Here is a 144179-nt window from a genome sequence, read left to right on the forward strand (position 1 = left end):
TTTTCCAACATGTCGGATTTTTCCCCTCACATGCCCTGTAATCTACACACTTGAACGCAATTTCGTGATTCCACCATATCTACAAGTTGTGTAGAATTAGACGCCCCCTTATAACATTCCTAGCACTTTCTTACACCGAACATGACTATTTTTTCAAGTTTAAGGGCGGATTCGAAAACTACGCATCAGAATAAACATCACCTGGAAATTCCAACGTCCTACATACAGCCATTACAAATTTCACATTTTTTCGATTTGAGCCGCGAAACGAAAACGAATTTCAATGCTCTTTTTTCTATCATAAACTATGCTCCTAGCTTCACTGCCTGACAAAATATGACGTTTCTATGGTGTACGGAACTACTCTAAAAACCAGCATTTCGAAACGACGAAAAATTTCGACACTTCGTTTACATGGAAAATGTCGCCTTTTTCGTGATATCGGAATTTTCCCATTACTCACATTCCATGACGAACAAGTATGCAAAATTTGGTGTTTGTATGTTTTGTGGAAGTATGCAAACAATTAAGTGTGTTTCCGATTATAGAGGTATATAATTTCATTTTTGAATCAACTATTGTTACATATAGATTAATATCCAGTATTATTCATCTCTTTCGAAATTTTAATCAAGTGGAAATTGCTGGTAAATACAATAACGATCAATACAGTCTTCAAATTCTCATTTGTGCAGAGAATTTTGAGAGTGTGCCGGTAATTTTGTTTTCATGAGTTGGCAACCAATTTACGAGGTTTTGTTTCAAGTCTGCTACGTAGTGACTCCGTACTGACACTCCGCTTGCAAATAAGTATGTAAGGCTACCATACGCCCCGGTTTCTTAAAATTTGTCCCGGTGCGCAGAAATATTCCTTCTTGTCCTGTTTTTTTATTAATTACTTATCAAAAGTTCTGAAATAATAATAAAATCGACAGATTCCTTTTGTTATCTATTCCGACAATACTATAGAAACAATTTCATTCTAATCTTTATTATTATTCCAATCGCTGCTGACCCGGATATAACATGCAATGTTTAAATCCTCCTAAGTAGCACTCTTATCACTGAAAGTAAGAAAGTATACCCCGAGGTGGCAACAAATTCTTGTGACGTTGCAGACCAGCCCCGGAAACACATTTTTCTGCTTCAGAAAAACAATTATGCAAATCGTTTAGTTCGCATTTTAGGTTTCCAAAAATTAGTCAGTATATTTAAATTTGGAAACAACTTCATAAATCTGGATTTTTTTCTTTATAGACATGTAGAGCATGTAAAGGTGGTATGTGTAATAATATTGAAAATAAAATTTTTGCCTACATGTTGTATGTTCACTGATTGTGTTTCTATTCTATAACAGCTTCTAGCTTCTATAATAATATTTAGCACTGTTGATTAAGTATGGACTATAATAATACATTATTTTATGTTGTATAATCTGTGCGATACTGTAGTAAAATTCGAAATATAAAATTAATACAAAATGCAATATTTACTACTAATTTCTAAGATATTCCGTTTTTTTCTGCATTCAAAAAGTATGGTTGCCTTAAAGTATGCTAAACAATACAAAATAAATTGTACTGTAAATTGTACCCCTCTGATAGTGGTCGCAAACGGGTCGGGTTAGGGGTCGGGTCGGGTCGGGTCATGTCATTCTTCACTTATTTTCTGTACGGAACACTATAAGGAGCTTTGTTGTAGAATTCAGTTCAAAGTTGGTGAATGAATTTTAATTGTGACTAATTGTAGGTGAAATAATAATAAAATTTTAATTTAACCCTACATTAACTAATTGGCATTGTAATTGTAATTATTTTTACTACTGACTTTTTTCCTTTCTGCATTTTTATGTCAAGTTAAATGTCACATTAAGTGAAATTGAAAGGAAATATCAAGTTAACGTCCCACGTTATGCACCAACGATAAGAGAGACAGTGATGATGAGAAATAATTGAAGTGGTAGAATGAAGGAAGTGGGAGGAAATGGGAGAACACCGAGGAATCCCATGCACATGGTGTTTGTCCACTAGAAAACTTACTTGGTACGAGCTGGAATCAATACCCACGGAACTTCGGGTCTAATATCTGCCTTTGGGCAGGACACATTATTATTATTATTATTATTATTATTATTATTATTATTATTATTATTATTATTATTATTATTATTATTATTATTATTATTATTACTTTAAGAGTGACCAAGAAAGTTCCGCTGCCTTTTCACCAACACCTTCGAACATTGATATGTAACCTAACACGTACCTGGAATATCAAAAATCGGCTCCATTAGCCTCGACGACCTTCTGCCGACGTTCTGGAAGGCTATTGATTCCATCGCAGTCGAACTTGGTGGGACGTGAAGTGGAGTAGGTATCAAGTGCATATTGAATCTCTACTAGCGATTTGAATTGGCGTTCTCTAAGGTCATTATCCAAGGAATGGAACAGGTGATAATCGGACGGTACAATGTCCGTGGAGTATGAGGGATCCAATAGTGTTTTCCATCCAAGGAGTAGAATGGTGTACTGGGTCATTTTAGCCATGTGAGGCTTAGCGTTACCTTGTAACAGGAGGACCCCTTTGCGATTTAGAACTACTGGATCCAGACAGTAAACAGTTGCATTGATGTTCTGATCAGCTGGTAGCAGTTCCTGATGGATGATGCCTCGAGCAGTACACAAAATGCACAGGAGAACCTTTTTCTGGTGTAGTGCTGGCTTGGGCTATTTTTGAACCGATTCATGAGATGATGACCAACGATGACGGCGCCGTGGAGCTTCGTACAGGACCCACCTTCGTACAGGACTTCCATCACATGTCAACACCCTGTCCATAAATTGCTCCTTCCTCAGACTAGACACCAAGGAAACACAGGTGTCTTCTCGCGTTGCTTTATGGTTCCAAGTCAAATCATGTAGGACCCATCAACCCAACTTGCAGTGCTTCCCAAGTTGATGGTGGTGGTGCCGAATGGTTTCTCCACTCACACTGAATTGTAGTACCAGTTCCTCACATGTCTGTCTTCGCCTCAATTGCTGCCTGACGATCTTTATTTTGAACATCTGTTTGTCTTCCGGCACGTGGTGCGTCTTCGAGTGTTTCGTCATCGTCCTTAAACAGTCCTACCGCTGCACTCTCCGCGTAGCCACAACACCCTCACCAAAAGCCTTTCATATCTTCCGCCCCTCGGAGCAGCAATTTGAACTCGTACAGCAAACAAGCCCTTATGACGCTCTGTGAAGGCCCCATGTTCATTCAGTCCTTACGCACGTTCACGGTGTATCTGAACAGCCACAACCAGGTAGTATGTTGGATATACTTAATAGTGTTGCTCACGACACTAGGTTTTGGGCATTCTCGTCTCGAAAATGTGTCGTGAAGATAGTCTCGTCTCGAAAAGTACATATGTTTCTATTGAAAGAACTCTGTCTCATCTCGTACCCCTTCATGAAAATTCTGTCTAGTCTCGTCTCGTCCAAACACTGACCTTCGCCTTATATCCATTCGCATTCAACTCACGGTGTGAGGGAGAATTGAACACAGACCTCCACAAAGAGACAGAACTTTCTTGGTCACCTTCAGATTATTTTATTATTATTATTATTATTATTATTATTATTATTATTATTATTATTATTATTATTATTATTATTATTATTATTATTATTATTATTATTATTGCCGCGGTAGTGATTCGACTTTCTCCGCAATAAAATACTCGCTAATTTTATATAACGTTGCAAATATTTTCTAGATAAATTAATCAAGAAAAAATTAAAAGGTAATTCCCTACAGAATGATATTTCAGTGCAATTAGTTCCTTATGATTCTATCAGAAAGCAACGCTGTTTTTAAATAGAAAAATCGGAATGTTAACGTGATGAAATTTTTGTTTATTACACAGTAAAAATATTAAAAGAAGTTCTATATATATTCCTTAGTAGAAAATCATGTTGTCTTCAGAACTTCAAATTTTATTTTGACTTTCGAAGTTGATTGCCTAAATTTTAACCTTGTAAATTTGGGTGTGGAGTATAATAAAGAGGGTTAGCAGGGTAGAGAGGAAAACGAATTAGGAAGTGCTGGAAAAATGCAAGAGACGAGAGCAATATTGGACGATATAAGGAAGCGAAAAATGGATGGGTCACAAGTGACATCTTGCGAACGGATTGCATTCTAAGAGATGTAGTAAAGGGGATGATATCAGGAGAGCGAGAGTGTGTAAGAAGGTTGCAAATGATAGATTGTAATAAGGAGGGTGGTACATTATGTTGGGTTGTGAGGCAGATATTAGCAGGAAATCTTGTCATCTCGGTTCGATTTGTCGGGTCGTACCAATCTGGTCAGCTCGGGTCGGGTTGTCGGGTCGCGTCAATCAACTCGGGTCACGGGTGGGGTCGGGTCGGTCTTCAACACATAATTTCAACGAAAATTACAATATATCACGGTTTATACCTCATTTTACTTCCAATAAAACATTTTTAATGATGTGTACACCATGTCGCCATTTTTGTATGAGGGAATTTCTAGAGGGATTTTGTGGGATTTGATGGAGTGTAGATTTCTGTTTGTATGTGTGTGTGTGATACCTTACAGAATACAAGATGCCGAGGAAGTGTGGAAATAAACCGGACAATTTCTGTTATGTATGTGGGGACCTGACATTTAAATCACATCGTCGAAGTTTTACTCCACTTGTGAGGAAGTGTTATCAGTTATATTTTGGTTGCTGTGTAGGAGACCAAGATAAGAATTGGGTTCCTCACTACGCTTGTACTTGCGTGAAACGTCTAACTGAGTGGGCAAATGATGGACGAAACATGAACTTCGCAGTACCGATGATCTGGAGGGAACCAAAAGATCATTCTTCAGACTGCTACTTTTGTATCACACAGATAAAAGAAATAACCAGTAAATCTAACCACACAGTACAGTAAGTTAATTCGCCATCAGCAATTAGGCCAGTTCCACACAGTGCAGAATTGCCTGTACCAGTACCTCCTCCTCATCTTACCGTAAATGAAGATTACGTACTTGAGGCAACTATTGAAGTTCCAAATGAAGAAGATGGTCCTACTTACGTAGGAAGCACATCTATATTGGATACTCATCTGATAACTCCAGGTGAACTAAATGACCTCGAACGGGATTTAAAACTCTCCAAGACACTGACAGAACTTCTTGATTCTAGACTTATGGCTGGAATCTGTTCCATCGTGACACTAAAGTGTGTATTTTTCGAAACCTTCATACAGAGTTTCAAAACTATTATTCTCAAGAAAATGATTTAGAGTATTGTTATAATGTCTGTGCTGTGATGGATACACTTGGACATGCACATATAAGTACAGAGTCGAGATTGTTTATTGACTCTTCCAAAACTAGTTTTAAGGCTGATTTTCGCACAATGGCTACAAATTTCCTTCAGTGCCTTTCGTATATGCAACTAATATGAAGGAAAGCTACGAAAACTTCGAAATAATGTTAGAAAGAATTCCGTATGAGAAAAACAAGTGGACCGTAAACTGTGATTTAATAGCCATTTCTTTGTTAAAGGTTTTGCAGCTTTGTTATACGAAATATTTTTGTTTCCTCTGCCAATGGGGCAGCAGGAACAAAGCAAAACATTACATCAAGAATGAATGGGCAACACATGTATTAACTTCTGGACAGGAGAATGCTGGCTATTCCTCACTGGTGAGCCTGATAATATAATTCTACATCCTCTTCACATAAATTTGGGGCTCTTCAAAAACTTTGTTAGGGCAATGGACAAAAGTAATGCAGGATCTTGTTACCTCAAGGAAAAAAATTTTTCGGGTTGGTGACGCTAGGGATTTTTGTAGACCCCCAAATAAGATGTTTGATTCGTGACCAAAAATTTGAGGATCTCTTCACTCTGGTTGAAAAAGCAGCTTGGTGTACATTTAAATGTTTAACAGAGATTTTTTTAGGAAACAAGAAAGCCCAAGTTACCGTGAAACTGTGAGTGATTTCTGGCGATCATTCAACGAAATGGGTTGCAACATGTCCCCTAAAGTTCACTTTCTAGACTCCCACCTGCATTTCTTTCTGAAAACCTTGGTGCTGTTAGTTTTGAGTATGGGGAACATTTTCATGAGGACATTTCCTCCATGGAGAAGAGATACCAGTGACAGTGGAGTTCAAAAATGCTAGATGATTACTGTTGGACACTTAAATTAGATGTTCCAGAAGCCAAATACAGAAGAAAGTCCACAACTAAAACATATTAGTTGAGGTAAGTAAGTGTTCATTTATTAAGAAGATACCACTCACTTCTTTTGTATTATTTATTAAGTAGATATAAAAAGGTGACACGGTGTATAAAAAATTGAAAATATGTTTTATTTCAAATCCAATGAGACATAAACCGTTCTTATATTGTAATTTTCGTGGAAGTTATATGTGATTTTATCTGCACTATTGAATATTGTAAAATGGACAGTACACATAGCATATTTTTTATATAAATATGTTTATTTCTCTAGAAAGAATAATGCTATTCTTATGAAACTTAAAGGGCTTACTAAGTATAAATCAAGCTAACGTACAATATAATTTGTGCGTTTATATACCTAAGGTACCCGAGCTACAAGTATGAAAATGGTATGATAAAAAGAAAAAAGAAAAAGACAAGAAATATGAGGGGAAATTTTCCGAAAACACATCTGTCACGGGAGAAGTGAGAGGGATGGAGAAAAACTGATTGCAGGTTTCGAATTCTACGTAAAAAGTTCTATTAGAATCAGGTATTTTCTTCCGTGTGCCAGAGAAAAAGAATTTTTTTCGACTAGTGTAATAGGTACCATTTTCAAACTAAGCAACAGTTATTCAAACCGGTTAACGTTGATTACAGATATTAAAAATACTCACATCCGTTTCTTATTTAATACAAACGAAAAATATACCTGCACATTTCTGCACAAACAATGTATAAACGATGTGTGGTTCAATCAAACATGGTGGGCCTAGCACTTACACAGCTCCCCTTTCTTTTCGTTCTGTCGACGCACCTGATAGCGTAGAAACAAAACTTTCGCCTGCGCATTACTGCTCAAATGATGTACAAATAATTGAGATAACTTACTTTTGAATCGGACGTAGGGTGATGGTACCAATTAGCCAGCATATACTTTGTGTACAAACGAAAATTTCGCCTGCAAATTTCAGTACAAAAGCGTACAAACAAGTCTGACAGTTTGCGGTTGAACTCGACATGGTGGGAGAGCTATTAGAGAGCCCATAGTTTGTTATCGTTTTGGTGGGGCCACATTTATGTGTAAACGAAAATTTCAGCTGCACATTATTGTACAAAGACGTACAAACAAATGCGACAGTTTGTGGTTGAATTGAACATGGTGGGAGGGCTACCATTTAGACAGCACCCGACTCTGTTTTCGTTCCGGCGGCGCCCCTAATTGTGTACAAACGAAAGTCTCCCTGCACATTTCTGTACAAAAGATGTAGAAACGATTGCAACAATTTGTGATTCAATTGCACATGGTTTGGGGGCTACGATTTAAACAGCCCCCACTTTGTTTACGTTCTGGCGCCGCCAATAATTGTGTATAAACGAAACTTTTGCCTGCTTATTTCTGCACAAACGATGTACAAACGATTGCGATAAATTGTGATTGAATTGAACATGGTGATGGGGTTATCGCTTAGAAAGCTACCACTGTGTTTTCGCTTTGGCGGCGCCCCTAATTATGTACAAACGAAATCTAGTATGCACATTTTTGTAGAAACAATGTAGAAACGATTGCGACAATTTGTGGTTGAATTGGAAATGGGAGGGCTACCATTTAGACAACCCACACTTTGTTTTTTTTTCTGGCGGCGCCCTTAATTATGTACAAACGAAAATTTAGCCTTCACATTTCTGTAGAATCGACGTAGAAACGATTGCGACAATTTTTGCTTGAATTGGACATGGTGGGGAGTATCAGTTAGACAGCCTCCACTTTGTTTTCGTTCTGGCGGCGCCACTAGTTATGCATAAACAAAACTTTCGCCTACCCGTTTCTGTACAAACGATGTAGAAACGATTCCGACAATTTTTGCTTGAATTGGACATGGGGGGCTACCATTTAGACAGACCCTACTTTGTTTTTATTCTGGCGGCGCCCCTAATTATGTACAAACGAAAATTTCGCCTACACATTTCTGTAGAAATGATTACAACGATAGCGACGATTTATGCTTGAATTGGACATGGTGGGGGGCTACCACTTCCCCCCAATTCATTTTCCTTCTGGCGGCGCCCCTGAGTATGTACAAACGAAAATTTCGTCTGCACCTTTCTATACAAACGATGTAGAAACGAATGCGGCAATTTGTGATTGAATTGGACATGGGGGGCTACCATTTAGACAGACCCAACATTGTTTTCGTTCCGGCAGCCCTAATGTGTACAAACGAAAAATTCGCATTCACATTTCTGTACAACGATGTAGAAACGATTGAGACAATTTGTGATTGAATTGGATATGGTGGAAGGGCTACCATTTAGACAGCCCCCACATTGTTTTCGTTCTGGCGGTGCCCCTAAGTGTACAAACAAAAATCTTCCTGCACATTTCTGTTCAAAAGGTGTAGAAACGATTGCGACAATTTGTGATTCAATTGGACATTTGGGGGGGGGGCGGTACCATTTAGCCAGTCCTCCACTTTGTTTTCGTTCTGGCGACGCCTCTAATTGTGTAAAAACGAATTTTTTCTTGCACATTTCTGTACAAACGATGTACAAACGATTGCGACAATTTGTGATTCAATTGGACATAGTGGGGGGCTAACACTTAGACAACACCCACTTGTTTTCGTTCTGGTGGCGCACCTAATTGTGTAGAAACGAAAATTTGGCCTGCACATTTCACTTCAAAAGATGTAGGAACGATTGCGACAATTTGTGATTGAATTGGATATGGTGGAGGGGCTACCATTTAGACAGCCCTCCTTTATTTTCGTTCTGGATGCGCCCCTAATTGTATACAATCGAAAATTTCGCCTGGACGTTTCTGTACAATCGACGTACAAATGTTTGGGGACAATTTGTGCTTGAATTGGACATGGGAGGGGGCCACCATTTATACAGCCACCACTTTGTTTTCGTTCTAACTGCGCTCCTAATTGTGTACAAACGAAAATTTCGCCTGCACATTTGTGTACAAACGATTGAGACCATTTCCGATTGAGTACGATAAGGTGGGGGGGGGGCTGTCTAAATGGACGTCTGCTTTTCACTTTACTGAAACTAATTTCTTCCAAGAGAAAATCTGTAATCAAGACTATCAGTAGCTACGTCCTCGATTAATATACCTTTACAAGTACAGCTTAATTTTCGTATTTTTTTCAACAGTTAACCAATTTAAAACTATCGTAAACAAGAATATGTAGTCATCTTCTTAAATGCTTCGCTCGCAGGAACCCGTTCAGCGCGTGCAACAAGCAAAAACAACATATTTGGCGTCTTACAAATTACAAAGGAGAAAAAAGAAAAGCAAAAGCAGCACGGCAGTGCCTTATCGCAGTCAGAGCTAATAACATAGTTTCGGTCGTCACATACGCCAATAGACCTACAAGCGGTGTACAAGAGTTATATAGTTAGAATATACGTTGTGCCACAGTAGCGCTACAGGCGGAATGTGCACGAACTACAAGTGAATATGTTTCTTACAAGTGAATATGTCACTGTTGCACCCTCTTTACATTCTACATATCCTTTTATCTCCCACTTTTTGACATTGACAAGTAGAAGTACCAGGCTTTAAGAGTTCATAACCATGAACTGTTTGTGTACAGAGTTCGTTTTCTGTTCTTCCAATGACTGTGCACGCGAAGAACAAGGGTGAGGATCTTCTACCGTATACGGCAGTAAGAAACACCCGGTTGCAATAATAAATGTAAAATACAAATATAGAAACTTAACAATGCCGTAAGGGTATATATATATATATATATATATAAATATTTTCCCGTTTGTATGGGCGCCCCTTTAGTAGACTTGTCCACCGCCCTCATTAGAAACACAGCATGGACCTGGTATCACCTGTTTTACAGACACTCATTCCACACTTAATTTTTGCTAAAGGCCAAAATCACCAGTTTTTCTGACAACACTGAAAGATTCAGACCTTTAGCTACAGACAACAGAAGATAAATGTAAGCAAGGCTCACTGTGAACAGTCTTCAATTTTTACGTATAGTTTACCTCGTAATCCATATATATTTCTATTCTTTCTCCTACCTACCAGATATTGTCAAGTGTTGTTAAAGAATAATTGCTGTGTACTGCTGAGGGAAGTTTAGTATTTCACTTTACCATTCAATGTTGCAGTTGAAAGTTTCTTTACTGTATATTTAGTACACAAGTGAGAGAAATAACTTGAGTGATAAAATTAGAAAAATAATACAGTGCGAGGCAAAAGTCCTTGGACATCTGCATAAGTTTGAAAATCGACGGGAAAGTAAAAAGTGATGATGGAAACAGAGGTTTGATGAGGAGCCGCAACTTTTGGAAGTCTATGTCATTCATGGCCTCCATCTGGAAATCCGCCATTTTGGATTCAAGTCCTTTTTTTAGATAGGAAGAGGGGTGTATGACACGTCAAATAACACTAGCTTAAGCTAAGAAATTTAGTTTTGTAATTTGTTGTTTTCTATCTTGTACAGGTTAGAAGTTATAAATGTTCAAAGGTGGGAAATTACCTTGATATTGAATGCTGCAATACATGTTCTACGTTTGTCCATCCCATACAATACACAACTGTAGTCGCCGCATCACTCTGACTGCACACGGAGGAGAATGTCTCCTGAAATTTGGTCACAGGCTTGTTGGATGCGTTCCTTCATATGTCTCAAATCACGGATTGTCTCAGCATACACTATCTGTTTATGATGTCCCCATAGATAAAAATCAGGGGTGTTAAGTCAGGGGATCTGGGAGGCCACTCCAAGGAACCACGGTGAGAAATCCACTTCCGTGGCAATTGTTCATCCAACCATTCACAAACACCAAGTCCATAGTGTGGAGAGGCTCCGTCGTGCTGAAAATAAGATGGGAAAATGCCACCAGCGTTTAGTGTGGTATGGAACACAAGGTCCAGCAGCAGCATCAGATACTGTGGTGCAGTTAAGGTGTTATAAATGAAAAATGACCCAATGATGCGGGTGTCCCATATGCCACACCACACTATCACCTTCGCTGGACAATGGCTGACTCGGGTCAACCCAGTTCGGATTTGCGTCACACCAGTACCGACAATTATGTCGATTAACCTCTCCGTTCAAAGTGAAATACGCCTCGTCGCTGAACAATATGCCCTTGGCAAACGCAGGATTCAGTTCGTGTTGTTCAGTAGCACACATGCTGAAATCCAACCGGCGATCAGAGTCATCCTCGTTCAGTTTATGTTGCATGTGCAGCTTGTAAGGATGCCACTGATTGGTGTGCAATATCCGGACAACGGAGGATTCTCTTATTCCACATGCTACTGACACACGACGGGTACGCTGTTTAGGACTTTTCGCAAACGACGCAACAACCACCATTGCAGTTTCCTCATTGTTGGCAGTCTTTGGTCGCAGTAGTACTCCCACACTTAAGGAAAATTTGGACTTTGACCCCGAATTTGTGACGTCATAGGTCAATGAGTTTGGACCGGGGTCATTGACCTAGGGCTACTTAGGACAACCCCTCTAGATTTTGGCATAGGTATTTTCGCCGACCCCCTAAATTTTGGCAAGGATACATAGGACCACTCCCTTAAATTTTGGAAAATGCCAAATCTATAAATTGGGTGTGGTAGCCTAGGACCAGGGTATGTACCTCTATTAGTATTGGGGTTCCATCTCGTTCTCTTTAATGGGGAAAAATTGCCAAAATGTTAAATTTCGGGTTTTTTGACCTAATTTAACCCCTTTCATTAGGTGTTATTACCCTATATATAGTTATATGGGCGTATATAGAGGGATCCATTCCCTTTCATAAGATATTGGAATATTGATGCACCCTTAAAATTTTTGGGAGTGCTACTTTGGCCCACCCCTTAATTTTTGGAAATTATCCAATTTAAGAATTCGGTATCATAGTACTTGACTTCAACATATATCATGATAAATTTGGATGGTCCACCTTGTTTCCTTTCATGGGTTAAAGATTGTCGAAAATTAGTACGACCATGTGTTTGGTTTTGACATAAGTTATCCCCTTTGATGAGACCCTATTACCTTATATGATTATGTGTATGTATAAGGGTCAATTATTTTACATAAGACATAGGTATATTAGTGCACACTTTTCAAAGTGGCCCACCCCTTAAATTTTGGAAATTGTTTAATATAACCATTCGGTTTTATAGTATAGGACATCAATATGTATCAATATAAATTTGGGTGATCCATTATGTTCCCTTTCATGGATAAAGAACTACCAAAAATCAAATTTCGGAGGTTATTGACCATCTTTGATTAGGTCTTATTACCTTATATGATTATATGGGCATATATAGGGGTCAATTCTATTTTTAAGATATAGATACATTGGTGCATTCGTTGAGAAATTTGAAGTAGTACATTGGCCCCCCACCTTAAAATTTGGAAATTGCCAAATGTAAACATTTGATATAGTACTATAGGAACCTAATACATATTAATAGAAATTTGCGTGGTCCATTTTTGTTTCTTTTATGTATAAAAAAAATAAAAGTTTAAATTTCGGAAGTTATTGACCATTTTCAAGGGGTTTTATTAACTTATATTAACATATTAATATTTTCAGGGTAAACTTTCTTTTGTAAGACATGAGCACATCGATGCTTTCATCCTAAAATTTGGTAGAGGTACATTGGCTCGCCCTTAATGTTAGGATTTTGCCCAATTTGCTATAATAATATAGGTTCTTAATATATACCATTATAAATTTCGTTCCCTTTCATGGGTAAAAATTACCAGAAATTAGTATGACCACGTGGTCAATGATTGACTCGATTTATTCCCTTTGATAAGGAATTAGGACGTTATATGCGTATGTAGAGAGGTTTTTTACCTCTATATGTTTATGTTCCCTTTTAAATTTGCGAATTATCAAATAACAAAATTTGGCAAACTCTAGGACCCTTTGAAAAGTGTTGGTGTCCCTCTTATGGCCAAATATTCAAAATTCGAAGGTAATTACTTCTTCTTGATATCTTCTTGATATCTTCTTTGATACGGCTTTATTATTGAATGAGTACAGCATTTATTACTTTTCGTAAAACACAGGTGTATTTGTGTACCAATCTTAAATTTTGGGAGGGGTACATTTCTTAATTGTTAATTTAATAATTGTTCTTAGATTTCGGTGGTATCTCTTTCTTGGGGTAATTCATTGTCAAATATGAGTATGGTCACGCGATCTGCTATTGACCTATGATGTGATTAGGAGTCCAGAACATTGGTACAGTTAAACTGTAGAATAATTTGAGAATTGTCAAAATTAAATTACGTCATTGGATTTGATAAACGTAAGTAACAAGATGTACCATGTGATTGGATAGTGTAGTGGGATTCATTTCCTTTTCAAAATTTTTGGAAGTTATCAAATAACACGTTTCTAGACAAGTTGGTTCTGCTAAGATAAACAATTGACTTAATTGAGACCTAACTACAACATGTAATTATATGATTAATTCTAAGACTTATGTACATCGAGTAGGTACGTAGGACCATTCTTTAAATTTGGGAATTGTGATAAAAAAATTTTAGTATGAGGCGCGAAATTTGAAACAATACTTTGAACTTTAGTTAAGCTCATAGTCTAAGATCATTGATGATGGTTGATTTAACCTTGAGCTTTTAGAAATCTGATGGGATAGACGAAATGCAATAATGCTAAAACACTTTGAAATTTAATCACAAGGTGATGTAATCTGACACTGGCGAAGTTATTCTTGATGCAATCTGATTGGTTGAACGCTATCTTTCGTGCAATCTGATTCGCTGATAATTTTTAAATATTAAATGCATTCAGTTTTAAGTTTTGATTAACATTTAAAAATCTTGGATTCAACATTTATGTTCAACATTTTGTACTCACTGATAAATATGATCAAAACAGTTTATTTGTTAATCGAATAGTTAAAAACCGAATAATGTTTGATGGTTAACCGTGAAACGTAAAATTTTTTTAGTTGAATTTTTTGGTTTGAAAATTTTTACCGTTTTAAACTTTTTGTTTGAAAAATTTTGTTTCAACTTTATGATGGAATTTTTGGTTTCAAAATTCTTTTAAAAATTTTTTCGTTTCAACATTTTTGTTTGAATATTTTGTTTGATATTTGTTTGAACATTTTTGTTTGATAATTTTTCGTTAGATATTCTTGTTTGTTAATTTTCTTTCAAAATATTTTATTTCAAAATTTTTGTTTGAAAATTTTCGGTTTGAAATTTTTGGTTGTAAAATATTGTTTTAAAATTTTTGATTGAAATATTTGTTTCAAAATTTTTTTGAAATTTTTTCCTTTGAAATTTTTGTAAAATTTTTTGTTTCAAATTTTGTTTGAAATTTTAATTTTTTTTCCTTTCAAAAGTGAAATTTTTTGTTTGAAATTTTAGTTTTAAATTTTTTCGTTTGAAAGTTTTTGTTTGAAAATTTTTGTTACGAAATTTTTGTTTGTAAAACTTTTATTTCAAAATTATGATTATTTTTTTCAAAGTTTTGTTTGAAAATTTTTTGTCTCGATATTTTATTTGTAAAACTTTTTGTTAGTCTTTGGTTTGATATTTTTTAAGTTTGTGCACTCATTAGGAAAGAACAGTTTCGTAACTCTTTAGTACAAAATAATCTGGCAACATTTTTTATCATTATGCAATAGTACACGTAAGATCATGGTAATGCAACCTCATCAGTTTTGCATCTTCGTTCGAGTTAGTACTCATGATAACGTCCTCGTGGCTACTTGTCTGCAGTTCTTAAGCTTACGAGATGTGATGAAATCATTTACCGATTTACAGCAGAATGCACCTTATAGAATCTTAGGTAGCCAAATGATCCCTACAAAGTTTGGATAAGAATCGTAGTGAATGTTCAAAATGATAAGAATATAATTTTACCAGCAAGATATTAACCCGAAGAACTGTTACGTTTTTTAAACACTATATCAGTATCTTGATGCTATAAAAGACTCGCTGGACGGAGTCATCAATTTGAATTTAGTACGCAGCCGGATATGTGAATTTGCTTTCGTCAGCAAATGTGATTAAAACATGAATTCAAACGTTAGCAAATTCCTTTCTAATTACGTCAGCCGCAACTGTATGAAATCAGCAAATTCCCTATCAGCCCACGCAATCATTCAAACAAGTGCGTTCGGCAGGAAAGATGTGTACTTGTAACGATAAAGAATTCCTCTTCGCAAGCTATTATCCGATAAGTGTATTTGAAACAAAACATGTTATGGCTGGTATCTGTGCTACAACATTTGCACCTGTGATTCGATTGGGCAAAGCAGAACAATTTGGTGTACAACTGAACTTTGAAGAATGGCAAATATTATGTCCACGAATCGACCTAATGAATGATTATTTTCATGATGAGCTAAATGTGAACATTCTGCTGTAGTAAAGTCATATCAAATCATTAGGCTCAAATTATGAAGTTGTGCTACGTACAGTCCTCGAGAAGAAGATGGCGTTGTTACGTAAAAAGAGTGCATTGCATGAAGCCCGCAACATGGTGCATTTAACGCAATCAGAGTGGATCAAATTTATCAATGTATTCCAGTGTGTAAAACATGCAGTGGAAGTGTGCAACAAAACAAGTGTATTGCTGAAAAAGTACTCTTTTCACAAATGTGTAATACATATTGCAAAGATTGTATCTAGATGATGTGATGCTTGTGAACATCATTCGTGGGTGCATACCTGTATTGATAAACATTTTGTTTGTGATCAAATGGACATTGAGTTTCCAGCAATTGACATTGCAATAGATCTTAAAAGACTTCAGTTGGAATTAAAATTATAGGCTAAAGACGAACTAGTGCAAGAAGTTGAAAATACATTGTATTGACAATATCCAGATCCTTTATCTGGTATGGATGTATGTGATTAATCAGTGCAGTTTTTAATTTGAAGTACAACCCCATGTTCTGACGTGTACTATTGCATCATGATAAACAGTGTTGCCAGATGTTTTTGTTCTAAACAGTTCCGGTTCTTTATCAATGAGTCCACACACATAAAAATTTGAAAGCAAAATTTTCCAAACAAAAATTTCGAAACAACAATTTTCAAACAAAATCTTTCAAACAAAAATTTCAAACCAAAAGTCCCAAATTTAAAAGGAAACATAAACATACAAAGGTAACAAACCTCTGGATAACGTGTTAAACCCATATAACGTGCTAAATCCATATCAAAGGGGGTTGAATAACCTCCAAAATTTGATTTTCGGAAGTTCTTTACCCATGAAAGGGAACGAGGTGGACCATCCAAATTTATAGTAGTACACATTGAAGACCTGTATTATGATATCAAATGCTTATATTAAACAATTTCTAAAACTGAGTGGATGAGCCCAGATTACCCTCCCAAATTTTTGAAGGGGTGCATCAATGTACCCATGTCTTATAACAGGAAACGAACCCCTATAAATGACCATATAACCATATATGGTAATAAGACAACATCAAAGGTTATAAATGGGACCAAAAACCAAACACGTTGTACAGCATATTGGTTATGTTTATATTTTGGCAATTTTTTACCCATGAAAGAAAACAAGGTGGACCACCCAAATTTATTAGGATACATGTTGAAGTCATGCACTATGGTACCAAAGGTTTAAATTGCAAAATTTCCAAAATTTAAGGGGTTGGCAATGGTAAACCTCCCAAAAATGTAAAGAAGTGCATCAATGTTCCTATGTTTTAAGATAGTGAATGGACACATATAACTAACTAACTCTATGGCCTATGGAACCCGGAGGTTCAATGCCGCGTTCACAAAAGCTCTGCATTGATTTCTATCCTTAGCTAACTACATCCACTTTCAACTTTGTATTCTAATATCTGCCAGATCCATCTTAATATTGTCCTCTCATTTGCGCCTAGGTTTTCCTAGTGGTCGATTTCCTATGGGTCTTCCAGTAAAGATTTTGAAAGCGTTTCTACTTTCTTCTATTTTAGCTACATGACCTGCCCTTCTAAACCTCCTAGACTTGACAACCCTAACAACGTTGGGTAAACCGTATAATTTATGTAGTTCCTCGTTATGAAGTTTCCGCCATTTCCAATCCGGTTCATCTTGGGTCCGAATATTCGTCTAAGGATCTTGTTCTCAAATACTTTCAGTCTATGTTCTTCCCTCAAAGTAAGTGAGCATGTTTCCCACCCATACAGAACAACAGGCATGATTATAGTTTTGTATATTTTAAGCTTCAAATTCCTCGACAGAATTCGCGACGACAAGAAATTTTGAACAGAATAGTAACACGAATTGCTTGCTTTTAGTCGACATTTAATTTCTTCGTTAATATGATTTTCCTCTGTTAATATTGATCCTAGATATTTGAAACTATCCACTTTATCAAAAGTATTATTTAATACTTTAACGCATCCATAATTTGCTATGTTACGGTCCCGACGCACTTCCATGTATTTAGGTTTCTCTGCATTTACTTCTAAACCCATGTCCCTGCAAGCGTTTAATAATATCTCTGCATTTTTTCTATTGTTCTTCTATCATCTCCTATTAAATTTACATCATCAGCATATGCCATAACCTAGTGAGTACCGTTAAACTGTAGGCCCTGGTTGCTATCTTTGATTTTCCTTATAGCGTATTCCAGAACGAAGTTATATAATAATCTTGACAAGGCATGTTCTTGTTCCAGGCCATTTTCGACTTGAAAGCTCGTGGAGAAAAAATTTCCTACCCGGACTTTACTTTGGGATTCATTTATACTTATCTTAATTAATCTAATTAGCTTTCTCGGTATTCCAAGTTCTGTAAGAACGTTGTATAATCTTTTTCTTTTAATCGAATCGTACGCCTTTCTAAAACCAATCAATAGTTAATATATCGGGGTATTGTATTCCCACTTTTTTGAGTATTTGGCGAATGTTAAATATTTAGTAGATAGCTGATAGATTTCGTCTAAATTCGCACTGATAATCTCCAATAATTTCATATACGTATGGGGTCAGTCTTGCTAATAGAATATTTGAAAGGTTTTCGTAGGATGTTGACAGAAGAGAAATGCCTCGATAATTATTACAGTCAGTTTTTTCGCCTTTCTTGTGAATTGGAACAATGATTGATTCTTTCCACACTTGTGGCAATTCTTCCTTGTTCCAGATAAGGAGAATGAGTTTGTGTATCTTGTTCCACAATTTTTCTCCTCCAGCTAATATTAACTCAGCTGGAATTTCGTCCACACCCGGAGATTTTTGTTTCTTTAATTTCTTTATAGCGATTTCTACTTCTATTCGGTTAGGTTCTGGAACATACGGTTCTGCGGTGTGTATCTCCTTTTCTCCACGCACATTAGTTTTAGTTGCGTGTTAAGGAAATCGTCAAAGAAGTCGTTCCATCTATTTAAGATGCTATCTGTGTCAGTGAGAGCTGTACCGTCAGATTTCTTTAATATATACGCACGAGGTTGATATCCTTTCTTACATTCGCTGATCCCCTTATACATGTCTCGGATGTTTTTATTTTTACTATTCTCTTCAAGTTCCATAATTTGAGTTTCAAAAAATAGCGTTTCTTTTCTCTAACAGTTTTGAAAGTTTCCCCCCTGGTATGAGCGAAATTTTGTGTAGTTATTTCATTCGGATTTTGCAGGCAATGTAATTTTGATCTTTTCCCTGCTAGTTTAATGCATTCCTGGTCGAATCATGGTTTGTTCCTACGTATTTCCGCGTGTCCCATTTTTTAGGTTAAATTTTAATGCAATGTCTAATTTTAATCCATGTATTCTCAACATTAGTGCACTCCGAATCTTCTAAAGCCGTGAATCTATTCGAAACTTCAATGTGGTATTCCTCTGTTACGTGGCTCTGTTCTATTTTTTTTAATTGGATCTCTCCGTTTTCGGACAATGAATATTACCTTTATTCAACGATAATCTCTCTCGTATTATCGCTGCTACCAGCTAGTGGTCAGTGTCACAATCAGCCCCACTAAACGACAGGACATCAATTATGCTAGATTGCCATCTACTGTCTACTAAAACGTGATCAATTTGATTATCTGTTTTTCTGCCTGGTGATGTCCAAGTGTATTTATGAACGTCGTGATGGGGGAATTTTATACTCTTCACGATTAGGTTTTTGGATGTTGCAAAATTGACGAGACTAACACTGTTGGCATTACTTTCCTTATGCAGACTTTCGTTCTCTATAATCGGTTTGAAAATATCCTCTCGTCCTAATTTCGCATTGACATCCCCTAATAGAATTTTCATATGGCATCGCGGGAGTTGGTCAAATATCCGTTCCACTTCTTCGTAAAAACTGCCTTTTTATCGTGATCCTTATCTTCAGTTGGGGCATGTACTACTATGAGCAAAATAAATGACGCGTCTCTTTATTTTGAAGTTTTCTCAAAATATCTCCGTTTTCTTTATATGTTCGAAATTTTGGAAGGTTTCCCCAGCAGGAAACGTTAATAACAAACTCGTTTTTAGTATTTGTGTTAGATATTACCTTAAAATAAATAAATTAGAAACGAAAAACATTAAATCGACTGAAATTAGGGGAATTACCAACTCTGCTAAAGTGGGAAATTTTCAAGAACGCGAGGGAATTCTGCAGTTCAACACGAAGCAGCGACATCTATGTCATTGAGAGAAATGTGGATTAAATCTACAAACGAAACTTTTAACGAAACATTTCTAATATGTCTTATTACGTGCATTATCTGCAAACTCCAAATATATGAATCTATACTAAGTATTAACGTATAGATAGAGCATATAGTGGAAATTGCCTATGGAAAAAGACGAATTGGTAGCACGATCGTAATGAAAAATCATCTTTACCGTAGAACATGTTCAGTTTGCGTAAGAAAAAAAATAGCTCAGTTAAAGCAACTACTCTGTATGCCGAAGGTAGCTGGTTCGAACCTCCATAGAGGTGCAACTGTCATTTTTATTACTGTGGTTATTTTATTTATTTTTTATGTGGGAAAGAATCCAATTGTAACATGTGTGTAAAACTCATGACGATACCAAAAAAAGAAAAAAAAGGTGTCGTACTTGCATTAGTGTTCCTAATTTTATTTGTAAATAGTTTCGTAATTATTTTCCCTGTGCTCACTGCTCACAATATGGTCGCTGGTGCATAATGAATGTTTCCCAGTAAACGCTAATTCTAATTTGGAGATTTTTATAAAGTTTCACAATGTTTATCATTAAATAGTCTTCTATTTACTTTTTGGACACTTTGATACCAGATTTCCCTATTAAATGTTTAATTTTCCGTAGATGTTTCATTACGGAAAAATTTTACAGTGTATTTGTCTTGAATTGAAATTGTTTTGAATTTACCCCATGAGGTAAGTAACCCGAAGGAGGAGAACTGAAGTAGCTGATATTCTACGTAAAAGCAACCAATTTTAGATTGATGACGCTTCTTACCTTCAGCACATAATCTTTACGTTAGAGAGTCAGAGAGAAAAATCCTTTTTTTTCCTCGCCTTTGACCACTCATCTTAAAGTTCTACATGTAATGATTCGTGTCACATAATTTCGTCTCTCCAAAGACATTCTTATAATAATAATAATAATAATAATAATAATAATAATAATAATAATAATAATAATAATAATAATAATAATAATAATAATAATAATAATAATAATAATAATTATTATTATTATTATTATTATTATTATTGTTATTATTATTATTATTATTGCTATTATTATTATTATTATTACTAGTGAATATGCCACCCTTACATAATGTAGTAACCTTAGACATCTTAGTTTAAAGTGGTTTCTTTAGTAATAATTTTAACAAGCACGTAACAAAATTTAAACTGTAGGAGGGGCACGAAGTTTTATTTTGCCCCTCTATTTTCAGTACCCTCCCAAAAGAAAGTATTTAATTTCTGACAAGCAGAGCAGACAAAATGAATAAGAAATAAATTTCGAGCATCCTTACCTCCGTGAGTGGAATATCACGTAGCATTTTTTTTATTCTACCGAAGATGACTCTAGTCGGTTATCATTAGGTAACAAAAGAAATACGTAATATATGTATAGCGCCCTTTGGCTGTAATATTACCGCTTCTTTATTTGTTCGAAGGCGCCCTACACAACCAAGGGTGACAAAAAGAATAAGAAAAGTGTCTAAAGATTATAAAACACTTTATATTTTGTCAGAAGCATGGCAGTGTATGCACAGCATTGCTTTCGTTAACAAGTGTTTCACACTTGAGTCGCTTATAAAATTAGCCAGAATAAACTTTTGCCGATAGTTGCTCTAGAGGGATTTGTCCAGGATGGTTTGGTGTCGGGCTAATAACGATGAGTATTTTTTATTTACAACACCGTTAAAGAAATATCAAACTTTCTGAAAGGAACTTACTTAGGAAATATCAGATCCTCCTTATACTTAGCCAGAGCCCATTCTGAAATATTGCATCTGGTGTTCTGGGTGAAAGTTCTATGGGACTATTAGAAAAAATACATATTCCCGTTTCCACGCTGATGGTAGAATTTCTGAAAGTTATTGAATTACGTTCGGAGCATTGTCGTAAATAGCGCCCCCACAACCCTATGGCGTGGGGACCGCACAAGCTGCAAAGTCAAAAAATATATAGAAATACGCAGGGACAGACCAGGCCAAATTTTCACCTGGTCAAAGTGACTTTATGGCGCCCTCCCCCCTAGTATTAGCCTATATTTTACGTTTTATCCTAGTGTTTTTAATAGTTTAAACCCATTTTTCAAAAAGATATTCATTACCTAGTAAAACTCCACAAAGAATATGGCCTGCTATAAACAACACGAACACCGCCCCCCCCCAGCTTGGTCTAATGGCTAGCACGCCTGCCTTCTGTGGTCCCGGGTCCAATTCCCGGTGGGTTACTGTTGAACGATAAACGTGGTTCGGATTTCACTATAATCAGTATCCACATCTCCTTTGGCCATTGTGGAACGCTAAACTCAAGCAAAGAAACAAACAATACTTACTCCCCCTCCACTCTTTATTCTACATGCCATCTCTCCATTTGTCGATACAGTCCCCTTAGTGCTATGAAACTCTTTTTCCATGGTAAGAGTTAAGAAGCATCATCATTCTACAATAGGTTGCTTTTACGTAGAATATCAGCTACTTCAGTTCTCCTCCTTCGGGCTACTTACCTCATGTGCTAAATTCAAAACAATTTCAATTTAAAACAAATACGTTGTAATACTTGGCATAGATTCATATATTTGAAGTTTGCAGATAATGCATGTAATAGGACATATTAGAAATGTTTCGTTAAAAGTTTCGTTTGTAGATCTAATCCGCATTTCTCTCAATGACATAGATGTCGTTGCTTCGTGTTGAACTGCAGAATTCCCTCGCGTTCTTGAAAATTTCCCACTTTAGGAGAGTTGGTAATTCTCGTAATTTCTGTCGATTTAATGCTTTTTGCTTCGAATTTATTTATTTTAAGCTAATATCTAACACAAATATTTAAAACGGGGTTGTTATTAAAGTTTCCTACTTGGGAAACCTTCCGAAATTTCGAACATATAAAGAAAACGGAGATATTTTGAGAAAACTTCAAAATAAAGAGACGCGTCATTTATTTTGCTCATAGTAGTACATTTAAAACAATAATGTCATACCACCGTCCCTTAAGAGTAATAAAAGAAAGTCTGTCAGTAACAAATTTAACCCGTTTCATTGCTGGTAATATTCGTTTGTGAACGAAAAACCCGGTTCTTAACTGGTGATTTTTATTTCCTTCCCCGTAAAAGAACGTAAAATTTCCGGAATTCACAGATCGATTTCCCTCCCACCTAACTTCCTGAACTCCTACTAGGTCCATCCTGTATTTCTCTAACTCACTTGTTACGGATTTTAACGCGCCTACCCTATAAAGACTTGTAATATTCCAAGTTCGAAATCTCATGTCCATTTTCTTTTGCTGAGGTCGTACGAAGTTTTCAGTCCTTGTCCGAGGCTTTTGTGAATATTTCTGAACAAGTGTTTTTTTTCTTTTTTTTTACAGGATAAGGTTGTCAGCCTGACCCAAACCCCCAAGCTAGAGAGCAACTACTAGTCGGCTATCCGCGAGCGCTTATTCAGTATATTGGCTGCTAACCTCTATATCTAGAGGCCTTCTCCTCGATCCACAACCTGAGGACACTTAAATTTATATTGTTGTTCAACTGAATGGCAAACTACATAGCCATATATAACTTTCAAATAAATGTTACAATTGTCCTCCTTATCTCAAGGACTTTACAGACTAAATATAGCTACAGTACTCTATTAGCTGTAGTGAGCCATCTTGAATGTCACAAAGGGCCAGAGTCACGAACGGAAAAGTATTCACAGCAATACCGTAACTGGACGCCTTTTGAGATGTCCAGTAAATCAAGTTGCTTTTTCCTTTGCTAAGTATCTGCCTGTCTACTTCAGGAATTACACAATTGATTGGTTCAAGCTCAATAACTGGTAGAGTGTGTGAACACAATGTTAGAGACGACTTCATCAGAACTACACTATAGTCAGGATTATCCATGCCTACATTTTTGCATAAATAAAAAAATAAGATTTACGTCCCACGATTATGCCAGCTAGGCGAAAGTAGACGGCGATGATGAGAAATGAATGAAATGGTGGAATGAAGAATGTGGGAGGAAACGGGATAATCCCAAGAAAATCCACGCACCCGGTGGTTGTCCCCCACAAAGCTCATTCGGCCCGAGCTGGGAGTGAATCAAGGACCACATGCACCAGAAATGAACGCTTTATTACAGAGCCCATTCCGGTCTCGCATAAATCAGACTTTAAAATCATTAGTAATGGACAAAAATAAAGGGCAAAATAGAAATTTGTAAAGGACGAACTATGTAAAATTATAAACTTGTTAATTCCAGGCCGCATCCAGGGGAGGGCGATATATGCTATTGCCTCCCCCCATAGAAGAGGAAACTTTTTTATTTTATATATAAATAAAAAACAATCCCAGAGTTTGGAGCTCTTAAAAATAACTCTAAGTACCAGTATTACAACCAACAGCCCCCAAGGCTTAACGCTATTTTAACACTATTTTTTTACGTACTTGAAGAAACTTTTAGGTCACATATGGTCCTCGTCCTGCATTCTTTAGTCGTTTAAAAAGTATTGAAAATGTATTGTTTTTAGCGGATTTTTTAAAATTTCAACTGCTATGCGGGACTGGAAGATATACAAACACAATATTTCCTTTTTGGATTTTTCTTGTCTATACCAATGGAACGTTTGCGCACTATAGCGTTCCGGAAATAGAAACATTATTTTTTTGGAACCACCCATCTTTCTGAGCTCTGGCGTTTCATTTTTCATTGATAATGCAAGTCGTTCATCACTTCATGCGAAACTTGTTATTCTTACGCTAAGATGTCTAGAGGTGAAGAGAAATGTCTAGTCGCTAAGTGGAAAGAAGCATCACTTGTCGTATGCTAATAAAATCATTACAATAATATGAATGGAGTTGCGTATGTATGTGTTTTAGCTTTGATTATATTTCACATTTTATATCAAAACGATTTATCATATTAAGGAGAAAGCTTATCGTGGGACGTAAAACTTTAAAGATTTTTATTTTATCATATGAACAGGAGTTCTGATAATAGTGATTAAGATAGATTTCTCTGTTTAGTGATACAATTGAATGAAGAAACTGATTTCATTCATAGGTCTCCTTTTTTCCCTAACATAATTTTTATACTACTGACTTCCTTTCAGAGCATAGAGCCTAGAGAACCTAGAGAAAGTCAATGAACACATTGTCTGTTGCTGGGACCTAACTTACTAAAGATGAATGATCGACACTTAATAACCGTACACCTTTACTTATTTAATATACATATATATATATATATATATATATATATATATATATATATATATATATATATATATGTATATATACGAAGGTTGGAACTTAAATAGCGGCAACACTGCAATGGAGACACTATGCAATGAAATGTTCTAGTGGTGCTGAGAGTGCACGTGGTTGACATACCTGCCTAACCTCCGAGCAAATAGACTCGCCCGTCCCAGATCACCGGCAGGCTCTCAAGTGAGGGAAGCACAGTCACTTGTGAGTGATGGGTCTAACGTAAAGGTGTCACTATGTTTTCGAAACTGGAACAACGGAGCAGGATCAAGATTGAATGTGCCAGACAGTGACATCAAGGGCTTCAAGAGTTGTGTGGGGAATTGTGTACCGAACAGTGGCACGGTAGGTAAAAGCCTTCAACAAAGGTCAGCAAACTGTGGCAGACATGCATCGGGCAGATCGTCCTAGCGTTTCTGAAGAAGAAGTGCAAGCTGTTGCCGCGTTAGTGGACAGTGATCGACGCCTGACGATTCGTGGGCTCGCCCACGATACCAATCTGCTTCGCATTCGGAAGGAACGCCTGGGCATGCGTAAAATTGCATCACGTTGGGTTGTACATAAGTTAACGGAAATGCAGAAATGGGTGCGTTACGGCGCTGCTCAGACGCACTTGGAGTGCTGTGAGCGCAAAGGCTAGGCTTTCTTACGCCGTATCGTAACACAGTATGAGACATGAGCCCGATCTTACGAGCCAATACTGAAACGCCAATCCAACGAATGGCATCATTATGGGTCGCAGCGAAATTCGGAAGTGTGTCAGAGCCCCAGTGTGGTGAAAGTTATGGTGATTCTCGTGTACGACTGTGAGGCTTTTCCCCACCGTGCAACTGTTCTGTACGGCAATGTCGATTCCACACACGCCTCTTGAAGCCTTTGATGACACTGTCGTGCTGCACGACCTCTGGCACATTCAATCTTGATCAAACTCCATTGTTCCTGTTTCAAAAACATTGTGACACCTTTACATTAGACCCCTCACTCACAAGTGACTGTGCTTCCCTCGCTTGTGCTCCTGCCGGTGACGTGGAATGGGTCTATTTGCTTGGAGGTTAGGTGGGTATGTCAATTACGTGCGCTATCAGCGCCACTAGTACATTTCATTGCATAGTGTCTCCACAGCAGTGCTGATACTATTCAAGTTCCAACCCTCGTATAAACTTAAGAATATATATATATATGTCTGTTTGAGTGAGGCCTGGGTCCAGACGAATGGACTGAGGGTTTCCAAAATTTGGTCACAGGGACCATTGTCCAGTCGCAGCTTGTCGCTGAGATCAGTGGTGAAACTCCGATCGCAGTAATCCCATCCGCTGCGGTTGTGTTCACCGATGGGGGTGAAGATAAAGAGACATGTAGATATTATATGAAAAGAAATTCTAATAATACTCATTAAGTTAAGTTTGTCTGTGGCACGATAAATTTAATGATAAAAGTGATTTTATTTCGACGTCTCTTTTCCCTAAAAATATTTTTTGTATTATTATCTTCCCTTCAGATCCATCAATGAGAATCTAGACAAAGCCCCCCATGACATACACACACAGTGTTTGTTGCTGGCATCCCAAGACGAATGCTCTGATATTGAACAACTGTCCATCTTAACTTATGTAATATAAATCAAATAGAGAGTATGCGTGTATGTATGTATGTATGTCTATTTAATAAATGGGGATCACACGATAGGACCGAGTGTTACCAAAATTTGGTCACGGATATCTTGGCCCAGACGAAGAGTGTCGCTAAAATCAGTGGTGAAACTCCGATCGAAATCACCCCATCGACTACGAACTGGGTGGTTCTTGGGCCACCAAGGGATGAGGATACCGAGACATATAGATAAATACAAATTCTGATAAAACTCATTAAGATAAGTTTGTCTGTTGTGTGATACTATGAAATTGGTTTTACCCTAACGGGTTTTTGTTGACTTCCTTTTAAGAGCCGTCAGTGAGAAACTAGGGAAATTGCACCTTACGCACACACACATACAGACACAGTGTATCTTGCTGGAAAATCAAGTAACAAAGTTGAATGCTCTGACATTAAACAACCGTCTCCCTTTACGTTTGTAGTATAAATAAAATAAAAAGTATGTCTGTGTGTCTCTCTGTATGAGGCCTAGGACCGGACGAGTTGAGAGAGAGTTACCAAATTTAGTCACGGATACATAGGTCAAAACCTCCGAAAAATACGAGGGGTGTCGCTGAGATCAGTGTTGAAACTCCGATCACATTCACCTCGCTAACTACGCTCTGGGTGGGTGGGTGGTTAACGATAGTGGTTCCGAAACATGTCGAATTCAAAAGTTTCCGGGATCTCTGGGCTCAATGCTCTAACTCAAGTTCCCGTTTAATTTCAAATTTAGCTCAGATCTGCTAAGGTAAGGACGAATAATAGAAGGGTCATCGAAACACATAAAAAAAATCCCAACTGACCGATAGTATTGTCAAAACCGTAGTTCTCGTGGTCGCTGAGATTAACAGTGATACTCTCATAGGTGTTGAGTCCAAATACAGCCTCACCTTAGATTTATTATTAGGTTGCTGTTTAAAAATTGTTTTTAAGGGTTATGCTTCGAAGCTAAGGAAGATGATAATAATATTCATGAACTGAGTGATTAAATGAAGCACTCCACTCATATCGGTTTGCTTATTACAAAAATCATTTGTTGCATACCGGGATTGAACCAGAAATCTCACGTACCAAAAGTTAAAGCTCTACCATTCAGTCACTTCTTCACCTAGGATGACTAATATAGGTTTATTAATCAATCTGGAGGTCATGTACCATGTAATCATTTACCATGAATGGAATCAATTATTACTCAAGTTATTTCTCTCGCGTTTCTACTGAATATACAGTAAAGAAACTTTCAACTGCAACATTGAATGGCAAAGTGAAAGAAATATTAAACTTCCCTCAACAGTTCACTGCAATTATTCTTTAGCAGCATTTGACAATGTCTGGCAGGCACGAGAAAGAAAGAAAAATGTATATGGATTAGAAGTAAACCATACATTAGAATCAAAGAGTGTTCATAATAACCCTTGCTTATATTTGTCTTCTGTTGTTTAGAGCTGAAAAGTTTGAATCTATTAGGGCTCTCAGAAAAACGTGTGATTTTGGCCTTTGAGCAACAATATGTGCGGAAAAAGTGTCTGAAAAACTGGTGATACCCATTAGACACACCCATGAACTGGCAACCCTGTACTGTAATTTTAGTGTACATAAGGAGTGTTGCAAGGAGCATGCTGTCCATAACCAGGATGATAGTAAAAGAAACAGAAAATGAAGAATCCGGATTTTTCAAAAAAATCTTAAGATTGGTGATAGAGCACGAATTAGTATACCTAAACGTACACTTGATAAATGATACATGCGATAGTGATCTTGAGAAATATTTAAAGTGAAGAATACACTACCAAATAATGCGCCTATTTCAGAAATACAAGATTTAAACAAGGAACCACTTGATGTATTACTTTATAGACGGGAATTACAAACTGAAAATATCAAAAACTTTTCAGAGATTATATCATACGCACAAAAAGAAAAGGTAACAAAATAGAGTATCTTCTTCATTGGGAAGATATATTTCTTCTTTTGATTCCTGGATGCCCTTATTGCCCCTAGAGAAGATAAGGAACGTGATGGACACTTTTACGATACGCTTCCTTGTAATAATTCTATGGAATATTGTGGTATAATTCAGTCCGTATTTGTTGGAGATGTAGTATCATAATTATCACCGTAGCACCGAGAAATAGTAGTATCATAAATATGTTTCCTGTGAATGGGAACTGACTATAGAAATTATTCTATAAACATTTGGAAGTAATGCTATACAAATTGTTAATCTTGCGCATCTTGTAAGTATAGAAAAGATGCACATTGAACACATAAAAATATATATGAGATGGTAGGGCTCTCCAGTGGCACTTACTTTCGGAATTGTATGTATTAAGCTACATTTTCGAACATCGACAGAACAGCAACAGTTATGAATAATCCATATTTACAATATTACAAAACACAAGCTCTTTCTCGAACTGGAAAAGTTTATATTGGGATCACCTTGTCAATTTGGATATGATATTGGAAGTTTATTTGGCGAATTATTTCTCTCTCGCATGAAATTATTAAAACAAACAGCTAAAACACTAGGAAAGGAATTTTTAAAATCTGGAGCAAACGTTCTTATAGTGTAGTGAGATCCATCTTGCGAGAAATAAAGATAAAAGTAAGCAAAAATCTATGTTTGGATCTGCAAATCAGCGAAGGAAAAGAAGAATTGCACATTATTCCATCCTTAACACTTCATCATTACACGTCATCAAGAGGAAGAATAATTACAAAAGCGAAAAAAGGAAACGTACACAGAAAACAAGGAAAAATACATCTTATAAGAAGAGGAAATTAATATATATATTTAATTAAATCATCATTATGGCTTTCTTACATCACAATTCCTCCAAGTGTGTAAAAATGAACTAGTTTTTCCACAAAACGAACGAAAACCATTATATAACATAATAATGTTGTTACATATAAACTAATCGGTTCAGTAGCTGAAAATGCTCCTATAGAATTTGTTATACCAGGAACAAGTGATGAATATATAGATCTTCAACATGTTCTTGTTTACATTGAAGCTTAAATCGATAAGCCTGATTTATCAGCAATTAGCGAAAGTGATAAAGCTGTGGCTCCTATTAATGATTTTTAAATTCTATGTTCAGTGAAGTTAAAGTGTATTTAAATAACAAATTGATTCCATTTCCATCTCGTAATCATCTATGTAGAGCATACATCAAAAACCGTCAAATTATGATGATTCTGCTATACACACTCATCTTCAATGTGAATTATGATTTCAAGAAACTGGTGGATGCAACAAGCGTGTAAAGACATTTCAACAGAGTTTTGGATTATCAAAAAAGTGCAAAATTTGACATGCTTGGACATCTTTAGTGTTATATTTTTAATCAGGATATTTTTTTAATCCAAGGAGTAGAACTACGCATCAAATTAATTCTTGCTACGTTAAACTTTTGACCCATCTCTATTGATTTCTCTGTCGAAACTAAGTAATTATTTTAGAAGCCGCTTAACATATTAAAAAGATTGACAATAAAAACAAGTACATAACAAGCTTCTACAATCAATCGCAATATATTGTCTCACAAGAGTACAAATGAAGTCATTCGTCATTCCAAAGGATCCTGAATGGAAAGCAGTAAATACTTTATTTCTGGGGATATTACGAACTCGAGTGATTGTGGCGTTTACTCAAAATGATGCCTCAACAGGAATGATAAATTCTAACCGTTTAATTTAAAAAAAAAAAAACAGATATTTGAAATAAATATATGGTAAATTTTGTGATATCTCAATGAGACTTGGTGGATGTATTGCTGGTATTGAGTGATATATATTGTGAAAGTTGAAGATTGCGTTTGAACATCTTATCAATTGATTTCTTCGGGCTCTACTGTTCCTTTTTAATTATACTTATAAGAAACATTCCATAATTATTGATGGCAAGAAATCTTCTGTAAGCTCTTGACCCTGAGGTATTGAATTGATACAATAAATTTAACAGTTGGTTTTACCTTAAAATGAAGTCTTAAATTAATTCTTTTGCATGATGTGTCGTTATGTTAATAATCTATTTCTTTAAAGAATTTTAAAAAATCGCCGATTTCTACAGTGCGAAAATTATCATTCTAGAAGTCCGCTGCTATTTGCGTCTTCTTGTTACCGACAGAGCCAGTTTGAATTATATTGTTCAACAGAACAACTCTGAAGGTACATGGTTAATGCAATAATGTTTGTTTTATGATATTTTTAAAAAACTATTTTGTGATATTATAAGGAAAATATTCGTATTCTTTAATTCTAAGTTACTCTTATGTTAATGAAAATACTTCTGCAAATATTTTAATGTTATTCTTCCTGTACCGCCAACAATATCCCAGTATATGATGGCAGAGACTTCAGTGTTGTAAAGAGTATTTTCAAACCAGAGATTGAATTGTGCATGAAATTCTGGTCAACATTTTTCTTTCCTAGAGACAAAAATAAATGTGTCCTCATTACGCTGTGTTAAACTATGGATTTTGAGAACTAGTTTTAATAAAGTCAAGTATCCAAGACAGGTAGTCGCAGCTCATGTCTTATTATCGAATCAGATCGACTTTCCGGGTAACTGCTATTTAGGGCCTGTGGATAGCAAATTTGACCTTAAGCGACTGTTACTATACTGTTGTTACTAGGCGTATGTAGGCATAGACATGTATTGGGGCAGTTTTGCGAAGTGTTTGGACCCCCGTGAGAAAATTGCGCCTTAGGAACGTTCCCTGGACGCTGGGTTGCTAAGGAAAATATTGTATTTCATGATCTTTTTGAAAACATGGGTTGAGAATTTGTATATGCAAGTGCCCGGCCTTGACTACCACGTGAAAGTTGTTGCAACCACAGCAGTAGCATCGAATTTAGCCTTGGTCCTATTCCCTCGGAGGTGCCTGTATAAACAAGATGAAACATGACTTTCCCAGGTCTTGACTGAATAGTTTGTTATTTGGATTTCATTCAGCATCATCTAAGAACGGAAGATAAGATACTCAATGATGGAAGCTTCTCATTGCATTTCATAATGTTTCAAACGTAAGATGATTTTTTTTAATTCAAGTCCTTGTGTTCCACGTGAAAAGTGTTATATGAACAAGGATCAAATTATGTTAACGAATTGGAAGTTAGTATGGCATTGAGGTCACACGAGAAATTTTATGTGGTTAATGTGGACCTGAATGCTGAAGACGTGTTTGAAAATTGAATAATGCTTTGATTATTGTTTCAAAGTCATTTTTTAGCCTGAATGACACAAGAACGTAATTATTACTTAGATTCCATAGAGTAAACTCCAAATTCATGTTATAACATTTTGTTGAATGTAATCACGTGTGCGATTATTTGTGTGTGTATGTATGTATGTATGTATTTGTGATGGAATCTTGTATAAGACTAGTAAAGAGTAAGGAGTAATTGTATTTGATAAGTGACTGAGTGTGGTCAAACCCAAGCTTGTATGCAGTTATTGTTTGTGGTATCCAACGTATCAAACATTGACAATGGTCCCCTATACTTATGTCATATAAATAAATAAAAGCGCTTATCTGCCTGTCTTTCTCTCTGTCTGTTGTATGTGGTTAGGGACCAGCAGAGTGAATTGAAATGTATCAGTTTGATTATGGTCTCAGATCAAGGCGAAGCGTTTTTGGGGGGCAAACTCGAGTTCGCGTTAATTTCAAATTTATCCCACACCATGAGATAACGAACACCCCTAATAGGGGTGCTCATCTAAACATGTAAAAATGAGTCAAAACGGCCGATATTAGTGTTAAATCCACAGTTTCCAAGTCGCAGAGCTCAAATGTAAATTCAAGTTTATATATATATAATCAGTATGTATATCTATCCGTCTGTCTGTGCGATGCCAGGGGGAGCAGATCAGTGGAACGTTAGTTATCAATGTAGATATTATATAAACAGAAACACATTAAGGTAAGTTTGTGTGTTGCCTTCATCACGGTTGTTTACGGAGAAATTGTTTTAATACTCATTAAAGTAAGTTTGTCTGCTGTCTGCATTAGAGTCGCTCGCGGGGGCCCGGGTGATGCCCCCAAGGGTTGGGGATATCAAGATGTGAAAATGACTGGTCAATTCCATAGTTTTCGTGGTCGATGGGATTGATGGTAATCTTCATTCGAATTCAGTACATTTGGTTTTGGACCAGGGTGGTCACAAGTGGGGAATACCAAGATATGTAAGAATGAACGGTATTAATGTCAAACACATAGTTTTCGTGGTCGCTAAGATTAATTATGAAACTGAAGTTGACGTTTTCTTTCAAATTTACCCCCCACAGGAATTAAGGAACAACCCCTAACAGTAGGGTTATCGATACATTTAAAAATGATTGATATTGTTGTCAAATCCATATTTTTCGTGATCGTTGAGATTAAGGGTGAAACTTTAATAGCATTGAGTATATTTGGTTGTGGATCAGGTTGGTCACTAGGTGATAGGAATACTAAGACATGTAACATAATACAAAATGACCGATATTAGTGTCAAATCCACAGTTTCCGGGCTTTCTACAGACATCATCTCTAGTGCGAGGTTTACCTAGTTCGAACCCACGTCACGGATAGAGGAGGTTATGGAGACATGAAAAATCAATTATGTTAGTTTCAAATGCACAGTTTTCGTAGTTATTGGAATGAGTTATGATTCTCCTACATTCATTGACTTGTAAACACAGCCACTCTTATTGGATATGATTAGACCACTGTTTAAAAATTGTTTAACAATAATGTTTCGAGACTAAGGAAAACGATAATAACATTGATGACCTAGATGGTAAAAACTCCCATGCATATACTGTTTGCGCAAATCCGCTTGTTGTATACTGGGATATGGCGAGGAAACTCACAAAAGGCTAACATTCTATCATGAGCCACTGCGTCCCTAGAATAATTCATATAGATATATTAATCAATCCAGGGATCATGTAAAATCACCACAGGGAATTACTTCGACACGAAGATTGCGAAACGAAAGAATAGATATTAGAAATTACACAAACAATTTTTATGCATCAAAAACTATACTTGAAGCAAGCTGTATACGTGGTCTTGTTTCTCTCACGTGCTTGTTTTATCACAGAACTAAAATAATCATTTTTAGTACGCGTGTGATACTCGAATGGTATGATTTTTGTTTCCTTGCCTTCATAAAGTTCTGTCTTATGTTTTCCCTTATAACTATTTGCAATCTGTGCATATATACAATGTTATAACTATTTGGAATGTTTATAAGCAACGAGATGAATAAACTAACTAAACTAACTCTATGGCCTAAAGAACCCGGAGGTTCAATGCCGCGTTCACAAAAGCTCTCCACCAGTGATGAAAATTTTCCGGAAAACTTTGAAACGGAAAATTTTCTGGAAAATTTTCCCGGAAAATTTTCCGATTCATAAAAACATACTCCACTTATTCCTACATCGTTGTTTAGTCGAGATGTGAGGTGGAAAATTTTCTTCCGTATTTTTCCGGAAAATTTTCAGTTCTTAACAAATATCAGTGATCAAGTAACAATTCGTCAGTATTCATAAAATTGATTGAATTCATATATAGAAACGTTAAAAAGTGAAAGATCGTTGAAAGAATCTGAAAATTTTCATGGCTCAGACAATTTTCAGTACGATGTAGGAACTAGTGGAACAATTTTTCATGAATCGAAAAATTGTCTGTCCTGTACAATGAAAATTTTCCGGAAAATTTTCCGATTCATAAAAACATACTCCACGTACTCCTAGTTGAGATGTGAGGTGGAAAATTTTCTTCTATATTTTTCCGGAAAATTTTCCGTTCTTAACAAATATCAGTGATTAAGTAACAATTCGTCAGTATTCATAAAATTGATTGAATTCATATATAGAAATGTTAAAAAGTGAAAGATCGTTGAAAGAATCTGAAAATTTTCATGGCTTAGACAATTTTCAGTACGATGTAGGAACTAGTGGAACAATTTTTCATTAATCGAAAAGTTGTCTGTCCTGTGCAGTGATGAAAATTTTCCGGAAAATTTTCCGATTCATAAAAACATACTCCACTTATTCCTACATCGTTGTTTAGCCGTGATGTGAGGTGCAGAATTTTCTTCTATATTTTTCCGGAAATTTTTCCATTTTTAACAAATATCAATGATCAAGTAACAATTCGTCAGTATTCATAATATTGATTGAATTCATATATAGAAATGTTAGAAAGTGAAAGATCGTTTAAAGAATCTGAAAATTTTCATGGTTTAGATAATTTTCAGTACTATGTAGGAACAAGTGGAACAATTTTCCATGAATCGAAAAATTGTCTGTCCTGTACAGTGATTAAAATTTTCCGGAAAACTTGAAACGGAAAATTTTTCATTCGTAAAAGAATAGTCCACTTATTCCTACATCGTTGATGTGAGGTGAAAAATTTCTTCTATATATAGAGAGAAAAACTGTGGTAAAAGTTTATTTCCCAACTTGAAATACAAAATTTTCCGGTTCCCGAAAGCTAATTGGAAAATTATAATTTGTTGCTGACTAACTTTCCTCTACTGAAATTCAATTTTGTAGCTCTATGTGCAGTTAAATATAGTGGAAAATTTTCCACCTAACATCACAATACATAATATCAAAAATTGTCAGGCCTATGAAAAGTGTTTTCCACTTGTTTCTACATCGTGATGAAAATTTTCCGATCTATGAAAATTCCTCTCACTTGTTTCTACAGAGCAATAAAACTTTCCGATTCAGCAACAGTTGTTTTACTTCTTGCTTCGAAATGATGAAAACTTTCCGACTCATAAAAAAATTCTTCAATTTTTCCATATAAGGCAGGAAATATTTCGATTTATGAACAATTGTTTAACTTGTTCCTACATAGTACTGAAAATTATCTGAGCCATGAAAGTTTACAGATTCTTTAAACGATCTTTTAGTTTTTAACATTTCTATACATGAATTCAATCAATTTCATGATTGCTGAGGAATTGTTACTTGATTACTGATATTTTTTTAGAACGGAAAATTTTCCGGAAAAATAAAGCGGAAAATTTTCCGGAAAATTTTCAGAAATGGAAAATTTTCCCCGGAAAATTTTCAGCCTCACATTACTACTCTCCACTGACTTCTATCCTTAGCTAACTGCATTCAGTTTCTACTTTGTATTCCAATCTCTGCGAGATCCATCTTAATATTATCCTCCCATCTGCGCCTAGATCTTATTAATGATCGTTTTCCGATTGGTCTTCCAGTCAAGACTTTGAAAGAGTTTCTACTTTCTTCCATTCTAGCTACATGACCCGCCCACCTAAGCCTCCTAGACTTCACGACCCTAACAATGTTGGGTAGACCATGTAAATTATGTAGTTCCTCGTTTTGAAGTTTCCGCCATTATCCATTCCCGTTCCTCTTGGGTTCGAATATTCGTCTCAGGATCTTGTTCTCAAATACTTTCAGGCTATGCTCTTCCCTCAGAGTAAGAGATCATCTTTCGCAGCCATACAGAACAACAGGCATAATTATCGTTTTGTATATTTTAAGCTTCAAATTCCTCGACAGAATTCGCGACGACAAGAGATGTTGAACCGAATAGTAACACGAATTCCCTGCTTTTAGTCGACATTTCATTTCTTCGTGAATATGATTTTCCTCTGTTAATATTGATCCTAGACATTTGAAACTATCCACTTTATCAAAAGTATTATTTAATATTTTAATGCATCCATAATTTGCTGTATTCCGGTCCCGACGAACTTCCATGTATTTAGTTTTCTCTGCATTTACTTCTAAACCCATGTCCCTGCAAGCGTTTAATAATATCTCTGCATTTCTTTCTATTGTTCTCCTATCATCGCCTATTAAATTTACATCATCAGCATATGCCATAACCTGGTGAGCACGTTCAACTGTAGGCTCTGGTTGCTATCTTTGATTTTCCTTATGGCGTATTCCAGAAGGAAGTTAAATAATAATGGCGACAACGCATCTCCTTGTTTCAGGCCATTTTCGACGTGAAAACTAGTGGACAAAAATTTTCCTGCCCGGACTTTTCTTTGGGATTCATTAAAACATATCTTAATTAATCTAATTAGCTTTCTTGGCATTCCAAGTTCTTTAAGGACGTTGTATAATGTTTCTCTCCTAACCGAGTCGAACGACTTTCTAAAATCAATAAATAGTTGATGTACCGGGGGATTGTATTCCCGCTTTTTTCGAGTATTTATCGAATGGTAAATATTTAGTCGATAGTTGATAGATTTCGTCTAAATTCGCACTGATAATCTCCAATAATTTCATATGCGTATGGGGTCAGTCTTCCTGTTTCCTTCCTTCAAACAGAATATTTGAAAGGTTTTTGTAGGATGTTGACAGAAGAGAAATGCCTCGATAATTATTACAGTCAGTTTTGTCGCCTTTCTTATTAATTGGAACAATGATTGATTCTTTCCACACTTGTGGCAATTCTTCCTTGTTCCTGATAAGGAGAATGAGTTTGTGTATTTTGTTCCACAATTTTTCGCCTCCAGCTAAAATTAACTCAGCCGGAATTTCGTCCTCACCCGGAGATTTGTGTTTCTTTTATTTCTTTATAGCGGTTTCTACTCCTATTCGGTTGGGATCTGGAATATACGGTTCTGCGGTGTGTATCACCTTTCCTCCACGCACACTAGTTTTTGGTTGCGTGTTAAGCAAATCGTCAAAGAAATCTTTCCATCTACTTAAAATGCTATCCGTGTCAGTGAGGACTGTACCATCAGATTTCTTTAATATATAAGCACGGGGTTGATAGCCTTTCTTAAATTCATTGATTCCCTTATACATGTCCCGGATGTTTATATCCATTTTCTTTTGCTGAGGTCGTGCCAAGTTATCAGTCCTTATCCGACCACTCCTAGTCGGCTGTCCGCTACTGCTTATTCAGTATATTCGCAGCTAACCTCCATATTTAGAGGCCTTCTCCTCGATCCGCAACCTGAGGACGCGCCATGCCGTGGTGACAGGAACGAGATGAATATCTTTCTTATTTTTGGTTGAATACAAATAAACTAAGACAAGTGTATTCCCTTTATTTACCTTATCAATATCGTTATTCCTTTTTAAACACTTATATATCGTCTTGTACATACTCATATAACTGTTGAAATACATTTTGTGCATAGAGGATATGAGGATATATCTTTCTTAAATATATACTAGCTGAACCTGCTCTCTCTACAGAGTGCATCATCTGCATTTGAGCATAAATATCCTTCTCATTCTAACAACATCTGTACATGTCCCTTCACAAACACAAGTTAAAAATGTCTTAATTTAAAAAATCGAAAAGGCGTATCATAAAGGGGACCTCAATATCTCGCACCGCTTGAAGGATTTGAGCCTACTTCCGGTCGGTGTCTCTAATTCATGCATGGCCAGTGATTTCTTTCTTCTTGCATCCAGTATCCAATGAGCAAACACATTAATTACACAGTTAATTATAATGGCAGTTATATATGGTGTTCATTGGCCAAAATCACTCAGAAAATAAAGATTCATCTTACTGGTTAGACAGGAGAAATGGTTATCGTTGCTTTTCTATTATTATTTGCCATGAAATAAACACCTGAGGCATATGCAACCCTTATATGCAACATCGTGGTGATGGAATATATAACGCGTAGGATATGATGCTTTAGTTTTATTGTTTTAAATTTCAATGCTTCCATGTGTACTCTAAAAAATGTAATAAAGAAATTACCAATCGAATTGGAAATTACAAAATTTTCAATCGATCAGTGAAAACGTCATCTTTCTAGAGCCTCTAGTTTCCGAGATCTCATTGTCGAAAAAATTGAACACAAACATATAAACTTCCAGAACATATAGTTTAAAAGAACTCGGAAGATGTAAGCACCATTCATGTCCATTGATTTTGGAGAAGGCTTATTAAAACACATGGGCTTTGAACAACAATTTTATATAATAAACTTTATGAAAAAGATCTAGTTAACTGATTTATTTAAAGTACTCGTACCTATAATGTTTGTCTGTGTTAAACGTGAAATCACACATAACAGTAAATGAAAGATTTGACAGCTATAGTTATACGTTGGAGCTCGAGCGCTTTTAATTGCTATTATAGCATTTTAATAGATAGATATATATCCCGTTTTATATAGATACTTACATATTGTTTAAATACTTACATATACATATAAGGAATAATCTTTTGAATTAAATGAAATTAGGAGGGATTAAATGAAAAAAAAATAATATTACGCAAGAACTATTAAAACATATTAGAATTTATTAACGACATAGAAGAAGAAGAGGAGTACGTACCAAATAAAGAGACGATACTTCTAAGTGAAATTGATTATTTATTTGGAGTAGAAGGTGATTATCACGAGAGGAAGGGAGGAGTCCGTAAGGAAGAAGAGGAAGAATATGATGAAGGAAGATGAACAGATAAGGAAGAGTAGGAGAGTACAAAAATGTATACGGGTACCGTTATCATGGAAAGTCCGTGTCCTCTTTTTTTGACTGTGATTACGTGTATGCACCGTTTTGGAAAGTTCATGTCCTCTTTTGAGTGTGATTACGTGTATGTACCGTTTTGGAAAGTTCGTGTTCTCTTTTGAGTGTGTATACGTATATGTACACGATATATATTGGGTATTTTTAAAAAAGAAACTAATAATGGAAATTTAAATTTGAATTTTAATTGGTTCGATTTGAATTAAATCTGATCATATGTTGGTTAATTAGAATATTGGTACATATGATGAAACGTTATTCTGTATCACTTACTTCCGTAGCAGTGATTAAATTAATAATATTTAATATATTTACATTATTGACATTGAGATGAAGACCCCGTTCGAATCTCATATTATAAAGATGGTGTTTGAGTAATAGAAACTGACAATGAGATCAAGATTCCCGTTTGAATCTCGTTTTATACAGATGTTTTTTTGACTAACACAAACTTACATTGAGATGACGACACCCGTTCGAATCTCGTATTATACAGATGGTTTTTTGACTAATAGAAACTCACATTGAGATGAAGACCCCGTTCGAATCTCGTATTATACAGATAGTTTTGACTAACGGAAACTCACATTGAGATATGTAATTTGGAAAAAATGAAATCTTTGAGTTTCATGGTGATTGCTTCCATCTTTTTTTCTGTTCAATAAGTTCATTAGAAGTTTCTTGTAAATTATTTGTTCGTTTGTGTTATTTATCTTAAATTGGTTCATTTGTTTAGCAAATTCAACTTATTTATTGGATCGTATGCTAAAGCATACTCCTAAGAACAGCTACCCTGTGAACCTACAAATAATTTCGAAAATACTAAGTAGGCTCGTTTTTAAAATATGGAAAGTTGTTGTTGTTGTTAATTATTTATAAAAGCTCTTGAAAGAGTATATAGAAAGTGGGAGGAAACCATTTTATAAAAGATCTTGAAAAACATATATTATAAAAGTTTATTTGGTGGATGCTGGGATTGAACTCGGGACCCTTAGCACCAGAGGTGAACGCTGTATGAGAGAATTATTGCAATCCTCATATGTAACTTGGAGAGAAAAATAACATTTGGGAGATAGGAAAATTGTATGTGGATTGAATATTTTTTATATATTTATTTTGTTATTATTCATTTTTATTCATTTGGTTCTTGGCTTTTAGTTAACTCACTTCTTATAACATGTTTTAAGTTATAAATGCAGAGAGACCAAATGGCTCTTTCGTCTCTCACAGAGGGTATCTTAGAAATGAACACTTATTGTTATTTGCAAAGAATTTGCTTCCGGGTAGGTGGAGTATGTACGCTTTCCTTTGCTTCCGTTAGAAATCCGAGTGGCGACACACTTAATTTTCTTTGTACGGTTTGTGTGTGTGAACCTGCATAGCTATACCGTGTCATTGAACTTTCTACTTTTATTTCCCCTTTCCCCTGTGTACTGAAACAACTACCATTAACCATGATTGACATCGAGTTACTTATCTGCATTGATGAAAACAGATAGATAGATATTTAACGATTGGCAACATATAGAACCATTTCTTTCCTCCGTTCACAAGATATTATGGACAATCACTTGAATGTATTTTTGGCGATATCTGATTTTTGTAACGTGAAAGTTTTACTTGTAACCATTTCCTTAATTAGCTGAGAACCGTACGCTATGTTCTAGTTCCTACATGAGCCATGGCGACAGCTTGTCGTTAATAAGGAAAAATGGTAGCTTTCCCTTGAAAGGTCATTTACTCTTAAGATGCCTACCTTTGTTGATGAACTTGTAAATAAAATTTTTTAGATTTCCTGCTGGATGACTGAATACTGGATAACTTGAACGTGTCGATTTTTAAACATGATGAATAATGACCGACACCCGTTATGAACTTTTAACTTCATAAGAAAAGAGAAGGAAAAATTATGTACATTGAACGTTATCGGACATGTTGACTTTATCTATAATTAATGAAAAGCATTAAGAAAAACAGTTTTTGAAACATGACGAAAAGATGTTAGAGGGGGAGCACATTGAAATGCTTTATAAATATTTACCCAAATAAAGATGAATTTTATTATTATTTAGCTAGTGCACTAGCGCATTTTGAAAAAGTTTATTTGTTGTTGTGTGTATTAACTTTTTTTGGTCTCTGTGATGTTTACCAAACATGTTAACGGTCTTCCTTTGTATTTGAATTCAAGTTTTAACACCACCCTGCAAACACACAACATCATCATCACTCCTACCCAACCGGTTTTCCAAAAGCGCACAAACATTCAGTTTGTCTCTTGACTTCACCAGCAAAAGACATACAAAAACCATGCTCTGTATACGTATATTTACCAATACGCTTCTAATAAAGCAACCAATAATTAATTACCAAAAAGTTTTTCAAAAATCATACTGTTCAAGTAATCAATACGAAAAATTAAAATAAAAATAAGGTCCGGCATGAATAAATATTTCCCTCCCATCATACAGCGTTCACCCCTGGTGCTAAGTTTCCCGAGTTCAATCCCAACCTCCACCAAGTAAACTTTTATAATATATACTTTTTTCAATAACTTTTATAAATAATTAACAACAACAACAACTTTCCATATTTTAAAAACGAGCTTACTTAGTATTTTCGAAATTATTTGTAGGTTCACAGGGTAGCTGTTCTTAGGAGTATGCTTTAGCATAAGATCCAGTAAATAAGTTGAACTTGCTAAGCAAATGAACAGATTTAAGATAAATAACACAAACGAACAAATAATTTACAAGAAACTTCTAATGAACTTATTGAACAGAAAAAAAGATGGAAGCAATCACCATGAAACTCAAAGATTTCATTTTTTCCAACTTACATATCTCAATGTGAGTTTCTGTTAGTCAAAACTATCTGTATAATACGAGATTCGAACGTAGGAATTCAACTCATTGTAAGTTTCTATTAGTCAAAAAACTATCTGTATAATACGAGATTCGAACGGGGTCTTCATCTCAATGTGAGTTTCTATTAGTCAAAAAACCATCTGTATATTACGAGATTCGAACGGGGTCTTCATCTCAATGTCAATAATGTAAATATATTAAATATTATTAATTTAATCACTGCTACGGAAGTAAGTGATACAGAATAACGTTTCATCATATGTACCAATATTCTAATTAACTAACATATGATCAGATTTAATTCAAATCGAACCAATTAAAATTCAAATTTAAATTTCCATTATTATTTTCTTTTATAAAAATATCCAATATACATATTGTACATACACGTATACACACTCAAAAGAGGACACGAACTTTCCAAAACGGTGCATACACGTAATCACAGTCAAAAAAAGAGGACACGGACTTTCCAAAATAACGGTACCCGTGTACCTTTTTGTACTCCCCTACTATTAAGAAGTAGGATTCTGAAGAGATGTATTTAATGAAATTGAAATAGCAGAAGAAGAGATGATGAACATTACTATAGAAGAATAAAAGGATGGAATAAATGAAATTTAAATAGCAGAAAAAAAGATGAAGAAAAATAAGAAATGATGAACAAAGCAGTAGAAGATGAAAAAAGAAGAGGAATATAAAGACCTATTAGAAATATTAAAAAACGGAGGTAATAGAATAACACAAGAAGAAAGGGAGCATCCCTCTCTATTGGAAAAATATAAAAACGGTTACAAGAAGAAGAACACAAGACGCGGAAGAAACGACAAATGAAGAAGAGGTTCAAAATCTTAGGTTTTCACAAATAGAAGACGCTTACAATAAGAACGAGAAAAATACAGAAAAATTAGGGTTTTACAAAAATGAATTACAAAATTGGCTTAACAATTAATTTTGCAATCCTGGAAAAAAGTATCAAAAATAAATATATCTATCATTCATGGAAATATTAGCAGGGGCCAATGCTGAACATGAAGAATACGGACAACCACTATTAAGTAATATTAACAATCAGAAATGAAAAAGAAGTATTTGACTTTTTTGGTTATCGTTCAGAGTACCTAGAAATATCTCAGCAGAAGTCTATCGAAAGTACTGCAAAGTAATGCGTCTTTTCTTATAAATGAAGATTGTATATTGAACTTTCATCATGCACGTATACCAAGAGGTCAAGGTTCTTAGAGACAAGATGTTATGAATACAAACGATCTTGTAAACGCAAAACGTGGTATTATCGCAATTAAGAACAAAGGTAGAAGGTGTTTAGCACATGCAATCGTCGTTGCCATAGTATTAAAGAAACATAAGGGGAGAAATCAAACCGAATACAAAAGATATGTAAATCAAAGTAATTCTATAATAGAAAAAGAAGCAGAAGATGTATGTGAACGTGCCGGTGTAGATTTCAGTGATATTGGTGGAATTCCTGAACTTCGTAAATTTCAAAAACATCTAAAGAATTATAAAATTCTGTGTATAAGAGCTTTTCATGAAGTGAAGCAATGTTTGAAGCAGAACCAAAAGATAATGAAAGAACATCTTTAAATTTACGTTTTATAAATAATCATTACAACCTCATTGAGAGCTAGATTGCGAAAGTTGTCATAAGAAATATAAAAAAGGCATAAACAGTTGAAATATTGTACAGCTGTATGTTACCGTTGTCATCAAAAGTCACCATGTGATTTTAAAGAAGGCCCTATTACATGGAATGATTGTAATTGACAATCTTATGGTCCGTCATGCTATGAATATCACAAGTCAGCTCCTTGTCAAAATGGAAAGCCTTTATGAACAATTGTGAAATGTTGTGTCCAGTGTTTGAAAATTTATGTAGTGAAAGAAGAAGGATCTCACGTATGTGGAGAAACGTATTGCAATATTTGCTATAGCATAGTACCACCTAATAAAGAATGTTACATGGAAGTGAATGAAAGAAGAAGAAAAAAGGTAATCAAAATATTATCACGGAGAAGAAAGCTATGATTCTATCATATAATACTGAACTTACACAAGATGGGAAAAGAGAAGAATGATGACGCAAACATATATGAACGTATACCTAATGTCTTGCTTAATCAACATGCATGTTAACGTTGCTATGAAGATAATAATATGATAAATGATTGTATCAATTGTGGAAAACGTGAATATATATTTGACGGAGAAAAAGTAATAGAAGGCTTTCTAACACTTACAAAAACGACGTCCAAACATTATCACAATAAAATGCATTCCACACAACTCTAAATGCTATGATGTACATTTCATCATAAAGACTATGATTGAGAAGATGAATTGGACTCCAGAAGTGATCATGAATGGGACGAAAATTCTATCTCTTACAGAAGGTATCGTAACCTTCATTGATTTCCTAAAGTTTCTACCTATGCCCTTAAGAAAATTAAGTTTTCTTTGTTCTTCAATCCTGCAAAGTTATTTTCCACACTTTTTCAATACACGTGACAATGAGACGTACGAAGGTACACTTCCAGACATTACGTATTATGGAGCAGGTACCATGATATACAAAAGACTCGAGTTTCTGCAATGCTATACTGAACATCAAAATGACAACTTTAAAATGAAAGAAGAACTCATCGGTATTGTGTACCGAATGTTGAAGTTTTACTTCAAGCACTTATCGCCTTTACAAATACATTTGAGTCAGAAACGGATGTCAATACATTACTTGAATGTATTACAATTGATGGAGCATATAACCTGGTGTATTGAAGAAATTTCTTAAAGGAAATTATCAGTGGTATCATACCAAAAACGGGAATCCGTGGAGAGATGTACAATCAATTGAAGCTGTACAATGATACCTTGGGAAAAAAGAAAGATTCAAATTACCAACGCTACATGTACTTAATAAAAACTAATTGATCTAACTGATACTAAATAAAAACTAATTAATGAAAGTAGATGCCGAATAGACAGACCCTAATACAGGAAGGATACACTTGTAGGAGTATGAAGTGTGCTTTAGCCACGGTTATATTTTTTGCTACTCTAATGACAGAGATAAATCCATATATAACAATGCTACAGACACCATGAAATTCCGGTATGAAGCAACAAAGGAGATTCAAAAATTAAAAGATTTTGGCTGTGAAGTTCACGAAATATCGGGGTGTAAATTTAAAAAAACAATTTGCGCGGAATGAGGAGACGAAGCAGTATGTTCGTAATCATCCGTACACAAACAAAATCCCATTGAATCCTCGAGACAATTTTTATGGAGGACCTTTGATTGCCATACGATTATATCATAAAACACAAGAGTCTCAAGAAGAAACAATTGTTACAAAGATGTTATCTGCTAGTACCTCTACGTCTCAGAAACTAAGAAATTTCCAATTCGTCACACCACTGTCTATGTGAATGGAAATTCAATTTTTTCCAGTATTGAAGAAATAGAGGAATTAGTTAAGTTAAGCATTATTCCTCCAAAAACTCCCTTCCATCCGGAGCTGCCTTATAAATCAAATGATAGAGTAATGCTTCCACTATTTTCGTACATGTTGTGATGAAATAAAGCAGACACTTTCTAATCATAGTGATGAAGACCGATTTCTACATAGTACATGCGTAGCAGATGAAGTAAAGAAAACATTGGAAAAAAGGGTACAAAATAATATATATATATTAAATTTGGGCTTGTGATGTTGTTCAATATGATGAGAAACAAAAATGACTTCTTATTTCCAGGATACGTAAACACCATTCTGAAATCAAAAACCAAACCTAGTGGCAGGCCATCATGGTGTGAAGCAGATGATCTAAAGGAGAAGCACATGCAGCAATTTTATGAAAAAGAAGGAACACGTCTAAATGTAAACAAAATTGAGCATAATCCAGTAAATGTTATATTCATATTGGGGAAAATTTCCTCAACGTGAGACTATGGGTCATGTAAGCATCATTATTGACCCCACGGAATTATACGATAAATTAATATCCCATGATATAGACGTACATTAAAGATTTCCAGTAAATTATAACATGTTGTATGCATTTTGGCAATACATAGACGAAGGTCGTGTTTCACTAGCAAAAGTAAACGTTGTCATAGCCGCATACACAACAGTACAAGCGAGATTGGAATCGTACAAGAATTTAAAACAACTACAAGAAAGGGTATTGTATTTTGATACCTATTCAGAAATTTATACTCGAAAACCCGATGAAAGTACAAATATAAGTGGTGACTTTTTAGGTGATTTAACAAATGGTACAGAGGCATTTAACCCAGAATGTATATCAGCTGGACCCATGAATTGTTCGTTACGTACCTTTGATTTCAGTACGAAGGACTATTAAGTATGCAAAATAAGAGACTTTTCAATAAATAATGAATCTTCTAAACTCCTAAGTTTTGATGTAGTGAAGTAAATAATAGTAAATAATGAAGAGGAGGCAAAGAAGAAGAAGAATCTCGTCCTACCGAAGTCAAAATTACATATAAGGAAATAATTTGCTTGCAGGAAAGATCATACTATCGTCAGCATGCCCGAAACAAATTCCTATAAGATAAATTATATAAAACGACGTAGAATTCCAAACTCATATGATACTCTTTCATTTGGATATAAACCTTCCAACAAAACAAGAAGAAGAGAAATGTAATACGATCACTTATAAATATACGGATAAAGAGAGAATTTTCCTATATTTTAACATGGATACTACGACGAAACATCTCTTTTCATATAATGTTCCTTGACGTAGTGGATGTGGATAAACTTCATTTCAAATTCCCGCCTAATTTATCACGTATGGTTAGTACATCGTTTCGTCATATTTATTGGTACTATGCAGAGCGGCAAAATGCATACAGAGAAATTTTGATGAAAGTACAATTTATTGAAAGATTACCTCGAACCTTTTAATTGAAACTGGCCATCATCTTATTATTCTTGATGAGCATATGTGTGAAGTGAACCGTAATATAGTTGATTTCTTTACAAAGTGTTCTCATCATAAAAACTTAATGTAATTTTATTACACACAACATATTTGATCAGGGAAAAGGAAGCAGAGATATAAGATTGAATTGTTCTTGTCTCGTATTATTTAAAAACCCAAGAGACAAATCACAAATTAAACATATGATTTATCAGCTAACTCCTGAGAATCCAAAATTTCTTCAAGAAAGTATCAACGACGCAACAAAGTTAGCATATGGTTATTTATTTATTGATTTAAAACAGGATACGCCAGATGAACTTCGTTTTCAAGCAAATATATTTCCTGATGATATTTATCATTACGTTTATGTTCCAGCGAAATGGAAGAAGATATGTTTATAATGTTAGTTTTAAACTGTGTTTGTTCATTCTGACAATATGTCTCCAAGAGTAATACACGGAGATCTTCTTCAGACACTGACCAAAGCAAGTCCAACATTATGTAAAGCTATAGTGGCAAATGTAGACTCTTCAGTGATTCGAAGTATTTGCGAATGTTGTTATAATGTATTAAAAGGGAATGTACCTCTTACAAAGACACAGAAAGCAAGATTAAAGCTATATAAGAGGACGCTTCGATATCGTGTGGACAAAGAAATATCCATTTTAAAGAAGAAGAAGCATCTATTAGGGCTACAGGGTGAATACATACCTTCAATATTAGCTCCTATTTTAAGTGGTGCATTATCAAGTTCTCTATTCCGTTAGTGCAATGAAACACGCAAAGAAAATTATTGTTGTTCCACCTGAAGTTCTTAATCGTATACAAACACCATCATCATCGTCATCACTCATGGAGAAACGTGAATCTAGAAATGAAGAAATGCAACAGATTTTACATTTATCCTCTCTTAGTGGTGAAGAAGAATGGAATCAATATAATAATGTTCTTCAAAAAAAATACATTTAAAACGAAAACAAGAAGAACCTGTGACACTCTCCATTACGTCAACTAAATCAGAGAGGTCGGAAGCAGAAGAAGAAATATTGTTATCTATACTAAAAACGTTTCGTAAGAGAGTTGAATTACTACTGCATAGGTTGATTGATTGATTGATTTTACGTCCCGTTCAGCAGCGAGGCTATATGAGTCGTGGACCTACCGACTAACGGGGAATCAGAACCACATGAGCTCTCGGCGGGAAACTACTGCATAGGATGAAACATGGTGATAATATTACGTGAGATATTAAAGAAACTATTTACCTCAAAGGTGATAAACTAGAAGTATCTTACATTGTAGATTTAATTTGCGATATTTCGCGACTACGCAGACACACAAATCCACCTGGATGGGAAAAACTTTGTAATTATTTATCTTTTAGTAACAAACCTCGAGAACATATTGGAAATCCAAAACGTTGTATTATATTTTACGACAAAATAAGCCATCACCAGTAGCGTCATCGTCAAGGAAAATTTCTAGAAAGACGAAGCAGAAGAAGACGAAGAAGAAGAAAAGGAAATCGTTCTATAATGATAACGAAACGTGCGTGTAAACGTCCAGTATGGTCAAGATGGAAATCATAAGCAAACAGTTAAACGATATTTATTACAACGCTTGACATCATGCACGTTTTCAACTACTAAAAAGTGTAGATAGCTAGAAACAAGAAGATTTCTTTATTCTGTATAAGAAAATTGTTACTGAAACAATCATCGTATACGTTACACAAGCCAGTACGTTGTTGTTTTAATACATATTTCTATGTAGTGAATAACATTGATGATGAGTGGAAAAGTGATATTAATAATCTTCAATCTCTTCATAAATTGAATGACGGACATCGTTATATTCTAACAGTGATAGATGTGTTCAGTAATGATATGTTAATGTCCGTGCTCTGCAGTTAAAATCTAAAAGTTCAAATGATGTCTTGAAAGCATTACAAAATGGTCTCAAAGACAGAAAAATAATTACATTCCGAACAGATAAAGGAAGTGTGTTTACTAATAACACAATACAGAAGTTCTAAGAGGAAACTAAATATGACATATTGCAACTAAGAATTCTGATATAAAAGCTAGTATTGTAAAGCGTTTTAGCAGAACTCTACAAGAAAAAAATGTGGAAATATTTTACAAAGTATCAAACTTATAAGTATGTAAATGTATTACCTCTTCTTGTGAAATCATACAATGAAGCGTTATCATTCAAGCATTAAGATGTCACCTGCAAATGTTTCTCAAAATATCCTTTTACAAGCATGGCATAATCAGTATGTAAACAAAATGAAGAAGATTTCGGATTTCTCGAAAAATATTAAGATTGGTCATACAGTACGAATTAGTAAAACTAAAGGCACATTTGATAAAAGATACATGCAAAACTCAACTCGGGAATTATTTAAAGTGAAGTAGATAAAGCCTAGAGGTCCACCTGCTTATGAAATAGAAAATATAAACAAGGAACAACTCGATTAATTATTTTATAAAAAGATATTACAACCTGCGACGTTACCAAAAATCATACCCACAAGAAGAAAGGGTAGCAGAAAATAATGTCTTGTTCATTGGAAAAAATATCCTACTTCTTTCGGGTTCTGGATATCTGAATCATCCGTAAAGATGATCTAGAAGTGCAAAGGAACCTGATGGAAATTTTTACTTTACGCTTTCCAGTAATAGTTCTATGGAATATTCTCCTAACAACACTTTAACATTATACACTACTAAACTTCATCAAAGAATGGAATTCCGTGAAAAGTAGGAAGGGGCTGTTGTTGAGGTTCATTATCCTCATTCAATTTTAAGTATTAATGAACAAAATAAATTTTTACATACCTACAAAAATAGATTAATAAACATTTGTAACTATTCCTATATGTTATTACACTGATATTTCAGAGTTGATAAAGATAATGAATATGTATCACAGATTCACAAATTTACATATTTACTACATTCGGGGCAGCAATGCCTGTTTTTTACGACGTCTTTATAAAGACAGATGTGGACGTTGCATTATCACCAAGTGTTAGTGTGATGTTGGGATTTGATCCAAACGTTGATTTAAAGGATATCCAACAAGACCAGAGAGTTTCATATTTACGATTAGGACTCTTGTCTACAATGTATGTATATTTTGATATAATTCAATCCGTATTTGTTGGAGATACACTAGTATCGTTATTACGTATCATAAATATGAATCCTGTGTATCATACATGTGGAAGTACTGGTACAGAAATTTTTAATCCTCAACATTACGTACCAATAGAAAAGATGCATTTTGAGCACGTCAAAATAGATACCAGAGATAGTACAGGCTCTCCACTGGCATTTACTTTCGGAACTGTATTCGTTAAACTACATTTTCCACCAGAGCGCCAACACCAACAATTATGAATGATCCATATTTACAATATGAGGAAAAACAAGCTTTGTCTGGAACTAGAAACGTTTATGTTGGATCACTTTATCAATTTGGCATGGTATATGGAAGTTTTCTTGGATAATTATATCGTTCGATTATGCAATTAGTAAGACAAGGAGCTAAAAAAATAGGAAAGAGACTATTAAAAAATGGAGCAAACGTTATTAATAATATCACCATCGACAAACAACATATTAACGAAACCTTTCATCAATGAAAAGGTCAAGAGAGTTCCATCTTGCAAGAAAATATAAAAATAAACTGAAATCTATGCTAAGGTCCGGATATCGGCAAAGGAAATCAAGATTACACATCATTCCATCTTTAACCCTTCATCATTAAACATCATCAATCGAAACAAGAAGAACCTCATGAGGAAACGTACAGAGAAAACAGAAAAATCAGTCTTATTAGAAGAGGAAATTATCAGATGATATCTTTGATTGAATATTCACCATGGCTTTCTTACGTCATCAATCCTGCGAGTATAAAAAATGAACTAGTTATTTTTCAACAAAACTATAGCAAACCAGTGTTTTAGTTAATCATGTTGTTACATATAAACCAATCAATTCACTAGCTGATAATGATCGTATATATCTTGCCATCCCAGGAACACGTGATGAATACATAGATATCAATTGGTTTGCCTTATGGTTCAGCATTTGGTGAAAGTGATAAAGCTGTATCTCCTATTATTGACTTTAAAAATGTATGTTCAGTGAAGTGGAAGTGTATTTAAAAACAAATTCATTTCATTTCCATCTCATAATCATACATATCGATCTCATATCGAAAAACAGTTAAATTATGATGATTCTGCTAAAAATACTCATCTTCAATTTGGGATATGGTTTCAAGATACTGATGGATATATGGATGCGACATCTAGTGGTAATAGATAATTTCAACGTTATGAATTAACAAAAAACAGTGCAAAATTCGGCGTGCTTGGACATCTTCGTTGTGATATTTTTAATCAAAATAAATTTTTAATCCAAGGAGTAGAATTACGCATCGGGTTAATTCCTACAAACCAAACTTTTGTTTTATCACGACTGATTCGTCTGTAGAGGCTAAAGTGAATGTTTTAGACGCTGCTTTGCATATCAAAAAGACTTATGTTAGTCTTAAAATAAAAGTAGCACATAACAAGCTTCTACAATCAACAACCGGGAAATATTCTCTTATGTGAGTGCAAGGGAAGTCATCCGTCATTCGAAAGGATCTTCAATCAAAAACAATCATTAATTTATTAATATTTATGGAAATATTACCAACTCGAGTGATTGTGGCGTTTACTCAAAATGGTGCCTTTACAGGAACGACAATTTCAAATCCATTTCATTTCAAACGTTTTGACATCAATTTCTTCTCATTTTACGTTGATTGAATACCTGAACTATCAAACACTTTATCAACTAAATTTCGAAAACAACCTACATGTTTCTTCATACCAAACCTTATTCTGTGAATCAGGTAATCACTATTCCAATCATGGCTACATCATTCATCGCCTTGAATTTCCTCAAGGATACACTATCATTGTTTTCGAGATTATGCAAGATGGGGAAGATCCCAGCGCTGTGCAGCATCGGAATTTTATGCGACATGGATGTGTTCGTCTGGAAATTCATTTTAAGAATCTTCTACCAGAAACCTGTCTGACGCATCACCTATGGCGAGTTCCAGCCACTCATCATCAGAGGAACATCATCATGGACTTTTAAAGGTACCTTATTATTTTTATTTAAATACCGCAATATATATATCTGCATTTTTATACATTCTTCTCTAGACTAGAATTATTGAATGCACTTCAAACAAATTATTCATTTCAAAAGCATTACTTAGCGTAATTGCAGCGAATGAATTACCAACGCATGTTCATCTACCTGCAGCTATCATCGTAAATACACATCCAGCTGGTAAAATCGGTACCCGTTATATATCCATATATTTTAATACTGATTGACGTCCCGACTACTTCGACATATTTAGATTTCCTCCATATGTAATGCAACTTAGTAAGTTTCTACGTAGAAATTCACTTTCTTATATATTTAATAATAAACAAATTAAACGTATGAAATCATCCCTATGTGGACATTATTCATACCTATTCCTCTGCTTCAAAGCTGAAGGAAAGTCCTTAAACGATTTTCATTATACCCCCATTCCACACCCTAAAAAAAATGATATTCGATTATTCTATCTATTACTACATGTAATCACTTCTTCTTTTTTGTATACATATTATCATGTCTTCATTATTATGAGTGTTATTTCTTATTCTTTACTTTGGATACTTTTCTTATTTCTTTATTTGTCCATTATTGTTATAGGTAAAATGTACCATAAATTTTATCTATTACTGCCGTTAGTCATTTCTCCTTCTTGTTTGTTAAAATTTCTAAGGGATACATATTATCATTTCTTCGTTTGTTTTTTTACTTTTTGTTTGTTCATGATTATAGATAAATAATTTTTAAGTTATGTTTTTCACTTTTTTCATTTGAGAGAATAAAAGATCGTCATCCTGTGTATGCGCAGTATCATTGTACAGTATGACTTCTAGCTTCGTTTCATCATCATCATCAATATGAAAATTAGTGTGGAGTCATCATCATGAATATGAACTTTTAAGTGCTCATTTAAAGACTATTATTATACTGTGTTTGTAAAAAAAGTGCATTTCATAAGATAATTCAAACAGTGAACATGTAGAAGAAATTGTTTAGAAACGTTTTTACAGAAGATGTATTATATATACATTCATTTTTTTCTGTAAATATTATTATCATCGTCAATAAATAATTTTATTCTTCTTTTTGTCTTTCAATTAAAATTTTTAATTTATTATTTTCTTCCATTTCCTAATAAATATGTTTTATGAGCAATTATGTAATTAAATAAATATATCATAAACCATATCTTAAAACTCATGGAATTAAAGAATTCATAACACTTAGCAACATTGACCTAATACATGTCTAGGGCTACATACGCCTAGTAACAGCCGCATAGTAACAGTCGCTCAAGGTAAAATTTACTCTGCACAGGCCCTTCTACTATCTCCTTGGTATTATAAGTAACGCGCTTTTTAAAACGTACATATTTGTAATTGTTCAAAACCTAGTAACCTGTAGGTTTTCAATATCTAAATTTGAAAAAGTGCCCTATAGTCTAATGTGCCACTAAGCAACGAAAGTTTCATTTATTTTGTAGATGTATATGTTACACTTAGAATATATTGGTGATCTTCATACCTTTCCAAACTCACTAATGACGCTTATGTGGACACGAGTATGATCTACTTTATGAAGCAAATTTGCTGGAACTGCAATTCATCGAGCTAGAAAAGATGATTCCAGTCCTTGATAATATCACCAAGTATCCCCGTATGTAGTTCTATTCAAAAACACGAATTAACTTAACTTTTACTAGTAACGTATTATAAACAGAATGAGATACATCTTAAATAGTGTAACTAGTAGGTGAAAGTTGTTGTTGGAGTATATCTATAATAATAATATTCTTTGTTTTAGGCTTTGAAGGCTTACAATTCATTCCATTGAACAACTCTTACAACGAATGCCTACAGGAGCGGAACAAACACTGATATTACTTTACTGTAAAAAACAATATGTGTTTAATAAGATCCGAAGAAATCTTGGTTAAATCGATGACATGGAACTTTAAATTAAACATTCGTAACAAATGTTAACCATTATAATATCAAGTAAAGAATGTAGTTATTACGAGAACGGTATCGACAGAAGACCTATGACCTTATTATGCGAGATTGAAGTTTCCTCTGCAACCTTCAAAGACTCTTCAAATTTATACACAATTTTGTGCACCTAGACTGAGAGAAAATATATGTGAGTACGTTAAATCGTATGATACATTTGTAAATTTTGTAATTTGTGGACTTAACGTGCAGTAAAAGTATAAATGAAATCACATGTTTTATAAAACTTTTGTATAAGTGTTCCATCTGTACATACCTTCGATCCGTACGAAACAATATATGCGGTCAAGATCTTACATTCAAATGGACGTATGTAACATATAGCTGACGAGGGTAACACGCATATATGTATGTAACGGAAGAAAGTCTTTTAGATATCATACATATTGCAACGGCATGATGTTACACTGCTCCACAAAACTTAAGCAACCAGAGAGAACGTGGTATAAGCGACGTGTGGGGCCCATTCAACACTGGTTAGTGGCATGCACATACACAGAGGCGCGTCAGAGACACACAGGCAAGGCGAGCACACGTTCTATTGCATAAGCAGCACCGTTTCAAGCGCGGTGAACAAATTATGCCATGAGGCGTACACCACAGCCTAGTAGTGTCCGAGGCTCCAAGCATTGTGTTAGTGGTTCTTGTGTGGGGTACACACCTTGCAATGACTGATAGACGACATTTGAGTGACTTTGACCGCGGGCGAATAATTGGGCGGTTAGAATTGGGTCGATCGCAAGTGGAAGTGGCGCAAGAATTCAACGTGAACAAAAGCGTTGTGTCAAGGCTGTGGAGTCGCTTCCAAAATGGAGATGAAGTCAGTAGACGTCATGGAGGAGGCCGTCCGAAGAAGACATCGGCCGTCGATGACGGATTACTCACAATTTCTGCCAAACGTAACCGTCAAGAGTCACACTCTCAACTGGCCAATGAGTTGTTTCAGGCTACAGAACAACGCGTGAGTCGTGAAACTGTTCGTCGTCGGCTCAACAGAGCAGGACTGTATGCAGGAAGGCCTGTGCTGTGTGCGCCATTGAAAGTGGAGCACAAACGTGAGCGTTACACATGGTGTCAGGAACATGTTGCATGGGGGAACACCAGTGGGCGCGTGTCATGTTCTCCGATGAGTCGAGATTCAGTTTGTCGTATGATTCTGGTCGGACTTTAGTGTGGAGAGAGCCAGGAACACGCTATCATTCAAACTTCATTGCTGAACGGCCTTCCTATGGCAGTGGTTCCATTATGGTGTGGGGTGGAATTATGCTGAATGGGAAAATGGACCTCCATATTGTGCAACATGGCACTTTAACAGCACAACGGTACCGGGATGAAATTCTGAATGCACATGTGCGCCATTTCCGCGGAGCATTTGGCCCAGGCTTCCTGTTTATGGATGACAATGCCCGCCCACACCGTGCACATCTTGTTTTCGACTATCTGGAGAGCGAAGATATTACGCGTATTGCATAGCCTGCATATTCGCTGGACTTGAATCCCATCAAGCATATGTTGGATGCTCTTGGACGGCGAATAGCGCAGTACAGTCCACCACCACGCACTCTCCCTGACCTGGGAGCCGCTCTCTTCGAGGAGTGGCAACATCTGCCACAAGACTTGATCAACACTCTGATTTGCAGCATGGAGGCCAGATGTCGTGCCTGTATAGCTGTTCCTGGTGGTCACATACGAGCATGGAGGCCATATTGACTGCCTATGCCCTCGCACAATCCAGCTTCACCTGTTGAGGTGTTGTTGTGCTGAACTTTTTGGTCACTCTGTATCCTAACTGTATTGTTCGTCTTCACTTATGTTGCATTGTGCATCTAGACCGTCGGTTTGTTCATTATACTTGGTGCAGTGATGGTGTCGTTTTATTTTCTGCCACTTTCTCCGAGTTGCTTAAGTTCTGTGGAGCAGTGTATATAAGGGCAGTGCCTATGTAGCATATAGATAACGCATGAGCCGTACTGATTTCTGTAGTAAACAAGAGGATTCCATTTATTTGTTTAATGTACCACTGTCCAGAGAACGGATATTTTTCAGTGTAGATATTAGTATATTATATTTAATCTTGATCACGGAAAGTTTGTCAGATTTTTTTAAAATTATTAAATACCCCAAACTAAATGCATTTGTTTCCAAAGTGATCTGCTGATTTAGTATCAACATAAACGAACAGCATACCACATGAAAAAATAAAAAAAATCAATGCCACATCAACATTAATGAAGGTACAAAGAAACCAAAGAACACAATTTTGAATTAGATATGCTTTAAAAAATGGGCTAAAAGCTTTGTATTTAAGTCTGCAAACTGTTAAATTGGAAAGTATAATATGATAATTACATCACAAATCCGTAACGTTATTTCAGGTTTCTGATATTATATGTGCCCACTTTTCTATGTTATAAAGGAGGTGAGGGTAGATCCTAACATATATATGTTCTCATTAGACGTCATTAGGTAAAGATTATCGAATATTTTGAGTTTAAATTAATTATATAGGTAGGTTTGAAAAATATGGATTGAGTATTATTAAGAGGAAAACAAGTTTGTAGATAATAAATTGTGAGAAAAATATAAATACTTGGATGTAATTTGTAATTGTATGGGACTGGTGTATTTGAAGTAAATATTCAAAACGAGAAAAGCATTAAGCTAGCAAGTTTCCGAAAAGTTGGTAAAGTTATTCAATGCTTATATATATTAGACGTGTACACTGCCTTAATTAGTAATATCGAAGTGAAATATTATTAGAGTGCCCTTTCTACTCACCTGTTGAAATATTTCCTGTAGCTGCCCAGATTATATTTATAAACAACACGAATATTAAGAACTGAATTAATTTCAATCCATTTTACTTTTACACTGTGTTGAGTTTGATTCTCCGTTATAAATATTTCTATTCCGCGACAATAATCTGAAAAAACAACTGTATATTTGAGATTGTGTTTCCTGCTCCTCCTGCCTTTTAGAGGCATACCTGTAGCTTCTGTGAGTGCTTGGTCTTGCCGTCAATTCATATAGTGAAAGTAGAATAGTTGTATAGCATGTTATTAAAGGCTTGATATTCAACATATTATAGAACTTCGTCATGAAACTACGAGTTAAATTTGTAAGACTTAATTAGTGCTCGAATTGGAAAAAAAAGTTAAAAAAGGATAGTCACATGTTACTAAACTCAAGAGTCAGGTTCCATATTTTTCATATAATTATTAATGAAACCCTGTATTTTCTGCCCGCACTCTCATCGATTGTTCTTCAACTGAGTTTGTTTCTACGACAATAGCACTCTTAAGAAATGTTTAATCCCTTTTAGTCCAAGAGCCCAGACACATTTATTTAACCCAACGAGGCCAAAAGGTTTGAAAGTCGATTCTAATGTGAAAAAGTCTCAGGAATTCGAAAATGTAACTCTTACAACTGTAAACCAGTCATGATACGCGCTACAGGGTGTTTAAGAAGTAAAAGTGTTACAATTGTAAGATTTCACCTCATATAATTTTAAAAAATAATAACTTCATTATCGTTCAAGATAGAAACTTCTTTCTCGCTTTATTTCCGAGAATATACTCCAGATCTCAATCTCAATGGTAAAAACTTTTTATATGGCCGCCATTTTAAAATATGGCGCCTGAAAACGGGAAAAAGTCATTTCTGAACTACAATTGTTGTGTTTCAGGACTAATAACTAGGAAACAACTACGTTTTCGAAAACAACTTGAAGTAAATGTAATTAAGCATTTTAAGAGCTTGCAAACGACACCTATATCATTGCTATATCTTTAAAAATAATTGAGCTAATTAATTTTATGTAATGTTATGTGTATTTGTTTTTACTTAAATGCGAAAAGTTTTAGGAGATTTATAGCAAGAGTCCATACACATTTATTTACCGTAAGGAGGCCAAAAGATTTGAAAATCGAATATAATGTGAAAACGTCGTAGGAATTCAAAAATGTTACTCTTACAACTGTAAACCAGCCATAATTCGCGCTACAGGGTGTTTAAAAAGTTAAAATATTTAAATTATTGACGCTCTAAGAACATTTATTTAGCGCAAACTGTTACTTGAAACTGTAAAAATAATTCCTAATAGAGTCATGTTTCAAAATGCTAATAATATTATTTTTACACAATATTTTAACTTTTTGTGTTACACAGGATGGTTCGAAACTGGTCATTTTAATACAAATTCTGATAAATACCGAAATTAACTGTAGGATCATACAAGAGTATACATATTGAAACTGTTGACAGACATGTGTTAAAGCAATTGACAGATTTGTAATTTTTTTCTTAATTTTCATCATTTTCACTTTTAATATCTTCCTCACTGGAAGATCCACTCTGAACTTCGTCTGTATCATAGTCACAATCATCATGTTCTGCTGAAAACTGGTGTAGTATGTTTTGAGGAATTTGTTCGCCCTCAAACCACACAAATTCATAATTTCCTTCAATTATACACCAACCATTGTCTTCAGGCCTAAAGAGAACAGGGTTCTGGATGTTGGTATTTTCCCATAAACTTGCAACATAATTTGCTCTTTTTTTTCATTAAGACTGGTAGTGATGCTGGAATAGAACTCTGATCAACTCCTTCTCATTGCTCTTGTAACCATCCATCTTTTATGTGCAGATATGGACTGTGGAAAGGCTGAGATTCATGTGAAGCGGCATCTGCATTCACTGTTTGTTCTAATGCCATATCAACTGGGACACGGGAAAACCTCTTTGCTGTTCTCTTAACTGATAAGCCACCTTCTTCCAGCATTTTACGGACACCAGTGTGTGTTGTGTCCATATTAAGCAGATTTAGAAAGTATCTTGTAATCCATCGTGCATAGTTTGGACTCCCCAAACAACAAGTGTACAAGTCCACATCAAAAGTTCGATATGCTCTACTGAAATTGAAGTATAGCTGAACTAGATCAATATATATAAACCAGAACTGTGCTGTTTCACCATGCTCACCAGATCTTGTTTTAGCAGTGTATTCCTCGTATTTGTCAAGGAAACTACTCATTGTCTCAGACTCAAAAATATTGGTAATGGATTCCTCACTTAGATCTGAGGATAGATGGATCAGTTGGTGTCTAACTAAGCTGGCAGCAGCCTCATTGCTTTGTCAAACTGTTTGAAGTGCAGTTTCCACATCGTAAGCATTATGATGGCATGCAAACGTTTACAACGGTTAAAGTGCTTTCCGTTTATGAAACCTTTCAGGGAACCTTGGGCAAGAATATCAACGGAAGTCATGAAAGCCGATAATCGAGATTCATCAATTATATATCCAAGGCATGCAAAGAAAGACATTGAAATATGGAATACACCGGAGCATATGAATATGTTGTCGTACAAAGGTTTTTTTTGAGCCTGAATTTGCATTGTGGTTTAGCAATAGCGAGGTCGTATGTGACAAGAGCGTATTCTTGACCATTTTCATTGGCAACTTTCTGGGCTATCTTCAAAGTTTCTGCAACCACATCTAATCTGGTTGGAGGTTCCGTTATATGTTCCATATATCCAATTGCCTGTCTAGGAAGATTGTCTCTAGAGTAATGGGAATTCCATCCTATCCACATAGGTGTTGTTGAAACACAATCAAATAACATCATCCAAAGAGCGTCCTTCTTATACCCAAGTTGAAACGTAATTGAATCAATCAAACTTTTTGTTGTATAATTGAATGCAGTTATTTCAGGCTTCTTCCTGTAAAGCTCGAGATCTTTTTCTTCTGCTGTATATGTTCTCCTGAGTCGGGTTATCTTTTGTCGGTGCTCTCTACTAGTATGTTCCGATTCTTCAGGTTTGACTGAAATATTTTGATAGCAAATCCCTGTTGTATCATGTAATGTTCCTTTTCCAGAGAGTGTCTCAGAATTCTCATCAAAATTATCCCATGCTAAACAGGCGGATAGATTGTTTTCTGCTTGAAGGCCATCTGGCAGTAGAGAATTTTTTTGAGATATGGCGAACCCAATTTCAGTTTCCAAGGACTCGACGATGTGATAGCTAACACAATGACCAAATCTGTTTAACATATCAATGATCTTTCTGCTTCCAGTCATACTTTTAAGACCCAATCCTAGACACAGATGCTTAGACGGCTTAATATGACCTCTGGTAGTTGCAAATAGGACATCTGCAGACGATGATTGTACAAATCTCTCTACATGTTCATACTCCTCAGTTCCAGTCGCTCTTCCAGTATACAATGTTCTGAAGAATTGGAGTAGAATTTCTGGAGGTTTAGCTGTACCTTCTGCTATAGAATCTGCAGTTACTGGTGATGATGGATCGCATCCTGATGACCTTAGTTTAAGGATTTCAGTACGAAGTATTCTTGCTGCTTCCATTACTTTCCACTTTGATGAATCTGCATCACCAAGAGTTTGCTTTATGGCTTCTTCTTTCTCTAAAGCGATTGAATATAAGATTTTTCCATATTTGTTTGATAGTTTTGTTGATGATAATATATCTTTTAATCGATTCAGTAATTTACATTCAAGTTTTTGAGTTGTATAGCTTTCGATGTCAGATGCATCTTCTGCAGCAACCAATAACATATAACGAGTATGAAGGGATGTGAGAAATGGCTGCTCGTTTTCCATCTATAAGTTCGCTTTGTACGTATTCAGACAACTGAAGAAAGGCTTTTTCATGAACTCGTCTTGAAAATGTTTCTTTGGTTGGTACAATACGCGGCAAAAAACCTGCAACATGAGGATGTAAGTTTATTGTGAAACTACGCCTAACAGCACAGGGAATGAAATAACGTCTAAGTGGAACGTATCATGCCAGGATAAACTTCGGCCTTCTCCCGTGCACACTTATTTTGGAGCAAAAGACTTCGTCATTTCACAATAAACTTATATGCTCACGTTGCAGGTTTTTTGCCGCGGATTGTACACTTGGAGATTGCTTTGTTACTACTCTCTCTGCTTTGTTTAAATACTGTTTTCTGCAACTTTGATGATACTATACTTCTTTGGCTATGAAATCAACATGTGTTAGTTGTGTGTCTAGAACGTTATCTTGCAACACTTTAATGGCTGCTTTAATGCGTTTTTCGGCATTAAAATCCTCACAGATTCCCAGTAGCTCGAGTTTGCCCTTGCTTCTTTTCTGTACTGTTTTGCAAAACACACAAACCTGTTTAAAAACTCCCGTACTTAAAGTTTGGATGTCATGACCTTGAGAACGTAAATTATTTTATGTTGAAGGTTGCTCTTCCTTAGTAACATTTTTTTCTTTTCCGACTGCAGTAAAGTTTTTGTAGCATGAAAGATGGTAACAACAAACATCGCTTGCCTCACTAGCGAACAATAACGATTTTATCACATCTGCATATTTCGTTGTTCTGAAACACTTATGTCGACGATTTGCTGCTTCTCTTAACCTTAATCCACGTCCTCTCGTCAAATGGAGTAATAGGTTCAGTTGTAACCTGTCCATGAATATGAATCACACAGGAGAGAGTTTGTGAAGGATTTTCATTCATTGTACAGACTTGATGTCAGGACCTGAAATGACAAAAAATGAAAATTCTTCTTAATACCTCGTTGTACAAATGATTACGCTAAGTAAATTGTACACCTAAACATTATTAGTTTTATCCACATGAGCCAAAAGGTTTGAAATTTGATGCATCTTAAAAATATTTTTCGCATTGTGGGAGTATACATTAGATTTCTTAGTTCACTAAAGTACAGTACAACTTTTTTACGAGGCATTTTTGGAACCACCCTGTATAACACAAAAGTTAAATATTGTGTAAAAATAATATTATTAGCATTTTGAAACATGACTCTATTAGGAATTACTTTTACAGTTTCAAGTAACAGTTTGCGCTAAATAAATGTTCTTAGAGCGTCAATATTTACAAATATTTTAACTTTTTAAACACCCTGTAGCGCGAATTATGGCTGGTTTACAGTTGTAAGAGTAACATTTTTGAATTCCTACGACGTTTTCACATTATATTCGATTTTCAAATCTTTTGGCCTCCTTACGGTAAATAAATGTGTATGGACTCTTGCTATAAATCTCCTAAAACTTTTCGCATTTAAGTAAAAACAAATACACATAACATTACATAAAATTAATTAGCTCAATTATTTTTAAAGATATAGCAATGATATAGGTGTCGTTTGCAAGCTCTTAAAATGCTTAATTACATTTACTTCAAGTTGTTTTCGAAAACGTAGTTGTTTCCTAGTTATTAGTCCTGAAACACAACAATTGTAGTTCAGAAATGACTTTTTCCCGTTTTCAGGCGCCATATTTTAAAATGGCGGCCATATAAAAAGTTTTTACCATTGAGATTGAGATCTGGAGTATATTCTCGGAAATAAAGCGAGAAAGAAGTTTCTATCTTGAACGATAATGAAGTTATTATTTTTTAAATTATATGAGGTGAAATCTTACAATTTGTAACACTTTTACTTCTTAGACACCCTGTAGCGCGTATCATGACTGGTTTACAGTTGTAAGAGTTACATTTTCGAATTCCTGAGACTTTTTCACATTAGAATCGACTTTCAAACCTTTTGGCCTCGTTGGGTTAAATAAATGTGTCTGGGCTCTTGCTCTATTTTCTGTCCAAAAAATGCATGAATTAATATCAGGTTAAAAAGAGTTTCCTGTTTATTACTTCACTAAGACTTTGTGTAACTAAGGTGAAAGTGAGAATTAACACATTTTCTAAGCAATGTAAAGCGAAATGCCAGTTCTGGTCCTCTTATCTATTTTCAAGATCCTTACATTTCCTAATGTTTGTTCTAAAGTGTTGTAAGCGTACTTTAATTAGCATATACAACTAGCCGTTAGTTACGTACAGTGGTATACCAGCGTAATAAGGAAGTGTTTTGTTTTAAGAAAGAGATATGTTACTCATAGAATTGACAGTAGGTAAGATATTAAAAATAAATGATTTTTCTTACAAAGTTCTAAATCATAAACTAACGAATTTGTTATAGGAAAATAGATAATAAATTTCCTAGAATTAAACGAAATAGAATTTGCAAAAGTAAATAAATAAACAAAAATATTATCAAATTTTGATAAATCCAAATTTAAGTATACTGACGGCTATTAGACAATAAGTTTAAGAATCAAGTAAAATGACAATACGATAAGCAAGAACGAAACATTAGAAGTTACTCAATATAATGCTAATATTAAAGAGTATATGCATTTTAACATAACTTTAAACATTATTTAATTTCTGAATGAAATTTCAATTAGAACTAAATTCTAATTTTTCGGTTATGCATGACTAAAATTAGTCATTTACTCAAAGATAAAACCAAAATGAAATTGATTCTATACGTTTAACGCCCTACTATTTCTAGCTATAAAATATAATGACGAATTCTACTTTTCCTTGAATATACTTGAATATATAAAATTGTTCCTTGAACTGTTCCTTGAATTCAGTCTGTTTATTATGAAGTTCAACGCTAAACAACTCCGGGACAGGACCACTGCAAAGAGAGAGGAATGCATATAGCTTTGAACTGCATGTGTTTATCCAAAGAACATTCTTGATTTTGTTTAGTGAAGATAGCCATTGAGCCGGAAATAAAAGAATTTCTATTTCAACTATAAGTCTTGACCCGTACGTGTATATATACTTTGAGTTATTTGTTGTGAAAGCTTGATCGAAACACAACTATTGTGTTGAAACTAGTATGCAATGATATATATATATATATATATATATATATATATATATTACATTTGCTTATGCTTATGACACCAAATATGATCCGAAGCTTTCTGGCATCCAGTGGAAAGCTTGAAGTATATTAATATTTGTTTGCATATATTGTTATTGTAGACTGTTCCCATAATGACCATCGACTTCGATTTTATAAAATTTGAGAGAGAAATTTAACTTTTTATTTTGTGGTCAATTTGAAGGCATTTTATTACACTGTCATTAAGAAACCCATATACATCATCTTACGAATCAATCATTATGGAAGAATTGCATTTGTATGTTGCAGCAGTGGTACAAATCTTTGAAAGTTTCATTTACAACTATTCATTTTTTTTCTTTTTTTAATTGATGTTCTGAGTAATTGCGCGTTCTGTGTAAAGGTGCAATATGATTCTCTCTCTTTCTCTCTGTTTCCAGCTACCGGCATAGGCATATGGGAACTACCAGATATACTTTCGTGTGTACATAAGGTAGTGTGTGTGTGTGGCGGGGTCGAGGGTATGAAATATCTATTACGATCACTTAGTGGAACTTACCGTAACATTCCGCACGATAACTTTTGAACGAATGCGATTTTTTAAATTCTGTTTTTTGAAATAGATAAATAGAGTAATTATCTCGAGAGAGTTCGTTAACGGAGATGATTTAGTCAACAGAAAGTGGTGCAAATAAGCCATTTCAGGTTTCAAAGTTGATCACTGTAGAGCACATACTGTAATAGATAGTGACAAACGGTTTTCGGCAATCGATTAAACGTTTCAAGGAGAACTCCCATATTCATTCTTAACACTATACTAAAACCGGAAGTGGTATAAATGAGTCATTTCCGGTTTTATTGTTGATCACTATAGAGCAAAAACGGTACAAGATAGCAAGAAGCAATTTTCTGCAATTGATAAAGCATGTCAAGGATAACTTTCATCTTCATCATTAACATTCTAGTAAATCCGTAAGTAGTAGAAATTAACTATAATTTCCGACTTCAAATTAATCTACATAGGGAGATAGGGAGAAGCTGTATAGTCTCCTCTCTTAAATGTCTAAATAAACAGGGAGTGGCAAAACCCAACTACTTCCGGTTTTAGCGTTGATCACAATAGATTAGAAACCGTAATAAATAGCGAGAAGCGGTTTTCAGTAATCAATTAAGTGTTCCAAGAATTTTCTAATTCGACTTTAATCTTTCTACTCAAACCGGAAGTGACAGAAATCAATCACTTCCAGTTTATGCATTGAGTGTTATAGAATATATAGCGAGAAGGGAATAGAATGGAAAATTTATTAAGTGCCCAAGAGTGTGTTCCATCTCGACAGTAATCACTCTACTCAACTAGGAAGTGAAAAAAATATACTACAACTTCTGGTTTCCAAATCAATTGAGAAAATATTACGTAAATCTTTACTGTTTTTTACTATTAGGATTACGTAGTGAAACTTGTAACATCGTAATGATTGTACATACGTCCGTCCGTTACTCCGTACGATGACATTTGGACGGATGCGAATTTTTAAATTGTTTTTGCAATAGAAAGATACAATGATTATCTCGAGGGAGTTCTTTAATAGAGAATATTCACCAACCGGAAGTGGTAGAAATATGTCATTTCCGGTTTTAATGTTGATCATTATAGAACAAAAACAGTAATAGATAGGGAGAAGCGGTTCTTGGCGATCGATTGCACGTTTCATAGCCAACTCTCATCTTCATTACTAATAGTCTAATAAAACCGGAAGAGGTACGAATGAGCCATCGAGAATGGACAATCGAAAAAGCGTTTCAAGAAGATCTACGTCTTCACCCTTAACACTCTAGTAAAACATGAATTGGTACAAATGAATCATTTCCGGTTTTAACGTTGATCACTATAGAGAGAAAGGGTAATAGATAGTAAGAGGTAGTTTTCGGCAATCGATAAATAGTTTCAAGAATAACTTTGTTCTTCATAATTAACAGTTTAGTGAAAAAGATGTGGCAGAAATTACCTATAACTTCCGGTTTCAATTTAATCTATATAGTGCAAAAACGAGAAGTTATAGAAACTGTTTTGGGAACTAATTTAGCGTTGTAGGAACAGGTATAATCTCTATTAAACTTCTAATCGAACCGGAAGTAACAAAACCCAGCAACTTCCGGTTTTAGTGTTGATTGCTATAGATTAAAAACTAACTAGCGATAAGCTGTTTTCTGTAATCAATTAAGTGTTCCAAGAATATGTTCTATCTCGACTCTAATCTTTCTACTAAAACTTGAAGTGGTAGAAATCAATCGCTTCCGGTTATAACATTGAGCGTTATAGAATGGATAGCGAGAAGGCTTTTTTTGGTAATTCATTAAGTGCTCCAAGTGTATATTCCATCTCGGCAGTGATCCCAGTACTCAAATAGGAAGTGAAATAAATATAATCAACCTTCTGGCTGCCAAACCATTACACAAAATATAACATGATCCTCTTTAAGATTTTATTATTATTAGGATCAGGTAGTGCAACTTGTAATATCGTAATGTTAGTACGTACGTACATACATTCGTCCGTTACTTCGAAAGATAACATTTGAAAGGATGCGAATTTTCTATTATCATATTATTATTATTATTATTATTATTATTATTATTATTATTATTATTATTATTATTATTATTATTATTATTATTATTATTATTAATTTCAATAAGTAGGTAGTGTGATTTTCTCGAGAGTGTTCATTAATAGAGGTGATTCGACAAACAAATGGTAGAAATGATTTTTTTTCAGGTTTTAACGTTGATCAATAAAAGCAAAAACGATAATGGATAGCGAAAAGCGGTTCTGGGCAATCGATTATACGTTTCAAGGGAATCTCTATTCTTATTCTTAACATTCTTGTAGAACTGGAAATGGTAGAAATGAGCTATTTCCGGTTTTAACACTCATTACTATAGAGCAAAAACGATAATAGATAACGAGAAGATGTTTCTGGCAATCAATTAAACTTTTCAAGGATAACCTTCTTCACATTTAACAAGCTAGTAAATTCTGAAAGTAACAGAATTGAGCCATTTCCTGTTTCAACGTTGATCACTATAGAGCGAAAACGATAATATATAGTAACAAGCAGTTTTCGGCAATCTATAAAGCGTTCCAGGAGTAACTTTCAACTTTGTACTTAACACCCTAGTAAAAAGGAAGTGTAGAAATCACCTATAACTTCCGGTTTCAATTTAATTTACATAGAGCATAAACTATAAGATATAGGGAGAAGCAGTTTTATGGAATCAATTTAACGTTGTGGGAACAGGTAAGTTCTTACCTCTCTTAAACTCCAAACCGGAAGTAGCAAAATGCAACTACTTCCGGTTTTAGTGTTGATCGCAATAGATTAGAAAAGATAACAGATAAGGAGATGCGGTTTTCTATAATTATTTAGTGTCCCAAGAATATGTTCTATCTCAACTCTAACCTTTATACTAAAAGCAGAAGCGGCATATATCAATCACTTCCGGTTATAAATTGAGTGTTATAGATTGGAGAGCTAGAATGGAATTATGTAATTCATTAAGTACCGCAAGAGTGTATTCCATCTCGACAGTAATCTCTGTATTAATACCAGAACTGAAAGAAATACGATACAAATCCCGGTGTCCATATTAATTGAGAACATATTACGTCATCCTCTTTACGGTTTTTACTAGAGTTTATCTTTAAATTAAATACTAGCCGGATGTTTACTAAATTTTGTGACTACTAGCCCATTTCCTAAGGAATAAGTACTGGCATATTCTGTGGCCAAGAACAGGGTGCACGCGGGTTGTATTTCATACCTTATTTCTCGATAACTACTTAATTAGCCAGCAGCATTTTCTTGATAACTATTGGCCGAATCGGAACAAAATTCGGTGGTGGGCTGCCCGCAACCTAATTAAGATCTCTGCATTTGCTGGTCGAGTTTGGCTAAGTTTTGGGCTTGATTTGCGTGGGGTAATTTATTTCTCGGTAATCTCTTGTCAGTTCCAATCTAAAGAGTTTGCCATTACAGAAAGCCGCTCGTAACTATTTATCGATTTTGCTTTATAGTGTTCAACCTAAAACCGGAAATGGTTTATTTCTACCACTTTTGGTTGGTTACGAAAGGTAAAATATTCTTGGAATACTTAATCGATTGCCGAAAACCATTTTTGTTATATAGTGGTCAACAATTTGGAAAAGGTTGATTTCCACCACTTTCGGTTTATGGATCACTTCAATTAACTAGCTCCTCTGAAATAATTACTCTACCCGTAGTTTGCAAAAAAATAAATAAATATATAAAATAAAATAAAATTTGCTTTCTTTCAAGGGCTATCATGCGCAGTAACTTAGTCGCAGCAGCTATCGTGGTCTATTATTATTATTATTATTATTATTATTATTATTATTATTATTATTATTATTATTAAGTATTCTACCCGTTGGCAGGTACTGCGACTAATGTGAGATGCGAGTGTGATTTTGTGTTTTCTTAGGTTCTGTCTGGAAATTCCTCTTTCACCTTTCTCGCTCTTCAGCTTCCTCTTTTTATTCCCAATATTTAATACCATTTTTCAAATAATCGACCAATTGCATTCTTCTTCTTACTATTCCTTTCTTACCTTTCATCTCTTACTTTCAACTTTTCTCTTCCTCAGAGGGTTGAGAAAAGCAAATACGTTTTAATCTGGTTCCTTATAGTTATTACCATACTGCAGTTTAGTCTATCTATTTTTGAATACTATTTTTAAGAAATTGAATTATTATTATTATTATTATTATTATTATTATTATTATTATTATTATTATTATTATCGCGTCTATGTTCTGTTATTCTTTTAACTTTTAGAGGAAAGGTTCATTTTTTCTAGAGTCTCACTTTATCTATAATGCTACTTCGGTATTATACTTAATGTTTAGTTAACTCAAGAAAAAGCGGATCTAATTGTGTGAATCTTTCATTTCATGTTAGCCTTCGGTGATCATTTAGTACTGTTCAGCGAGGTAATTTAACAGAAGTACAATGTTCTTATAGAGTATTTGTTGTAGTGTTATAAAGTAGGAAATGATACAAGACGCTGTGTTTTCTAAATTAAAGTTTTGGGATCCTCTAGGGCAATTGTTCCAACATATTTAACAAGCGCCCACATTCGTAAACCCTACATACTTCACGCCTACATCATTCGCGATGTCTTTGACCGTTTCTGCAATTTTAGTTGTAGCATTGTGTTCTCAAATCATCAGTAATAGCAACAAAAATAATAACAATAATAATAACCTATACTGTATATAAGACAATATAAGTGAGTTACTCATCATCGACCAAGCCATAATGCTATAATTAGCAAGAATACTCTTTTTTACGAAAGCAAGGGATAAAGAAGGATTTTTGGAAATATGTATCCTTAGGGACGTAAATAGGATAGTATATCTTGCTAATCCCTGAGGTAAAGAAGATGAAACTAGGCATATAAACTAACCATTAAAAATAACTGAACATGTTTCTCACAGTTTCTGAAAATTCCGCACCTAAACAAGAAAGGAGTAATTCGTATAACATTAATTTTTCAACTGTATTTTATTTCATTTATTTTTAGAAAATGATAAATGTCATCATCATAGGTATTCTGCCTTTATTGGCAGGTCACTTCCCGCAGCTGAGAAGCTTCCATGCTCCACGGTCCTCCGCTAACCTCTTCGTCTATGCGTATGATCCTTCTATTTTTATATAATCCATTAATTGTAGTCTCCTTCGCCCCTCCCTCTCTTTCCCGCCATCATACCCTCTAGGACGTCCCGCATGATACAATTTCTTCTCAGGCAATGTCCCAACCAGTTTCTCTTCCTCTTCCTAATAATATCTAAAAGTGTTCTTTTCTCACCCACCATTTCTAACACTCTCTCATTCGCTTTCCGCTCGACCCAAATAATTCTTTCCATTCTTCTCCACACCCACATTTCGAAGGCTTCCAGTCGATTTTCATCACCTTTACGTAATGTCCACGTTTCCGCCCCATACAGTACAACACTCCACACGAAGCACTTTATGAGTCTTTTTCTCATCTCTTTATTCAAGGTCCCACAAAACAGACTTTTCTTCCTTCTAAAGGCTTCTTTCGCCATTCCTATCCTTGCTTTTATTTCAAGTTCGCACTTCATGTTATTACTAAGAATACTACTCAGATATCGGAAACTATTCACTTGTTCTATTTTCTTCCCTCCTACTTTTATATTTGACACTTCCAATCACCATGGCTTTAGTCTTTCTAACATTTATTTTCATCCCATATTCTTTAAAACCCATTCTCATTTTTTCTAACATTTTATTGATTTTCCTTTCAGATTCTGCAACAAGCGCCATATCGTCTGCAATTCTTATGCATTTAATCATTCTACCTCCTACCGAAATGCCATCATCATCATGTAAACTTTTTTCACTATCTCTTCTAGATAGACATTAAATAGTGTTGGCGAGAAGCAGCATCCTTGTCGAACTCCCCTTCCAATTGCACTCTCTTCCGTCAGTTCTTCCCCTATCCTAACACTTACTTGTTGGTATCTTTCCATTCCAACCCTATCTTCGTTAGAACTCCCAACAACAATTCCCAATTCACGCGGTCGAAAGCCTTTTCTAGATCAATAAATATAACATACACCTCTTTCCCTTTTTCTATAAATCTTTCACAGATCGCCCTTAATAATCCAATTGCATCTCTTGTGCCCTTGCCTCTTCTGAACCCAAACTGCTCCTCCTCAACTTCTTTATTTGTTCTTTCATATAACCTTCTGTTCAGTATTCGGAGCAGAATTTTAGCTGCATGAGATATGAGACTAATAGTTCTATAATCCTCACATCTCTTTGGGTTCGATTTCTTAGATATCGGTATCATGATCGTTTTCAGAAAATCTTTTGGCCATTCTGCTGTTTCATATATTTAATTGCATAATCGGAACAATTCTTTCTTTCCCTTGTCTCCTATATTTTTAATGAATTCGATTGGTATGTTATCTATTCCGGTTGCCTTTCCATTTCTAATCTCGGATATAGCCTTTTCAAACTCATCCCTAAGAATACTAAATCCTTTATCATCCTCGCCTACTTCATTTTCTACTTCAACATTTAAGCTGCACGGTCTATCCCTACTCTCATATAAGTCATCAACGTATTCTTTCCACCTTCCTATGACCTCATTTCTCTCGCTGACTACCTTCCCATTCTTATTTTCTACTGCCATCAAAATACCCTCGTGATAAATGTAAGAATTCTTTATATTGGGGACGTGAAATTTCAAAATTAAACTCAATTAGCAAGGAACCAATACATGTTTAGGTTTCCGAAAATTCTGTCCTAAGATGAGAATGGAGAATATTGTCTACCTATTAAAATGTCTGCATATGCTTACGTTTGAGGTGTGAAATTTGGCTTTGATTTCTTAACTATAATTGAACGTATGTTTCCGGAAATTCCCCTCTTAAAGATGGAGAAAAGACACGATTTCTATAATGTTAAAATTTACCACTATTTATTCAGAAAAAGTCATGAAATGTGAAATTCGCTTAAATTCGTAATGTGAAATTTCGTAAACAAACTCTGAACTAAAAAGAATGGAATACGTATTTCAGAGTTTTCGAAATTCTCCTTTTAAGCAGAAGGAGGGAGAAATTAATTTACTTATTTCTCGACATTCAAATCGGCGTTCGCTGTCTCATCATCATAGAATGTTTGAGGAGAATTACTGAACATATTTAGAACTACTCTAGAGCATGGTTTCATCATATCACTTTCACTGAAATGCGTATCCTAAGGGGAGGGGTCAAGGTATAAAATATTTCCTAAAAATACAATATCTTTCAAATCTCTCATGTATGAAGATGAGATTTAATATAAAAACCAAGTAGACACGCAACCCATCGTTCTAGGAAATTCCACTTCCGTCTCATCTCATGAAAAATGATTGAGAATTTTAGAACATAGTTAGCACTTGGCTGAAGCCATTTCTTAACCATGTCAGTTTCATTAAAATTTGTATCCTAAGAGGGTGGAGGAGTTAATATATACGTCGAAAATTAAATATCTTTCAAGCCAACGAGATGAAACTTATCTCAGGCCGATATATCAACAATTTTTTTATTTGGAGTACGTCAACTTATCCACACAGTAAACTACATAAATACATTACATTCTTATATCGTGTATCGTCCATTTATTCTAGATCTTTTCAGGAACCACATATTCACAATATTATCATTAATAAGATCCGGTAACTCCCATATTCATACTTATTTGTTATAGTACTTAAAAACACCTCAAAATATCGTCATACCAACCATCAATTATTATTATGTTATATTTCTCTATGTTTGCACATATTCATAACCATTTTCAACTTTAAAACATCTAGTGTCACATTTATAAAACACTTTGTGCCAATCTGTACCATTCCAACAGAAACTACGTATATAACTTTTTACTTAACGAGGTCATAATTTGGACGCCCCAGCGTTTTTGAAACTTCTGCTTCCAAAAGAGGTTACAGCGTGGCAAAGTGTTTGAAACGTCTGAAATGAATTTTTAACATATTTAGCACGTGGGACATTTCTATTTTATCAAGTCACTTCGAAATAAAAGAATCGTAAAAGCAGAAGAGAATTTAGATTTCTTGAAAGAATAAATACTGTATCGTATGAAACACATTTTTAAACATGGTCGAGCTATGGGTTTTATTTCACTTTTGTTCAAATAATTTACGTAATGGGAAAGAGTGATCAAATATAACTTTCAAATATTTCCCATAAACCTATTCTACCCGTACCAGTAGCGTAGCGTGGTATTCCGAAATGGGGATGCCAAAGTTAGTCACTTGTGCGATACAATACTACTAAAATCAGCAATACATAGCTATACCGATGGGAAATATAGGGTTAGTAAAAAATTTAGGGGGGAGGCCCCATAATTAGTGCCTAGTGGGATATACAGAAGCAAATGCGTCGATTACGTTAGAAGCCAATAAGCAATTGCCTCAGCTTCTTCTTACCACTACCATGTGACAAGAAAACTCGGCCCTGCTGTTGTATGAACATTGTTTCCAGTATAGTTCCCTTTATTTCTTTCTCGTGGCCAGCTTCTTTCTCCGCATACCATATTTCAATCTCGTTCTTTAAAAAGTCGCCCCTAGAAATTTGTCATCTTGAGTCCGGAACTCAGACGCCTATTCGTGAATATGGATCTGAGTGTATACGTATATCATTTGAAGATGCAAATAGAAAGCATTTAAACCAACTCACGGGGCCTGTTTCTGTGTATGTCTTTCGTTGTCAGATAACCAGATACTGAAGGCAGGGGCTCAAATCTGTCTTCAACATTCGGGGAACGGGTAAGACCGTTCCTATTTTTTTAAAAGCAATGTTCAAAATATTTATGAAGTTCAAAAACAATGCTGTGGAGGATCAGAAGACCAGAGTTGTCTTCAACATTAGGAGGAGGGCAGTTTTGAGGCTTATTTCGGGGGGAGGGTAGATGAGATTCATATTACGGTAGATGAATCTGATTTCTGAGGTGAATCTGTTGTATTTTATATACAAGGGGATGTAGATGAAATTGTGATACGTATCAGTAGCGTGAACACATTCTAAAATCTGAATACATGCATATTTATAATTGATATGTTTCTATCTACGCATCCACAATGATCCACATTAAAATTTTAGGACACTTGTTTTGTAATAATATATATAATGACTTTCCCAAAACTATGAAAGAAAGTCAACTATGTATGGCGCAACAATACTCTTATTTGACCAAAATTATGATGATCACAATAGCATTATAAGAATCTTTACAGGAATTAAACAAGTAGTTGCAAATAGACTAACAGTAATTAATGACAATGAAATATTAAAGAATACGATTCTTCTTTAAAAATAAAACAAGACAAGGGACATCAATTTCATCTTGCTTTCCTTTGTAGTAGTTGAATACAAATCATCACAATTTCAAATCGGATAGTTGGGGGGAAAGTTCCCCTGCTCCAAGATTGGAGGGGACATGTCCTCCTCATCTCCCCGGGATACGTGCCAGTGACTGAAGGTCCCAAGCAATCCTTACGAGGGGCAAGGAGTACTGGCTTTCTTGGTCTACGAGATCGATGACCGTGATTCTACAGAATTCTTTACATTTATGCTTGTGTGTGTGAGCTCCCTCAAAGAGTTTCTGGCCACGCCATTGGACATACTATGTATTTATGATGAAGATTAATAATTTGCCTTTAATTACGATTACAATTACGATGCATTTAATTACGATTAAAGCATAACTATTTTTATACTATTATTTACATAACCGGCATGCTTCAAAAAGACATTCAATTAACCATTTTTATTTTGTTCTATCTCCTTGATGTTAGCGCTCGTACGTTCTGTACATAAACTATAACTTAGTTCAAGATACAGCCTATAGAGTTGGAAATAATTGAATACGCCAGTGCATATCTAAAGCAAAATGTAGAGTTGCAAAGGATGAAGAGAGTAGTAGTTGCGCATGCGCATTCGACAGAAAGCACACGAAAACCACGTTGCTTGCAGTAGGCCTGGATGCCCAAGGAACATAGCATACGACAAGAGGAAAGAGAGAAAATGTGCATCTGAGTGATGCGCATGCGTAGGTTCCACTTGTCAAAGTAAGGCGAGAGAGGACATCCAGAAGATTGCAATGGAAATAATTGTGATAATAATTACAAGCAAACAATTTATATACAATGAAATACGTATTTTTTCTTATTAACAGGGGATGCCGGGCGTTCCCTTACGCTACCCGGTGACCCGTACGAAGAACGGGCTTGCATATAATAATAGTAAATAATAATAGCCATATTCTCACAAATTTATATTTATTTCCAGCAAGATACCTGCATAGCACTGTAGTGCAGTGGAATATTATATTTTACCAGTTTTGTCAATGAAACCAGAGTTCTTACAGAATAGGTATTTCGTGTTTAAATATTTAATTTAATGTTTGTTACAACATTCGTAATATTTGTAATTTTAAATTTAGTTCTGTCAGAGACTCGCACCCCTAGATTAGGAGCCACTGCTCTAGGGCCTGCCTAGAAACTTTGAATTTACACCTACATAGGTTTTGTAACGTGGGGCACCACTAAGAAAAATTTTTGAAAATTCACGAAAAGAGGAGGAATTGGGGTGAGAGTTATTTTAATAAGATACCCTCATCTGCGAAACCTATAGGACTGGGAACATAAAATTTGGTATTTGGATTTCCAATTTAAAATAATTTAACACGTGTTTAAGCATTTCTTTTATATATTAGTAATAAAGGAGAAGGAAAAGGTGAGAATAGGAATTATTACTCATATAATAGCATATCGGTATTTCAGAATCTCTGAAAGTTACGAACATGAAATTTGGCTTTAGGACTTCTCATTTAAAACAAAATCACTTAAAGACGTTAAACAGGACCACCCAATATTTTTTCAATTAAAATTGAAACCAGAAGTTGTAGTAGATATCTACCACTTAGTGTTATTTACTAGTGATTATAGTGGAGATGGAATATAGTCTAGGGACGCTTAATCGAATACAAACACCGCGCCTATCTATTGCCGTTTGTCATATACAGTCTTGTTCAAGAAAACTTTGCCACTCATCTTTCTTTGAAAAGGCCTGTGGTCTTACCTATAGTTAGAATTAAATCAAATAAATGTGAATTTTGTTTCGTCGATTAAGAAGTTTATTTAGAGCCACAGCATTATAATTTCCTTTTGCGGTTGCAAGAATATCATCTTTCATAGCAGGGTGAGTCGTCAAGATTTCTTGAACAAGACTGTACAACGATGAACGTTAAAACCGGAAGTCTTTGATTTCTAATAATTACGTTTGATTACAGGGTAAAAGAAGAGATGGTACCTATTTTAAAAACGGTAACTCATTAAAAAAAACCCTTCTCGCTGTCTCTTATATGTCATGTTCTATGTATATTACACTGAACCTGGAAGTCATACTGGATTACCAGGGTGTCTATCGGTCACGAAAAGGATTAAAGAAAGTCACGAAATCAGAAAATGGTCATGAAAGTAAAGAAAGTTTGCTTTTGGGTCATGATTCATTTTGTCTGTACAAATATAAGTACATACTTGTAAATGCTGTTCTATAAAATGTCAAAATTCACCACCAAAAATGCATATGGTTTTAGACGCTACCAAATCACAAGTACAACACGCTTCTATCACGTGCGTGAAAATTGGCCCAAGTCGCACTCAAATTCGCTTTTGAGAATGTTACTAAATTTAATGGTTTGTTAAAGAAAAGGTCATGAAATTTCATTTTGGAATTTTAGTAGACACCCTGTCATTTCTGATTTTATTAAAGTGTTATGGAAAGACAAAATGTATTCGTGGGATGCTCCGTCGATTTGTCGAAAACAGCTTCTCGCTATCTATTACACCTTTTGCTCCACAGTAATGAAAAATAAACCGAAAATAGTTGATTTATACCGCTTCTAGTTTTATCGAAGTATTAAGGATAGAAATGAAAGGTCTTCTTGGAACCTTTTAGTCGATTTCCCAAAACTAATTCTCGCTATATATTACCGTTTTTCCCCATTCAATGTTAAAGTGGGAACTTGTTTATTTCTGCCACTTTCTATTTCAATACAGTATTAAGGATGGAGTTGAAAGGTATTCTTGGGATGCTAAATCTCCTGCCGGAAACCGTTTGTTGCTATCTATTACCCTTTTTGGTTTACAGGATCAATGTTAAAAGCAAAAATGGTTGATTTCTACCACTCCTGGTTTCTGATCCACAACCTCCTGGTTTATGATCCTCTACTAACGAACGCTTTCGAGATAATTACTTTAGCTATCAATTGCAAAAAACAGAAGTCAAATTCAGTTTCGTTCAAGAGTTTCGTGCGGAGTAACGGACGGGATGGACCAAAGTAATAACTGTACAATATTATTATAAATCTTACTCTGTAATCCCAATAATTAGATACATATTTCTGCGTTTTTGATTGTGATCTAGAAGGGAAGAAAAGGGTTTGGAAGAGAATAGAGGTGGATATTACAATTATTATTATACTAAGATGTTTATATCTAGGGATTCCGTAAAGTTGAAGACAGGAAACGTGGTATTTGAACTGAAATTGGCATGCTTCCTGATATATAAAGTGTAAGGCCATAGGCCGAACAAACACGGTGGCCTGGGAGCAAAGCCCCCGGTATTTCAACTGAAATTCAGTATTCTTGCAGGTATGTGAGGTGCGAGGCCATAAGTCTAGCAAATGTTGATGATTACAGGTTTGAGATGCAAAGCGTTAGACCGAACAAATTTGCGAGTCTGAGGGCAAAGCCTTCAGCAAGACGAAGGCTCGTATTGAATAAACTCTGATGAAGACACTAAGAAGGCTCACACAATATTTTCTTAATTAATAATGAAATAGGAAGTGATAGTATATTTATACAACTCCCGGTGTTAGTAGAGGGATTGGATTGGTGACACAATTATATTCTTGGGGTGCTTAATTGATTGCAGAAAACTACGTCTTGCTACCTACGTCCGTATAGAGGTAGATATCTACCACTTCCAGTTTTAGTATAGGGTTAACGATGGAGATGAGAACGGATGGTTAATCGATTAGGGAAAACAGTTTTTGTTATCTATTACAATTTTTCTTCCATAGCAATCAACGTTAAAAACAGGAAATAGTTAATCGCTACCACTTCCTGTTTTACTTGTAGGTTACGAACAGTGATAATATGCATTCTTAGGACGTTTAATCGATTTTCATAAACAGGTTCTAGTTTTCTACTAACGTCTTTTGCTCTACAGTGATCAATCTTAAACCAGAAGTCGTTGATTTGTGCCACTTCCAGTTCAAGAGTCACCTCCATTAATTTTAAAACATTCTTCTTACATAATTATGTAACAATTGGTTTAATTCCAACTAAACGTGATACATATATGTCTTACAATCTGGAAAGAAATACGCAGGAGGGTAAGGAACCCTTAGCATCCCAAGGAGTGGGGATGGGAGAGATGACATTTTAAAATAATTGTATTGATCGATATTCGTGTTAAATGCATAGTTTTTGGGTGAGTCGCTGATATGGATAATGACTGTTTCCATGCCCTTCAAGTTCATCCCTGAAGAATCGGGAAGAGTGACATTTTAAAAGTAATCGAAAATGACGGATATTAAAGGCGAATCCATAGTTCTCATTAGTGCTAAGACGAATAGTGGTACTTTTGATACGATTTAAAAAGAAGTTCGAATGCAATTTTTGAATTTAATTAATGTAAATTTATGCATTAAGAAAAACTAGACTATTTGCCATCCAAAGTTGTAGGTGCGACTGTAGAGTTTTTTTATTATTATTTTTAAAGCATACATTTTAATAGCACCAGGAATTGAGAAATTTCTGGACTTTTCAACATATTCTTAAACGTTTATAAAGATTTTATTAAGATTTCCTTATAATTTTAATTTGTGTTTGTTTCTTATAATGCAAGTATATACAGCTTGTAAGATGTCAATACAACTTAATTTTGAAGAGACTAGAAAATGGTGATGCCATTTCCGGTGTTCTAGTAGCTAGCACGCGGGCCTTTCGTGCACGTAGTCGCACGTTCGATTCCCAATGGGAGTCTCTTACAAAATTTGGACGATTACTATGTTTGAGTTTCATCATAATCTTTGAGTGTACGTCTCATATAATCTCGATGCAGAAATGGCATCCTAAACTTAAATAATTAAGTAACTCGAAACCGATGAGAGTTCAAAACTCAAGGTTTCGGCAGAAAACTAGCACAAAACTTTGGAATAGAAAAAGTATCAAGTATCCAGTAGGAGGGAGAGGGAAAGCATGGGAACACGGACATAAGACCATAAAACACATTATTGAAATGGCAGTCAGTGATAATTTTAGAGGTGGCTCTTGGGTCTAGAGCTTCGAAATTCCCTCTAGGGCATTTCCCGAGCGTGCTCAATCTGAGTTACCAGAATTTTCATAGTACTATTTTCACCCATCGTTTATTCAATCCTCCCGTACTGGAAAATCTGAAATGAACATTGTCTGCTATCGTGCTCAATATGAATTACATGTATTTTTTCAGTACTGCTTTTCACGTATAGAGTAATGGAATTCTTCCACGAGAAAATCTGTAATCAACAATCAGGCACGTAGCCAGAGGAGTCTGGGGGTCCCGACCCCCCTTCGAGACCAGAAATGAATAATATAAGGAAGAATATAACAAAATGAAATGACAAAAAGAAGGATCAGCGTTAATAATTAAAAAGGAAACTACAGGAAGCTTTTGCTTACTCTTTCTTATGAGGAGATTTGTATTACTTGCAATATGGTGGCGAGGTAAGCGAAGTATTCTGGAAGAGTCAGAGAATTTGAAAAATCAAGAAAAGTTATGGAATTCTCAGAATTCCTGCTACTAGTCAGGGAGATTTCAAGCTTTCGAAAACGTAAGTGCCGTTGTGTAACAGCATGTACATTTTTAATCATAACTTTTCGTCATTGCATCCCTGCAGTATCAAATATGTCATTTCAAGGACAATTTTCTGTTGCTCCTTTAACCTGTCATTTGGAACCGACAGTAGTTGACGGAATAATAAAAACAAAAAAAAAAAACATATGTTGAAAGAAGTTCTGTTAGCATATGATTCAACACAGAAAGGAACGCATATACTGTAAAACTAGTTAAATACACACATGCTTCGCACAGGAGCTGTATTTGGAAGTCAACGCCTGTAGGAGTATCACCATTGATCTTAGCGACCGCGAAAACTGTAGATTTGATATCGGTCATTTTGGAATATATTTTTTACATGCCTCGGTATCCACCCCCCGCTGACTCCCGGACCGCATACTTGCAAGTAATCGCTAATGGAAGTGTCACCATTGATTTCAGCGACCGCGAAAACGATGGATTTGACACTAATATCGGTCATTTTGAATTACTTTTATATGTCTTGGTATCTCACCCCCCTCCGGTGACCCCCGGCCCGGAGCCTAATAGCGTGAATTTGGAAATTAATACGACTGGAGTTTCACCATTGATTTCAGCGACCGCGAAAATAAGAATTCGACACTTATAGCTCAAGTGGTAGAGCGTTGGCTTCGCATTCGGGAGGTCGTGGCTTCGAATCCCGCTGCCTACCATCCTGACTGAAGTTTTCCAGGATTTCCCTCAGTCCTACCAGGCAAATGCAGGGATGACACCTACTAAACTGGACCTGGGCGATACCTCCCCAAATCCTTTCCATTGTTAACGTTGTTGGATAGTCAATGCAAAATGGCCTCTGAGCTGTATCTGGTGATTGTTAAATAAATAAATAGTAAAATATCGGTCATTTTCTACTATTTTTACATGTCCCGGTAAACGCCCCCCTGAGACCCCCTGGTTCGAATTCCGACAAAAACGTTTAACTGTGGTCTGGAGCCTTGACCAAGGTATTCGTGACTAAAATTTGGTAACGCTCGGTCAATTTGTTTGGTTCCCAAGCCGGTTCCGGTAAAAGACCCCTAGACCCCACTGCTTCAAAATTTGAAAAAGTCGCTACGTCTTGATCTGGGGCCTGGGCCAAGGTACCCCTGACCAAAATTTGGTAATTCTCGGTCCACTCGTCTGGTCCCCAGGCCGCACACAGACAGACAGAGACAAACACACAAACAAACTCTTTATTTTATTTATATTAAAAGATAGTTTACAAGACAGTATTCAGTATGTACTATTTTATAATAATTGAGTTCATAACGAAAGGAAGATTGTTATATTTGAATAAAGAGGAGAAGAACGTAAATATTGCAAAATCTTTTTCAATACTTTTTTTTTATTATTTTGCTCGAAATGTCTTCATAGTTTGTAATTAAAATACTTGCCAACATATCCTCATTTTATTGTCCTAACAAACCAATATACATTGATAGTAAAATAGTTCAGATTGATCGAGGTACTGGGTCTTCAGAATTTCATGTCACTCCCCCTCACCGTTACGAAATGTTGGCTAAACGAACCAATATATGTTCCAGTAAAATAGTTTAGAGTGATCGAGCCCCTTTTATGATGACGACAGTATTTCATGTCACGGACCCCCCCCCCCTTCACCATATCCTGGCTACGTGCCTGCAACACTGTCAGTAGCTACGTCCTCGACTAATATACATTTACAAGTACAGCTTTATTTTCGTATTTTCTTCAACAGTCAACCAATTTAAAACCGTATTATAATTCAAAGTACTTACCATATTTTTATCGCAAAACAAGAATATGTAGTTAACTTCTTAAATACTTCGCTCCACAGGAACTCGTTCAGCGCGTGCAACAAGCAAAAACAACATGTTTGGCGTCTCACAAATGACAAAGGACAAAAAAAAAAAAAAAAACAGCACAGCAGTGCCTTATCGCAGTCAGAGGTGACAACATAGTTTCGGTCATCACTTACGCCAATAGACCTACAAGCGGTGTTCAAGAGTTATACAGTTACAATATACGTTGTGGCACAGTACCGCTAAAGGCGGAATGTGCACGAACTACAAATGAATATGGTTCTTACAAGTATCAGTCACTGTTGAACCCTCTTTACATTCTACACATTCTTTTTTCTCCCACTTTTTGACCTAGACAAGGCGAAGGACCAGGTTTTCCGAGTTCACAACCATAAACTGTTTGTGTACAGAGTACGTTTTCAGTTCTTCGAATGACTCTGCGCGCGAAGAACAGGGGTGACGATCGGGCAACCGAATACGCCAGCCAGAAACACCCGGTTGCAACTTTATATAAAATACAAATTTAGAGCCTTGACAATGCCTTGAGGATATATATATATATATATATATATATATATATATATATATATATATATATATATATATATATATATATATATATATATATATATATATATATATTAGGGTGGAATGAAAAAAAACAAGTTTTGATTTTTAATTTGTAATAGCACGGAAAAGTTGCCTTTTGGTGTACATAAGATAAAAATGAAATATGAAAAATATTGGAGCACGTTTTGAGGTGCCGCAAGGACGATAAATTTTCATAAAATTGAAATTTTCGTTATATTTTAATTTTTTAAAAAAAGAAGTTGTCAAATATTTTTTTAAATTTTAAATACTGTCAAATAAGCAACTTTACGTCAAAAAGACACACACACACACACACACACACATATATATATATATATATATATATATATATATATATATATATATATATATATATATATATATATATATACAATATTTTTGTATTAAGTCTTGAAGTGCCGCAAGACCAATAAAATTTTGTAAAAACACACTTTAGGAGCTAAATTTAGTGACATTTTGCCAATAGCAGTTGGCAACAGTGAATCCGTGTGGTGACAAACTCAGATTAGGTGTCAGTAGCTTTGCCGAGTTCAGTTGAGTTGGCATCTATTGTGTAACAGAACAACGTAATATTTTGTTAGTTTGTGTACTACTTTATTGTTGTGAGTTACAATGGCTCAGTCTAAACAAGTGAATGCAACACAAATGTCGGAATATCCTATTTTTCGAAGATTTAGTGATTTGTGTGAAGTTGTACTGCCTACTTACGAAGATGTAATGAAGGGCTACTAATTTATTAGACATAACTTCAAAGTTGCGTCAGGTAAGTATCCTACTGTAAATGAAATATGTAAGACTTTAGTTCCTAAAATAGAACAAATATGGTCCATAGCTTCTATTCCCACTGTTTCTAACCTCAGAATTTCACAATTGATAAAAGTTAATCATGCTAAATATAGTAATTTATTAAGGTCTAAAAGTAGAAAAGAGTCAGGTAAGCTTGACTCTAACCTCGCAAAATTTAGAGAAGCTAAACGTTTATTTGATATTGCTGCCTTCAAGTGTCAAAACTTTGATACTTGTAGTTGTATAGAAGAAATAACAGCACGCGTTTTAGAACAAGACTTTCAAAAAGATTAACACTCTACCAGGAAAATGGTTATGAGTAATGTTGATAGAGCTATCACAAGCGCTCTGAAGAAGAAAGAAGCAAGAAAAATTAAAGAAATACAGAAAACAGTTAAGTTTAATCAAGAACGGACACAAAGTAGTAGTGTAACAGTAACGGTTACTGACGACATTGACAGCACTGAAGACCAAATAGACCTGACTTTTGAAGAGCAGCTACCAGGCCCTTTTAAACTGAAAAAAAAGATAAAAATATAAGCACTCAAATGAGTATAAAATTGCCACCTGTAGCTTCCATTTGTGACCGTACCGAAATAACAGATAGAGCTGCTGCAGCTATAACCAGTGTTGCCTTACAGGACGGGTTTAATCACAGGGGAAGACAAAACCAAAGTAATAGACAGGATGAAAATTAGACGAGCATGATAAAAACAATAAAGAAATGATAGTTAATGATAGTCTTTATCAGATAATTGAAAATGAGGATTGTGTATTGATGGAAGAAAAGACAAATCAATTGTTCAAGAAAGGAAAGGAACTAAGTTATACAAAAACATTATTTTAGAAGAACACGTTTCACTAACAGGGGAACCAAACTCAAAGTTTTTAGGTCACGTAACACCTAAATCTGGCACTGGAAAGGACCTAGACGACAGTATACTGGAGTTTTTTGAGGATAGAAAACAGAACGAACAACTTTTGAGCTTTACCGTTATTGGGTGTGATGGAACCGTTGTAAATACTGATATCTTCGATGGAAAATAAAATAGGAACACCTTTTGCATCTCCAACACCACGGAAATGAGCAACCTTTGCGACATCTTTTCTATCATTTAGATGGTAAAACGAAGGGACCCAATGAATTTAAAGGCGAAATGGTTCAGCACCAGCAAAACTGTACTAATCTTGCTGTGGTTACTTTCTTGACAATTGAAAATAACCTTCCTCTTTTGGAGAACATAAATGATTTCAAGTACGGATCGAAAGTATTTGTTGGATATAAGTATCGCTGTATCAATTGGAAATTGTTCGCTAGATTTATCTTTAAGAAATCCTGGAAAACTTGTTCACTCCAGGTGGCTTACATTAACAAACCGTATACTTAGATTATATGTGGCAACTGAAAACCTTAAGACTCTAGCTGAGTACATTGTAAAAGTGTATGCACTTATGTGGTTTAACATTAAGTTGAAACCTTCATGTACTTATAGTTCCAAACATCTATTTAAGCTTATCTCATATTCACGCCATCTCTCTGATGATTCCAAGAACATTCTAGATTCAGTTATTCAAAGAAATGGGTACTTTGCTGCTGCAGAAAATCTCCTTTTCTCCATGCTATGTGATAAGTGCAAAAATATAAGAGAACTCGCTTTACGACGTGTTTTAAAAGCAAGAACAGAAAGTAGAGGCGGATTCAGGAAGTTTAAAGTTCCACAGATAAACTTTGGCGCAAAGGTTTTATCGACATGATAACATGGACTGAAAATGACATAACTGAACCCCCCCTTGGTAAAACATGTTCCCAGTACTTGTCCCAAAGACTTTATACGGAAAACATCTGAAGCTCAACCAAACAGTCAAGTGGACCTGCTTATCGACTTTCCCTGACTTCCTTATTACACGCAAGCAGTGAAAAGAATTGTGAAACTGATGACCGAATCGGCTCAAAATGTCTGTGGTTCATTCGCAAGCGAAGGATATATAAGATATATAAAAAATTGACTCACGTGAGAACATGTCAAAATTTGATTTTTTAAAAGAGTTTAATGTGTCAATGAAGTAGAAACAAACATTTTGCAGCTGTAACATTTGTAATCATTGTGAGTATTTTAAACGATATAAAATGAACTTTCATTGTCTTTAAAAGTGTATTATGATATTTTTACGTGTATTCTAATAAAAAAATATATGTATTTGATTCCACGAGCTTTTATTTCAACCTCATTTGCTACTATTTGTTACAGTAAAAATAGTTCCCAAAAATTTCAAGATCAGCAAAAATACAAACCTTTTCACAATAATGTTTTAAAATTATATTTTGTAATTAATATTTTTTTCTCAATTCTAATACTTATATACGAATTTACAACTATCTTTTGTAACATTATATGTACGAGAAAAGTATAAAAAAATTACCAAAGTTTATAATTTTTCAATTTTTAATATCTTTTTACAAACTTTAAGCTCTTTGCGGCACCTCAAGATGTTACAGTATAACAACCAAATTTCTTCTTCTTCTTTTTGAACCTAAAAGGCAACTTTTCTTCACTATTACATAACTTAAAAAAAATAAAAAATAAAAAAGGTCATTTTCGTTCCACCCGAATATATATCCTGAGGTTGGTGCTCCGTTTAGTTTAATAATATGGTGAGAAGGCCTGATAGAATAATTATATTTATATACATATACGAAACATTTAATTACAATATTTAGGTAACTATTTAAAATATTTACTATTTACAATAATGCTTCCGAATTTTTAAGATATGCCATTTTCAAAAAAAAAAGAGACGAACTTTAAAGGTTGGACATGTGAGGTGTTAATCAATATGTAATAAAGTTAAGTAGCACCTGAAGCACAAACGTATATATTACAAAATCGTAAGTAATAAATAGTTTATCAGTCGTTACACCTTCTAGGCACTTCAGCTACATATATAAAAAAATCAACTTTCATCTGTAAATATTTCCATACAAAAGTTTCTCGACTTTGAAGTTGACGTCATTTTCAATTCTTTTAAACACCTTGAACAGACTGAGCGCATAGATTATAAACATCGTAGCATGTAGATAATAAAACTTGAATTATAAATGTATTGCACAAATATTTAGTTTTTTTAGTGAGGTGTAATAATAACTATGCTCCTACTACTAAAACAACAACAACTACTACTACTATTACTACTATTACTACTACTACTACTACTACTACCACTAATAATAATAATAATAATAATAATAATAATAATAACACCAGTCTGTGAATTTTAACTTTTGGATCATTGCATGAAGTATAATATGTCATGTTTCATATTTCGGGTGTATCGAATTCAGAACAAAAATAGGTTTAGTCATTGCACATTGGGTTTTCTTGCAAATTGCATATTAACATTGCCAATATCAATGTATCTAATGGATTATTGCCATTCATAACACTGCTACAAATCTGGTACACTTAATTAATGTAAACCATATTAATATTTTATTGTATTTCTGGTGGCGCATGCTACAGTAAGTTAACTCGTAATCACGATATTAGAAAGAAACAAGGCAAGAAAACGAGAAAAAGAAGCAATGTTTATTGATAAGCATTCACTATACAAGGGCAAGTCAAGAAAGACTTGGACTGATTTTTTTCCCGGCAGTTCTGTTAACGCTGGAGCTTCAAAGTTTGGCATACAAGTAGGCTGGGTCTTGCTGTGCATATATATAAAATGTTGTTAACGAATCATTGCATGTTTGGTAACCACGACTTTTTATTGCAGGTGATGTTCTGCGCCGCCTCTAGAAGTCGCTTGTAGAAGAAATGGAGTCATTACGAGATGAACAATTTGCAGCTATACGGTTCTGCTATCGCCTGGGGAAAAGTGCAACAGAAACTCTAGGAATGTTGAGAGCAGCCTACAAAGATGACGCTCTGCCACGAAGTACCGTGTTCTGGTGGTTCAAAGAGTTTAAAGAGGGCCGAATGACAATCACGAAAGTGGTGGACTAGGTGTATCAGCGTCAGCTGTTACTGGGGTGAACATTAACACGGCAGCAGTTATTGTTTGAGAAGATCGTCGCATCAGTATCGACGATCTGGCAGCCGCACTACGCATATCTCATGGCACTGCCTTCAAAATTTTGCATGACTACCTCCACATGAGCCGAGTGTGTGCGCGATGGATTCCGCGACTCCTGACACCAGAACAGAAGGCCGTTCGAGTGGAGACTTGCAGGGAGCTGTTGCAAAGGTTTGAGAATGCTGGAGACGCCTACCGCACCGTGCGACTTTTTTCTATTCCCTGCCCTAAAATCCAGACTGCGTGGACGCCGCTTCTCCGATAATTCCGAGGTTCTGAAGGCATCGGAGGCGGTTTTGAAGGACCTCTCAAAGAATGGCCTGCGACACGTGTTTGACGACTGGAAGACTCGAATGAAAAAGTGCATTCAAATGGGGGGGAATACTTTGAAAAGGATCATGTGCCTGTTGCTGAGTAATAATAAATTGCCTAGAAAAAAAATCAGTCCAAGTCTTTCTTGACTAGCCCTCGTAAAACAGTAGAACTCTGAAAGCAAGCAAAGGTAAACTCCATAGTGTTTTTTTTTTAATTTGTGCTCTCATCTGCTCCATTTTCAAGGAGGAAATAACGCACAAATAGGTCATGAAAAAACATCCACACTAGTCGGTTTTACATCTCTTCCTTTAGAAACTGCGTCTTGTCGCGGCCCGCTTGTGACTAGTGGCAGAATCTTCTCTATGCAACAACCAGCAGTAGTCTGCAAGCATGTTGTAATTCCACTTTCCTTGATAACAATGTTCGAGTTCCTTGAGGTCCTAATGAAATTTCTCTCCTTGTTCCTCACTTGCGAGTCCAAGATTGGAAAATAGTCCAAATGGGAAAACGGCATATGCACTTTCAAACTCATCTTACAACCCAATTCCTTAAAACACAGTAGCACCTTTCCACCACTTCTTTATAGTTTGGATCCTTTCTCTTGTCAAGAAAGTTTTTCGCTACATCTCAGAAAGCTTGCCATGCTGAACGCTCGTTCTGGATCATGACATTTTCAAAATTTGCTTCACCAAAAAGTTCCTAATATTTGGCACATCGAAGATGCCCTGTTTAAATTTTGCATTATTGATGCCAGGGAAGTTTTGACACAAATATTTGAAGTACTCACTTTCAGCATCTAGAGCCTTTACAAATTGCTTCATTAAGCCAAGCTTAATGTGAAGGGGAGGTAACAGTATATCATGTGCATTAGCAAGACTTGCGCGTTGTAAGCTTTTCGAATCAATATTCCACTGCATATCTAACCATTCCTCTTGAGGCCAGTGAACATCCCTTGCTAGACGGTCCAACTCACACAGAAAGCTTGGGAATTTTGGTATAGCCTGACTGTTGACCCAACAGAAGACAGCTGGTGCGAGCGGTCCGGGTTCGATTCCCGGTGGGTGCACTCGGTCAAAAAAGTGTAAAACGCTTTTTCAGGCCATCAACCAGGAATGAGGTTTTCCTGGGTTTTCCTCATTCACACCAGGCAAATGCCGCGTGGTACCTAACTCATAGGTCCCAGTCCGCCTCCTTCCTTCCCTTTCCCCGGATTTTGTGCTCGTCGAGGGACGTCATCCCTCTAAACCTGAAGGGCTAAATGGTTTTAGATGCCGAAAACCCAGAAAATTAAATACTAAATCCTCTTAACAGAAGACCGATGACCTTAAAATCCCAGCATATTTTCCATTGTTGCTCGTTGTACTTTATCTTGCTCAACATCAAATCAAGATTTTCGTAGCTTTCCCTCTTTACAGCAGAATAAGCAACTGGAATGGCTGCTAGCTTGTTTCCGTTGTATAGGAGAAGACATTTCAATCTCCGCTTGGGAGAACCGATGAAAATTCTCTATTGGGATAGATCATAGTCAGGCGATCCTAATTCAAGTATTAACTCCGGAATGTCGTTGTAAAATACTACATTATCTTCTGCAGAAAAGAAAGCAGTAAATTCTTGTTCACGATGCCTGTACCAATAGTACGTCGTCTCAGGCATCATCAGGTTTCTCTCCATTTTAGTCGTAGTCCCAGTAGTTAGGAAGATTACTTTATGAGACCAAGATCACATATTAAATAATTTAAACCACTCTGTTCGCAAAGTATAGGCTCTGTTGATTCTTGGGGGTCAAAGTCCGAATTGTCATTGTTGTCACTAGGAGATTCAGAAGAGGCTTCGTTTAATTGACTCGGTGGCTGTGGGACAGGTATGTCAGGACCATGGGATACTTGTTAACTGACTGATGGATTTGTAGTTGGGTAAGCAATTCATATTCCCCTGTTCCTACTGTTGAAACTGTTACGGATTTTTTGCCGCTCATTAATCGTGTTAATTAAGAGAAGAAAGACAGTCAGTTTAAATTTCAAAATTAATAAACAGACCTCTTATGGAAATTTTCCAAGAATTCTCTATCTTCTCAAGCATATACATATATGTTTGAATGTGTGTGTGAGCAACCAACTTCGATCGAATCGCCCAGCAGTCCTTTTATGGTTAAAAAGAAAGAAGAATCGCTCCACAGAACATTCCAGCAAGAAGTAAAATTAGCTGTTGCATCAGTTGGTTGCGTTTCAAGTTAAAACCGGGATTTTCCCTTTGGAAAAGCAGCATAAGAGGTTGGCGAAGAAAGCAAGTCAGTCTATTGAAGAGACTCGGTTAGGCAGGGGTGCCTTCGCACCTGTCGTGCGTCCTGCACGTAGAGTAGGCTTTTACACGGGCTCGCATCCAGCCCGTCGACCTGATTTTAAGTTCCCAGAGCTTTGTGCCCGTTGTTGTTCCTAAAAAGTTGAAGTAAAAGGAACCAAGTGTCGGTGTTGTGTAATTATAGAACGAGCCTTGAATCTAAATTCATTTTGTGAATTTTTGAGTTGTTGTAGCCGAAGAGAAAAGGGCTAGCAAGTTAGTTTTAAACGTACTGTACTTCGATGCAGTCAATGAATCTTGGCAGGAGCACTTCCAAACGATGATCCTATTGTGAGCAGCATGATTGTTGGATGCTTTCTTTCGTGTGATATATGAACTACTGGATTGGATTTGAGAACCAGATCTCTGTGGAGAGGATCGCGCAGAAGAGGACACCGCGGCTGACTAAATCCCCACCCTCCTTGTGCAGTGCATAGTGAAACACGAGTGTTATATAAATTATCCACTACTCTCATTCCATGCCGCCAACGCAAACTGTAAGTAGAATTGAGAAAGAATCATTCTTACAAATTGAAAAAGCCACCTGATCAAAGTAAATGATCTTAAGAAAAGAAAAGTTAAATTGAGAGTAATCATTTTGAGCGCTCAGGTTGTTAAATATATAATTTGCTTGTAGTTTACTTATTTTATATCTTTGTTTAATTACAATACATAGTACTCGCAATTTTAATCTCACGTTTAATTCTTAGCCGTAATTGCTTATAGCTTTACAGAGCGTTGTAACAATTTATAGATTATTTACATTAATTTGTTTTGTTCATCTATCTTTACGGCAAGCACTCTTCTCTCCCTCGATATCATTCCAGCGGTCGGTAGAGACGAGGATTGCTTGTATGGTTTATGACAACCTTTTGTGGGCGCTGGAAGCCATGAAACCAAAGTTCGGAGCAAGTGAAACAAGAGAGAGAGAGATAATATAGATTTATTTACGATAAACCCACAAAGGTCGGTCCATAAATGGCTAAACCGTGACACGACCTAGTTAAATCTTCGGATAGAATTGTATTCAAATATATTAGCGTTCATTTATTAAAACCCGATAACAGTAAGAATTTGAGTTAGGTAGTTACAAGTAGCAGACGAACAAACACCAATCAGCTGATCATAGCGAAACACACACATCAACACTTACTTAATATTATGTTTGCACCTTTGTTATTCATATATGTGTTAAATGTTTAGAATGTTGTAAGAAAATAATTATATAAATGTGTGTTAAAATATGTTAAAATAAATTAATAAGCATTTGAGAAATATCAGGAAACTCTCAGTGAACTTAGAGCATTTTAGATTTCAGCCTTAAAAAAAATCATGAGGTCCATTAACGTAACCATAGACGGAAATTTTTTTGATATATATATAGATAAGAATGAAGAAACCAATTATATCACTTTGCGTAGGGTTAATCAATTCGAATTTTTTGGTTCACCAGACAGAAATAAAAATTCGAATATTCCGAAAGAAGTTACTTTCACCGTACAAAGGCGGCCATTTACATTTGACGTTACGGCAGAAGTGCGCACAGATGATAGACGACGAATTATAGTCATAGGTAGAAGTATAATGCAAGAGTTGCAATCTATTTTAGAACAGTATCAGAAAACAGGAGACTCAAGATATGATCAATATGTGCACGAACAAATTGTAAGAGAACTCGGAAGTGAACCCGGCAAACGTAGGAAACACAAAGCTAAGAATAAGAAATCGGCTGATACATCCGAAGTAGATTCAGGTAAACAGCTGTTGTGCAGGTCAGCATTACCTACTCGTTACACAGCTTTAAGCAGTGGCGGCCCGTGGGGGAAGGCTGCAGGACTGCAGCCCCCCAACGTAATTCCATACTTCCGATTCGTGACTTAATAATCAATCTTTATATATTACACTTTTTACACGCGTTTTGTTGTTCAATTTTTCACCTCTTAGAAGCAAATTTGTTGTTCCGCTTCACCCCCTGGGACTGCCAGTACAATCTCGCTTGGCCTTTCTTACGATGCTATGATTCCACTTCCTCCTCTTTTTAGCATGTCTTTACTGGTAACGTGTGGACTGCTTTACATGCAGTCCTTTCAAGTGCTGAACAGTTTGCGCAAGCGCGCCCTTCTCATTTTGTGTTCGTCTGCTCTGATCAGCGATGAGTACGTATATTCAGGCTAGCCAACTCCAGGGAAATATCCTCTGGCGAATTCCATCCAAAACTTTAATTCCTGATTTTAGCTTCGATGGCATAACCTCCCTTTCTTTCGTTAGCAATGTTGAGTATACTTATGTTGTTTGGGGTTGGTTTGTTTGTCTGCTGGCGGGATGTTTCTAGTATGCAGCTGATTTATTCTGTGCAATATTCTATTATATTTAATTCTGGTAAAATGCGATTTTATTTAATTCAGTATTTGCGTGGTGTCGTGCAAGTAATCTGGTGTTATGTGTGATTTTTATCTTTTGTATCAGTGTTTCCAAAAGACAAGTGAAAAAAATCTGAGATATGAAACTATAGAATTATATATTTTTATTTTTAAAGTTCTTCTATAGTGGTCTGTTTCGTTCTTATGAGTGGCTTTATTGGCCAAAGCTATGATGGCGCACCTGTAGTGAGTGGGGCTACAAATGAAGTCGAGGCCAAAGTGAAAGAGGTGTATCCTAATGCTTATTTTGTGGGTGCACTGTTTTGCTCATCAATTAAATTTTGTAATGGAGAGAGCTACCAGACAAAACACTAAAGCCAGAACACTCTTTTCTAATCTTTCTGCTATCCCGGTTTTCTTCTCGCTCTCATAACAGAACAGCAGTTTTAGATTCTTGTTTTGCAAAGCGGATACTCAGATGAAATTTTAAATCTAGGACTGTTAATGTGGTATACAAAAAGCAGGAAGAACTAAAAGAATGTTTCCAAATTTTGTCAGAATCCGAGACCTCAAGCACTACAACAATAAATGAAGCGTGTACATTGTAGTGAGAGAAATATACCCTAATGCTTATTGAATGAAGAATTTTTCTTAGTTACGCAACATCTAAATATTCTATATAATCCTCACATAGTCATCATATAGATGCAACAAAAGTTCAGTCATACTTATCTGTCTTCACTACTGAAATTAATAAAATCAGGGAATCAATAGGACTAGTTGATACCGAAACGCAAAATCAAAACCAAAAGATAATTGTTTCAAATATACAGTCAAGAGCAGACGCACCCAAAGAAAGGTGACGTTATTTCAAACCAAGTAAACCTGCGCTTCCACTGTACAGACCACTTATCTATATCTTCACTTCTGCAGAAATCTAATTTCATTCAATTTAGAGTTTCGTTTTCCGAAAAAATCTTCAATAAATGTACAGAGCTCTATCCTGTTTTTGATAAAGATGAACTCTGTGAACTGAACTTAGTGTAGTTTGTGCAAGAGAAGAGATCAGGAAACTTGGTGGTGTTGTGAATTTTCTCCAGTATATTATAAGTGGTGTTTCTTTCAGAAACTATGTTCCGTGGGGGCACACTTCGTATTCCGGGGGGCACTACTGGTACTATTCTATTTATTATTACCTTATAGACGTATTATTTTGGTCTCCTCCGGGGGGGCACTCTCAGAGCTCCAGGGCGCAGTGCCACCCTAAAAACATGTCTGGAAGCAACACTGATTATAAGCAATAGTCTTACTTCCACTTTTCCTGAAGAGCTAAAACTTCCAAAAATATTCATAACGTTGCCGCTAACTACAAGTGAACCTGAATGATGCTCTTCTATCCTTAAAAGAGTGAAAACTTTTCTAAGAAACACCATGGGAGAAGAATGGTTAACGGCACTTACCATGCTATCAATAGAAAAGGAAATGTTTGAAAAGATCCCTAACTTCAATGATAGAATTATCGAAAAGTTTACTACAAGGAGGAACCATAGTATGGAAATAATTTCTAAATAAGGTGTTTTATTTTATGCAGCCCTCCTAAGTGTAAGTAACACGAGCCGCCACTGGCTTTAAGTAAATTGAAAACAAGGAATAAACACGCGTTTCATGATTTTGAATATATAGATTTTAAAAAATGCTTGGAATTAAAATCATCGTCGAAAGTTGAACCGCAGTATGCGAGTATAGTTACAGTAGACAATTTATGTAAGGAAACATACGATATTTTGCCTTCTGCTGAAATTCAGTTACCACCGTTGAGTGTCAAATAGCTGGATAGCTACGAAATTAGGCCAATCGAATTTGAATGTTTGGAAAGTAAAAATAGTCTAGTGGAAAATTATGTAGAGCAGTTACGAGCTAACGTCACCATTGTAGAAAATGAATGTATAGAACGATGTCAGATTTCTACACCTGTAGTTATTGAACCACCACCATTACTTTTACATCAGTCCAGTGTTAGTGAGATCAAAGTAGACTTTCAAGAAGTAAACATAGTTGACATCAGTCAGGAACCGTTTAAAATAGCGACATCTTTGATTAGCTATGAAACGAAGGAGATTTGCGTCAATAATATCCGTTCTGATTGTGTTAGTTGCGAATTACCACCTTTAATAGTACATCAGGCTAGTGTTAGCGCAGTTCCAAGTGTAGCATACGAAGTGCAAGGCTCATTAGAAATCGCAAAAAACCCTTGAGTACGCACAAGCGCAGGTTACGGAGGAGAATTTTGAGTTTCTTGATAATCATGTATTTGAAGATATGTGTTCGTTTTCACCGGAAATAGTGGTCAGGAAAAGCAACGTTAGTGAGACTATTGACTATGATTTTGGTCAACAACTTTGCGCAGTGGCGGATGAATTGTTTTGTAAGTTCGAACAAGAACTGAATGTGTAGTGTAAAACGCTTGAAGGGAAGTCGATGATAAATACATATAGAGAAAAACAGGAGGATGTTAGCGTACAGAGAAAATAAATAGGCAATACCGAGACAGTAATTATAGATGGCTTGATGCGAGTATCCGTAGACAGACATGTTATAATGTAGTTGCGGTGCCGGCGATAGATGCCGATAAATTGTATGAAATGAATGGTAGCGCAGTGGTAGCGCGTACCCCTCCTCTCGGAAAAGCCAGGGAAGGCTTGAGAGTTGAGATATTATTTTTGTGCGATATTGAGAAATTAGTGCTGTCATATTTGTATCGCGAGCGAATTGTTCTGCGCGATCTCACAACTACATATTTGTCTGTAGTACCGTACATGTCGTTCAGTATTAGTTACGTCTTTATATTGCAATTCGATTCTGAACGTATTGACTTTGAGCATAGTGGCATAGGTCAACGACTTCAAGTAAAGGGTTTAAAATGTAAGCCTGCAAAGAGAGTTGTGTTCATAATATGCAAATTCTGAAAACACCGATTCAGAGGAATTTTAAGAAACGCAAACGCGAAGAGCAATCTATGCAAGGCATCGTGATGCATCGCAAATCCGATCACTGTAAACGAAGACGTATCATTGCGTGGAAATTGAGTACACACGTTGTAGGAAGGAGAAAAGCCTTGCAAATCAGAAAAACTAACTGGAAAAGTACTCGTAAGCGTATGAAATTAAAGGCATACAAGTGTAATCGACATCGGTGGAAAATTAAAATTTTAGCGCGATTAAGGCGTGAACTTTGCCCGAATTTAGACTAAATCCCGGAAGAGACGAAAAACTAAATACCGAATATGACTTTTAAGCTGTTATAGAGAATGAAGATAAAGATTGTTATTTTATTTTAATTATTCCCCATCGAATTTCGAAAGTTAGGAATTTGTTTTTCAGCTTCAAGTGTGTGCATACCGTCACCGACGCGCCCATCCAGAGGAACCACCAGTATCCATTTATAATCAGGTACGTTTGTTTAAATGTCATATTTTATTGTTTCTTTACAGTTTTTGGAGATGGGAGATGAATGTGAAAAGCAGAGGAAGAACAGCATTGGAAATTTTAAATAGGTAATTAACTTCGATCGCGATTTCGGATTTTGGAAATTTTAAAATTGCCCCACCACTTTTGGAAACTATGGTTATCCCGTTTTGGATACAGAATTTCTGTATCGAATTTTTGTTAGGATGTTTATGTTTTGAATGTCTTATTTCTTTTCAGATGCTTCCAGTCTTGGGAACCAAACGTTATTAATAAAATTTTACCATTCCATTTTCTTTTGAGTTTTTATTCATTTACCTTGTATGTTTATATGAACATTTAGTTGTCCCCATATCATTAGGCATTTAGAGAAAGATTAAGCAATTAGAGATATTTGAAAATTTAATTAGAGAAACACCTATGAATATCACAATAATTATGAACTTTGGATTTTTGAAAAAAAAAGTGTTCCTTGGTTAATGAATCTTTGCATCTGACTTTCTTATTAAGTGTAAGAACATAGTGAATTTGTAATGTAAAATCAGTTAGGCGTCGAAACATTGAAAATTAAATAATACTTAGTATGATTTTGAAAGTAATTGAAAATAATGTTGAATTTAATTAATCTCTTTAGGAATCTGTTCACATATGGTGTTCGTTATGCAAAGTCAATGGGTATTTGTTATGACGTTCATAAAATTTGAAATTGATTTGAGTTTAGAAACGATTGCATTATGAATTAAGAAGAGGTAAAAGGCTGAAAATTATGATTCAACCCATAGAGGTGTCACTACTTTCTTTCAAAATTACAGTGACGAAATCGGGGTAGCGTCCGATTGGGCCTCAGCTAGTGTGTGATTTGGCAATTGTATACACACACTTCAAAATTCCATCTTTGCTTGTGACGTTTAATATATATTTAAGAAAAAGGAAAGATATTTAATTGACGCTTAAAATTTCATATTTTTATCAGACATTCATCCTTATTGACTTAAAGGAAATTATAAATTGCATTTGTTTGGATTTTAATAAACTATTTTTTCTCTTCTTTCCTTCCTGTAGTGCTCTTCTCACGAAATAAAATAATAAGTAGTGCATGGAATACCAATGGGAAATACAAAATGTTGTTATCTAAATTATAAGCTTTATTATAATATTTCGTGAAAACTGCACTACCAATAACAACCGATACAATTTAGTATCGACGAATATAGTGTGTTTGTTTTAGTTAGGTAATAATTACCTATGATGATTTTGAGTTATAAAATGAACAGTACATAAAACAACAGTGTGTCATAACTAGCATGAAAATTTGATAATTAAATTTATCATTAATTTTGGATTCATTAACATCATTGGTTTAGTTTTGCATAAAAGTCGATAAACGGTGTTCAAAATTTTAAAATGAATTTATTTTTGGAAATGAAAATGTAAATAATAATTGTTTAAAGTAGAATCAAGTAAACCATGAATATGACATTCTAATTTTAACGATACTTGTTGAATGTAACAATTAATTCAGGATTTGAAGATTTGCTTGTAATTTCATTTCTTTTCAACCTTTCTTGTATGAAAAGAATCTGTTGGTTCTTAATTGAACATTGTATAATTTTCAACCCACTGATTATCATGGTCAGACTTGTAGTATTGACCTTATTTTCTTGTTTCGTTGAGGTCATTACCACTCTGCTATTTATTTTTCACTACTCATTCAAAAGAAAGAAAGAAAGTTAAGCATGATACGTTCGTGCTCAAAGCCGATTAGCGTTCCCTTACGCATTCATAATTCTATCAGTCTACTGGAAAATTGTCATTTCAGGTTGTAGATAATTGTGGTGTCAGATTGGTGGATAACATACTCGATTGTGACTTTAATCTCGGATGTGACTATATACCCGGAGTTGATAAGTGCATTTTGCCAGATAGGCCGCACATTTTTTGTATTGGCTAGCGCTCTTTAAAAAGCATATTTTTGTAAACCTACTAATTTTGTAGGTATGAGCGAGCCTAAAATAATTAATAGCTACTAAGTGATTAATGATATTCAGATGCAGGGCTGTAGTATCGAATATCTTCCCCCAAGGGTATACTTATTGTCCTTTTCATATGTTTATTTTCTTAAAACACCTTCTTTAGGTCTTGATACTGACAGTCCAATTGGGGTTGGGAAGAATTTACCCGATTGTGTCATAGCTGTAATGCGTGAAGCATTCAGCGGTGTGGAACTAGGATTTAGTGCAAGAGCGATTTATTCAAATCGTCGGGGAGTTCAGCGATCCCGCACACTCTAGCTATGCGAGATTGTAAGTCGGTGCCTTTTGGTGTTCGGGACCAATTCATTAACCTATATTTTTGTTTAATTGACGACTTACAACCTGTGTTGTCAACCAATGACATTCAGGATGGCACTTCGAAAGACTTAACCGCCGTTTAAGTCATTTGTATAGTAAAACGTTTAAAAGTTTATTAGTTAGGTTATGTAATGTAAGTATATAGATCTATATTTTAACTGTTTTGCATATTGTGATAAAATACGTAAAAATGTTAGTATATAGGCAAATTTTGTTTAGTTTTGAACTTTACTAGTTTTATAAATACATTTTGCATATTCAGTGAGAAAATGTAATTAGAATTTGAATTTCATTCATACATCGTATTACGTTTATATATTATGTTCGCATATTCGAATCATTATTTTGGAAGATAGATATTTAGAAATGAAGAAGTAGCCTTAATGTAGAAAACATATTTAAAAAAAAGGTTTGTTTTCATAGTTTTTTACAAGTTTATCTATTGCTCAACGACTCACACAAAGGAGAGAGTACCTAATTTAGTTTCATTTTGTCTTAGATAATTCATACAGGTGGAAAAATTTTGTTTAATTCACTTTATTAGAGTTTTTATCTATGTCAATATGTAAAAAGTATTAGTTGAAGCTTTCGCCATATAATTCATTTGGATAGAATGATCATAATTAACGAATTATTTTGTTGTTTAACTGATTATTTTCATGTTCGAAAGCTTGAAAGAAGAGAATATTGTTTCGAATTAGCACTTGTCTATAAAACTCAATTGTAACGAAATTTAGATTGAATTTGAGAATTTTGAGAGTTGAGAATTTGAAAAAAAAATGGAAAGAAATTAGTTTGTTGTACAATTTAATAGTAATTGATAGATCCCATTGCTTATAGTATGTTGAGGTAATCAGGGTTAAATCTGTTAGTCACGTTGATATTGATAATGGTCATCGAGCGAACAAAATCATTGCGTGTAAAGGATTTTGAGCTGTATACGTTTTAGTTCAACTGAATGGCAATTGAGCATTACAAATAAGTTAGGGCTATTTTGAGATGCCAAAGGCTGTATAGAGCGGCATTCTTGGATGAATTTATTATTATGAGTTTATTGTTATCTTACCGTGAAACCAAAGGCCATTAGAGGGCGGTTCACGTTTAGAGATGGATACTCCTTGAATACCTAGCTTGGGAATGCTAGAAGAGTAGAGAGAGTTTATTCTAAGTGTTTAATGCGTTTAGAGGTGGATTGTAAATCCCTCTTATTATGTGATATGTCTTTGCGATTAATGCCCGTAAAATGGAGTTGTAGTTTGCCTTTGCCAAAAAGATGCTTGTTGAAAATAAGATTAAGAAATGATTGTATCAGCCAAAAGGTCGTATGTTCGTCAATGTTATTCAAGTTCCGTGCACTAGTGTTGATGCCCACATACTTATTACAATTAATAAATAAGTAAGATATAAGTTTACGTTTGTTGTGAGTAATGCTGATAATTAAAAAAAAAAAAAAGGTGAGTTGACATGTGATTCAAAATTTATCTGAAACAATTCGATGAATCTCTTGTTTGTTGTTTGAGCAATATGATTATTGAAACTCCATAATATATTTGATTTTGAATTCTTTTAGTACTTTTTATTTTAGTAAATTGAAATACAGTATGTAGAATAATTAGTATGTGATTTGCGTTATAACTATTTTACGAATTCTGGTTTTGAAATTTCTTTTGGAATTATTAATATTTTACATGTATGAATATATATTAGTTGATATAACCATTTTGATGTTATATTAGATTTTTATGTTTGATAATCGAATAATAAAAATAAGGAAATTTAAGTATTAGTTAAGTTTGTTGTAAAAAGGTGCATATATACACACACTACACTACACAAATTACATATTAGGAATTCCGACATTATCGTTTATTTCGTTGCTAAGCTACACTTCCGAAATAGGGATACACATTGTTGCTATTGTCTAGTAGTTAAGTATTTTCTGTGTCAATGTTCATTTGTACATTTATTTGGTTTAACATGTTTGAATATATCATATGTTTAGTAAAAGATAATTGAAAAGTAAACTAAAGTACATTTAATTATGGTGAGAAACCAGTTATTGAAAATAAATAAAAGAGACTATAAACTGAAAATGACGAACATTTTGTTAATGGTGGCACAAAAGTGGCTTAATCAGAATATAAAGGTGGCTTTATGAACATAATAGGTGGCTTTTTAACAAAAGGTGGCTTATCGTCATACAGGTTGAACAACCTTATAGTTATCAAGTAAAGTGTGATCCGTTATATACAGTACAGTCCCAATATACCGAATTTTCACAGTGAGTCCTCAGTGACATTAGATTTATATACAGAGTGTTCCGCAACATAGTGATTTTTCCAGTGACATTTCAACATGGACCATTAACCCTTCTACGGCCAGGATTCTCATCGCAAATTGTATTAATTTGCTCGGAGCCCTGCGGGCGCCATAGGTTGTTACGGATTTTTTGGCGCTCATTAATCGTGTTAATTAAGAGAAGAAAGACAGTCAGTTTAAATTTAAAAATTAATAAACAGACCTCTTATGGAAATTTTCCAAGAACTCTCTCTCTTCTCAAGCATATACATATATGTTTGAATGCATGTGTGAGCAACCAACTTCGATCGAATCGCCCAGCAGTCCTTTTATGGTTAAAAAGAAAGAAGAATCGCTCCACAGAACATTCCAGCAAGAAGTAAAATTAGCTGTTGCATCAGTTGGTTGCGTTTCAAGTTAAAACCGGGATTTTCCCTTTGGAAAAGCAGCATAAGAGGTTGGCGAAGAAAGCAAGTCAGTCTATTGAAGAGACTCGGTTAGGCAGGGGTGCCTTCGCACCTGTCGTGCGTCCTGCACGTAGAGTAGGCTTTTACACGGGCTCGCATCCAGCCCGTCGACCTGATTTTAAGTTCCCAGAGCTTTGTGCCCGTTGTTGTTCCTAAAAAGTTGAAGTAAAAGGAACCAAGTGTCGGTGTTGTGTAATTATAGAACGAGCCTTGAATCTAAATTCATTTTGTGAATTTTTGAGTTGTTGTAGCCGAAGAGAAAAGGGCTAGCAAGTTAGTTTTAAACGTACTGTACTTCGATGCAGTCAATGAATCTTGGCAGGAGCACTTCCAAACGATGATCCTATTGTGAGCAGCATGATTGTTGGATGCTTTCTTTCGTGTGATATATGAACTACTGGATTGGATTTGAGAACCAGATCTCTGTGGAGAGGATCGCGCAGAAGAGGACACCGCGGCTGACTAAATCCCCACCCTCCTTGTGCAGTGCATAGTGAAACACGAGTGTTATATAAATTATCCACTACTCTCATTCCATGCCGCCAACGCAAACTGTAAGTAGAATTGAGAAAGAATCATTCTTACAAATTGAAAAAGCCACCTGATCAAAGTAAATGATCTTAAGAAAAGAAAAGTTAAATTGAGAGTAATCATTTTGAGCGCTCAGGTTGTTAAATATATAATTTGCTTGTAGTTTACTTATTGTATATCTTTGTTTAATTACAACACATAGTACTCGCAATTTTAATCTCACGTTTAATTCTTAGCCGTAATTGCTTATAGCTTTACAGGGCGTTGTAACAATTTATATATTATTTACATTAATTTGTTTTGTTCATCTATCTTTACGGCAAGCACTCTTCTCTCCCCCGATATCATTCCAGCGGTCGGTGGAGACGAGGATTGCTTGTATGGTTTATGACAACCTTTTGTGGGCGCTGGAAGCCATGAAACCAAAGTTCGGAGCAAGTGAAACAAGAGAGAGAGAGTTAATATAGATTTATTTACGATAAACCCACAAAGGTTGGTCATAAAACCTTTCACATTCGCAGAACAAATGTAGCAATTGGTGCTGTTGTCAGTAGATTCATGCCACACAGTGGGGATTCCAAACGGCAATGCTCCGTTCTTTCACCTTTCATCCATTGCCACAGTTGTTCGATGGATGTTGGATGTTCGACAAACCTTATCTGAAGCCCACGAGTAGTCTTGATCTCTCAATGTTATACCAAAATAAGCAAGATAAGCCTTTCGTACATAGGAGGTTATATTGTACGGTTGTTTCATGGGCGCAAATGTCACACATATATAACACAATATATCTGGATTATTCTTACAACCTCGACGCTGTATTCCGAAAAGTCTGCGAACAAGCACTTCACTTTCGTCTCTAAATACTAAGCACACACCACGATATTAGGGGCTTCAAAGCACTGAGCACAACTAGGTAGTTTACAACGAAATTGTTGAATCATTCGCAAGAAAAGCAATATAGGAAATGCCGCTAGGCGTCACTACAGTACCGTAGCGATAAGCTTACACGATAGGCTGTTGTTTAGCTAATTTTACATTTCACGCCATGAGAGCAATAGCATTTTATCCAATTAGAACGTTTAGTAGTCTTGGCTTAAGACGCATATGAATGAATAGGTAAAACGATTATCTCGATTTTGTCACAAAATGTTATGTGAAGAGACAAAACTAACATTATATTTAGGCTTAGGTGGCAATCACCACATCATAGACATATATTGCACTTATGCAATAAAATCATCGCACGCTAGTGTTATTATTATTATTATTATTATTATTATTATTATTATTATTATTATTATTATTATTATTATTATTATTATTATTATTATTATTATTATTATTATTATAACGCATCTTCCTTTAGTATTCGGATATCAATGTAATTGTAATGATACAAACTAATGGTATGTTATCTTCCCAACCCTTGACCCATTATTAGTAACTTTCCAATGGAGAAGGAAGGTGCCTTTAATGGTGTCATGAGTATCAGTATTCTACTTAGCTCTCCCACGACCTATAGATTGCACACAAAAATCAGTCATATTTCGATTATTTCACACATCTATGCTTCGAACAGCCATCACTTCAATAATGCAGGTGCACTTTGACATAACTTGGCTATTTTAAAATTATGAGCATGACACTTATAGGTCTTTTTTAAACAGTTACATTCCTATGTTTTCCTTTTCTACCCCACCCATCTCACTGCGGAGACAACGAAATGACAGGAAAATTAGTTAGGTATGATCCACTCACGTGCAAAGTAACTTAAAATTTATACAGCTGCAAAGACGAGGTAATATTTATTATATTTATGTGGTAATTACCCTTTTCCCACTAAATTACCCTTTTGAAAATTTTCAAAAAACGGGGCATGTGTTCAATAACTATTATTGAGAAGCATTACTTTATTAATGTACTTCAGACTTTCTAAATTCAAGGCTCGTGTTTTACGTGACTTTAATATAATTGTAAGTGTCCACTACCTCGGAGAGCTAGTATAGTAATAACAAGGTAATCCACAGTCCACTTGTGTACTGAACATCATCAAAATTCGACCATCTGTGTCAAATAACTTAGTTGTCAACAGTTTTACTTTTCATTTCTAGATTGGAGGCAAAATCTGGAATAATACAGTACTGTTTCATATATATGTATGATGGGAACAATATTTACAATCACAGTTTTTGTTCACTTGCATTTCTTCTTTTTGTTGTTGTTGCTAACACCACTAGAATTACATATCCAGCAAGATATAGATTATTTACTCTTTCATCTTAAGGGTGGAGAATCAGTCCACAAATGTGAGTTTTAATTTTTCCCTTTCCAGAAAAGAAAACGCTATCAAAAGCATCACTTTACTAGTCTACAAACTCCTTAAATCGTACTGGAATAAAAATATAAAATTATTCATAACTTTCATTAATGTAAACGCATTGTTTCTTTACTTGAGGAAGGGTTTCAAACTGCTACTTTCCAGGAACAATGAATGCGTACTGTAAAGAAAGAAGAAAGTTTTACTTGGTTCTAAATTTATTAAAACATTTTTTCTTTTTTCATGTATCTTCTTATAGAGTTATCGATTATGAACATAAAAGACATATGCAGAATGCTCATCAGTGTCCCATTATAGAAGCTGCATTAAATGTGTACTGTTTATACTAGATCGTTGTCTTGTTCTTTATCAAGGTGAGAGAAAATTCATTGATACGAGATATGTAATAAAAAGTGTTTTTCGTGCATGTTATACCAACAATCCAAATATACACTAGTTCTACTCAATCGGGATGACGCATAAACTTCTGGACGCGCAATAACTAATATTTGTCTCTTTAAATCGTTGCCCCGTTGTCAACAATCCTTACGCATATTTGCAAGACTTAGCACCTTCAGTTGTAGGTTGAACTCACTTAGCTAATAAAACAGGTATACAATCAATAACACTAGTGGTGTTCTTCGAGGTTGTAGAAATTTCCTTCAGCTGATTCAGGATAAAGACAATAAGGGACAGAAAACGAATAAGTTCTGCTTCATTGCTTTATGGCTCATACGGATTTCTTTAAATAAAGACACACTAGGTCATACCACTCGATGTCATGCTCACGTACATAGTAGAGCTCTTGTTATTATCAATATATGACACATCTGACTTTATCATGCCTATATTATGATAAATTTTAAAGTGGAGTCATATATAAATTGCTTAGGTTTAATGATTTTTTTATATTTTCAGAAAATAATATTGGTAAGTGCATTGTTACATTGCGATAAATAAAGATATTTGATGTTGTGTGTTCGTTAGTAAACATAAAATAAATACTACTTATGATAGAGGTGGGATGTTTATATGAACTACCACATGAAATATATTATTTAACATTAGTAACATATAACTTAATAAATGTGTTCCTATGTAAGATACTGGATATACACATTTATGAGCTAAAAAAGCATTATTTCTTGACACGGTACAGTGAGACGTAGGTAGGTGACAGGAAAAATCGTCACATCGTTTGTTCAGGCACGTTATTTCAGTACTCCTAGTTTTGCACAATTTGAAAATAAGTTCATACCTGACGTCTAATCGTTTCTCAAAAGTGATAAGTTTTATTTAATTTAGTTAGTTCGAAGATCACTACGGAAATTAAAATTCAATAGCGCACTTATCGACCCAGTACTTGGAAGGAGTGGTGACCTACAAACCTTCCAGTGACAGTTTGAAAGATAGTTCTGTTAGATTAGTAATTTGTTTTCCATAATCAATACATGTAAGTGTTTCATCCACACACACTATTATATCCAATCTTAGTATATTGTAGTGTCGTATGTCACGTCTCGAGAAACTCGTGGATCATTTGATTAAGAACCGGGTATCAGTGAATGGTTAGCATCAGCAATTTCTACCTGTTGCTTGGATTATAGTATAGCAACATATAAATCAAAAGGAAACAAAGACAATAGAGTTTCATAATTGTACCGCAATTAATTATTAACCTTCGTTAAATTCTTGTTTGAATATTTCTAAGGAAGACACACTGTTCCAAAAGACAATTCAATGAAATTCCGTAGGTTATTATCTCCCTCGTTTAGGTTATGCATATTTTAATATGAAATGATTTTTGTTGAAACAGTTCAAATAAAGATAATGCAGAAGGCATAATAATTCTGCAGTGTATTACATCCCCCGTAATATATTATCTTTTGCTTATCTTTTAACATTGTATGATTTTCCATTGAAATATTTCAAGCAAATGGATATTTTGATATTGTAATTTGTGGCTAGGCCATTCTCCTCCTCAGTATAGATGTTGCATTGTCGTACATTTTGAAACATTTTGCTTTGAAATGTTTCACATACATGAGGTCAAATGAAGTAATATTTCATATGTTGTTCGTAGTCTCCTTTTTTGGCATGTTCGGTTGATGTATCTTATTAATGTACTTTTCTGTGAAATATAACACAAACGAACATTCAGCGAACGTAATAATTCCCAAGGGTATTTTAGTTTCCTCGTTAGGATATATTTTAGATGTCTATTTTAACATATATGTTTGCCTTGAAGTAAAAAGTAATTTGATTTATAACTATTCATAAAGCTTTACGCCCATTCGAATATTTCTTTGGTCTATCTTTGAAAAACTTTCTTTGAATTGTTTAAAATAACGTGAGTAAAATGCAGTAATAATGTTAATGTTCAGACGTGTTCAAATTATTAGACTTAACACTCAGTTTCTGAATATTTTACTGTTCTTAGAATGTTAAGTGAGAAAATACGTTTGAACTTAGTCCAAATTATTACTTTGTAATTCTATCCTAATTTCTAGTGAGTGTGGCATATGCTTTTCAATATCAATAAAACAAATGAGTATTTAAAATTCAAATATAATTATTTTCAAAGTGTGTATATCCAAATTGGAAACAAAAAAATGAAATGGGATACATGAAAATTGTCTCTCGCACAAAGATTAATATTTCTTATGAAATTCCTTATTCTTTATTGTCTTTTATCCTTTGTGGCATCCTATGTACGAGCTTAGCACATTTTGCTTCAATTCATCATCGTGATACCATAAATTGTTGATCTCCTTGATCAATTGAAGTTTGGGTCTAATGCTCTCCTTCTCTAGCATTTCTTTCATGAAGCTCCAAAATTTTTCAATCCCCTTCATATCGGGACTAGTGCCTGACCACGGAAGAACGCACATTTTGTTGTCCTCGAAAAATTTTGTCACAGCTTTGACCCAGTGGCATGGGACTCCATCATGCATAAAGATGATATGTACATTATCAAACCAGAGTGCAGTTTGGGAAATCAGTTCTTCTTGAAGAACTTGTACATATTGGTCGTGCTTCATTGTCCTGTCTAATATATACAGTTTTCCAGGCATAAAGACAGACATCACATCCCAGACCATGACTGAAGTAGGATACTTCACGGTTTATTAAAGACATTCCAACTTGAATTTCTCCCAGGTCAATGTCGGACATATTGTGAACATTTATCAGACACAAAGATACATTATTCATCACTGAAACACACTATTCTCCAATCGTGAGCAGTCCAATATTTTAGGCCTCGTTACCATTCGAGGCGCGTCTTTGCTATGATTCAAGTAGACTCTATATTTTGTTTTCTTTCTTGACCATGTACTTTTATTCCTCGGCACAAAGAATCCTTCAAACACATTCAGGCCAAATGTCTGCGCCATACTCAGCCATTTTCATGCTTAAGTCTATTAGACTTGGCATTTCTGTTTCCCAGAGCCCGTCGTTTTAGTTTTCTAATATCTCTTAGCGATTGCTTTGGCTTTAGCCCACACTTCAAAATTCTATTTTGCCCTATGTTCATTTCAACAGAGATTCTACTAACATATTTTTGTTCTCTCCCAACTCTACTAGCAATGTATTGCAGTCTATACCTTATTTCCACCAGAAGTATTTTGTTAACTTCCATTTTACGAGGCGAAAGGTCTTTTGCTTTTCCCTTTATGCTGCAATTACAGGACTACACCGAATAAAAGATTGAAACACGAAATACGTCACGATCATTTTAAACTGGACCATTCGAAGTGTTGAATGTTTGGAATGTCGTTAACATCTTACGAAAGCAACCACAACACTCCAGACTGTAACTTGTTGATAGGAATCAAAATAGCTATCTACAACTGAAACATCACATTTAGAATTTCCCCCTAACTAATACCATCTACTGTTTAACGGTCATATCACCACTTCAAGTATAAAGTTAACAAATGAAGGATCCTACATTGGTGGTTTAATCATCAAATTAAATGTTCTATAACTGTGAAATTAGTACTCCTTCAACGATTTTGCATAATGGAAAATTGCAATAATATTGCAGAAATGTGAGTCTAATAATTTTAACATGTCTGCATAACTGTTCTCCTTTTCGTAGTGTTTCTTTCGTTTATCGTTTAATATAGTGTTTCTTATGTGTATAATTTTTCGTCCGTTGAAACGTTTTGTGAAGGGAAATCTTGGGTAGTTATGTAAGAGAGTATAACTTCCTTAGTAATTTTCGAGATAAAGTACTCACTGCCATACCGTCAATAGATCAGATTGTGTCAGCTTTGAAATTATTGGGAACATACACATTATTGCCCTGGCCGGCTGTACAATTCGAATGTTGATTTGTTCACTACTAGTTATTTACGATTCCATGTAGTATACATTTATACACGTTTCGGAAGTCGGTTGCTATAAGACATTTAACCAGTATTTAACTACACACGCTAAGCAATATGCTCAGTCAGACTCTTATGTTTCTAGTCTTAAAGTGTGTTTAATGGTACCTCAGTTTACGACATTGAACATCATTAGTGTGGAGTGTCTGTCCAACTCCTAGCAGTCTCCCAGATGCTAACTACTTTATGTTGTGCTAATAGTTTGAGTACACAACCTAATTCATACTAAGTTGTTGGACTTCTCCATCCAACACACAAGTAACACACTGACTGATCAGTGGGATCCCTTTGATCATTGGACGAGATTTTTCCTGAGCCTGTGCGTATTACGTTGTGATTTCTTTTTGTTCAGAAAACTGCAAGTAAGCATAATGATTTCACTGGTTTTCATGCATATCCTTATTATTTCCATACATATTGCTCATTAGCAGTAGTAATATTTCTGTGATACTAATGAACATAATATATATTATTTTGCGGAATATTTCTCACGTTTCACTTTAAAGCTAACTGAACGGACAACATTGCTTAATTTGATCGATTTTCATTAACTTCATTATATGTGTGACTCTGATTCTATATATATTAAATTAGGCAATAGAACCTGATGATGGTCCTGTTGAGAAGTGTGGGATATTAGACAGAGAGAGGCGAGTTTTACTCGAGCCTTTCATCGGGGAAACTCACTTAAGTTTTTATACCTTTTTTACTGTCAGTATTTTGACTTTGAAAAGCAGGGATATCGCTCCTTCTAAGTTCGGAGCCAGATACTGTTTTTGTAAGTGGAATGTTTATAATTCTTTGAAGAAATTGGAAATCAAATACCAGGGCTGATGATCCGAGACTATATATGGCAATCAGGAATATCTGATTGCCGTGATAAATGTAAATTACAATTATATTGCTTTCTGAATAAAGCGACAACAATATATATCTCGCTATGGTTATGAACCCTCCGAAATCGGGAAGTATAGTAATATGTATTTGCGTGTATTATCATTGTAGACTGTTCCCGTAGCGCCTTTTGGCTTCGATTTTGCAAATTAAGAAATGAATTTAACTTTTTATTTTCTGATCAATCGAAAGGCATTGTAATACACTTTAGCTAAGAAACACATGCACGTAATTTTACCCATCTATGTATCACTGTGATACGATTTCATGTGTTAGGTGTAGCAGTGGCACCAATCTTTGAGTTTCGTTTACAAGTTGGTTTTCTGAGTAAGGGCACGTTCAAATAAATTTTGAACATGATTCTTTCTCTCTCTCTCTCTCTCTCTCGGTGTGTGTGTGTGTGTGTGTGTATGTGTGTCTTTGTATGTATGTTCCGGTGTAAACATGCAGGAGGTACCAGGTACACCTTTGTGTGTGCATATGTAATGTTTATGTTGGGGTGCATGGGTTATGCATGAGAGTTTATTAAGTGGAACACATAATATCGTATCATAATACAAGTACTTCCGTCCGTGCAGCAGTTACTCCGCACGATAACATTTGAACGAATGAGAATTTTTAAATTGATTTTCACAATAGATAAATAGAGTGATTATCTCGAGGGAGTTCGTTAATGTTTGTGATTCACCAGCTGGAAGTGATAGAAATGAGACATTTGTGTTTTCCTACGTTGTTCGCCATAGATCGAAACCTGTACTAGAAACCGAAGGGCGGTTTTCGGTAATCGATTAAACGTTTTGAGGACAACTCTGATCTTCATTCTTGAAACTCTAATAAATGAGTTATTTGAAATTTTAATATTGATCACTATAGAGCGAGAATGATATAGATAGAAAGAAGCACCTTCAAGGACAATCGATAGAGCGTTTCAAGGATAATTTTTATCTTCATCCTTAAAATGCTACTGAAACCGAAGAGGTAGAAAGTATTAAAACTGTCGGTTTCAAATTAATCTACATAGAGCAAAAACCGTAAGAGATGAGGATAAGTTTTTTTTGGGAATCACTTTAGGGTTGTGTAAATAAGTATTGTCTTCTGCCTTACACTCCTAATCAAAACAGAAGTGGAAAAACCGAATTATGTACGGTTTCAGTGTTGATCGCAAAAAATTAAAACGGTAACTGATACCGAGAAGTGTTCTTTTTTTTAAGAAAATCTTCTATTTCGACTGTAAACTTTCTAGTAAAACCGGATGTGGCTTAATCAATCACTTCCAGTTCTAACATTGAACGTTGTAAAATCTGTTGCGACAAGCGTTTTTCTTTAATTTATTACTTGCTCTAGAGTATATTCCATCTCGACGGTAATCCGTCTACTCAAATCGGAAGTGAAACAAATACCACTATGACTTCTGGTTTCCATATTAATTGAGAAAATATTACATAATATTAATTACTTTTTTACTATTTGGATCACTTGTGGGAATTTGTAATATCGTAATGTTAGTACCTGCGTACATACGTTACCCCGCACGAAACGTTTTGAACGGATAAAATTTTTTAATGGGTTTTAGCAATAGATAGATAGAGTGAGTGGAAGTTCTTTAATGGAAGTGACTTGCCAACTAGAAATTGCAGAAATGAGTCATTTCCCTCTTTAAATTTATCACTATACAGTAAAAACGGTAATACATAGCAAAAAGGGGTTCTCTGCAATCGATTACACGTTTCAAAAATAATTGCATTCGTAATGCTTTAGTGAAACGGGAAGTGGTAGGAATGAGACATTTCCAATTTTAATGTTAGTCACTATACAGAAAGAAATGGTAATAGATAGATAAAAGGAGTTGTAGACAATCTATTGTACATTACAGGGCCAATTATCATTTTCATCTTTAATACTAAAGTAGAACTTGAATTATTTCCAGTTTTTACATTTGTTAATGTAAAGCAAATACGTTAATAGATAACAAAACGGTGTTCCTGGCAATCACTTAAACTTTTCAAATACAACCACCATCTTCAACTTTAACACTCTAGTAAAAACGAAAGTGATAGATCGAGTGATCGTATGCATTTTCGGTTTCAACGTTGATCACTATAGAGTGAAAACGGTAATAAATAGTAAGAAGCACTTTTCGGCAGTCGATAGAGCGTTTCAAGGACAACCAACAACTTTGCCATTAACACCCAAGTAAAACCGGAAGTGGAGGATATGAACCATTTGCAGTTTTAACGTTGATAGCCATAGAACAAAAATGGCGATAGATAGTAAGAAGCAGATTTCATCCAATCGATAAAGCATTTGGAGAATAACTTTCATCTTCATCCTTAACACCCTAGATAAAAGGAAGTTGTAGAAATTTACCATAAATTCCAGTTTCAATTTAATTTACGTAAATAAAAAAATAATAAGATACAGGGAAAAGCGGTTTTTTGGGAATCAATTTAGCATTGTGCGAACAAGTATAATTTTTTTATACTCCTAATCAGAGCGAAAGTAACAAATTCAAGTACTTCCGGTTTTGGTGTTTATCGCAAGTGACTACAAAGATTAATAGATAGCGAGTAGTGGTTTTCTGTCATCAATTAACTGTCCAAAGTATATGTTCTATCTCGGCCCTAACATTCATATAAAATTGAAAATAGTAGAAATCTATTACTCTCAGTTCTAACATTGAATGTTATAGAATGGATAGAGAGAAGGGCTTATGTGATTTATTAAGTGCCATAAAGGTATATTCTATCTCGACAGCAATCCCTCTACTCAAACCAGAAATGAACGAAATATACTACAAGTTCCTGTTTCGATATTAATTGAGAAAATATTACGTGATCCTCTTTATGATTTTTCCTAGTGTTCATTTCTGAATACCTACTGTCCAGATCTTTACAAATTTGCTCAGCATGTATGGCATTCCCTAAGGAATAAAGGCTAATATATTCTGTGGTCAGGCGCGACCAAAAACGGCCTTAACTTGGGTTAAAGGTGATACCCTATTTGTCCATAACAACATAATTAACCTGGAGCATAACGGAGGTCATTGTATTTGGCGGGCGACGACGGAGAGTTCCCGGCTCAGCTTGGCTTGTATGTAAAACCTCATTTGTCCGTAACTACCCACCGCATCTAAAAGAAATTTGATGATCGTGTAGCATATCATTTAAGGAATAACAATCGTTTCATTGATAACCGACCTCTGCTTCTATTTGGATGTTTTCTTTATAACTACTGGTTGAACCGAAAATAAATTCGGTGGTCGACAGGAAACAATTAATTAAGATCGCTATATTTTCAGACCGAGATCGACCAAGTTTTCGGCTCGACTTGTGTGTCGTACCTTATTTATCAGTAATCTCTTGCCAGATACAATCTAAAAGAATAACCAATTACAGAAAACTTATATTGTGGATGGTCTGCAGAGATCAACGTAAAAGAGGAAATGGTTTATTTCTATCACTTTCTGTTTTACACGTCCCCCAATTGTAACATGAGGGCACGCCATGATGGCAATTTGCTCATTCAAGTTTTGATAGTTAATTTCAGTATTTCTACATTTTTATTTAGACTGAAAAATTTATTTTCTGAAATTTTGGTTTCTTAGCATATTATACACAGTTTCAGCACCAAAAAAAGAGTAAAATAAAGATTTGAGAAACTTTTGTTATGTTTCCGTAGTTTTTGAATTTTCTATTACCACGCGAGAACACAACACGTTGGCATATTTCTGCACTCTTTGATTTAGAAAGATTCGCCAGAACACGCGCTGTGAGCAAATTGTCGCATTAGCTATTTGGGTTATAAGAAATTTTCTTCGTTATATTGACACACATTTTATTATTGCAAATACAAAAACGTACAAAAACATCATTGATGTACTAGAACAATGATGTTATGAAACTAGTCCAGTGAAATTTAGAACGTATATGTACATATCAATTTCTCCGTCCTCATAGTTTGCAGCTGTCCCTTGGCGACGCTCTGTGCAGTTTGTGCATGATGGTCTTGTGTGTTCCTTGCATATTGGAGTGTTGCAGTTGATACATATAGGATATTGATTAAAAATAGGATATTGACAGAAATAACACTTACGCTTAATATTCTTCGAAATATGATCCTCCTACACCCACACACCGCTGCCAGTAGGATTTCCAGTTTTCATACGCTTCCTGGAAGGCGAAAACTGGAATGTTGTTCAGGTGCCTTGTCTCGGCCTGTTTTAATGCTTCCGCCGAGCCGTGATGATGCCCTTTCAGGGTGGTTTTGAGGCGGGGGAAGAGGAAAATGTCTGGTGGGGCAAGGTCGGGACTGTAGGGTGGCTGAGGTAAGGTTGCAATGTTATGTTGGGCCAGATAGGGCACCATTTGTAAGGCTGTGTGGCTCGGCGCATTGTCATGATCCAGTATCCAGGAGTTGGCGATGGCTGGGCGGACGCGGACGATGCGTTTCCTCAGCCCTTCCAGGACCTGGAGATAAAAAAAACTCCATTGACAGACTGTCCGTGTGGAACAAAGTCCCTGTTGTTCACTCCTTGTGAATCAAAAAAGCAAATGAGCATGCTTTTCACTTTTGATTTCTTTATGCACGCCTTTTTGGGGCGTGGGGAATTTCGTATGTGCCATTCCGCGCTTTGACATTTGGTCACATGGTCATACTCAAACATCCACGTCTCGCCCCCTCTCATCACATTGTCTAACAAGTTTGGTTTTTCACTCACTTCTTCGAGAAGGTCCTGGCAGATCCGTTTAAGAACGTCCTTTTGCTCGCTTGTCAGCACTCGAGGCACCAACTTTGCACAAATTTTCCTCATTTGCAATTGTTCGTACACAATTTCATTAACTTGGGTTTTAGCAATGCAAGTTTATCGGCAATCATGCCAACAGTTAATATTCGGTCACTGTCTAGCAAATTCTTCACTCTTGCAATAGTTTCCTCCGTTTTGGAGCTCGAACGTTGTCCTGACCGTGCAGCGTCTTCAACATCTCTCCCCTCCCTAAACAGCTTGTGCCACTCAAACACACTCAATCTTCCAATGGCGTTATCACCGTACGCTGTCTTGTTCATTTCATGAGTCTCTTTCCCAGTTTTACGATCTTCACGCAAAATTTAATGGCGTAACGCTGTTCAAAAAGATTGGGCATGACGCAGCGTGACGAGAGCCACTCGCAGATGTTACGATGACGAGCGATCTTTACCCTGCTATGGCTGGCAGCCGACTGGCGGTGCTTCCTGTCTTTCCTCAGACCCACCTCAACCAAGAACAGGTGGAGTAACGGCAGTTAGTTTGTAAAAAGAAAAGAAAAAGATAAGACCTACTACTTTAAGGACTGACCGAGTATGACGGTAGTTTTTGTGTTCTTTCTACGAGGGCAAATACCGCAAACTCTATAGTGAACCCGATGATCAGGTGCTACTAGAGGTTCTTGTGTAATTGGCTGAAGTTGGAATATTTCAACTACAAGGTCTTTTATTGACCTTCCGATTGGATAGTTGGCAGCTATTCTTCTTTGCGCATGATCCAAAATAAGCTCTCGGCCAAGTGATTCGAAGAAGTCTTTTCTTGCATTCTTGTTGAATTCATTATCTCCCATGTTGTTTGCTTTCCAAACAAAAACCAATTTATTCCACTAACATTCAATTCAAAGAAAAATATAGTTAGTAGCCAGCGACTTGATACTCTTGATACCAATACTCTTTTTGCATGCGTCACTGGTATTTACACCACATTTTTTTTGTTGTAGAAGTTGAGCGCCAAAGAGGGGTAACTGCAAATTTATGTTTAGAGAAAATCGAGTTTTAATATGTGGTTATTTTCCTTTTCACAATATCTTCTTAATATGTTTTTCTTTGAAAACTATATTTAAGGTACAATTCAAGTTTAGGAAATATAACATAGAAACTTATTTTGAGTCCCGAAAAGTGGAAATAAATTTAAAGAAATTGTAGATAAATTCAGTTACGCCTTTTTGGCTTCAACAATGTCATAATGGTCAAGCCGTTAAAATCAGTTAAGCCATTTTTGTTTTAAGAATAACAAAATGCCTGCACGATAAATTTAAACCTGTTAATTTTAAAACAAAATATCATACGTTATCGTATGTTCAGAAAGTTTTATGTGAGATTATAAAGAAAATAGTGCTTTCAAAGTAAGGATATCCATGGCTGTTCTATACATTTTGTAAGTGTTGCAGTCTCTTGTAACAAACCACAAGATGTATAATATTGTCACTGTCATAGTCCTGTTCTTGACTCAATACAATCAGACTCATCAGATTCGTCAATATCTGGTTCTGGGAGACGATTCTTGATCGATGGCGATGTAGGTAGTGATAAGTAATACCGCTGATACATGAACGAAATTACACAATCTTCGCATAACAGAATAAGATCACTTTTCTTGTCTTGAGAAATCGGGAACTTACTTGAATATGCAGGCTTTTCCATGTTGAATGTTTGCCCTCGTCGCTGAGGGATATCCACTCGTAAGTATTCACTGTGGTAACCATACTTAAGGAAAAAGCATTTTTCGTGTTTCTTCGAAAGTTTTATACATACAACTTTTTGCCATTTTACCTTATCATCGTCTTCAGTTCGCCAAAGATGACTTGACAAAGAGGAAGCCAGACTTTTAGTGTCTATGAAATCTGTATGCCAAAGTTCAATCACTTTAAAGGGATTTCTCTTCCTGGCCATTGCAATAACGTTACCACTCATGTATGGAATATATGTTAACAGTTTTCTTTGCATGTTCAATAGCAGCATGCATAGCATTGCACTCCATGCAAGTGTGCCCCTTTTTAAGAAATTTCTGTTCTATTGAATTTATTTTGAACTTGCTGTGAATTGTGCAGTAGAGTAGAGACGTTATGTACTGGTTCCTGTTTTGTCCACAAAATACATCGGAGAAAAATTAAACATCAAGCACGTTTTCAGGTATGAGTCCAAGCAGCTTCCAAAAACACGTTTCTATTTCATTTGAACCTCTTCGACCTTCAAAATCAGGCCACAAAAAACAATATGCATCATTAGGAGGGCTTTAATGGTACACTGTAAAGTTGAAAATATTTAACTTCCGCTTGTATTAATACAAAACACTAACTTCACAACACGGAGTATACAGTACAGACTGAATATCCATTGTGAAGGACTCGAACGAATAATTCTTGGTTGCAGCTTCCTTATCCTTAGCCTTTTCCTTCTGTGCACATGTTCTCCTTTGCATGTGTTCCTCATATTGTGATTTCATCTGTGTGTTTTCTTCACCTTTTGATGCCTCAAACTTTCTACAAATTACACACTGATCCTTTCTGGGTTGGTGAAATCCAAGATTATACTCACTGTTGAAAATGTTACGATAAACCCATTCACTTGCTTGCGTAGGTAATCCTTTTCCCTGGCAATATTCCTTATATAAATTGTACAATCCACGACAAAAAACCTGCAACATGAGCATATAAGTTTATTGTGAAATAACGAAGTCTTTTGCTCCAAAATAAGTGTGCACGGGAGGAGGCCGAGGTTTATCCTGGCGTGATTCGCTCCACTTAGACGTTATGTTCATTCGCTGTGCTGTTAGGTGTAGTTTCACAATAAACTTATATCCTCATGTTGCAGGTTTTTTGCCGTGGATTGTACATACGTCTTATGTTCAATCCTGATTCAAGGTATTCACGTGAAGATTGCTTTCTAACATAATGAGGTCCCATTCTTGGAAAACTGCTAACGTATTCCTTCACTCTTTCTTTTTCCGTTACATCAGTTGCGTTCCACGGTTATGTTTGCCACTTTGATCTGTAAAACCGGTGATGCCCATGTCATTGCGCATGTTCACTGAATTGCGGATAAACTTATCTGAACAAACAAGTGTTGCCATAAAGAACGCTTTACAAACCCTACTTCGATTATTGTCTACAGTCAAAAAATACTGTAATGACTGCGTACGTTTTCCTTTATTTCCAGGTCTCTTTCTAGTCTCATTCTGTAACACAATCGATGATATAAAGTCACGACGTCTAACATCAGATGCCAAACCTTGCCAAAACATTCTGCATAAGTCACTCTGTTGTTCACGGGTTATTTTGTCTGGACACTTATTTGTATGTTTACAAACAATAAAACAAAGTTCTCTCGCAGAAACAAGTTTTCGCGAAACACTCACGTACGACAATCCTCTCTCCCGCTTACTCTTTCTGACATTTTTCTTGCACATCTGAGGATTTGCCTTTCGTTTTCTTGGCTTTTTGTCCTTTTGTTTCTCTGGTGATTTTTTAGTTTTTTCTCCTAATCCAGAGGCATGTTCTGGAAGAATTTTGCTACTCATCAACGCATTGGAAGACTCATCAGACTCCTTGGATGACTCACCTTCATCTGAAAATAAAACAGAAAAACGTCTAAGATAACGGAATCTATAAAATGTCCCACAGTTCATTTTTCAATATTTTGCTTTCTTTTTCTCAGGTGAAGATAATCCAATAACTATTCTCAATATCTATTCCTCTCGCCTGGACCCGTATTTCAGGTATGTACATGTAAATCTCAACCCTAGAGCTTCTTAATGTTCCCAAGCAATAGTTATTGCATATTCGGAAGTGCAATGGAACAAATCCCATTTCCACATCAAACGTCACCACAAACTTAAACAAACCTAATTTCAACTAACACAGGCAACTTCTAGAACTCAAAATACTCTTGCTTTCGGAGAAAGAGCTGTTACTCGCTCCTAAATTTTTGATTTCAGGTAACTAAGTTTCTTAGTGACTTTTGATGCGCAAAATGTGAGTTGTACCCTTGAATTTCAGAACATGAGAGAACTCTTAATTTGCAGCTTTGTGGAGAAGCTTCTCGGGTTGCAATTTGCATCAAGCTATCTGAGACACAGGGTCCAGGTTTCCATCTGACATTTTCATTATTATTTGAAAGCAATATCTAGTATTTTTTCTAGCTTGTGATCATTTGTCCCAGAAACAATACCAACGTCTCCGATTTGATTTCTCACCAATTTCAACAATAAATTAATAGCCGTGGCTAGGCTTCATTTAATAAGGTTGAGGCCGATTCCGTGCAAATCCTTTCCTTTATGGAAACTGTTATGAAATATTCAGTACAATAAGAATGTCAACAAGTTGAACTCTGTCAGTTTTAGATAGGGCTAACGTAAGCCCGACTAGTCCTATTGCTACGGCCTTGATATCATATATAATATGAGAACATTTGAATATATTATGGATTCTCGATTAAATAAGAGACCCATTCCTCCAACAATGTAAATAACAATTACTTTAAGTTTCCATTAGAAAAACAATATGGAGAAAATTTGCAATATTTGCTAACATTTATTTAAAATTTCAAGATATGCATATGTGCATGTATATCATCCTATATAGATTTCAGAAAACAATTGTCACAGAGAATGACAAAAGAACGTACTCACTTTCCCGTGGATGAGTAGTTAAGCTAGTCCCCTTGTAATCAAGGGGTCCCGGGTTCAATTCCAGGTGGTTTGGATCCCATGATAAACTGTAGCCCCCTTTAGAACATCATTATTATCCCATGCAAGACAATGACAAAACGCCATGGATTTATCCTGCCCAGAGACCTTCCGGTCAAAGACTATCCTTAGTGCAGAACAAACATGAACATCATCATTTTAGATCGGACCTAAAAATCGATAATATATCCTTGTTTGTAACTGATCCATGTGAAACAGAAGTTAAAATATATTTTTAACACTTTACTTACCAGTTAATACATAATTTGGATCCTTAAGAGAATCGTCTGATTCTTCCAAAATCTCAGCTATATCAACTTCTGTTAAATTAGGTTTGTCTGATAGAGACATTATTTATTGTCGTGTTTACTCCTCGGCGATCAAAAACACACTGCACAAGTGCAACTGTACTCTAACTGTCGGTACTACTGTATAACTAAAATTTCTTAACAATGAAAACTACATTACACAGCATTGTTGAGTGTTGGAAATTAATTGAGCTCTCTTTTGCACACAATACTTTGAAGAATAATTATTTTATACTGTGGGCCAAAACGGCTTAAGTGATATGTGCCTCTCTGGCACACAACCAAATGCTAATAACTCAGTTATACCTTTATATCATTTTCGAATAACGTTCTAACGATAGAGATTTTCATTAAGGCGTCTTGGCACAAGAAAATTCAATCCATTATACATGTCTTAGTAGCATCAACTCAAAATATGAATATTCGGCAGTTCCGCCCATTTGGCGCTCAACCATGTATTACCTGTACTTTCATCAATCTCGTCGTCCTCATGCAATGTGGACAATAATAGAACATACTTGTTCTTTGCAGCTTTGTTTGATACTAGTGTTTCGTTCATTTCAATGCAAATATTGAACTATTTATTGTCCTCGTGTTTCCTTTATCTTCCGTTATGAGTTGTACTGGTTTTTCACTTTTCTTTTCTCTAATCATACCAACCAACCTCAACTGTTTCTTTAGAAGATCTTCAACAAGTGGAACACGTTACGTTTCGCCCAGTATTTTCTATTTCTAAGACCATCCTATTGACTACATCTTTGGTGGAATTACTAACAAAAAAGGGCCCACGAGTTGGTTCGGAATAAAAACCTCCAAATTATATGTGTAGTAGGTTTCTGAGTTTTTGACTACCCAAATTTTGATACCGAACTTTCCAGGTTTCTTCGGCGTGTATACGAGGAAGCTACACTTTCCACGAAAGTTAGGTAACATTTCATCATTGTCACAAATGGTTGGCTATAGTTTTCCCTACATTGAAGAGAGAAATCTTCGTAAAGTTCTCTGAAACAGTAAAGTATATTTGTTTCCGCTGTTGTCTGTCCTCACTAGCTACATCATCAAATCGTAAATTTAGCAACAAAAATCTAAATCGATTTATTCCCATACCCACACAGCAATGAAATATTTTCAAAATGTTTCTAAAACGTGCCATTACTTTCCTTCAGAAAATGTATCCTACTTCCCTTAAGGAAATATATTCCATATGTTGTTTGAAAACATTTTTCACATAATACTGAAAAAATTCTCTGAATACACTCAAAAATATTTTATACACCGTTAGAAAAGTTTTCCAAAAAAAATTTCCTGTACGATTTCCAAACATTACTGAAAATGTATTTGAAACGTTCTATACAATGTTAACGGAATGGTTTTAAAAATGTTTCTCATGGAATACTTTAAAATTATTTACCAATAACACAGACAGTATTTTCCTACATATGCCAAAATATTTTCTTTACATGACAAAATATATTTAGTGAATATTTTTTGTACATCTCAGAAAATATTTAGAGAATAGTATCTGTGCATGACAAAATATTTAGGGAAAATTTTCTGTATATGACAAAATGTTTACAGAATATTTTCTGTACATGATAGAACCCGAAGCCCATAGGCCAACTCGGTTACTATTTCAGATACGGAAACAAGGTAAGATATAGAAGGAAATTTTTAAAATGAAGCAAGTTTTGTTTTTATATTAGTATACCGCCCAATAGTAACAAAAAGTACAACGCTGCCACTGTTGGATAACACTGAATGAAAGAAAGTGTGGTTTGAAATTATTTGGACCAAAGGGAACGGAAAGACACAATGAAAAACATAGTACAAGACCCAATTTCGCGTCCTTCGTATCTGCTCCCCCCCCACACCGTGGTTGCTACGCCATTGGCGTGGATATTGCATTTGCATGTTTATCCTTCACTGTGTCTCCTTTCAATTCTTCTCGGTGTAGCTAATTTTAAACCACACATTCTTCCATTCGTGTAACCCAACATGATGTATGGTAACGCATTTTTTTTATTGAGCGGTACACTAGTACAAAAAAAAGTGTTGCTGGAATTTAAAAGTGTCCTTACATATCTTACCTTGTTTTCATATCTGCAATAGTAACCGAGTTGGCCTATAGGCTCCGGCCTTTTGCGTCACTCTGTATATATAACGGCTTCTTGCTGGGAACAAAACAAAGTGGCCGAAAACAAGGCAGCCAGACTGTGACATAGCAGCTGGAAGAACACATAATATTCTTCTGTCCAATTTTACCTGCTTAGACGCCTTTGCCTCAGTCTGTCTTCATGACGAGGAACCATTCCACACTCATACACGAAATAAATAAATAAAATAAAATATAATAATAATAATAATAATAATAATAATAATAATAATAATAATAATAATAATAATAATAATAAAAAACAGTGTAAATTATAACTACATAATGTTAGCTTGTCCTCATAATTTTAAGCATTTTTTTACTCAAAATCTTATTTACAGACAGTGTTTCTGGGTGTTCCACTGGTACTACTGGTATGTGGCCACGCCGTGCATATATGTTGGGGTGTCTTATGTGACTTAGGAGATTCAAACTGGATATCAGTGTGTTCACAATTGTCGCCTGACAGTTTTGAAAGCGGCTGTACTGGATCCATTTAGAAAAATACGAAAAGGATTGAGGTTCAGACATCCAATTCATGAAACAATTGTTGGCAATCCTTTTCCTATCTAAAAATAATAAATCCAATATAACCGCTTTGAAAACTGGCACGCGATGATTGTGAAGACTCTAATTTGCAGTCTGAACCTCGTAATATGAGATAAGACACCAAAACATACATACACGGCATGGCCACATACCAGTAGTAGCAGTGAAACACCCAGAAACATTATGTGCATAAATAAGATTTTGAGAAAAAAAACTTAAAATTATGAGAGCAAGCTATCATTATGTAGTTATAATTTACACTGTCTACTATAATAAATATACATATATATCATAAATGAAATGAAATCTTTGAGTTTTACGTCCTACGGTTATGCCGGTTAGGCTAAAGGAGACGGTGATTATGAGAAATGAATGAAATTGTGGAATGAAGAAAGTGGTAGGAAACGGGAGAACCCCGAGAAAACCCACGCACACGGTGTTTGTCCACCACAAAGTTTACTTGGCGGGAGCAGGGTTTGAACCCGGGACCCCATGCACCAGAAGTGAACGCTCTACCACTGAGCCACCGCGGCCCTACATATATATCAGTTTATATCGGTTAGTAGTTATAAGTAAAAATATAAATGTACACTATTCTGGCTTTATTTATTTAAATTCTCTTCAGCAGCATCTTCATGCTGCTCGTATTATTTGTTTCTATACATTAAGAACAATCTTCTGAAATATCAGAAATTCAAATTTTAACTTGTAAACACTTGTTCTAGAAAATTATGTCACTGACACGCTAATTCAATAAAAATCAACAACAACAATATTTACGTATGTTGCTGAAAATATGTTCTACAAATCTACGGCGCATGGGGAATAGATCTTTTCACGAAATGTCAGTTTTTTGCTACTTTCAAGAAATATCACATTGCTGAATAACCAGAAATACATATTTGCTTCTTTATAATGTCACTTTTGATTACCACAACTAACTCTAATTTCGACGCTGCGAATTGTTAGTTCAAGTTCTGTGGAACAGCAGCTGAATTCTTAACTGATCTTCTTGTTCGTCCCTGTATGGCATGTTGAAGCCAAATCCCAATAATCTACGCGATCTCATCGTTAGTTACGTTTCTCTCGGGTTGCAGTTTCTGAAAATAGAAATAATAGGCAGTGCTTAATAACATAATAACAACAGGGAATGATTAGAGATCAATTATAACATCTTAAACTTACAAAAATATTTAAAATGTTTGTGTAGGACCTACAGCAGCTTGTGAAGACAATAATGTGTTACAAAAGTAACATCCTGGAGAAAATGTAAAGGGCAAGGAAGACAACAGCTACAGCTGAAAGTGACATACCTCAGACTGTAGCTTAATTACGGACGTTGTAACATGTTGAACACTGTAACATGTTGTAACAGGTCGCACTTTTATTTTTAAAAAGTATAGCTTCTTATAAATATTAAACCTAATATTAAAAATAATAATAATTTGAAAACATGTGGCAGCATTTGAGTTGGTGAAGAACTAGCGTCTCATTCCGAAGGCTCCGATCTCAAATCTGTGGCCGATCATTCTTTTTCCCTCAGTCGTACCAGATGAATGCCGAGATGGTTACTAAGACTTTGATGACCGCTACCTTGCTCGATTTCTTTCCCACGGAGCAGGACATACATATTACTTTGCCTTATACAAATGAATAGTTATGATAATGTAGGAATTAATCATGAAATGCTCAAGAAAACTACCAACATGACAGAACAATTCAGTAAAAGGATGAACTATACTTTATACATATTCAGCTTTTTCTTACCTATTATTGCGTTAGTGATTAATGAGTGAAAGATTTTTCCTTTTGCACCGTGCCAACTAAATTGCTCAGCTATTGCACTTGTCTTTTTCATGATGTTTCTTGTGATGACTTCTAAGCTGTGACCTCCCAGTTTTTCATTTCTTAGACCTGTAATGAAATACACACTAAGCACTCAAGTATTAGTAATGGAAATTTAGGGCATACAACTGATGCCATTAAACAAATTACATTGATTTTAGACAACAGTGTCACTGAGTCAGTTGCAATTGGCGCATCCTCAAAAATTAATATTTGCACTGACGTTTTATTTTTCTAATAAAAGAAAAGTTACATACTAATTTTCAAGCAGTTGTGCAGGGTTAGCAAAAACCATGGTTTTTATTAAAAAAAAAACAGGTTATTTGTTTAAATAAATTACTCTATGTATTTATATTAGATATGGACAGAAATTAGTTTGTTTCGTCTTGGTGTTCATTATGCCACAACAAGGTTATGCTGAAAGAGAATCCAAACCGCTTCTCGGCTTACATCCAAGAGAAATTGTCCATTTCAACACGAAACCGGGACTAATTGGTCACAAATGAGATTGTCGACTCACTCACGAAGGACTTCTGATAAAAATACCTTATACTGATCTTTACATAGGCCTAGTTGTCAAGAGTCATTTGAGAAGGACAAAAAGATAAGTAGTTACAGAAGTAAAAACATTATACAGAATCACATATAAATCGGGAAACTCCCGCCTTAGCCATTGGGAAAATCCTATTATTAGTTTAAATGTATTTATATGTAAAATTTTAAGGTCAACGTATCATATTAAATGACAAATTTGTTATGTAGATAACATTCAACAAAATTAAAACAAAGTCGAATCCAAGCTGATGTTGGAAGCTACGTAGGCAGTTGATATATTTTGCCAATTTCGATCAGTATATTTAAGCAACCTTGGCTTCTTTATAAAACAACAGGCATTCAGGCAAATAGAAATATAAAATTTGGTTTCGTTTCGTACGTTTAGGCTTAACATAATTATGAAATACCAAAGTTATCACGGAGAAGACTTTCGCTTAAAGGGACACCACGAATCGCTACTTGGTTTACACTTGAAAGATGGGTTGTGGTTCGACCGAGAATTGAACACGGGACCCCTTGATTAAAAGGTGAAAATTAGATAAACGTAATGCAGATGGTGTGATATCTGGAGACGTCACCATGAAGTTCACACGACTTAAAGCATTTTTCGTTCTTTTTTTGGTTTAAACATTTTTTTAAAAAAACAGCTGTTTAAACCAGCCAACCCCGCCGTTATAAATTAGAAATTGATGAAAGCAACGTATCTATAAAAATATTACGAAATCTACAGGAAGACGAGGAATAATTTACCAGTTTCAGAATATACACGGTGGTTGTAAAGTCAATAACTATTTTTAATCTAGATTATCCTAGAAACTAGCATCAGCTTATCTGGCGTGTGATACTGTTAACATTTTAGAAGTTGTGGAAAATGCGGGTGCATACGTTAAAATGTAACTTAATAACCAAATGGTACACTCTAATAATGTATTCGATGAAAATAAAACTATGATAGGTTGTTTACTTTTAGAAATATACATTGTTACAAATAAGAACTGACTTTACACCCGTGCTGTATTCAGGGAGTAGGAATGCAGAAAAGAAACTATTCGCGAACTTCAACATAGATGAGAGATACTTTACAGCAAGCATTGTTTAACAAGTCACGTATTTCCAAATTACTTCCAAAGCAAAGCCTACACGAAATTGTTCTATCAGAATTCATAAATATCAAATTCTGCGGAGAATTGTAGGCACTATAACGTCAGCAACCTATATTAATATACTAGTTTAGCATTGTTCACAGATTGAAAATATTATTTTTAACTGAAGAAGCAGGTACTTGTACATGGAAATTAAGATAAAATGAAACATTTAGTTTAACGTCCCACCTTTATGCATCCAGGGTAAGTGAGACGCTGATGATGAGAAATGAATGAAATAGTGGAATAAAGTAAGTGGGAGGAAACGGGGCAGCCGCGAGAAAACACATGCACACGGTTTGTGTACCACAAAGCCCGCTTGGGGCTAGCTGGGATCAAACCAAGGACCCCATGCAGCAGAGATGAACTACGTACTTTCTAAACGTTTCAATTAGTTTTAAACGTACTCGCTTCACTGTCAGACCAACAATTGAGCCTCTTTCACTCTAATATACGGAATTTTCAAAAACTCTCGGACACGTGTCTACTAATTATACCACCCGTCTCCCTTAGCCTTATAGACATAATCGTGGGACGTTAAACTGAAAGATTTCATTTTCATTTCATTTCATAATTTTTACCACCTCCATTCTCCTTCCATCGCCGTCAGCGCCCTTCTTCCCTTCTAGGACATATATTTAAATAAGAAAGCTTAATTACTTATCTAATTATTTTAAATTAGAAGTTCATGTTTATAACCTTCAAACCATAACTTTTTCCTTGCCCCTCTTTTCTTCAAATTTTTACTAAAATATCAAAAATCAGTGAAAAACATACAAATTATTTTGAATGAAGAGCCTAAATACAAAGCACCAAGTTTCCAAGCTTAAGGGATACGGAGATGTGGCCAACTTATTAAAATGCTTTTCCCCCCTTTCCGCGTATCCGACCTATTTCTTCCATTCTAAGTTGTGTCAGAATAATAATAATAATAATAATAATAATAATAATAATAATAATAATAATAATAATAATAATAATAATAATAATAATAATTAAAAACGGAAATACGTTTCTAATTATGTTAAATGATGAGTCCGAATTCCAAACTCCATGTTCCTAACCTTCAAATGTTACGGGAAATCGACATTTGATTATAATAATTGCAAGCCCATTCCCTGCTCTTCATTTTCCCCTCTTATCTTCCCATTTTCGCTAAAATATCAAAAAAATTTTAAAACGTATCAAATTATTTTAAATGAGAAGTCCAAATAAAACTCCAAGCATCTAAGCCTGAGAGAATCAGAGATATGGCCACCTTATTAAAGTGCTTCCCACCCCTTATTCCCCCTTTCATATAGAATTTCCAAAAAATCTTCCTTAGTGGTACCATACGTCACAAATCCCATGTACTGTCGAAATTTCCAGTTTTTAAGATAATCGGCCTGGCTTGTGCGATGATCAGTCAGTCGTCACTCAGACCTTTAAATATTAGGCGCTGGGTTACTTTCGGCGCACCACATTTTGGAAGATATACAGGTAAAATTCAAAACTATGTATGAAAACACACATTTATAAAAAATATATTTCTGCAGGCGATAGAATTAAATTCAAAGTAATAAACATGTATTTTAGGTTTTTAAGTGAAGTGTTACAAGTGTAAAATAATTACAAATGCTTTATGACGTATAAAATACATAAGTGCATATGAGAGACAACTGTATAAGATACTATTTTCCACCGGCGCCGTATTCCTACACAGTGTACGGAAGCTGTATTTTATATTTACAAGAAAAACACTACTAGTATGACTTTTGGTTGGGTTTTATTCTTGGCAGTGTAGTTTTTCTCGAACTTCTTTTAAACCTCTATTTAAATTTCTTGAAATCTTATGTTTATATATATGAACTTCTAAAATTTGTAAAAAGATATATAGATAGGTATAAAAAGCAATTTCCGGTTGAACTAAGATATTCATATGCATAATACAAGACAAGCGTCGGATCTTCATGTAGTCTTCATGTTTAAAAGTGCATAAGAATAGTACATTTCCTATGGCAGTGAATATTTATAACAAACTTCCTTCCACTTTAAAAAACAAAACATCCGGTTTCAATAAAGCAATCAAGTACTAACTATTCGAGCACTGCTTCTATTCTGTAGGAGAATATCTCGCAAATCCATAATCACTTATATTAAAAATGTCTGTAGTAAATAAGATTTAAAGTGTATATATATATTTTCATATGTATAATGTAATGCTTTATTAACTGTTATATTGTTTCATATCGTTGTGTGTAAATTAGAATAATGAAAAATTGTACCTCTTTTACTTAAATTGACGCTATTTTACTATTGGATGTAGATTTAAATGTATAAATATGTACACATTCAATGTTCTTGTGACGTGTCCTACTCATACGTTCACGTTGTGAACAATTTGTATGAAAACGTGTGAAAATAAATACAGTATAATCAGAGTTTGAAAAACCCGGGCTTTTTTGAAAAAGCCCAACACAACTGGACCCGTATGGGGTTTTTCAGGTATTTTCGGGTTTCTTTTTTCTTCGGGTTTAATTGAGGTTTTTTGTAAATATTTCAATGCCTTTACGGTAAAAGTGTTAAAATGTGATTTATATTTCAAGATTATGATTGTCACAACTTGCAACAATTTTCTATTCACTGCTGTTTTGAAAATGACTGTCATTTTGAAATTTTACGTTGGATCGCCGCCAAAATATATACAGTTAATTTAGAGTGTCTTGTGCTTGTACTCTGAAAATTTCAATTTGAAAGACTGAAAATTGCGGCGTGGATACCCGCTATTTTGAAATTTTAGGTTGGTATGCAGCCAAAATCTGAACAAGAAATTTAGTGTGCCTCGTATTTGTACTCTGAAAATTTAAACTTAATAGACGGAAAGTGGTATCCTGTTGTACTTGTGGTACAGGCAGACGTACGAACAAATGTAGAACGCATCAGCCCAATACCCACACTGACATTCGCCAAATATGAACACCAAATATATTAATTGAAAACAAATATATTAATTTCATTTAGAACAAATCAATCTATAACTCATGTTTTATAAAATAAATGTTTCAAAATGTCTTAAATAAAATTAAATATTTTCTAGCGTAAAATAAATGGTTCTATTGTTGAAGTTCACTTCCGATACTTTGTGCGTTCAATTACGGGAATTTCCCGAACACTTGTTGCAAGACCGTTCTCCCAGAAAATTAATTTAAATCAATTAACATATATGCAGGGTGTTTTAGAACAACACCGACACCGGTTTGGGAGGTGATACCTGACACCAACATAAGACAAAAAGTATAGATCAACCTAGGTGAACAAATGCTTCCTTTCGGAGTTATAAGCAGCCGAAAACATGAACAAGAGGAAGTTGGCCAGTATTTCAAATTATATGCCAGTAGCAAGGCTAACTCTATGAACATTGTTGCGCGAGTACCGCAGGATTCTGAAATGTGTATTTTTGGAGAGTGCACATCTCAGTTTTTAAGTGAAGTCTCGACACGACTACGGTAGGTTCCATAGTTTTGTAGCTATATACTTTTAAAGTTCATCTTTTCATATTTTCGGCAGCCTACAAGTCCGAAAGGTAGCAATTGTGCACCCAGGTTGGTCTATACTTTTTGTCCTATCTTGGTGTCAGGAATCATCTCAAAAACGTTGTCGGTGTTGTTTTGAAACACCCTGTATAATTCAACTTCATACAGTAAATTTTTCAATATGTCTTAAATGAAACTAAATATCTTACAACGTAAAATAAATAGTTTTATTAAGGACGCGGTGGCTCAGCGATACAGCGTTCACCTCCGGTGCTTGGGGTCCCTGGTTCGATTCCAGCTCACGCCGTGTCGACTTCTTGGTGGATAAACACCGTGCTCGTGGTTTCTCTCGGGTTCTTCCGTTTCCTCTCACTTGGTTCATTCCACCTTTCATTCATTTCTCATAATCACGGTCTCCTTTAGCCTAACAGGCATAACCGTGGAACGTAAAACTGAAAGATTTTATTTCATTTTTTTCAAATAGTTTTATTGTTGAAGTATTCAGTTCCAATGCTTTGTGCGTTTAATTGCGGGAATTTCCCGAGCATTTCATTTGCAACGAAGGTTTATTATTATTTTCCGAAAATGCAAGCTTTCTTTACTGTACGTCGGAACTTCCACTAGTACAAATTTTGAATTCAGCACTTGAAATAATAAGCGTTACGCACTCTTCGAGATTCCGAGCATTAAGATTCTTAAATTTGACACGAATTTTTACGCTATTGCTGCTGTTGATTCTACAGAAAGCATATTTGAAAAGTAGCAACAAATAACTAAACTAAACTGTTGTTGCAAAACCAGACTCTAGTGAAAAATGCCAGTGTTACCATCAAAGATGATAAAAAATAATACTAATAGTTTTATTAATACACTACATATTTACTAGTATTGCCAGCACCTATGGCCCTTAACCCATCAGGTGTATGAGGGATAATGTCCTTCGGCGTTGACGAGTAAGCGAGCACACTATTCTTGGAAAGTATTTTCTAAAATATAAAATTGCATATTTTACTTCAAATAGGCTATAAGCACAATCCATACATTAATTTTTTCTATAATTATCTCAATCTATGGTACGGCTTTTTTTAATGCATTCAGTGCATTCAGAACTTCATAAAATCCTTACGTTGAATGTTGTATACCTTAATGTGAAATCACCTAATTTGCTCAAGGAAAGCCCAAAATCTCACAAGAATCACTTCCAATGTGATCACCTTAATTGCACCAATAATATACTAACGAAAATCTCAAGAACCCAGGTGGGTCCAACCCAAAAAAACGGTGGGTTTTTCCGGGCTGGGCCCGCTTGGCCAAACCCTGAATATTATAAAATACAATACAAGAATAATTGTAATTTTTCGGCAAATCTAGTCTGATGGCCCCCTTGAATTTTATATATGCTAGGTGAAATAATTGCATGTCGCCTGCCGCAAATCATTTAAGAGACAATAATAAAATTAGTGAAAGAATTATAACTTTTGAACAAATATTTCGAGCGGCACGGCAATAGTAAACCTGCACGCAGAATTAGGCAACACTCGAGCAGGCTGTTTTACCAAATTTTGACGCATTTCTTGCATCTTCCGGTTTCTTTTTCCAGATCATGTACTAAATGTAAAATCCTTAAGTTTAACGTCTCGCGGTTATGCCGCTTAGGCTAACGTAGACGGTGATAATGATAAATGAGTGAAATGATGGAATGAAGAAAGTGGGAGGAAAGGGAGAACTAGGAGAAAACCCATGAGCACGATGTTTGTTCACCACAACGTCGACATGACGCGAGCTGGCATCGAACCAGGGACCCAAAGCATCGGAGGTGAACGCTTTACTACTAAGCAACCGCACCCCCCTATGCACTAAATGAGGAGCTCTAAAAGAAAAAGCGAAACAACTTGTGCTAGGTGGCGACTAAAAAAGCACGAACGCTATTTAACCGAGTCATGGCAGAAGCACAGGAGGGGGTCCAAGCGACAGCGTAGGGAGCAGGCACGTCAGCGACAGGGGGTAGGGGGTACGCATAAAAGAGGATGGTCGAAAAAATTTACAATATTCTTATCTTCAAAAACACTTAATTTCGATCCTTTTAAAAGAAACACCTTTCATAGCTAATACACGAGTGTTACAACGCCTTTCTTTCTTACTTTTACGACAGAAACTAGTGTATGTAGGGCTATTGCCTCTGTTCTGAATTTTTCTTCTTGAATACATCTTTTCCACTTTTTGCGCAGTTGATTTTACGCGCTTCACCATACTATGACTCTGCAGAAACTTTATAATCCTTCTCTCTTTATTACACAATTCTTTAAAAAATAAAATCACATTACGGCCATCGCAGATGTTCACAACTGACGTATGAACCGGAAATTCCCGCCGCTTACTTCTACCCTACTTGCATTCAAAATCCATTTCAATAAGTTTTGCAAGGACAGAAATAACTTACATTCACACTCTTATTCCTTCACCAAAAAAATTTCACATTTTACCTTAAATTCTGTTCTCGGTGTAAACGTCTGCTCGAGTGAACCCGCAATTATTATAACCAAGTGGTGTATTTAAGGGGGCTTCCGGATATAATCCCTCTAAAATTGTACTTACTATATTAAAGTAAATGAATTATCTTGCAGAATTTTCCCAGCTCCAGGAATAGAGGTAGCCAAGCCCCTCTCCTCTGATAAAAATCGTAAATACGTCATTAAAATTGTAATATACGCGCCATTAACCCATCATCAAAATAGAAATGTACGTGCCTGCTGCCTTCGGAAGCACCCCCTTGGGCCCCCGTCTTCACCCTCTATGACTCGGCTAGATGGCATTCGTGCTTTTTAGTAGCCCCCTAACACAGATTGATTTCTATTTTTTGTACTGTACTTCTTATCCACACATCAGGACTCAGCATAAATACGCAAATCGTAAAATTGTAACTTTTCGACAATTAATTCTGACGGTCCCCTTAAAGTTTATCTATGCCAAGTGAAAAATTTATACTTCGCTTGGCGAAAATCATTAAATACACAAAGAATTATATCTCACTAAGTATATCGAGCAGATTTTCTTCCAGACCTGTTCTTCGGAGGGCAGTGCCCCTTCTTCCCTGAGCAGACGAAAATAATACGTTTATAATAATAACTAGAATAGTATTAGCAATGCCCCCGGAACATTACTTCTATAAGAAACACAGATTTCGAGTGACACGCCAGAAGTAAAAGTACAGGCAGATTTATTATAACCTGTCATAAAAATGGTAGTATATGCCCTTTTGGTAACTCTTTACTTTGGAAAGCATCCACTCGCTCCTGCTGTCTTCCACCTTCGCCCTGCTCTGCCTCAGATAGTATTGGTGCGGGAAGGTTCTAGAACACAGGACCCCATACAGGTTAATAGATGTTTTTTTCTGTACCAAAGTACAGTAGTGTTGCCGAGGGAGCGTTAACAAGTGAAAGAGGGTTAGAGCCCGCAGAGCATGTGACGTATTTCAATTCGCCTATCGCAAATCTCTTAGGAGACAATAAAAAGAAAATTATTAAAATAATCCATTTTTCAGCAATTATTTCGAATGGTGAGCCAAACGGAGCCTGCACGGAATTTTATGTATAAACATAAAAAATGGAAATCTAGGCTCCCACATGTCTTTATTAATTTGTAAACATAAATTTATCATAACTTTTGCAGACAATAAAACTAAATTATTTTATGTAATCGTTCTACTTACGGACTTTTCTTGTATGTTGTTCTTGTGTTGTCTTCTTTCTTCACTCGGCTCCATTCCATTATGATGCAACTTCACAGAGAGATCGACATTCAAATTCAACCAGTGTTGCCAAAGTCCTAGCTCTGAAGTGGGCTGAAAAGTAGTACCAAATTGAAACAAAAAGGGCTGAATTTTATACCAGTGTAATACACGGCTCTATAACAAGAAACTGAAAGAGGTAATGTTCTAGAACAACACCCTCTTCCAAGAGCACAAATCAACGTGTCGATATAGATCTATAAAACGCAGAAATGTTGGAGTATCTTTATATTCGTCAATATAGCGTCACTAATAAACAACTTATCCCTCTAACCCAGCAATTATGTCAGTGTATTTTTCGTGCTATTATTTTTTGGTGTAGAAACTTGATGCAATGACATAAATTATAGACTTACTTGAGCACACGCTGGTCTTCTTCAGAATATTAAACATTTGATTCAACCTGTTTGTGTGGTTATACTTCTTTTTAAGGTTTGAGGATAATGTTTCCACCACACTGTTTCCTTCTCGTCTCCTTCATGCGTGGCGCACATGCGTCCTCTTAGCGTAATTTGTATCCCAGTATAGATCGAATTACGAATTTTCCACACAAAGTTCCTAAATGTCAAGCGGTGCAATGCCACAGGATTCATTTTCAACAGTATTTTTTAAGTGTCCAACACACAGTATAAGTAACGTGAGAAGCAGGAAAAATCTTACTGACACTTTAGAAAATGTGACAAGTATTTGTTAAATGGTGCTGAATTAGGTAGAATTGTACCAAATGTTTCACAAAAGGGGCTGAAAATGCCAACGTTGTACAAACGGGCCAATGAATGACAAGAAGGGCTGAATTTGGTACAATTGTACCAAGTGTGGCAACACTGAATTGAACATATCCCGCAAGGAATGCTGGTACTTTGATAAACAGATGACGCTTGATGTAGCGATGGTAATTTGCAATCTCATATAGATGCCTATGCGATGTCACGCAGGATATCATAAGTTTCAAATTTTCAACAAATATATTTATTTGATGCTGCTATAATTAGTATAATGATTGGTAATAATGCTACTACGATACTCTTGTGAGAGAATTTATTCAACATTCGATAAAATATTCTGGAAATAATTCTAAAATATTGCATGAAAATATTTCATTAAGTTACAGGACAAGGTAACAAAAACATTTCCATACAAAATTAATAGGCGTTTTAAAAATATTTCTGAAAAGTATTTCTCATATTACGAACGAATTCATTTTTAAAATATTCGAAATATTTTAAAAATTATATTTCATATGCTTTCTTGTAACAATATAAAAGATTGCAAATGACATGTTGGAAAACATTTTATTCTGTAGGCCTTTTCTGTTTTCTTTATCATGTATGTAAAACATTTTAGTGTTATTTCGAAAACAGTTTCTCTCTCAACTAGATGTAAAATGTGCGGGGGGACGCCGCCCCCACCTGGAAAAAATATGTACGGCGTCTCCCCAGTTCCTAAAAAAATACAATGGGCAAAGATAATCAGGCACAACGGCGTGACGTCATGCGCTATGTACCGTCTCCCCACCTTTCCAGATCCACTTTTATCACTGCTCTCAACATTGAAAACATATTACATTACATTCAACACAATATTTCTATTACAATTTGTGAAAATTTTCCTTACATTATTTTCCTATTAACGTTCTAAAAATGCACATTCTGTCAGTGGCGTATTTACGATTTTGTTTCGTGGAGTGAATCTTTGCTAACTTTATTCCTGGAAATGTGAAAATTGTGCAGGATATTTCATTTACTTTAATATAGTAAAACGAATTCCGGGGGGGGGGGGCTTAAGCCCGGAAACCTTATTTAACGCCACTGCTTCCTGTACTTCATTAAATGTTCTCCAAACGCATTTTAAAAAATATTTCCGGCAAATATTTGGGATACTTCTCAGATATAACAAGGAATATGTTTTCTCCAGTAACGGAAGAGTATATTCTGAAAACAATGTAAAAATGTTTCTATAATAGACCTATAACAGAAAATGTTGTTCACTAAAGACACAAAATATCTTCCAAAACAAAATGGTAAACACTTTCTATAAATTTTTAATGTTTTAACTCACCTGTTTTAAAGTTTTATATTCAAAATCCGATTAAATATTCTGCAAATAGTACTAAAATATCATACGAAAATATTTAATTTAAGTTATAAGAGAAGATTACCAAAATACTTTTGTAAAATTAAGTAAATCTTTTTAAAACATTTCTGAAAAATATTTCTTATATTACGAAATAATTTATTTTTAAAATATTGTAAATGTTTTTTAAAATATATATTTAATACATTTTGTCGTAAAAATAGAAAATATTACAAATTGCTGTGTGGGTAATAAGTCTGAAAATTTCCACACCTAGACCGCTTTGTTTCCACAAGTCCAATACGTTTTGTTTTCCTCAAATAAGGCAACCCAATTAGAGCTTTCATTTCATATATATCAGATTCTCTTGCATCACGTACTCGAACATAGTTTTTCCGCGGTGGCACAGTAGTAGAGCGTTCACCTCTAGTGCCTGGGGTCCCGGGTTCGATTCCAGCCCCCACCAAGTGAACTTTGTGGTGGACAAACACCGTGTGCGTGGGTTTTCTCGGGGTTTTCCCGTTTCCTTCCACTTTCTTCATTCCACCATTTCATTCATTACTCATTATTACCGTCTCCTTTGGCCTAACCGTCATAACCGTGGGACGTAAAACTCAACGACTTCAAAGACCTCGAACATAGTTTTCTTGAACTTGTCTTATTTTATGGTACTTGTGTAAAGTTTTCTAATATATACTATCAGGGAAAAATAAATTCCAGCATTCAGTTTCATTTTGTTTTCATTCAGTACCATTCTGTTTTCTTACTGTTTCTGGTAGGTTTCTGGTTGAGGAGCGTTTAACCAAATGGTAAGATTAGGTTTATTTCTTCCTTTATACGCTGGGTTGATAAGCACTCGTTGGTTTTGTGGATTATTAGTTCTATCACAATTATCTTGTAGAGATAAATCAATAGATTGCAGTACATTAATAAGACCAGGATCAGCGAGTCCTAAGTCATTGGAAGCTTCTTTATCGATATCCATACTTTCCGTTGGATTCTCTTCGATACTTTCTTCAGAAACACTGTTTAGATCTGTGTAACTAGATATCAAATGTTCATCCTCAACATCACTATACTCAAATCCCGGATCTCCAAGTTCGCTAGATGGATTGTCAAGCATCGCTCTGAATCTTTGTTGCTTCATTCCGTAGCTATTCATTTTCACTAAGACACTTAGGCCCATTTACTCAAATTTAAAGGTAATCCAGGTTTGACAGAAATCATACAATTATAAATAGCTTTTTCAAGCAGACGTTAAAGTAAAGGCTTCTAGGATTTTAACTAATTGTTTCAATTTTATAGTTCTAAAATTATACAGAAAACGAGATAGATTTTATATTTTATCTTTTTTTAATTTGTATAAAGTTTCTTGTTCCCAAAGCATAATATCCTCTTATATTTGCAGAACGTTTTAGAGCCACCTGTTATTCTACTCTTCAAACAATACGTTTAAAGAATGTATATGCAAACGGCCCTTAAAATACACTTAACACAAGAACACGCCTGTTCGAAGCCTGCTTACAACAATCTCTACGTGGTTATACGCGCTATTACCAACCTGCTCACGGTGACCAAGACACACTCTTCCACTCCGAACCATGCGCGTGACTGGCAAGACCGGTCATGGTAAGGTGGAGGTGGGGTGGGTAGGGGGATAACTCAGCCCCTCCACACCCATAGTCTTAAAATAAGGAAAGTGCCGGTGTTTGCAAAATTACGAGTTAATATACTGTAACCGGCTGGAGTACGATTCGCTGTTCGGGCTTACATTTATTTGTAACCACCCCGTGTAATCTGGCCGCTGTCCGTGGCTCGTGGTCCTACCAATAAGTATTCTCCTGAGTCCGGAACTTACCTGGACAGGACGATGAAGGACCGCTCCAAGAAGAGTTACAAACTGTTCCCAAATCGCTCGTCGGTCTCAATGATGAGATGAGCATTAGGCGCCCAGAGGTTCCTATGTCTCGTCTCGAAAACCTCACGGATGATCAGACGGTCATCCAGACCATAACGCACACAAACATCGCTCATACAAACAACGAAAACATACTGGATTAAATAACACTATACTTATTTATTAGAACAATATTATATAAAAATAGTGAAGAGGACTGAAAACAACACTGAACACTGAATATGCATAATAATTTTCGCCACTGGAATCACTTTGCCTTTTCAGTGTACGATAGCCCTTTAAATATATAAGATTATAATTCGGATTTCACTCTAAATGCTTTTCTCATACCAGTGACACACTTGGGGAATTAGCACTGGGGAAAAGTTGTCTGGATCGTCCTTCGATGAATCTAATTGCTGTGCCGACAATCCTACAGCATAAAGATGAATCTTCAGCAAATAAAAAAGGTCTCCACAGTGGAATGCTGATGATGGAGGGCGCGTGTATAACTTACATGTACGCACAAGGTCTGTGGACCTGGGACTTCACTGGTTGAGGCCAACCGTAAGAAAACGTCCTTCACCGGCTAATAGCTTGTGCCCCTTAACACACAATCGTACTTGGTTCCCGACGCAACGTGCGTGGTGGCTACGTATAGTATCGGAGTCGAACTCCCTGAGCAACCAAGCTCAAGGTTCGGGTTGCAATGATCAACTGAAAAGTGTTGGCAGTTCATTCCAAAAATCAATCAGTTAACTCACCTGTATGCACATACAAACAGAACACGGAAAACAATTTATGTTAATTTTGGTGAACTGCCTGTAATGCACTAGACACGGCGATAACTCTGGCGTGAGAAAGTACAGATAACGAGCTGGAATACAACGCTGTTGGTGCCACTTTGGTCACTTGAATACCTGTTCTGGTCTAGACTGCTCTAATCTATTGCAATGTTTCATAAGCGATTAAAGAAAGAACTTAATTCAGTTCCCAATAACTATAGAATATATACTGTGCATATAATAAGTCAGGGAGAAACACTGAAATGGTTAGACATTCGCTGAAATGTTCTCACCAAAAGCAACGTTTTAAATATATATATGAAAAAACGATGAAAGACTTCTTTGTCCATTTGTGTGGGAAAGAAGCAATTCCCACCGAAGAAAGAACTTATATGCGTCGCAGATTAAAGTACAAATCGAAAATAATAATCACTGTCTCTACGAAATATACAGAGTGTCCACAAAAAATCTTTCTATAACCTGGTGGCGGTTATAGATTTGGGGTCCGAAAGGGAACGACCTGTTAAGTGCACACGTAGACAGGTTGCGAACCCTTGGCAGTCTAATGAAATATGAATAAAATTAGTTTTTTCACGAAAAATTGAAAATTAGTTAGTTGGCAACACTGTTATATGGTGTGAGACTTACGTGCATAGACGATGAATGGTTTTCACTTGATAAAGGGCTATTTAAAATAGTTAAAAACTTGTTCACTCGCTACAACATGGTGAGGTTCCTGCGTTAGCAGCATCCAATCCAAGTGTTCCATGAAGTAATAAGATCCTCTTGAACGATTGGTACAGTTGAATTTAATTATCTTCCGTTTCTTCACATGTTGATACCATGCTGTCTTCCTGTGTGAGTATCCTCCATGATTCTCGAACGATGAATTGATAAGGGGAGAAGGAGAGTTTTTTTTTAACACTGGTGTGATAAACGAGGTATGGTTTTAACACCTGTATGATAACTTCACTAAACATGCCCAAAATGCGTTTGTAGGGCTATTGAAATTCTCACTTTTTTTAAAAAAAAAATACTTTACTAAAATGTTTTAAGTGTTCTGTTTCGATCACTTTATTTTGCATAATATGAAGCAAATATACATGAAAACTATTAACGTAATAACTATTCATGAAAATATCGGCTTAAAGAATTATCAAACATTGCAATAAAAGTTAGTAAATTTCTTCTTTTTAAAATATACTGATATCTGTAATTAAAATTTAATAATATGAATAAATATGTAAATAACAAACATGTTAAACGTACTAAAAATATTAAAAGTATTGTCAAAGTTTCAATATTACTATAATATATTTAAAAAAATTGAAAACAATTGAAAAAGTAAAATGAATGGAAATGTAAACACATGATAAACTGACAATATGTAAACAAAATAAAGTTTTCACCTGTATGTCCCCTTTTTTAACTGTGCCTCGTGTTGTTTGGCAGAAAAGAACGAAAAATCGTTTTTCAAAAATAAAAATAATAAACTTAAGTGTCAAAAATGGCGTTCATAGTAATTCCAACAAACAAGCATGATTCTATATATCAAGAAAAAGATCGTAATTTCTTTGACATGTATGAAGAAAATTTGGCACGCCATAAGATCAAAATGTCTCTGCACATCATGAAAAAATCAAGACTTTAGTTCGGTTATGCTCAATGTAACAAATGATTCATTCTGAAACAAAGTTATTATTAGCTTAGATCTAGAAAAATAATTGTTATTCGCTTCCAAAAACGTAAATATTGTAGCGTTACCAGAAAATGTGTGTATTATCTGCAAAAAATATTAATAAACTGTTTAAAACTGTAGTGTTGATCCAAGTATTTTGAAGGTCTAATCAAGGAAGTAGAATCACTAGTCCAAACATTCCTGAAAGTAAATGGTCATTACACCATAAATTGACCAAAACCATAGGTGGGGACAATGTGTAATACTACACGTACTTATACACAAAATATGCCATCGACACCTGCGAGGCATAACTAGAAACGAGAAAAGGCCTGCAACCATAGGTACTTATAAAATGTTTCTATACATAACTGAAATATCAACAATAATATTTAGTAAAATACACGTATGTTCATAGGAACATAACGTACATTATCCACCTGGAAAAAGATGTGTAAACACACGAAAATACAGATGCTCTCGTAGCATTGTAAAATGTCTCTATAAGACAAAATACATGAGACCTATTAAAAGAAAAACATGGGATGCAAACACAAAATATAGATAACGACATTACAATTTTCTGGTCGGTCTGAAACCTCAGAATTAAATTCCCTACAAGACGGTTATGTAATTTTCTCAGTAGTATAACTTTCTTCGGCATCCTCACTACGAATATTCAAAATAGGTTTATTGACACATTAAAATTCAGTCATCAAACATACGAAACAATTGACAAAGTAGTTTTCATAAAACATTATGGTTTCATGCTGCTGGAAAAAAGTAAAATAAATTCATTTTCGTAATCTATATCGAATTCGAATAGTTTCTAGGACATACTGGAACTAAAATACAATTTTCTCAAATTTAACATGAAAAATATTACAACACATTAGCATACCAGTACACAATATAGTTACGAATCATAAACGTTAAAATTCTCACCGAAATGTTACTAGATAATAAAATATACTAAAAAAGGTTTAATCTAAGAATACACATGCTTAGTTACGAGTAACATGAAAAGAAAACGAAAATCTAAAAGTAACACTGAAAAAGAAATTCGAGATTGATTATAAATGTAAAATTTCATATTCTACGCATGAGATTACATACTTACTTTCACTTGCAAATATACAAATATATACATTATTAACAACTACAATTTTCTTATCCTGGGCATCTCGATACATTTTATTTTTTAACATATTTAACATATTTAAGACTTTCGAAAGTGGAAAGGGATCCTAAAGAGGAATTTAAAATTTAAAACATTTAATAAAGATATGTTATAAAACCAAAACTTCTCACTGGCTGAGGGTACGGAAATCTCGCCAAGATTTCAAATTGCTATTGAAAATGAAATTCCCCTACGTATGTGATTACATACTAAATTTTAATTATAAACATACAACTACATATATAAGTAACAGCTAAAATTTTCTGATCCTCGGCATCTGGATACATTCTTCTTTTTTTTCTAAAAGAAAATTAAACATTAATTGAGAGTCATACGTTGATAATATGTTTAAGAATTTGGAAAGTGGGAAGGGATTTTAAAAAATATTTTTTAAAATTTAAAACATTTAATAAAAATATATTTTAACGCCAAAACATCTTCCCACTAGCTGGAGTACGAAAACCTCGCCAAGATTTCAAACCGTTTTAGATAAGTACGGTCCCCCTACGTATATACCGTAATTATTTACTAAAATCTTAAAACCAAACATCTAAAATGAAAACAAGAAAATATTAATGACATTAAACTAATAGTAAGTCAGTGATAAGGTTTACAACACTCATACACAGCTGACTGAGGTAAAAAGTGCTACACGGAGCAAAGAAAAAAAGAGGTAAAGAATTAATCAGCTGTGTATCACCCGTTATTCGTAACCATAAACACAGGTGGTCGAAAATGCAGCGACTATCTTATCAAAATAAATAAAGAAAAACGTGTTATTTGGTCTTTGCTGAACAGTTAAAAGCGAAAGCAAAAAGAAGTTTTAAAAGAAATGGGTAGTTCTTCTTTTCGTATCCAGGCGTTCTGATCAAAAACCAAAAGCAAAAAGGAAGAAAAATGAATGCATGTTTATCACCTACCAGTTGAAGGAAAGAATAAAAGAAATACTTTGCTTGCCTGTAATAAAAATTTGTGTCAACATACAGTCTTTGTTGCCTTCTTTTTCTTTTCCTATGATTACTATTTCTACTTTGATAACTGCGGTCTGTTTGTTTATTTCTACGACGGTTACCTCTCCGTTCAAATCTATGCTTAATGTTGTCACACAAGCTGCGGTTCCTGTCTAGTTTGTGAAAACTCAGATTACGTGACCGTGATTTACGACTCCTTTTGTTTCTGTTACTACCTTTTCGTGTACGATCTTGGTTCTGATTCCCTTTAAATTTCATATTGTTTACGCTCTGATCTTTGTATTTTTGCTTATTACAATAACTATAACCTCGTTTGTTCTTTTTCACATTGTGGTTCGTGACAGCTCTTTTAGTGCGCTTGCGGCCTCTGTCGTCTACAATCATATGTTCATAATTTTCATTAGATTCTGAATGAATAAAATCGTTTTCAGATTTTTTACGAGGTTGGTTTAGAACACCTGTCTCTGGTTCAGGTTCCGATCCGATGTTTTGTTTACACTAGGAATATCAGTCACTAACTGAGGCTCAAATTCAGGTGTTTCATATCCAGTAGGAACATCTGACTGTAACTGGGATTCACATTCCATGTTTTGTTTTCAGCATTTCCCGTTTGCTGACTATTTTCACGAAATACTTCTCGTACACCGTCTATCTTTTGCCCTAATTCGCTCTTTACCTCTTTCTCTAATCTGTCAATATTTTCTTTATTTCGATTTATATATCTATCAACATTCTCTTTAAAATCAGTTTTTTGTTCTAATCTAGCAAAGCTCTCTATAAGATGAGCAAAGTTCTCTTCATCTTTAGCGCGATTCTCTTTACTTTGCTTTAATAATTCTTGGAGAAGTGAAATAGCCCTAGAAATCGGATTAAGTCCCTGGTATGTCATTCTGGACAAAAATACAACTTAAAACATACAAATTAGAATAAAATGAACTATCACAAGAATATATGATTCAAATCACCTGAAACATATTTTTTTATTTTCAGATTACTGGTTCTAAGCTGGAAAAGAAGTGATATATAAACATATTTATCTTATGAGTATTCGACCACCAACGGTCTCGATTCGGGTTGGTAGTTCGGGCGTCATTTATTTGTAACACACTCAAATTCGAGGTCTCTATTTGGGGGGAACATTTATTTGTAACTGTTCCGTGTAATCTGGTCGCTGTCCGTGGCTCGTGGTCCTACCAATAAGTATTCTCCTGAGTCCGGAACTTACCTGGACAGGACGATGAAGGACCTCTCCAAGAAGAGTTACAAACTGTTCCCAAATCGCTCGTCGGTCTCAATGATGAGATGAGCATTAGGCGCCCAGAGGTTCGGATGTCTCGTCTCGAAAACCTCACGGATGATCAGACGGTCATCCAGACCATAACGCACACAAACATCGCTCATACAAACAACGAAAACATACAGGATTAAATAACACTATACTTATTTATTAGAACAATATTATATAAAAAATAGTGAAGAGGACTGAAAACAACACTGAACACTGAATATGCATAATAATTTTCGCCACTGGAATCACACTTTGCCTTTTCAGTGTACGATAGCCCTTTAAATATATAAGATTATAATTCGGATTTCACTCTAAATGCTTTTCTCATACCAGTGACACACTTGGGGAATTAGCACTGGGGAAAAGTTGTCTGGATCGTCCTACGATGAATCTAATTGCTGCGCCGACAATCCTACAGCATAAAGATAATTCTTCAGCAAATAAAAAAGGTCTCCACAGTGGAATGCTGATGTTGGAGGGCGCGTGTATTACTTACATGTACGCACAAGGTCTGCGGACCTGGGACTTCACTGGTTGAGGCTAACCGTAAGAAAACGTCCTTCACCGGCTAATAGCTTGTGCCCCTTAACACACAATCGTACTTGGTTCCCGACGCAACGTGCGTGGTGGCTACGTATAGTATCGGAGTCGAACTCCCTGAGCAACCAAGCTCAAGGTACGGGTTGCAATGATCAACTGAAAAGTGTTGGCAGTTCATTCCAAAAATCAATCAGTTAACTCACCTGTATGCACATACAAACAGAACACGGAAAACAATTTATGTTAATTTTGGTGAACTGCCTATAATGCACTAGACACGGCGATAACTCTCGCGTGAGAAAGTACAGATAACGAGCTGGAATACAACGCAGTTGGTGCCACTTTGGTCACTTGAATACCTGTTCTGGTCTATACTGCTCTAATCTATTGCAATGTTTCATAAGCGATTAAAGAAAGCACTTAATTCAGTTCCCAATAACTATAGAATATATACTGTGCATATAATAAGTCAGGGAGAAACACTGAAATGGTTAGTCATTCGCTGAAATGTTCTCACCAAAAGCAACGTTTTAAATATATATATGAAAAAACGATGAAAGACTTCTTTGTCCATTTGTGTGGGAAAGAAGCAATTCCCACCAAAGAAAGAACTTATATGCGTCGCAGATTAAAGTACAAATCGAAAATAATAATCACTGTCTCTACGAAATATACAGAGTGTCCACAAAAAATCCTTCTATAACCTGGTGGTGGTTATAATACCATGCATGTATCTACGAGTTAATATACTTTTAAGAGTGGAGATGAAAGCTATTGCTGGAATTCTCAATCCATTGCCGACAATCTTTCTCGCTATCTACTACAGTTTTTCTTCTATATCGGTCAACGTTGAAACTTGGAAATGGTTGATATCCACCACTTCCGATTTATGGCTCACCTCAATTAACTAGCTTCTCCGAAATAAATGTTGTACATATTATTTCCAGTAAATAAATAAAATGAAATAAAAGAAAATATAAATTTTAAAATTGGCTATCTTTCAAGAGCTCTCGTAAGCAGTAACGATCAGGCTATTATCCCTTTTCGGATCCTGGGTACAATTTGTACCATACGCATTTTTCATGGTACATTGCGTTATTTCTCTTCTATTTGAGCTTTTCCGTCCGGTTTTTTTTTCAGGTCCAGAGACATTGTAGAAGACATTACATATGGTTTCAGACCGTCCTGCGTCCAGACATACGAGGTGATGACGTCATAATTTAAAAATGTATTTTTTCCCTTTTTGAGCCTTTTTAAGCCTTAGGTTCATTATGTTAGGCGGGCTTATTTTTGAACGTAGAAGATTGAAATTTTGCACAAACATTCAGTCGAGCGAGTAGTATTTACCGGATTTTTTCTTCCGATATCAGTGCTAAAACAGGGGGGAACCAGAGGGGCAAAGTGTTAAAAAAGGGATATTTTTACCCCAAAAATCTCATTTTTCGTCATTTTCCCGCCTCACGTACACGATGGGGACACATGAGTCATACCGTCTGAAAGGCAGTTCCATTCTGAAGAGATCGACGGTCGAATTATTATTCTAGGGTAATTAGGGTCCTCTCAGTGAATTTGTATCCAAATATACTTCTGTATAGGGTAAAAGTTGTGCATGGTAGGGAATTTTTTTCTGGCGATCCTATTTTTTCACGTAGAAGATTGAAATTTTGTACAAATATTCAGTCCACCGAGTAGTATTTGACATAAGTTTTTTTCCGATTTCTGCGTAAGAAAAGGGGGTCCAGAGGGGCAAAATTTGAGAAAAGGGATTTTTTACCCAAAAAATCCCTTTCTTCGGGATTTTCCCCCTTTACGTACAGGATAGAGACACGTGAGTCATCCCGTGTGAAAGGCAGTTCTGTTCTGAAGAGAATGATGGGCGAAACATGACCCTAGGGTAATTAGGGATGTCTCAGGATTTTTTTTCCCTGAGATCATGGTGTTTTGCGGT

Source organism: Thermobia domestica, chromosome 9 (genome assembly GCF_964235325.1).
Source record: "Thermobia domestica chromosome 9, izTheDome1.hap1.1, whole genome shotgun sequence".
Taxonomy (NCBI): Eukaryota; Metazoa; Arthropoda; class Insecta; order Zygentoma; family Lepismatidae; genus Thermobia; species Thermobia domestica.